This window comes from Equus caballus, chromosome 21 (genome assembly GCF_041296265.1).
Source record: "Equus caballus isolate H_3958 breed thoroughbred chromosome 21, TB-T2T, whole genome shotgun sequence".
In the NCBI taxonomy this organism is placed as follows: Eukaryota; Metazoa; Chordata; class Mammalia; order Perissodactyla; family Equidae; genus Equus; species Equus caballus.
This window is the reverse complement of record NC_091704.1, coordinates 68,315,565-68,459,743: the sequence shown is the minus strand read 5'-3', so window position 1 is coordinate 68,459,743 and position 144,179 is coordinate 68,315,565. Positions and strand designations below refer to the sequence as shown.

Below are 144,179 nucleotides of genomic sequence, written 5' to 3'. Positions count from 1 at the left end.
TAAAACTTTCCCGTAGGGGCTGGCCCCTGGCCTAGTGGTTGAGTTTGCACGCTCTGCTTCGGCGGCCCAGGGTTTCACTGGTTTGGATCCTGGGCACAGACATGGCACTGCTTGTCAAGCTATGCTGAGGCAGCGTCCCACATGCCACAACTAGAAGGACCTACCACTAGAATATACAACTAACTACTGGGGGCCTTTGGGGAGAAGAAGAAGCAGCAAAAGAGAAGGCTGGCAACAGATGTTAGCTCAGGTGCCCATATTTTTTTAAAAAAAAACAAAACTTCCCCGTAGGCTGCATCTGCACATCTAAACTTCCTGGCTTGAAACTCATTGGGTCCATCTCATGCCAAGAAGATCAGTTTCCATTGACATCCAGTGGTTTGGGCATTAGGAAGAGATAGGTGTAGACACATTAGATGTGTTGGCACTTGTCTCATTTCATTTGCTTGAGGAACTCCCACCGCTTAGATTCTAAGGAAATCAAGACACCACCTTTGAGTGAGAGAGAAGGTCAGCTTGCTCTCCACTGTCGCACAAGCATCCTCTTTGATAAACACACAATAAAATTCCCAAGAACTGACAGTGGATTCTGAAGGCTTGTTGGGTTGGAAATACTGTGAGTGCTTCAGCAGCCTCATCTCACTATAAGAAAACTCAGCTCCTTAGAATCAGGCAGGGAGAGATGCAACGTTTCATGAGTTCCAACTTTAGTCGGCCACACATTTGCCCTTGCCAGCACTCATATATTTCAAAACATAAAAAATATTATTTTACCCACATTGGCTCCTTTGGTCGTCAGAGAAACCAGGTGATGTGGCAAGGACAGGGTGCCCCTCCCTCTCCAACAGATAAGATTCAGGCTCAGGGAGTGTAGTGACCCATCCCACGGAACTCAGATAGTGGTTGGGGGAGGCAGTTCGATGAGCTCAGCTTCCTGACTCTACATGCAGCCTTGTTTCCGGGGCTGCCCTGCTCAGGCCTTTGCACAGAAAGGTGCCCACAGGTTGGATGCAAACCACCCAGCTTTAATGAGCATTTAACTTTGGGTTTTTCTTCCTATCAAGTACACATACTCACACACACATAACAACTACAATAAATATAAAAACAAAGTCTGCTTAAGGAATCATTGTTACCAAAACATCTTAATTTTGCATGGATGCAGAATTCACATTTTACTTAATAGAAAAACAAAGGCTAATGTCTTCTTCCCTTGAAGACATTTTTATTGGTTACCAATTACGGAAATGGGTCCCTGGAGAATCTTTAATGCAAAATTACCATTTGTTTGGAGCAAAGCTGTACCATCATAAAAGGCCACAGGGAGCCTCTCTCTCCAGCAACACCAGCCTGATGTGGCCAAGCCTTTCCCTCTGGCGTTCGCCCACACAAAGCACAATCTGCCAAATAATACAGCCCACTCCACTTCTCCCTAATTATGAGATTATCACATACTCACTGGAGGTGAATTGGAAAGTACTGAAAAAAAAGGAAGGAAAATTTTTGCTGATCCCACCAGCTGGAAATAATCACTCTTAAACTTTTGGTATATTTCCTCTCAGCCTTTTAAAAAGTATTTTGTGATTGCAACCTTGTGGATGTTAAGACTCCTACTCCACTCAAAAATAAACTCCCCCCATTGGTATTGGATGTACAGAATCTCGCAATGGAAAAGTGAAGGAGGCGGCCGCTTTAGCGAGGCATCTCCTTGCCCAAGAAGCTGCCTGGGGAGCATTTGGGTATCGAAACTGTATCAACCAAGGGGCTGCTGGCTTCTATCTGCTCTGCCTGTTGGAGTTCTATATATGCTTCTACCTGGAAAAAAGAATTTTGGTGCTTAAAAATGTTTTTTTAAAAATCTACAGCAGTAGGGTTGTCTAAAGCGCTATCTGCTTCCATAATGGACAGAACTGCTCTTTCTCATGCTGTCTCCACGGGGTATCTGCCATTGTCTAGTCCTACCCATTTCCAGTCCAGGAACATGCCTGCCAAGCAGTTCAGCTGGGTCCCAAGGTCAAGCAGCTGACAACACAAGAGCAAAAGACTTCCTAGCTTCCCAATAATTAAATTTTGTGTATTATTATTACGATTTTGAGTATTCGTTCCAAATGACAGATAGGCTCAACGGTGCTGATAAAGCATGGGATGAGTATAGGGGAGGGGGCTGAAATTTACACAATATAACTCAGATTTTAAAAAAATAGATGTGGCTTTTTGCTAAGAGAGTAGATCTTAAAAGTATTCATCACAAGAAAAAAAGGTATAACTGTGCATGGTGACGGATGTTAACTAGACATACTGTGGTGACTATTGTGCGATACATACGAATATCAAATCATTATGTTGTACACTGGAAGCTAATATAATGCTATACGGCAACACTATCTCAGTAAAGGCAATATATGCGGCTTCTTTATTTCTTTATGGCTGAAGTGAACTCCTTTGAGGGCGCATCGTACTGCTGATGGCAGAGAAAACTCAAGTTGGCTAGTGAACCATATCTCAGAGTTCTCTCACTGTTACCTTTCTGAGGAAGATATCCGGTCAGGTTAGAGTTCAGACTCTACCAGGGACACTCTCCTCCAAGAGGGCCCCACCTCCTCTTCTCCCAAAGATGGCCACCTGGCATCCAGGACTCTGCTCCACCTGCATCCTCTTTGCTGGTCCCTACTGCCTCCCCCTGCCTCTGTGCCAGCCTGAAGCATCCACGGCTGGCGGGCCTCATGGCCTGGGGATGTTCTGTCTGAGCTATCTTCATCGGAAGATATTGGGATCTCATCATGGTTTTAATTGGCTTTTCCCTGGTGTTTGCTCACGTTGAGCTCTTTTCTACATAATTTGCCATCTGCATATCTTCTTTGGCAAAACATCTTTTCAAATCTTTGCCTATTTTTATTGCATTGTTTCTTTTCTTATTTATTTTTGAGTTCTGATTGTTTGGTATAGGAATCCTTTATCAAACATGGGTTTTGCACATATTTTCTCCCTATCTTTTCAGTCTCTTAACAGCATCATTCACAGAGCAGAACCTTGCCATTTTGACGAAGTCCAGTTAATCAACTTTTCATTTTATGAACTGTGCTTTTGGTGTTGTATCCAAGAGGTCTTTGCCTGCTCCAAGATCACAGATATTTTCTCTTACGTTTTCTCCTAGACGTTTTATAGAACTAGGTTTTCTATTTAGGTCTATGATCCACTCTGAGATACTTTTTGTATAAGATGTGAGGTTCATTTTTTGGTATTTGAATGGCCAAAGGTCCCAGTGCCACGTGTTGAATAGTTTTCATTTTTCATATTACACGTTGCAGCTACACAGCCCTGGACAGGGGGTTTACGTGAACATCCTTGTTTGACCTCCAAAACCATTCTGTGAGCAAGGGGGCTGGGGTTATGGATCATCTCCGCCTGTGCCCCACAGGGAGATGAAGGTAGAGAGTGTAGGAGTGCTGGCCCAGCATCACCCAAGGGGGAAAAGCAGAGCTGACACATGAATGGTGCCTACCTGACCCACAATCCCAGGATCCTAGGCATTTCATTCTCCCCCTTGGGGAGGAGAGGAATGTGGTCAGCCTAAGGCAGTCTCGTTCACCTTTGGGCAGCAGACCCAGCCCATCTGTTCCAAGGCTTCAGCAGTGCTGGCAAATGCATATCTTGTGACCAATTCACTATGGGGCTACATAGGACTCAAAGTTTCAACGTACACTTCACTTATGCATCCCCCACTCCCAGTCACCAAGACTGGCATAGGAAAGCCTTTCCTGCACCCACAGAGGCCACTCAGGCTGTGGGAGGAGGGGACAGGGAGTGGGCAGGAGCCAGGGGGTCCTCCTACAGGCCAACCACCATCTTATATGAAGAAAAAGGATTGCTCCAGACCAGAAGAGATGGCTCCCTTGAATACCAAGGCTTCACCTTCAAAAGAAAGGAAACGCAATCCCACCCAGGATAAACATCTTAATGCGGTCCCAGCCAGTATAAACATCTTGATGAAAAAGCCAAGACACTTCTATTTTGTTGCATTCTGGGGCTTCCTTTCTCCTATTCCAAACATTGGTTTTGGACAGCGTGCTAAAGCCCCTCCTATCTGATCCTGTCCTTTGTAAAATCACGACCATCCCAGTGGTCCTGTGCTTCTTCTAAGTTTTCAATAAATAAACACAGCCTGGCACCGGTGCCCCACTGTGGAGTGACGCATCAGTGCCCCCAAAGCCTCTCATCAATCATGGGATGGTGAAACGCCACTGATTTTAAAAAAGTCAAGTAATTGTACATGTTTCTGATATTTCTTTATTCAAGAAGATCATGGACTCTGCTATTTAAAAATTACTTTTCATCTTAGATTACTCAGGACAAATACTTGCCCAGTGAAGCTCAGATATATGCAAGTCCTTCAGTTTGAGATCTTTGATTATTGAAAGGAACTATGCCCTATTATTCATGACTGATATTACTCCCCATGAGATTAAAGTGTGCCTTTCACATTGGACTTAGCCCATAGACTGATTTGTTCTTTTTTCTTGAGAAAATAAACTGCCTCCTCTGATTGCTATGGTTTGGTTATAACGTTGATGGCAGTGATTTTGCCAATCAGTCAGTTGGTTTCACTATTGCTCTCCATTCTGACTGCAGCCATGACTAAGAGCACTGGGTGATGAGTAACATTCTCAGATGCCCTCGTCATTGGTAAGAATTGGGTCCTCTATGGCCAATCCAGACCACAACAGGGGCACCAGCTGTTCCTACTGACCCATTGCAGTGGTTGTGAGACGGTCCTCAACACCCCAGGTGGAATGAGAAACTGCTGGTGGTTCCCACCAGACATGCGCCTTTTTCCAGATTGTGCTCCAACTTCCAGAGTCAGGCTGCCAAGAAGCAATGTTTAGGCAACCTGCTCAGATGCTCCCTGCCTTAGTCAACTCAGGCGTCAAGGACAAAGTCCCACAGACTTTGTGGCTTAAACAACAAACATTAATTTCTCACAATTCTGGAGCTGAAGTCCAGGATCAGGGTGTCAGCATGGCTGAGTTCTGGTGAAGGCTCTCTTCCTGGTTTACAGATGGCCAGTCTTCCTGCTGTGTCCTCACATGGCACTGAGAGAGCTAATGAACTCTTTCTTATAGGGCACTAATCCCATCATGGGGGCCCCATTCTTGTGATCTCGTCTACTCCTAACCACATCCCAAAGGCCCCACTTCCAAATACCATCACACTGGGTATAGGACTGCAACATATGAATTTGGGGGGACAAACATGCAGTTCATTGCCTCCTCATCTCCACAGCAGTCCTAAAGTCTCCGACAACAGGCACAGCAGAGGCTTCAGACATTCTCCAAGGCTCCCATCATTCTTCTCAGTCTGTATTTCTCTCAAACTCTTCAAAATGAATTAATTTTGAACTCAGAGAAAGAAGGAAGTGGAAACGAATGAGCTACGTCTCATGTTGCACAATTCACTGCACTGTTTCCCACAAGAGAAGGAGACCCAACTCACTACATTGTTGGAAGTAAACACATGACTGAATGATGAATGGGTAGATAGATGGTTGTGTCCACAAAACCTGATATTGCTAGCAAATCAATTTTATTTCATTTAATGTGGCCAAAGTATTTTTGAAAGCTAAGGTCACAGAGGTTTAAATTACTCAATTACCAGAAATTTGAGGCCAAATATTATGTTTTACTTTTCTGTGAAAATCCTTTCACCAAATTCCACAATTATTCCTGTAATGACAAGTTGTGTTACTAAATTCTGGAGAATATGCCACTCCTTCCTCAGGCATTGTGATTCATTTGTAAAGCCTCTGAATTATATGTGCATTTTAAAAATAAAAGTCCAACTTTTCAACAATGAAATAGGAATCATAGCTATGAATACACTTGTGTATGTTTTTACGTATGTTTGTGTATCTGTATGGCCCTATTGGAAATAACTTACGATCATAATATTTAATATTTAACTCTTTATAGAACAAAAAATACAATCAAACCAGCTTGTGTGTCAAGCCCACAGACTTGAGACATTTACTTTCAGAAAGATGCGATTTTTGCTACCTTAAGTTTTCACCTCCTGGGAATGCCTACCAAAGAAAACTTCTAGTCTTTTCTCAAGCTGGGATCCATAAATATTATAGGGGACAAATAGGATGGCATTTTTGAGGAACTGGAGTAAACTCTGCTTATTGAAATTCTTTAAAATGTAAACAGCCTACAATCATGAAACAGAGACTCACTTTTGGACATGGAATATTCCCACACATAAAAGCAAAATAAATCAGCCCAAAATACACAGACAGAAAGCACAGAGTCACCAAGGAGGCACTAAGAGACTTCTTATCCTTCTGCAGGTCATGAGAGAAGGCACATGTGAACACAGCCTCGTCTACAACCTGGCAGCCCTTTGCAGCCCGGGTAGCTGGAGGATGCCGGGAGGACTGTGTCAATGTGCAGACAAAGACAGACAGCTCGGAGCATTAGGCTGTCCAGTCACTACACAACATTTTGATTAGCCTGACTCATGCAATAACTTCTTTCAAGTCGCATCAGGATGAAATGTCCATATTCTCTGACATACCAAGGAGAAAATAAACGAAGCACGCACCGTAGAATGGACATCTCAGATTTTTTAATGTTTCGGGCTGCCTTATTGAAAGCTCCTATTTGATGCATCAGGTCATTTACGGCAGGTAAATCACTTTGTGTGGCTGGACGCAGCCTGGCTGATGTGCCCAGGCTAATGACAAGCAGGTTCGCAGCCACACTAGAGAGAGGAATTAAAATAATTGGTGGGAGAAAACTTGTCACGTTAACACATGTTCTCTCCTCTCCTTGCTTATACAAATTATTCCTTCTCTGAGTACCTATATTTCCAGAGGACAAGCAAGACAAATACTCTGCCTATGTGTCTTATTCCATTGAGGCTACTATAACAGAATACTATAGACCGGGTGGCTTACAAACAAAAGAAACGTAATTCTCACAGTTCTGGAGGCTGGAAATCCAAGATGAAGGTGCCAGCAGATTTGGTGTCTGGTGAGAGCCCCCTTCCTGGTTCACAGACGGCCGTCTTCTCCCGGTGCCCTCACATGGCAGAAAGGGCAAGGGAGCTTCTGGGGTCTCTTATAAGACACTAATCCCATTCATTAGACCTCCACCCTCACGACCTAATCACTGCCCAAAGGCCCCGCCTCCACACCATCACATTGGGGGTTAGCATTTCAACATATGAACTTTGAGGCGACATAAATATCCAGTCTATGGCCCCGTGGAACTCCCCTTCCATGTACTTTCTACACACAGAACCCACTTTGGGGAATGGCTCTGTTCTTGACAGGGAAAAACAAAGATTAGGTTGTAAGTTATAATTAATAGAATATTCATGTTATTTCCATTGTTGCTTTGTTTTTATCAATTTTCAGTAAGATCCATTCTTTGGGAGACTCCATAGGAAAACTTTGGAAACGCCACAGTTTTGTGCCAGAAGACATCTGTCTAAATGTTTATATAATCAAGCATATTACTAATAGTTAACCATTTATTAGGTGTTTAGTGCCAAGTGTTACCAAGTAATTACATAAGTAAATGATCTCACCATGAACTGAGGAGTAGCTGGTATTGACCCCAGTTTGCAGCTGAGGAAAGTCCCAAGTGGGAAAGCCTTTTCCAAGGCCTTCAGTGGTCACGCTGAGGATGGGGCCAGCAGTAAAGATCAGGGATGCCTGGTCCACCAGCAGACCTATTTGTCGCCAGAGGGGGATTCTCAGTGAAGCTAAGCTTTGCTCTCAGGGTCCCCCCTGTCCCCTTGGCCTGCTCTGGGCAGGGAGAGGAAGTCAAGATGCAGGAGTCGGGGAGCAGCACCAGGGACACGTTTCTGCTAAATCCCTCAACCAGATCTGGGAAGAAAGTGGCCTCAGCCACCAAGCTCTCAGGTCTGTTGCTTGGCTTTCTTTTCTCGTTCTAAATAAATGCCACTTTCATATCTAATTTCACATTCTTTTTCCTCAAGTTGTAAAGCTTGAAGTCCTGCAAAACCTGGATATGCCCCTATGAATACCCTCTAAAGTATAATCTGACGGCAGATTCCTTTGGTAATTATTTTGCACAGAGCAATGTCCTAAAGCAATGGGATATGGGACAGTTGTGCTTAGATGCAGAGTTCATGCCTCTGAGACACATTCTGGGAGAAAGGTCCGTTCAGTGGACACATGAGCCAGAAAGAAGTGGATGGAGAAAGCAAAGCAAGAGGAGGAGAGAGCAAAGGAAGGAGTGGGAAGGCCCCCGCCCAAGGTGCCTTCCTTGGGAGAGGGGTAGGGGCTAGGTTTCATAATGGCAGCAGTCATACCCCAAAACAGCTGTAGAAGGCTGAGGGGTAGGAGGGAGGGCGTGTACAGAAGGCAGGGCTACGGGTGGGCTGAGAACCACCTTAGAGAAGAGAGGTGGACGCAGATGGGAGAAGGGGCCGGGGAGCACAGGGTGGGAGTGTCTGAAGCTCACCTGCCTAGTTTAAGGCAACGGAAACCACCAGGCCTGCTCTGCTGGGCCGTGGTGTAGTGTAGCTGTGACGTAGCTGTGCCGGGAACTTTACATCTCTAAATTTCACATATGCTTGCTTGCCTGCTGAATCCAGCTTTCATGAGCGCGCCTTGCTGAAAAAATGGCTCCTGCAGGGCCTGCGTCACATTCTGAAGACTGTGAAGAGAAGTGGGATCTGGTAGGTTTGCAGAGGGATCCTTCCCCATGTGTGTGGCTGCTGTGGAGTTTTAAGAGCTGAGCTTAGGACCAGCTGTCGTATTTCACGGAAAATGATCTATGAAATAAAGAATTATCAGACAACCCAACATCGTGGTGTGATGTGTCTACAAAATATGTCTGGAATTGGAAGTTTAAAACATAAAGTCTTTAAATGAATAGTTCCAGTAGTTTTGCCTAGATAAGGGACTAAGTATTCGAGCAGATTCAGAAAATTAAAGGCAATAACAAAAAGAAGCAGCAAAACGCTTTTTCTAGTCTAAGTGGAGGAAATGTGAGCTGTGGGTTAGAATGCACTGGCCTCAGTGAACTGAACAGGTGAGGCTCAGAGCCTGGGAAGCGAGACAGCCAGTGGCCCCATCATCCCTACCCCATTCACGTCTGGTTTCTCTGTCTCTTAAAGCTCCTTCTGTGTGTGCAGGAGATCCAAGCATCACCAGGGACACCAACAGGTTTGGCAAATAGAGCTGGCGGCGCACAGCAGGTGCAGCCCCATAAATCTTAACAGCTCCTCACCTGCCTAGAAAGGTCGGGATAAATGTCTGTTAGGGATGCTCACCTGGAGAACGGCAGCAGAAGCAGGGCTGGGCGTCCGAGGGAAGGGGGGCGACGAGAAGGCAGGTCTCGACAGGATGTTGGTGGAGAAGGTGGTCTTCAGGCCTGCTCAGTCCCTCTGTGCTCCCGAGGCCATATTCGGATTCCAGGACCCCTCGTGATTCAAGGGCCACTGTCAAGAGGGGATTCATTTACTGTATAAGAATTTGAACTCAGAGTGAGATTTATCAGAGGCATTCAACAAATGTGAAGCCACTGAGGCTGGGGGTTTCCGTGTCGACAACTTCATTTAAAAAAATGATAAATAACTACATCCCAACTGAATGGGGAACTGCCTTCCTTTTGGGGTCCCGTGGGTTGCTTCTGTTCTAAAACCATTGTTCCCATGTAATAGACTCTGATGATGGTTGTCTGCAACAGCGAAAGAAAAAAAATCTAATATCTCCTTTAAATAAAAAAAAAAAAGATTAAAATGACCACTTTATTCTAGCCCCCTTTACAAACGTAATATTGAGACTATTCAGTCAGGTTTTACCTGAAAAGGACGTGTAGTTTACATTCAGTCTATAAATACAAGCCGTGTGATTCATTTAAAGACATTTACTGATAAAACTCAGTAAAAGGATGGAATGTCCAGTTACCTGGACCCAGACACAGACTCAGGAGTCACTGTTTCTGGCTTTGTTTTTCCTAATTGTAAGTCCTTTCTGAGGTATACACACAGCAATAAATTAATGTCCCCCGGCTCATTGAAAAGTCTCATTTGCAGGATGGGTTCAGAGATTTACTGGGTGGTCAGTTCCCGGAGGAAGTTAAGTCGTTTGCAATTCTTTTGTCACATGAAGATATTTCCCATTTTTGGCAGAGGTTAGTTGGGGTCAGCTTTTTGCTCATTGCAAACTGAGTTGTTTTATCCGACACATTGTGTTTTAGAGAACGTCACTGAATCGTGCCTCCCAAATCAGCACAAGCATCCAAAATCGGCCCGTTTTCACGTGGTTCTTCTCCTTGTCCACACTGAGTTCTGCCTCGGGAGGTGCTGTTTGCTGGAGTGATGTGGGTGGGGGACGGAGCACTCTATTTGAGAGGTGAGGCCGGGATGTTCATCGCGGTTCTGCCTGACTTCTCTCTGACATCAGGAACAAGGCTTCTGCTTTTTCATGAGGCAGAGAAGGGGCTTGGGTTGTTCTTTGGAGTCCCTTTCAGCTTGAAGTGACCAAAGTGTATGATGCTAATCTCAGTTTCTTGTCCGTGGAAACCAGCGGGCTTAAGCTTTCCTGATATCCTTACCAAGAGGATCAACTCTTCTTTCCTCATGTCCCCAAACCTCTGGTTTTGGACCCAGAGTCAAGGTGAATCTGGGGTCCGTGACTCCCTGGAAGGCTGCCCAGCCTGAGCTGTGGGTACCTGTGCTGCCAGGCTGCCTGGGGGCAGTTGCTGGTTCTGCCCTCTCTCTAGGTGATTTATGGTCTCAGGTCCCCCACTCGGAAGCAAGGCTGGTCCTGGGACCTCCCTCCCTCTGCAGCCGGGCCCATCAGTCACCTCCCGACTCCCATGGCCATGGTTCCTGAGCTTCCTCGGGGTCAGCCAGCTCCAGTCCTGAGGGGCCTACCTTCAGGACACACCTTGGCCTCTCAGCTGGCCGATGGTGGGGAGGTGACAGGCTTCCTGGAGCCATGGCATGGGCGTTTGCTGAGCTCCTTTATGGCCTACCGAGCTTGCTTCAGCCAGCTGACAAATAGAAACAATCCAGACTTAGTAAGGAGAGACTTTATTCAAAAGGATGATTGCAAGGGGAGAAAGGGACAATTGTCGTGTGGGGCACACTCTGAGCAGCAGCTCAGCATTCCTCTCAAGAGTTAGGAAAAGAGGTTTCTTTTGTAGAGAGGAGTAATGGGGCTAGAAAGAGCCTGGTATGGTGAGGTAGGAGGAACAGGCAGCCTGAAAGGATGGTAGGTCAGAGGAAGTTCCGGGCCAGAGGACAGGCGAAGGGTGACTTCTCATGGGCAGGAGTGACCCATATCTGCCCTGGAGCTGGGGAAGATCCCCTGAACAGACCACAGATATAGGGCCATATATAGAGATAGAGAGAGAGAAAGTGTTCCATCCCCTTTGTCGTGAGCAGCCCTGCACCCACATGCAGGTCTGTTAGGGGACAGCTGGTCATATGCCAGGGTTGGGTGGCAGGTCTCCAGGGACCTTGATGGGTCAGTATGATGAATTTCCCTCTTTGTAAGTGTTAACCCAGAGCTTCTATTTCCCTGAACTTATCCTACAAGTAGTCTCGGTCCAGAGTGAAATGAGATGCACAATTAATGTGAACCAGCATGGGTGGAAAGATGCCCATCCTCTAGGCAACAAAAGAAGTAGGGAAAGCCTAGGACACGTTTCGGTGTCCCAACTCCAGGGGGCGCCACTCAGCTCTGTCTGTGGTCACCATGCAGTCAGAAAGGACCCAGACTTCCCCACACAACAATGGGATCACATCGTGCGTGTGTGTGTGTGTGTGTGCTGGGGGTGACGGCAGAATCGGAAAAGGAGTCTTTGGTTGGCTTAGATAAGCTTGGGTTTTTCCCATAGCAAAGTTATGGGTTTTGCTTGTCTGTTTGTTTTCGTTTTTGAAGGCAAACTTACTTGGAAGATCACGTAATCCAAGCAGCTGGCTGGTGGTGAAGCAGCAGAACTGGGGGACTCAGGCTCACTGTCTGCCGGCCTGGGGCCCATGGTGGAGGGAGAGGAGGCCTGACCCAGGAGGACACCAGCAGATGGCCTCCTGGGGAAAGGAGAGCTCTCCTGAGGGAGGGGTGGGTAGCCAGACTGGCAGGGGCTGTAGGGAAGCACAAGATGAATCTGGGGGTGCCGAGGTGAAGCCCCAGTCTTGGGGTGCCCTCCTCATGGGGAGCAGGGAGGAACCTGCACAAAGCTGCTCCAGCCTAGGGCCCCCTGAGTCCCTCCCGCCCCCGCTGAGAGGGCCCTGCCTCTTGGCCTTGTTGGTAAAGAACTTTCTAGCCCATCACAGCCTCAGAAGGTGTATTCGTCCTGGGGAGCTCTCAGGCGCAGAGGGTCAGGGGAGATCAGGGGTGCACTGGGGAGAGGGTGGGGGAGCTGCTTAGTCCCATGCCTTTCCTCCTGGTCCAGGGGGAAAGGAAGCCTTTGCCTCCCTAGATGGGCCACAGTGGACTCCATCATGGGTCATGCAGCACCTGTGCTCCCACAGGTGCCCAAAGACAAAGGTGAGATGGACCCAGATCCCATATTCTCCAGTGGCCCCAGAGATTCCCCAAGAGCACCCTTTGAGAAGGGAAGCGTGTCCCTGTGCTTGTGAGCACAGGGCTGAAGGCCCCCCTCCCCATACCAAACGCTTGTGCTTTGCAGACTTCCCATCCAGTGGTGTCTGCAGGTGTGCTCCACAGCTCAGGCGAGGCCCTGCCACCCTCCTGGAGACCCGTGTGCACCCTCAAATGTGTGCAGATGCCCCCACTCCAGGCTGGGGCATGGCCTCAGCTCTGAGCCAGACATCCCCTTCTCTCCAAGCAAGGTCCCCACCAGCCCTTCATTGGGAAATCGAATGTGCTCCATGAGTCTGTTGAGAGATCAATAAAGGAACGAATTCTGGCATGTCATTTTGTAGCAAGACTGAGAACCCCTTTGAATTAGATAAATCCATTTCGATGTAATTTTGAATAACAAAGTAACAAGAAAAGAGAAGTGGAAAATGAGAAGTCTTCCAATAATATTCCCTGAATTTACCATAAGGCCCAATAATTTCATTTGATTTACCCAAGCGATAAAGCTGGACCAAAACTTTTCTCCTTGAGGAATTGACATTGCAATGGAAATAAAAACTGGGAAATGACATGTAGCCCACTGGCTCTCAAACTGCAGAGGACATGGGAGTCACTAGGGAGCTTGTTAAAACACTCAGATCTCTGATTGGCAGGTCTGGGTGGGGCTCTGCCACTTGCATTTCTCAGTTCCCTGAGGAGTGAGATGCTGCTGGTCCAGGACCCTGCTCTGAGAACCACTGATGTTCCTGTAGCATGGCCATGTGGAAATTACACAGCCCTCTAAACTCTGGATGTTGCAATGAGGAAAGGAAACAGTGCAGGCAGAAGCAGCAGCCGATTAGCTGCTAGGAGCTCAAGGATTTTCGGATATATGTTCATCCTGTTATTGTTCACTTAAAAAGGAGGATCACTGAAGTCTTGGGGCTCAAGACACTGGATTTCTTAAAATTCTTCCTCTTACATTTGGGGCTTTACTTCTTAGCGGTGGTTTCCTTCCAATTGATGTCAGCTAATACGGGACAGAATTACATGCTCTAAATCACTCTTGAAGGCCCCGTGGTATTTAAAATATCTTTTGTTTCCAACATCCTGGAATATTTAACTACCCCTTTTCCAGATCAAATAAAATCCCCTGCGTTTTGGTTTATTTACAGTTGTTCTGAGGCTGCAGGAGAGCCAAGCCTTATTGTTGGCACACAGCTGGCCTTCCTTCACCCTCTGCTACCTGGAGGTTAACTGAAACAAACAACCTGGAAAGGAGAAAGTCACCAAACACGAGGCGGGAAAGCGAGCGCTCTCAGGCCCAGCCTGCAGCCCCGCGGCTGCGTCCAAACCGCAGGACCCGAAACCGGGAACGCCCCGCCCCTGGGCGCCCCCGCCCACGCCGCGCTGGCCTGCCGCCGTCCCGGAGAGAGATTGCGCAGCTTTTGCTGTTGTTTTTAACATTTTATTTGGAAATAATTTCAAAATTAGATTAAAAGTTTTAAAAATAGAACAAGCACACCTGCATACACTTTGCTCAGAATCAAGTTTTGTTGTCTTCCTCCCCATCTGTTTTCTCATTTGCCCTGCCACTGTGTCTGTCTATATATAATGTTTTCTGAACCGTTTGGGAAAAGCCTGCAAGCCTCGTGTCTCTTTTCTCCTAAACATGGATGTGCTTTTACATAACCTGAGGACAGTTATCAACTGCTGGGAACTGCACGTTGGTACATCCGTTTCTCTGGCCCATTAGCCATCGTCGACTTTGACAGTCGACCCAATAATGTCCTTTGCGGCACGTCCCCCTCCAGTGACGGGAGCAGCCTAGGATCACTTCTCGCATTAAGTTATCGCACCTGTCGATCTGAACCAGGTAAGAATCCGCCCTTCTGGTTTGAATGGAATGAGTTCTCCCCACGTGTTTGCTGAACGCTTGCTCACGTGGAGCTGGTCTGTGCACTGTGTGAAGGAGCCCAGGGCACAAAGTGTTGCTCTGCCCTCATTGCTGAGGCGCATTTCGATCCTCTAGTCGCGGTGAGGTCCCATTTTTCCACTCCGTGGTTACTAGTTTCTCCCTTGCTTCTGATAGGAAATCTGTGGGAGGCTAAGACCGTATCCCGCACCTCATCAAAACCTGCAGCCTGAGCATGCGTTGATGCTTCCTCTCTGACCCCCTCTGTACCGTGACGGCTGCCAAGGGAAGACTTTTCAACCCAACACAGCTCCACACGGACAGGCCGACTTGGCATTCTTCTGTAAGCAAGAGCTCTCTCCTCCCTGTTTATTTGATGAATCCATTTATTATTGACATGGACTCAGGGATTTTTTGCAATAATTCACTACCTTAATTCTAGTAGTTTGGTGAGTGGGAGCTCCTTCCAGCAGCACCTGTGTCCTTGTGACAAGCCTTCATCTTTTTTTTTTTTAGCATTTACTTGCTTTCTGACCCAATCAGATGTTCCAAGCTCCCCTTGTACTTTCTCTGCCCGCGACGCCCCCCCCCCCCCGGAATGTGCCATTTTTATGCCTAAATAAAATGATGCCCCAAATTTTTAAGCCTAAATAAGGTGATTGACATCTATCTGGTTTATGTCAATTCTATAAGAGAGTTTACTTCAATAAGTACTGAGAGTCCAGAATGGACAAGTATTAGTCAAATAGGAGTCCTTTGATGGGAAGAAATAGAAAACCTGACTAGAATGAGCATAAGCAAAACATCAATTAATTGGTTGACAGAATCCAGAGAAGGGTTGAACAACCAACCCCTGGAAGGAGAGCGATGGCTCTGAACCTCTGGGTCACTGACCCCCAGATGTAGATGCCGTCAGCCTTTCTCAGTTTTGGGACCTCGTCTTTGCTTCTCTCAGTGGGTCACTGTGACCCCCAGACCCCTCCCTCCAAGTGGCAGGAAAGATGGCACTCACAGTTCCCTCGGCTTACATTGTTCAGCTTCCACCATGGGGGACTCCCTGTTCAAAAGCTCTGGGGAAGAGACTCAGCGTGTCCTGGTGTGGATCAGGTTTCCAACACTGGATTAATCAAGAAGCCCATGGAGACAGGCTCAGAAAAGAACAGAACCGTGTCTGAGCTGGCCGAGTGGAGGCAGAGGAGGAAGAGGCCAGGGGAGCGCTGAGCAGACCATGCCGCACACATCTGCACAGACACGATAACTAATGCTGCGTTAACTTCCTGCTCGCTATTCTCAGGTGCCAGAAATGAGTTATTTTTTTTCTTCTGAGTGATACTGGAATGTAAAATTTCCAGCAACTACAAAACCACATCCTATCCCTGACAGAGTTTCCTGAGTAATAGCGATGAAGTGTATAGAGCAGTAACCAGCAACACCTCCTTGTCTCACATTTACCTGTCTGTACTGTGGCATTTAAGAAAAATAGTGAGAAGGCCACTGGGATGGAGGGGGACTCTGAAACTGGTCTTAAAACTCTCTGACCTTGGGCAACTGGCCCACTTCTTGGATTTTAAACTAGCTTGAAAGCCATTTTCTGCTCTGACATCCCAGGGTTGTATGGTCTGTGTTCAAGCAGTTATTGTTTTGACAACTTTGGCCTTGCCTTCACGTTGACCTCAGCCAACCATGACTGTTGGTGACCACAGATGGACAGAGAGCCCAATCATGGACTAGCCCCTTTCCCTCCCTATTACCTAATCCCCAACTCCCTTCTGGCATGCCTTTGACATTCTCCTGGTTTGGACCCAATCTATGAGTTCTGCTTCACCTGTCAAATTCCAAATTAGGTGTGTCCAGTGTCATAACCAGGAGTGGCCAGCATGAAGCCAGCATGCCTGTCTCCTCTACTCTGAAGCGGCAGTCACTCCCATCATCATCTCAAGAACAGCCCCACTGCACACAGCCAACCTTGTGTCCAGAGACCTCACCAACACCAGTCACGGTGGTCATAATAGCAGCCACTCCCACCACCCACCACCAGCTAGGAGGGTCTCCATGGTCCAGGCCCTCCCCACCCCAGGGTTATGAAACCTGCAGGAAGATATTTGTAAGTGGGAGCTGGGTTACAGGGCTAGGTAACCTGTGTTTTGACTTTATTATGAATGTGTCATGTTTCTAGGAGTATGAGCATGCCTGGAAACTGGATTTGAGACTAAACTATCAGTTCCACCATGAGGGATGGGATTAGTGGTTCCGGGGCCCTGCCAGAAGCACAGCTGTATAGACAAGCCACAGTGACCTAACCTCCCAAACTATGAGCTGGCCCTGTCCAGCTGCAATGGGGGAGCTGGAGAGGGAGAGAGGGAGCTTGAGTGGAGTGGAAAGGTATGTGAGTGTTTGCGGATATGGGAGCAGAGAGGAAGATGACTGTGTTAAAAAGAAAGAGAAAGAAATATACCTTACGATTATAGGACAGACTATGTGAGTATTCCCGGGCTCATTGAGAAGAACATGAAGAAGAAGATATGAAAGCTAAACAAAATCAAAGAGTGCCCTTGGGAGAAACAAAAAGCAGCAGAAAAGGCAATGGACTACATTTGTCCAAAGGAAGTGAGTCATGTTTCATTTCCAGAAAAGTGGCTAATAAAAAAGAAATCATTGGTAAAATAAGCGAGTTTAAAAATATTTGCTTACTTTCAAGAAAGGATTAGTGAGATGTTAAGTCCTCACCTGTATAAGCATTCCCTGGGGATAAGTGTGGACAAGCTCACTTCTCTTCTCCACCACGTGACTCCTTGGGATTTACTGAGAAGGCAATCTGGTGGTCCTTCCTTCCACGCACTTAGCTGATGTCCACCAAACTCCTATTATGTGCTAAACTCTGTACTAGATGCAGGAGACACAATGGTGAGGGGGTATCGCAGCCCAGCCTGGAAGAAGAACAGAGACATGAACAGATGAAGACAGGGTGGCAGGGCATGTGCTGCATACAGCATCTAGGTGAGAGTGGGCTGTGTCCATGGCCTAGGGAGATACGGTAACCTGGTATCATTTACCCCAGAGAGGAGCAGCAAAATCACACTGGGAGATCAGGGGATATGCAGAGTTAATCAGGACCACAGCATTGCTGCAGCAGGTACACAGGATGGTGGCATGTGGGGCTTGAGGAGATGCTGAAATTCCAGCTGGTCCCGAAGCGGAGGCTTCTGAACATCAAGCTCAACGCAAAGTGGATATAAACCCAATGAAAGCTGCTTCCTGGCCAGGGATGCTCGTCTCACCCCTGTCACCTGCTGATTCCTCTCAGACATCTTTGATCAGCTCAAACACATCCCCTCAAAGAAGAGGGAACTGCCCCTGAACTCGCTCAGTTCCCATGTGCACAGTCCAAGACCACGCAGCTCAACTCCTTCTCAGCTCTTCCTGTTTTGTTAACTCATTAACTGTGAAATTTGCTATGGCCCAGGGCTCTCTCCTCTCTTCCTTCCCTCGTTCCCTTGCCTCGTTTTTGTCTCTCCTGGACAGATTTCCAGAGTGAACAGCAAAAGAAAAAGCAAAGAACAAAAAGCAAAGAAGTTTTATGAACTCTTTAGTTCATTTTTATCAATCTTTTCTGTTTATTTTTGGATAGTTAGAAAATTAACTATTATTGAAAGCATGTTTTTCCAGTCCTTTTCAATCAAAAATTAAGAACAATATCCTAAGGAAAAGATACAACTGAAACTTTTAGACAACAATCTTCAAACATTCGTACTTTCATATATGTCTTTATATCAAAACTAAACTGAATATTCAAACTAGAATGATAGAAAATGTAAATTCAATAACTTGATCATCAGTCACTCTAATAACACATATATCTGATTCAATCAAAAGTGGACATTTTGAAAGGAAATGGAACAAATTATGATAATTTCTGAATGGCTCAAATCAACTGGTTTAGAATGTCCAGAATTTAGTCTAAAAGCTGGATACCAACTCCTGTAAAATTGGAATCTTTGCTGTAAATAAATAAGCCCAGTAAATAATACAAGGGCTGTGTGTTCTTCCACAAAATTCGATTTCTCCCTTTACCTTTGTGCCAGTATTGCACCCATAGTGTTGTTGGGTGAGACCCAGAAAAGTCACAGTGACTTTGGCTAGAAGTGCCATCTCGTCCCCCATGCCTGCACATCCTTTTGGAGTTCCTCCGCAGGTGAGCAGGATCGGGAGGTGGGGTCCTGTGGTGTAGATTTGACCCAAAAGCAACTTGTTTCAAAAAGAAGGTGCCAAACTGAGCTGTTCACCTTTCTGAGGATTTGAATGATAAAAGCGTCACAACCAAATCCCAAGGTAAAGAGCAGAGCCCAGGAGACTGCTCCAGAGAGCCTCTCATTGTCCCTTCTAGGTCAATGACACATTCTAAGGCCATCTAAACATGAATATAATCAAAGGGAATTTTTCTTCAGGATGTGCTAAACCATGCCAAATCCTGAAAGCACAATACAGGGAAGTAAGTCTACATTATGGAGACTGACTTTAATTCACTCCCTTTGCCTCGATTAGCACTATGTTAATTTCCATAGTTGTCCCATTCTAGACTTGCTCCAAAGTCCCAAGGTTTTAATTCATTTGCATAAAGCCTTTGAAAATACGCTAATTCTCACCTCACTCAAATGAATAAGCTTTTATTTTATTTTTCCATCATCACAAAACAAGCCTTAATGAAGATTTCTCTTTCAGTGTAAAAATTATAGGGCCATATCAGTTCATTCAAAAGTAAGTGATTTGGAATCTGTCTACAAGGTATGACTAACCTACTTGCTTGGTAAGAAAGAATATTGTGCTTTCTTGTGCCCACTGATCTATTAGCAATAAATAATGTTTTGAAAAGCAAGGAATTTGGAAATAGTAGCTCATCTGTGCTCTAAATAGACACTAGACACAGGTGTCTGAGGCCTCTAATTTTCCGAGAGCCCATGAAAGGGGGGATGGTTGCTTAGGGCCGATGCAGGTCTTTAGCTCAACAGTTACCCTAAGTCCCCACCCCAGCTACCATCCAGTGAAGTCACAAATGCAACTGAGGAGAGGAGTCCAACGGATTCGGGTGATGTATGATAAAATTATTGAGATAAAAAATTAAGTACTTCCATCTCAGTGAACCTTATTCAAACATCTGAACATCCACTCCAGCTACATTTTTGTCCCCTTGCAAATTTGGTGCTGATACCTAAATCTGCTTCCACTAGGAGTACTGAATCGAGCTTCTGCTTTGCATTGAATCCCGAGGTAAGACTGTAGGGCGCGGGAGCACTTGTGATACTGTGGATGGCCATCCGGACAAGAAGTCGGGGTTTACTCAGCTGGGAAACACTGCATCTCTTGGCCTCCAGATTCACTGACTTTGAGAGAAAATAAAACCGATCACCTCTCCTGTCGGTGTTGGGCTTCTCGGTAAAGATAATAAATGGTTTTCCTGGTTAAACTGCCACAACCCAGAACAATCTGAGGGTTTTTAATGAATCCAAGTGGGGAAAACCCATAAACTAACAGCTCTATGATGTTGACGTAGCTGGAGCAGATCGCACACCCACTTGGAAATACGAGGACTCCAGTCGCGGCTCGTGCTTTCTCACAAACACGCGACAACAGTTTAGAAAGAGCCTTACAAGCTTTACACAGATTTTTGCCTAGATATATTTGAGTTGTTTTCCTTGTTTTGCTGCATGATAACTTGCCTTGTAGGTGAACTTTTACAAAGCGAAAAGGCAGACTTAGGAGATCAAAAGATAAAACCGCTTGTCCAGAGTGAGATCAAATCTGACCCTGGATTCCATCCAATTGGCGTTATTAACTCAACGAATCCACTAGAATCTGAGAATGAAGCATCTTAGACTGCTCTGTGTCCATTGCTTGCTCTCCTACACCACAATTCAGGGTCTTAAGAAGGCCAAATTCAATAGGGACAGACATTGAAGAAGAAAAACTCATTTTATTTAAAACTTCATTTTATTAAACTCAAGGAATTTGTCTCTAGGTTTAAAGAGTTGATCCGATGACTCGAAGTTTTCGTGTTGGCCTCCTCTGAGGGCTTGAGAAAGCTTCGCATGCCCACAGAGGATGCAGCTGATAAAACAGAGACAGCTGCTTATCCCAACATCAATGGGTACTTTCAGTTGACTCAGATGGGATAGAAATGCCTCATTTGCATTGAGTTCTCCAGTGCAGGAAAACAGGGGAGAAGCAGCAGCCTTGCCCCAGGCTAGGAACGCTGTCCTGGTTTTTCATCAGCTACATCTATGACTATTTCTAAATTTGAGAAAATTGTCCAGCTGCCAATGCTTACAGATCTCGTTTCATCATATCTTTGTTGGATGTCAACTCTGCAGAGAGATGACAAAAACTGATGTCACAAGTGAAGAAAGTGGATCACCAGCAGAGAGCAACCTGCAGCAAGAGGTGAAGTCTTAGTGCAGAAAAGAAGACTTTCCTGCCCTGAGACACAGCCCATACAACCCCACCAGCCCCCCGGGGCAGCCAGTGTGTGCTGTAGGAGGCGCACTTGTCTAACAGCTGTGTGTTTGTAACCACCAGGAGGAATCTGTTCCCCGCAACAAACACTGAGAACTGCCGTGTGTGTGTCAAGCAATTAAGTACAGATGTTGACTCTTGTATGAAATGTTTTACAATGGATTCAATTATTGAAATTTTTTGTCATCCTTAATCATATAAACCATCCTTGAAGAGCATGTATGCCTCTTTTCAACCCAGAAAATGCTGCATGATGCCTGGATTAGAGAGGTAGATGGGACCACAAGTTTTTGTATAATGGGAAGAAGAAAGTGGTTTCCTTCCTAAAATGACCCCATAGGAGTTAGTGGAGGTCATTTTATTAAAAAGTTTAGTGTGAAATAAGCAAAACTGTTTTTGCCTCCCCACACACATGCACACACCCATGCAAATATCTGTGTCTTTAATTATTTTAATTAATTAGGAGGGTAGATTTTACTCAGGAGAGCTGAGTTGAGACATTTGTTTGTGATGAGCATTTTCCCCTCCTTGGAGCTAGAAATATCATTGTAAATGTGGCGATTAACAACCTCTCTATCTCCAGCTCAGAAAGTGTTGACACAGATGTTTGACTAATCATTCATAGCAAATAGCTATTCCCATAAAGGCTAAGATTAGTCGGAATTGGCATGCATTTCTTTCTTCTGTGAGCCTCATTTGATTATAGATGATGTTTTGTTAGAGTGTATCCATGCAACCTCATAAATGATGTAAAGCCCAAGAAAAACAGAGACTCTGTGCCAAAACCAAATTAAATACTCATCAGAAAAATGCGAGCTTGATTCGGGTTCAGGTACCATGAAGCTTGCCTTGGTCTATTGTTGCTAAAACCTTCAGGAAAACTATAAAAAGCAACCCTGACATTAATATCAATTTGAAGTTGGTGTGGCTGCCAACATTTATTCAACACGAAGCTCAGCTGGCTGTATCATCTCAAGCACAACGTATAGTGGCAGCAATTGCAGCCTCCAAAAGCTATGAAAAATGGCCCGTGCAGACTAGGCAAGGAAAAGCCTTCTTATCTGTGCAGATACTCTGCGACTGTAACCATTTTTCTTGTGAGCAGCCCAGATGTGTCTGGGAATTGGAGGTAGAGTTCTCTGGATGAGCAGTTACTGAGCCTCTTGTCTACACCATGCCCCTTTCTCCTTCCTTCAATCGACCCCAAGAAATACATTCAGACTGCTGTCTCCCTTCTATTCTTTGCCACCCCCTCCACACACAGATCTCTGGAAACCTATGTTGAATTACCATAGGGTCACTTCTGGGGCTTCTCACGGGATCTCAGGTCCTCTGTCTTATTTCTCTACTACCCACAAGCCTGGCAATGGGGTTCAGGAAAACCAGAGCAAGGCCAAAGCCCAGCTGAGCATTCGTGCTCTGCCAGGAAAGCTTTTGTCATTTCCCATCGGAGAAGCCACGCATCCACATGTTCAATGCCTGCTACTGGGAAGGGTCCTGCCAGGTGCTGGGGCGAGAGGAAGACCAGGATGTGAAATGGTTGCATAAACTCTGCCAGGAACTGAAGCATGGAGTCAGGAAGCGAAGTCACAGCAGGAAAACGGGTGAATAGTTTGGATGATTGAAACTCCCCCAGACCAGGCAGGTTGATAATCACTTACATTGGCAACAAAATGACTGACACCAGGTAAGCGCAGAGAAGGCTGAATGAGCTTCCTCCAGTGGCGAGGCTAAACCACTAACAGTGTGAGTGTGGAGGACCCATGTGTGTGGGCGGAACCCATCCTACAGCCGCAGTCACTGCTCACCGCAAGGGTGCTTCGCCTGCAGCAGATGTGGGCTCCAACCACCCTCGGGGTCTTCCCTGGAGACTTTTCATTCATGTGACAATATGGCAGCTTACCAAATTTTATGCTATCTCTTCCAGTTCACAGTGCTAGTTAAGCTGCTTCCATGCAGAGTAACTGGCCCAATACCCTCACCACTTTTACCCTGATATGCCTCTACCTCACCCAGGAACAAAAACGACATGCTCTTTTCTTTTAAACAAAATGTGCAAGGAAGCGACGAGAGGAGAAGGGTGAGCAGACACACTCTGTGGGGTTTTACATCTCCTGCGAATATTTATTTTCAGGATGCTTGGTAGGGTGGACCCCTGGTCTCCCATACTCTACTTTACCTGATGGCTCCTGCTCATCCTTGAAAATTCGGCTCAGAGTCAGCATGTGTAGGGCCCCACTGTTGCCCCTCTGCTCAGTCCTCAGCACCTGTGCATACATCTACCAGCGCTAACTGGATGGTGTTAACCCATCCGTCCTCCCCAAGCCGACTCTGAACTCCTTAAGAAAGGGTGAATGCGTCTCTGTCTGCATTTGATAACAGATCTGCACACAGAACTTCCGGCAATGGTGTACATGCTCCCCATTCTACGCTGTCCGAGAGGTGAAGGCTTGGTTAGCTCCGCCTGCCATGACAAAATACCACAGACCAGGTTGCTCATTTGTTTCTCACAGTCCTGGAGGCTGGAAGTCCAAGATCGAGATGCCAACATATTTAGTGTCTGATGACGGTCCACTTCCTGGTTTTCATCTGGCTGCCATCTGGCTGTGTCCTCATATGGCTCAGGGAGAGAGAGAGCTCTGGTCTCCTTCTCTTCATATAAGGGCGCTAATCCCATCATGGGGACACTCCTCATGACCTCATCACCTAATCACCTCCCAAAGACCCACCTTCAAATACCATCACACTAGGGGCTAGAGCCTCAATGTATGAATTTGGGGGCGCACACACGTTTAGTCCATAACAGGCAGCCACTAGGCACATATGACTATGAAGCCCTTGAAATGTGCATAGTGTGACTGAGGAACTGAATATTTAATTGTATTTTATATTAATTAATTTAAATTTATATTTCAATAGCCACACTTGGCTAGTGGCTCCCATATGGGACATCACCGCTCCAGAAGCTCCCATATTGGTTAGAATAGAGTATTTAGTCCACAAGTATTAAAATTAACTGAACTTAGGGGCAAAAACCTATCTTAGTTCTTGGCTTAAATGGTTAAACCTTCTGAGATATCAGGGAGGTTACTCATCTCATTCATTCATTCATTTTCCAAACATTTAAAGGACTGCCCTGTGCCAGCCCAGATGCCCTTCTTGCCCTGGGGACTCCTGCCCCACTGGGCTGACTTTCTACGGTAAAGGGAAGCCTTGCTGGAGAGGTGACATTTGAACAGAGACCTACACACCATGGGAAGATCTGGAGGCAGCATGCTCCAGGTAGAGGGATCAGGACCTGAACAGGTCCCCAGGTGAGAGGGGACATGGCACGTTGGGTGAAGAGAAAGGAGAGGCGTGCTCTTGTGGCCACCAGTAGGAAGAGGCAGGCTCAGAGGATGCAGGCCTACAGGCCCTTGTAATATTGGAATCTTATTTTAAGCAAATGGGAAGCCATGGGAGGGCTTTGAGCAGGGTCATGACATGATGCTATTTAGATTTTAAATTCATTCCTCTAGCACCTGTGAGGACACTAGATGTCAGGCGGGAAAGAGGGAAAGCAGACGTGGTGGAGGGGACTGTCCTTCCCCGTGCTCTGAGGGGAAGAAGTGGTCTGGCCAGAAGAGAGAGGCAGAGCCAACAGAACACTCTGTCATTGGATTTGAGCTCTGAGGACAGGAGAGACCCACAGACACCCCACAGTGAGATCCGAGGGAGGCGGAGCTATTGACTGAGAAGGGCAGGGTTTCTGGAATGCTAAAGGAGGCGTGGGGAAAAAACGTTTGCGATGCCCATGGGACATGCATGTGGGCATGCTGAAGGGTAGAGCAGGCAGGGAAGTGTCCAGAATCACTGCCCTCAGAGGCACCACCCTTTCTCTGAAATCCGAAGGCTGTCAATGTGACAAGACATCGCTTTAGAAGCAGAACAGCAATGTGTCTGTTCCATCTCTTTCAGAGAATCCCGAAGGGCTGTTGCTGGTTCTGGTCAGCGACAGAGCTCAAATCTGAACGGCCTATCTCGGGGCTGGCACACTTAGAGAGGCCCGAGAGGACCCCCACACTCTATTTCCCATGCATTGAACTGTTAAATAAAGCTGTTGAGAAACACTGGCATGCCCCCAGATTTTCATAAGTTTTTATTTCTCACCGTGGACTATCAGCAATGAGATAAATTTAGATTCCCTGTGGAGCATGCCACGCCATGGTAACTGCCCAAGTATGATGTTTTAAATTACCCTTTTATTACCTTGTGTTTCTCCTCCAGTGTATAATTCTCCTTTCTTATCACTCTCCAGTTGTTCCTGATCAGCATCCCTTTCTCCTCCTCACGAGACAATCGCTAAACTGCTCCAATCACCAGTAAACGGTGGAAAGAGTGAATGAGTTTGGCTTAGCCAACTCCTAAGTAGACAGCGGGAAGTGGTTGAAAATTAAAACCAGGTGGCTTAATGATATTAGTGTGGCCTGCTTGAGAAAATGAGCCTGGGTCCCTGGTATAGCTGTGACATCAGAGCTCAGAAGGTATGGCTGGGAAGGGGAGCCCTTGGTGACCGGCCAGGAGCTGAGGACACCATGCAGTGGAGCTTGTCTACTCAGCCTCCACTGGAGCTCAGCTGCCTTCACATTGAAATAGGACGTGGCAGCTTCCTCCAGGCAAGGGGAAAAGCTGACAGTTCCTGCAGAGAGGAGTGTGGCACAAGGCGGACTGGGGATGTTCCTTTAGCCCTCTCCCCACAACACTGGCTGAAAATGGGGAGCTACAAACAACCAAACCGCAACCACAGAAAGCGTGGTCTGGCTAAAGTCTTCACTTGCTAGATTTCACTAAAAACCTTACAGAGTGACTTTTGTAAACCTGCGATTGGGACTTGGAAAGTGAGGTCAGTGTAGCTAGGGAAAACAATGGCTTGGAGTGGAGGACTGACATTCACGTTAAAAAGTCTTAGTGTGAAGGAGCCAGCCAATGGCATAGGTGTTAAGTTTGCCAGCTCCACTTCAGAGGCCCGTGGTCCGCAGGCCTGGATCCCAGGCATGGAGCTAACACCGCTTGTCAAGTCACAATGTGGCAGCATCCCACATAAAATAGAGGAAGATGCGCACAGATGTTAGCTCAGTGACAATCTTCCCCAAGCAAAAAGAGGAGGATTGGCAACAGACATTAGCTCAGGGCCAATCTTCCTCACACACACACACACAAAAAGTCTTAGTGTGGGGGTTTGGGATGGATGGTCTCTGTCTATTTATCACTGAGGGCAACCAAAATGTGAATTACATTAACATCCCATAAAGAACAGCAGTTCCATGATTGCTAATTATTTAATTGCCCCAAATATATTGAGCATTATATCAACCATAGACAACAATGAAGCTTAAAATAGACTCTTTTATTCACTAAAAGGCAACCATCGAGGGCCCAGCCCTGTGGCATAGTCATTCAGTTCTGATCATTCAGCTTTGGTGGCCTAGATCATGCATTCAGACCCCAGGGGTGGACCTACACCACTCATGGCAGCAACCCACATACAAAATGGAGGAAGATTGGCACAGATGTTAGCTCAGGGCTAATCTTCCTCAGCAAAAAAAAAAGGGGGGGGGGGGAGGGAAACCATCGAACCACCACACAGACTCTTTCAATCCCCAGAAGAGCAGAGGGCAGGCAGCAGCGAGGAAAGCAGTCTTGTCAGACGTGCAAAGAACTTCACCAGGTTTTCATCATCAGGCTCTTTGGAGCCTCTCTGGGGTTCTCATGCATCCTGCCTACTCTAACCAAGATCAAATCTCTTCTGACTCATTGTTTATTTCCCCAGTCACCCATGGACCATCTTAGCAGCACAGAAAATCTCTAAAGCCAGTGCAATCCTGGTGCCCCCAACAGATAGGAAGAGTTCTAAGATAGCCCCAAGATTCATACCACTTCCTCCCACCCTCACCATGGACACAAATCCTCTCCCAGTCACTCCATCAAACACTAATCTGATACTGCTGTGAAAGGATCCTGCAGATGGAATTAAGTTCCAAAATAAATTGACTTCAAGATAGGGAGATTATTTGGGGGTGAGCCTGACCTAATCAAGTGAGCCCATAAAAGGGATGGGGCTCTTCCTGAAGAAAGAGATTTGAAGCGTGAGGGAGACTCAAGACGAGGGCTTTGCAAATTGTGGGATCACGTGGTGAGGAATGTGGAAGGCCTCTAGGACTTGGAGTCCTCAGTCCTACAACCACGAGGAAATGAATTCCGCCAACAACCTGCATGAGTTGGAGGCAAAGTCTTCCCCTGAGCCTACAGAAAGGGAGGAAGCCCAGCCAACACCTCGACTGAGCAGATCCCCTCACTGTGCCTGGACTTCTGACCTGGAGGACCGTGAGCTAATAAACAGCTGTTGGTTTACACCCTTAAGTTCTTGGTAACTTTTACATAGCAAAGGAAAACAAACGAAACCTGTTGTGCAATCAACAGATGCAGATTCTCCACAGACTCTACCATCCCCCTGGTTGCAGGACATCAACGTTCTCAGCAGAGAGGGATGACAACTCGTACCCTCCATTCTTCAGTGAGGAATGGTGAGGGCTGCTGAGGAAGATAGATGGAACTCACTCGGAAGAGTAGAAACTGGCACCACAGACAGAGTGGATCATGTTCTTACTGTCAGTGGTTATCATTAATGACAGCTGTTTTCATTTTTACTGTTGGAAGCATTCTGTCCTTTTCACAATTTTGCTTGGAAAATAATACCATCAGGGGAATAGCCTTCGTGGGCTGCAGAGCTTGGAAAGGTGGGTGTTCACTGGGATGTTGATTGTTGTTTCTGAGAGAAGGGTGCCAAGGTTCAATGACTGCCACACTCTTGGAGAGTCACAGCATATTAGCAGATGAAGGGCCCCGAGATGTCCCGCTGCAGAGAAACTCGCTCGACATGGTGTAACTGTTTCCAATCCTTTTGTTCCAGAAAGCACTTTCCTCCAGCCACTGTGATAAATCTCAGGAGACTCAAGAAGCCCAGTTTTAGAAAACTGGTTCAGAGATTAATAAAAACGAATAAAGATCTGCCAACTCTTCATTGCATGCAGTTTGTTCACACTGTGTCGTGAGCCTCTGAGAGTCTGTACTCTCACTGGTGCCCGGGCGCCCTGAGCCAACTTTTGAACATCCCCTTATCACCTTGGGCCTAAATGTTCGCAGACACTCTGGGCATAGAGAAAGGAAGCCTAGTAAGAATATTTAGGACAGGTGGCACTGCCTGTCACGGAGGGAAATTCCACGACCTCAAAAGGTTCACTAAAAGTGAAAATATCTTTTTAATTGGAAAATACTTGGCCTGATAAGAGAATGAAAGATCACCGTCCTAAAAAAAAGGACATCTTTTCACTTATCGAAATTCCCTACAAATAGACACTACCATTTGCAAATAAAAGCTGTGACTTTGAAAACGAGACCTGCTCTGCCAGATAAAGTATATTATATATTAACAGCGATTTACATTTTATGGCCTGGGCCCAAGACAACAGGGCAATCCAGAGTCTAGAACAGACAGTTCAGAAGCTGGGTCTCCTGTACAGGGACTTACATCTGAGCAGTAGGACCTAAAAAAGATGAATTATTCAACAAGTGGAGTCAAGAAAACTAGCTAATTCTTCCAGAAAAAAACATTATATCTGCAACTCTCATCTTATTTTAAAATGATCTATGAATGGAATACGATATAAGTATAAAATAATAACCTCTAAATATACTAGAAGAAAGCATAGATAAATATTTGATCTCAGGTTAAGAAAGGACTTTCAACATAATCCCATAAGTGAAACCATAAAGAAAAATACTGGTGGCTTTGAATTTAAGTATATACTTAAATTTCTATATTAGGGAAAAACTAAATGAAAAGGCAAAGGAAAATTTAGAAGAAATATTTCTAACATTTACAAAAGACAAATGATTAGTATTCTTAATACACAAATGAATTAGAAAAGAGTGAGAAAAACTCGAATTCCCTAGAAGGAAAATAGACAAAAGGCATGAATAGGCAAAATATATTAGAGCATAAATAGCCCCTAACTATGTGGAAACATCTTTGACCTCACGAGTAGTGAAATAAATGGAAACAAAGTAATGAGATGCCTGTCTGACAGGATGGAATACAAAAGAACAAGAATCCCCATGCTGGTTATGGTGATGGGAATTGGGTCAATTGAAGGGAGAGTAAATTTTACGAAATTTCAGGAAGGCAATGTTGAAAAAAAAAAAAACCTCACCAATAGGCAAAAGGATGCCTATTTTTTTAGAGGATAAACTTTGCAACAGTCACCTAAAGCCTGTCTAATTCATTAGGAGTAATTAGCTTTGGTTTGACTTATTTTCTATTGATTGAGCTATTTCACAACTCTGTGAGAGTCCATGTTAACATATAGAAAACTGATAGCAAAGAAATGATTCTCGTCGGGTGGCAATGCAAACCAACACGGTCCCGTGGACTTGGAGAGGATTACAGCCCAAGCCTAGAGCTGCCTGTGGGGATGACTGAAGAACCCCCTGCCAGTGTTTCGCGATGCTTTTGGGCATCTCTCCACCTCCTTCTGAAGCAGCCTTTCCATCTTTGACTCAGGCTCACTGTATATTTGTATGAGAATTGTGTTTTTAACTTTTAAAAATGATACGTTGACAGAAATTTGGCAAAAATATATCCAAGTTCTTGAATGAATGCCTCTTCATGCGATAGTAATTTAGCATCCAGGAATTCACCCTGTGGATGTAATTGGATAGAGGTGGAAAGACAGCTATAACGAAGTTCAGGCAGTTTTGTCTAACGATAGTCAAAGCAAGGAAACACCTTACATCACTGGTTCTCAACCTAGGGCACTTCTGCCCCCCAGGGGACATGTGGCCATGTCTGGAGACAGTTTTGATTGTCGTAAGTAGAAGAGGCTGCTACTGGCATCTAGTTGGCAGAAGCCAGGGGTACTGCTCCACATCCTGGCACACAGGACAGCTCCACCACAGAGAACGATCCAACCCAAAATGCCAACAGCGCTGAGGTTGAGAAACTGTAACCTAAATGTCCAATGGTAAGGATTAATTAGGTTGAATCAATTAAGGTGGAATGTTTTACAATCATAAAAAAACTATGATATTGTTGGTATATTCATATTTATGTATAGAACTCATTAAGTGAAAAAATGACTATAAAATTCTATTTTTGGCTAGAAAAAGTGTGAATATATTTTTATGTGTATGTATAAGATATATGCATATCTATAGAATTTATCTTTTATTTTTTCCATAGAAAGAATACTTTTTTTATTTCTCCATAGAAAGTAGCCATAGGAATGAAATATATATATTATATGTATACACATAATATATATACACATATTATGATATTTATACTTCTATGCTTTTCTCAGTTTATATCTGTATCTGAGCTTTCTTCCCTTGTGCACTGATGCCTGAAGTTCCGTCATGAAGGAGTCCTGTCTCTAAGTGAAGCAGCTGTTAACTCTCTTACAATGCATGTGCCTAGGGGAGATGGCACAGTGACCCCTTATCAGCTGTGTACCCTGCCTATGAGTTTTTTGATTGGATTGGCTGGCCTGCCTGCCGTTCAGCTGCACCCCAAGGAGCAGGGAGCTTTGGTGATGAGGTAGGGACCCGAGGCTCCAGTGTGGGACTGCTTCTAAGGGTCCACCTATGAGCAGTGTGGAGAAGGGATGAGGATAGATGTTGACACAAGTCCTGCTGCTTTCCCTCAGACCAGCCCTGTCGGTCCACTCACTGAGTCAGCCTGAGAGCAAGAGGCACAGAGAGACGGGAAGATGCAGGACTGTCTATCCCAAATCCAGCCTCCCATCCTGGCTCTGCCTTTGACCCCAGGTTCCTCATTTGGCGAATGAGTGCACTTAACCAGCAGCCTCCAGGGCTTTTTCCGTGCTCTGATCCTCTGAATTCTTCATCCTGGATCAATCCCTGAGATTTCACAATGAATGAATGGTTTCCATCCTCACCACCGATGTGCCTCTTGAAATCGCTTCCTTGGCTTGATGACTTTCTTCTGTTGCTTTCGAATGATCACAGGCTCCAGGGAGGAGAGTTTAGGTAAAGTTCTCTCCAAGCACTGAGTCCCAATAGTCCCAAAGAAATTTATTCCTACAAAGCATTCTCAAGGTCTGGCGCATGTAACCGTGGAACTCCAGAGGGTCAGCCAGCCCTGCTGCTCCTGCGGGAAGGAGGCGGTGGAGGGGGCTGGCTCTTCCGTGAGTTTTTAATCTTTAGTTGGTTCCGATCCTTCGCTTGATAACATAATTTTCCCCTTATTCCTTAAAGCCCAATAAATCTTCTCCCACTCTCCAGCACTTTATTCTGAGGCAATATAATTTTTACCTGATCTGTTAGTGCATGGGATTACTATGGGATTTAAAAAATGACTATTTAAAAAATGCTGAATTCTGTAGATGATTTGAAACCAGGTGATTTTCACTCCTTATTTCCATTGGGTTGAGCTGTGAGGTATGATTGATAGAAAAAGGAACACCTTTGTAAATAACCGAAAAAACCCCACAGTGTTTTTAGCTTCATGTTCTTGTGTAAGGATCGAGACCAGGGGTTTTCAGCCTCAGCACTATTGACATTTGACGCTGGACAGCTCTTCATGGTGAGGGGCTGGCCTGTGCATTGTAGGATGCTTCACAGTGGTCCCTGTCTCCACTTGCTAGATGCCAGTAGCATGCCCCCACCCCAAACAGTCTGATAATGAAAAATTCAAAGATGTCACCTCATAGGCCACAAGGGGATCTATTGGCCCAATTGGCCAATGGCCTCCACTGTTAGGTGGAGAAGGAGCTCTAGGAGCTTCTCTCTCTCTCCAGTGAGAGTGAGTGCCCTACAAGAACATGGTTGGTCCCAGACCATATTTCTGAAGAGGCATCAGTCACGTTGAGCAGTAAATTGTGACAGAAGGAAGCTGTAATGGTACAATAAACTGGGTCCAACACACATTTAAATTTATAAGTGATCACCTCTTCCTGGTAGAACGATTAATGATGAGGATTATTTTAGGCTGGTTACTTTTAAAAACTGCAGATGAGAAGGAGGCTCTGAGGAGTGGAATTTGCTTGCCCTTTGATGAGAGACAGTTGCATTTGTGAAGGAATTCTCCATCTAGGGGGGTGTCTCCCTCTCTGCACCAAGAGGAAGAGGGGATGGCCTTATCTCTGGGGAAACTCTTAATGGGGAAGGCAAGGACTTAAGTTGTTTACTCTCTGGTAATCTCATGTAACTGACCCCCCCCCCCCCCCCCCCCCCCCCCCCCCCCCGCAACATCCTCCTTTGTCTTTAGCTGAAGATAATATTTAAGCAGTGGCTTCTGCCATTTACCTAATCAGGTTTGATTCTTATCTAAAAGTTATAGAACCACCCAATAATCAGACCCTACCGGCACTGATACCATTTTAACAACTTTTTTTTTTACATATTCTTTCCTTTGTCTTGTAAAGAGATAACTCACATACCTATGCCTTAAATTTAGCCCTACTCTCAACCCATGTTTGCAGCAGCAGCTCTGACTGCCCATAGGTCCTGTCCCCATGCTATTCCACACTATTCTCTAAATAAAAGAGCCCTACTGCCAGACCTTGAGAGCCCAAGAAATCTTTCCTTCGACTCCTCAGCTCACTGACCCCACATCAGTTAAGACTGATTTTATTTTCCTCTTTGTATTTATTAATGTAACCTAATTTTCTGCATTTATTCTTTTGCAATTTTTAAATGCTTAAGAAATGGTAGAATTCATACAGATGCTTAACACACTCTTAGGTGATGTGGCAGACACAGCCTGAGGTGACCCCTCCTCAATGATTTACGTCCTGTTTAACACCTTCCCCTTGAGTGTGAGTGGGGTTGGTGACTTACTTTCGGATGATAGACTGTGGCAAAGGTGACAGGCTGTCATGTCCATGGTTACGTGTTATGTAAGACTCTGAGGAAGGGAGATTCCTCCTTGCTGACTTTGAAGAAGTGAGTTCCCATCTCATGAGACCACCTGTGAGAGGGCTGTGTGAGAGAACTGTGGTAGCCTCTGGGAGCTAGGAGTGGTCCCCAGCTGGCAGCCAGCAACAAGACAAGGGCTTCAGTCCTACAACCTCAGGGTACCACATTCAGCCAGCAGTCTGAGAGAGCTTGGAAGTGGATCTTTCCCCACTTGAGCCTCTGATGAAAACAGCGTCCTGCCCAACATCTGATTGCAGCCTGGTGAGACCCAAACCAGAGGACCCAGCCAGCTGTGACTGCACTTCTGACCTCAGAGAGCATGAGATAATTAACGTGCATTGTTTTAAGTCACTAAGTTTGTGGTGATTTGTTACACAGCAATAGGTAACTAATACGAGCAGCTTCCCACTCATTTGAGAACACATGAACCACAAAACTTCCTTAAGATTTGCAGCTATCTCTACATTAAGGGGATAGTGAGTCCTTAACTATCCTAAATCTGAAGGATCAGAACTAATCAATAGATTACAAGGGAAAAGCAGCCCCCAAGAGCAGGAAGCTGGCCTGGCACTCATGGTGACACATGGTGCACTCCTATTGAACCTAGTGCCACAGAACAGCAACGTCACAGAAGGCTACTCTGTGAGCATGGTGGAGCAAGGTGAAATAAAGACTCCTCCATCATCACGTCTGAATACAAAAAAACAAGAACATCGTCAAAACCACAAGTTCTACTAAACAGCCCTCTGTCTTGGCTAACAGGAATGACGGTCACTTTTTTTTAACCACTTACAGTTTTAGCCTCAAACCCTCCTTTTCACCTTCTAGATGAGAGTTCTGAAGCTATCCCATCATAGAAGTACCCTCTCCCTACTTCCAGGCAGTATTCAATCCTGAGCAGTGACCTGAGTCCTTGCACTTTTCCAAGATCACCCAACACAAGGCAAATCCACAAGTTCTTCCCAGCTCCCTCTAACCAAGATGCTCCACCGTCTCCACGGCTTCCCGTCTCCCTTGGAATGAGGCAAAAGACTCAACTTTGTTTGACTCCAGGTGTGTTTCTGGTGGTCTTCGGATGACAGCACTGACAATATTATACCCCAAATAATTTTGTTGCATTCCAGTTTTAACATAAAAATTATCAAAAGAATAGCAATCATTTAAAAATGGCCCACACCAGAGATTTCATAAAATCCAGGGCAATTTGTAGCTAGTTCTGTCATCTACCTCATGGTGTTTGCTATCATCAATGTATGGAATGAACCAACAAACCAAAAAATGAAGCAAATGAACTTCAAAGTCTTCAAATATCAAAAACCATTCAATGTAATATGTTTATATGTATATGGTACATTATACATATATATTATATGTTCATACGCTTTGTATATATATTATAACTACTATATACTATAAGTCAGGAAATTGTAATCTTGCGTTTTAGAAAGATTTTGGCCAAAAACTGAGACAGGGTAGAGGACTTTATCATGATTATCATTTGCCCAAATATTTTGGTAAATTAGGAGCTTGCTGCACTAAACAGAAGCAGTGGTTGGGTTTTTACCTCAGTTCCACCCGACATTTCCCACCTCAATGCTCTGAAGTGGTGACAAAAAACTGTACCCTAGATCTTCGGCAAAGAAGACCCTCTGTAGCTGCTTTGGGGTGTCACACATTTTAAGGACAGCCTCGAGGCCAGCCAGCCCCAGGGCCAGCACTTCCCAGGCTTCAGTGGACGCTGATCTCTGTGCATGCCAAGACTGTGTCTCCTCTCAGCTGTCCGAACATCCATCATCCACCCTGATCCAGCTGCTCAAGCTGTCCCTGCTCCTTCCCTCTACTCCCCTAGCAGCCTGTGACTGTGACTCTCGGGGTTTCCAGTTCTGGTCTCTTGCTGTCTGTCTCAAGCCTGGCCCGGTCACTTATCTGTCTCTATTGCATGTGATGCACGGGGGCTGGGCAGCTCAGAATACTCACTGTCAGAAGAGAAGGGGTACGCAGAGGAGGAGGCTGTCACACCTGGAAAGACGAGGGCTGCAGCAGCTGCGATTTAGAAGCGGCCCCTTTACACAGGTGCATCGGGGGTGGGTGGCTAACCAGGTGACAGCTGCCTGCATTGTTAATGGAAGACTTTCTAATGATGGCGCCAAATCATGCCTTCAGTAAAGATTTTTAGATGCTGCTTGTTCCTACAGTGATGGGAATCGCTCTCTTATTCTGTGAGAGAGGAAATAGATCTGCTTCAGGTGTACAACATGATGATTCGCATTTGTATATATTGGGAAGTAATCATCCTAATAAAGTGTAGTTAATATTTATCACTACCTCCATCACCACACAGAGTTACAAATTTTTTTCTTGTGATGAGGACTTTTAAGATCTACTCTTAGCAACTTTCAAATACACAATGCAGTATTATTAACTATAGTCACCGTGCTGTTCATTACATCCCCACGACTTGTTTATTTAATGACTGGAAGTTTGTACTTTTTGACCGCCTTCACCCATTTCACCCACCCCCTGTCCCCAGTCTCTGGCAACCACCAATCTGTTCTCTGCATCTGTGAGTTTAGGTTTTTTTATATTTAGATTTCACATGTAAGTGAGATCACATAGTATTTATCTTTCTCTGTCTGACTTATTTCACTTAGCATAACACCCTCAAAGCCCACCTATATTGTCACAAATGGCAGAATTTCATTTTTTTTCTTGGCTGAGTAGTATTCCATTTTTTATATATACCACATTTTCCACAGTGGCTGCACCAATTTATATTCCCACCAATAGTGGACAAGGGTTCTCTTTTCTCCACATCCTCACTAACACTTATTGCCTCTTGTCTTTTTGATAATGGCCAAGAATGTCTTTTCTGAATTAAATATCCTAAGTAATTAGGACAAATTACCCTAGCCTGAAAAATTTAGGTCTTCAGAAAATTTATCAAAATTTTCCAAAAACTAAGGAAAAATGTATTGGATCAAAATCAGATTTTACAGAAATGGCTCATTAGAAAAGATTTAGTAGACAATTTTCCAAATAAAGTAGAATATTTTGACAGAAAAAAAATACAGCAAGAAAATCCCATCATTTCATGCATCCTCATACATCATTTATAGCTATTAACACATTTGGGGCACATCTGAGAACCCAGGTGTTACATAGAAGAGGGTATTAAGTACAGAAAATTCGAGTTAAACCGTTTGGTTGACTCAGCATAATCTTGCAAAGAGCCACTGTCTTCATACTGACGGACAATAAAGACTAAGATCTCCATTTATCTCATGTCCTGTGAACTTCACTGGTGTGTGGGGGCAGGAGATGAAAATTTCCTTCAAAGCTGATTTGGACCAGCCAAGCTGCATTCATTATGTGTGCATCCCCTATGCAATTCTAAATATCTGAAAATGTAAATTAAATTGTATTTAACATGAACTTGGTGGCATTCTGTAAGACATGTGAAGAAAGCCCATGGTGAGTATTAGGCTGTTTATAGTGGGTTTTCATGGGTCCTAATCTGGCAGACTAATGAATGTAAGAAATGGGTAAGTTCTCTCTTAATAGTTTTGGAGCTTGTGAGGGTTAACTTCATGTGTGAACTTGGCTAGGCCATGGTGCCCAGTTGTTTGTCAAACAGTAGTCGAGATGGTGCTATGAAGAGTTTTTTAGATGTGAGTAATATTTACAGTGAGGTGACTTGAAGTAAAGCAGATACCTTCCATAATGTGGGTGGGTCTCATTCACTCAGTTGAAGGACTGAAGAGCAAAGACCGAAGTTTCCTTAGAAGAAGGAATTCTACATCAAGACTGAAAAGAGAAACCCTGCCTGCATTTCCAACCCACTGCCCTCTGGAATTTGGACTCAAGACTGAAACATCAGCTCTTACCTGAATGCCCAGCCTGCCAGCCTGCCCTACAAATTTCAAGCTTGCTAGACCCCATAGCCTTAAAAATCTCTCTGTCTCCCAATAGCATCTATCTATCTATGTATCTATCTATGTATCCGTCTATCTACCTATTATCTATCTATCCATCTGTCTATCTCCTATTGGTTCTGTTTTTCTGGAGAACCCTGACAAATTCAGGGCCTGTGGGTCATGTCATGACTAAAGGTAGGACAGTCATACACTCTCCTTTTCCATTACCTTCAGCCAAGTGTCCATACCTGGCTCCTTCCTTTCCTCACTTCCTCTGGCCCATTCTGCTCAGTACAAACTTAGACCGTTTCTTCTGTCTTTGGGTTGCATATCCAGGGAAAATGAATTATGTAAGACTAAGACATAATGAGGAAGATCAATCTACCACCATTAACATTGTGTAGTTGATTTCAAAGCCAAATAAAAATAACTTTGGGGCTTTTTATTGTTTGGAGTCATCTGTTCAATTGCTTTCTTTCACTATCAAAGCATTTGATGGCCTGAATATCTGGCATGGAGGAAGAAGTTGCATCTCATTCATTGACCTGGTGGTTAACACACCATCCTGGAGGGACATCTGCTGGGAGCTTAGCCCTGTGCTCGCCTCTGTGTCCCAGACAGAGTTGCAACAGACAGACAGCCTGCCCATATGCAGTCCTCTGGATAAGATACAACACCCAGTCTTAGGTAGAGATATGATAATAATAATACTTAGTGCTCACTGACTGCTTGTTATATGTCTGACACTAATCTAAGTAGCTTATATAAATTGACTCATTTAATCTTTGTAAAAACCGTAGGCAATAAGTTCTGTTCCTATAGGTACTTTAGGGATGAGAAAACTGAATTTATTAGCTTCCTCTTGCTGTTGCAGCAAATTACCACAAACTTGGTGGATGAAACAGCACACATTTAATCTCTCACAGTTCTGGAGGTCAGAAGTCCAAAATCAGTCTCACTAGGCTAAAATCAAGGTGTCGGCAGAACTGGTTCCTTCTGGAGGCTCCAGAGGAGAATCCTTTTTCTTGCCGTTTTCAGCTTCCATCAGACACCTGTATTCCTTGACTCGTGGCCCCTTCCTGCTCTTCAACGTGCGTCCCTCCACGTTCTGCTCCACCTTCACATGCCTCCCTCTGCCTCCCTCTCATAAGAGTACCTAGGATCACACTTAGGGCCCTCCTGGATAATCAAGGAAAGTCTCCCCATCCCAAAATCCTTGACTTAAGCACATCCATAAAGTCCCTTTTGCCGAACAAGTTCCAGGGATGGAAGGGGGATAACTCTAGGAGCCATGATGCAGCCCACCACACCAAGACGATGCTGATGGGGAGGCTGGATGCTTGGCCAGGATGACGGTGCTGGTATTTGGTGGAGTCTAGACCCGCAGACAACAATTTTAACCACCCTGTATATGACCTCTGATGGTCCCCAGAGACATACATATTCAACACAGAAGACAGTGAGGTGGCCAAAAGTATCTGGGCATTGTGGTATTCAGGCTGCTGAATGCTGGCTCCTGAAAATCCCAGCAGGGCAGGCTATTGACAGAGCAAAGCTGAGTTGTGGCTCACTACAGCACAGGTGGGCACTACCTTGACAGTCTTAGATTTGCCTTGGAGGGGGTGGACAAAGCTGGGATATTTTTGAGGTTTCTGGTTTAAGGTGAGTCTTTCAAAGGGGAGTGGAGCTTGATTAGGATTGGCTAAAGTTCATGATATAATAGTTTGGGAGAGGTAGACGCAAAGTCTTGAGAGCATGTAGTCATCCAATGTTATCGATCATAAACATCTATTGTAGCCTAATGTCCATTTAAATTAATACTGGAGAAGTTCCTGAAATTAGCAATAAAGTTATTTGTGAGTCTTATTTTCTTGGACAAGAGTCATCTTGAGTAGCGAAGTCAGGTTGATTAAGACAGTGGAATAGTAAATTGACGTTAATGTAGACAGTCAATTACGTGGGTATAGATGTTTTGGTTCTGAATATTCAACCCACCAAAAATTCCTGAATGAATCCAATTAAAGCAAAGCATGCCAAGCTGTGAGCCTTTTGCCTCTGGGAGGCCCCCACTTCACAGAAAACCCCGAAGTCACCCCTAGAAACTGAGAGAGCCAGATTGATGGTGAGGGCAGGAGTCGTTGGGGGGGGTGGGGGTGGTCACCTAGGTAATTTACAAGGAAGGCAGCTGTCAGAGGAATACATTTTCCCCACATGACTTCCAAAACCCACACCCCACATGACTGCCAAGGGTGTGTTCGAATGACAGAAAATGTGGAAATGGAGACGAGGAGGGAGAAGAATTCTCGAAGTGACAACTGCATGTGCTGCAAGTGATCAGCCATAGCACCGTGCTGGACGCCACCTGACCGCGGGGCGATGCCTTTCTGCACGGGAGCAGTGGGCGAGCCAGGTGCAGAACGCTGGGCAGAATTCTAATGCCAGGCAAAGTGTGAGTCTTAATTAAAAACACAAACAAACAAGGAGAAGGTTTTGTTAACTCCGTAGACCGGCTTCTAAAGGAAGCAGAGGAGTAGAAAGAAACTAATGACTCTTGAACTTGTGAACAGGATATGTCTCCATATTTTTACATCTATTACTTACTAAGCATCTGTTTGTTGGGCAGGGACATTATACATGTAACTAACCGGACACAAAGGAAAGTCTTGTTGCCCCCATTCATAGATTTGTGAATAAAGACCCTCCCAGAGGTCAAGTATTAGGCCACAGCCAGTGAGTGACTATGTCCTCAGACTCTAAGCCTTTGCATGGTGCCATACTGCCCCCTGGCATTTCTGGAAAGCTGCTGTTGGTTTGCTGTGCTACTCTGCAGGGTTTGAACCTATAAACATACATGTTGACATAATCACCCATTGTACTGTGTGTGTTTTTATTTCTCTCCCACAGAAAGGAGAAATCCATCCCAAGAAAGCTCTCTTCCTTGGAAGTCCAGATTGTTATACAAAGTGTTCTCTTCCCTGACTTCCGACAACCTACGGTGTCCTTGGTGCCCAAACTCTGTTTCTGGAACTTAAAGACCCCACAAGCCACCTTTTGTTTAATCTTTCCTCATTTCTCCCTACACAGCCTTCCCTCTGGCCTTGTGCTATTATTCATCTCCCCTCATTAAGCCAATGCTTTTATGCCGGGTGCCTTTCTGAAGCTGCTCCCTCCGCCAGGAATGCCCTAGTCCTAGTGGCTCTGTTCTGGCAAAATTCTTTCTTAGTGTCCAGCTTAGAATTCTAAGCTTATCTCCTTTGTGTAATGTTCCTGAGTACCTGGCGAAATTCCTGCCTCTGACCTCTCTGCCCGTTCCTGCCTGCTGCACCTCTCTGTTCCTCCAGCACGGTGCTCGGTGCAGAGCATCTCAACTCTGTTTCTGGAACTTAAAGACCCCACAACGTGGGAGGAGCTTACCTGGCTGGGAAGTGCATCTCCTCCAACTCGATGTCCCCAAGCAGATGCTCAGTCCACGCTATTCGATGAATAAACGTGGGGCAGGCACGTGTTGATTTTTAAGGCAAACTCTTACTTTTCTGGGGAGATGTTCAGACGAGGCAACCACGCATTCTGTTCCTGTAACGTATGGGAGTTTCATCAAGCCCAGTGCAAAATAGGAATTTCCCCTCAAAAAGAGTAGGAAAGACTTTTGGATAAATGAATTGGAAACATAAACTCTGGCAGGAACAAGGATCTTTTTGGCTGCTGCTTTGCTGGATTAGTACCACTTGGTTCAAAGACAATAGATCATATTTTTCAAGTTTACAATTTATCTGATTCTTTTTGCTTTTCTCAAATTTTAAATCTATGACTTAAACATACTTCATAAAATTACAGCGTTCTCTTCATGTTGCTTTTTATCAATGAGAAACAGGTGCTTTACAAACAACACTGTACTTTGCAGGATTCCTGTTAAATGAGTCAACATACATGCCTCCACTTTTTGGGTAGAAAATCTGAAATCACAAGTGAAAAAAATATTTTTAAGCACACAAAAAATGCATAACTAAATTGACAATAGAATGTAAAGTATTTGACACGGCCTCCACGGTTGATGGCGTGAACAATACTTCCCCAGCCATTACTCCCAAGGGTTCATTTCCATTAAGTGATTATGGACTAAAGCCTGCTTTATGAATCAGTTTGTGATATGCATTGTGGAAGACGATGACAGCATGTGGTTCTAAGCACTGATGCCTCCCTATTAGAGAGTGTAGAGAGGCTGGAGACAATACAAGGTGGTGTGAGGTCAGTGCCTGACTCAGTTCTCTTCTAAATCCTATAGGAGTCTATAGGACAGAGCAATTACTCTGAGCTTGATGAATTTCAGATTCATCATGGAAAAGGTGGCACTTGGGCAGGAAATCAAAAGCGGCAGTCCTCAGAGAGATGAAGTTATGGGCAGGCAGCCCTCTCCACGAGGGAGATGTTTGGAAGGAGGGCACAGGGTGAGACGGTCCAAGGTGTGATTGGCAGACAGAGGGTGGACTTAATGTACTAATTGGTAATAAAGCTTCGAAGAGCTTCTGTAACCCTGGAGGAGAGAGTGGGGGAGGATGTAAACCGCATTCTATGGCATCGGGATTTCGTCTTGTAGGTAACCTTAGTGACAGGGGCAAGAAAATAACTTGGTTTAAAAAAAAACCTGCTTTAAGATAACTAATGTGTAATGCTCTAAAAGCTGAGTGGAATGAGATGACTTTGCGGCTGTGTGAGTTAGCAGGCTAGGCTGGGTACAAATGTGCCATGATGGAGGCTGCCTGAACTAAGTGAGAGGTAGCGAGGATGAGAAAGGAAGCAGAGGGGGCAGGAAGGACACAGGCAAACTGTGAGCCGACCAGGAGAATGAGCTGTCCTTGGCAAAGATAAGGAAGACAGGCTGAGGAACCAGAGTGCAGATGGAGTCCAGTGGTGTTTGCATTTCGGCTCCCAAGCCATTCTCATGCTAACGGACAGGAAGCAGGAATTGCTGGCTATTTTAAACACAAAGGGTCTTAGTGCAGAGAATCAGGTGCTTCCAATAGGGTCAAAAGGAGGAGGGGTCTTGCACTGGGCTCCAGGGATAACGCTGGAAGGCATTTCTGAAGAGCTGGGCTTCCACTATAAAGAGGAAGGTGGGGAATCATGAGGCTACCGCTGGAACCAGTGATTTCAGAAAGACACGGCCTTAGCTGCATCCCAAGCCTCAGAAAGCCGCCTCTGGAGGTGCAAGAAGTGAGGCGCTGGCCATTGGGCCACAGCTGCACACACCCGACATCTCATTCTTGCGCATCAGCTGAAATGGCCCAGGCGTCTGCCAGGTAAGCCCGGCTGCTCTCCTGCTTGGCAAGTTTCCTGTGAGGGTGCCTGCTTCTCAGATGGTCACTTATATCCAGAACCTCACTGGAACAGAATGAGAGAAATGTCATCTCAACCTCGGACCTCCAGGAAGGCCCATTAGGAAACATTTGGAATGGACATTGAGTGCTGACCCATCAAATGTGCCATAGGAACCCATTTTGGCAACTCATTATTTATGCATACCATTCCATATTGAAACTTCCAGACCACCATAACACCAAATGCTTGTGCCAACATCGTGGATTTATCCTTCACACAAATGAAAAGTAACTCCATCTTCTCAGCAAAAGAGGAGCGACCCAAAGTCTGGTCGACCAGCACTCCATCATTGGATCACTTCTTTACAGACACATTCTTACCTTCTGAGACCTGAAGACTAAATTAAGAAGATAAGTACTGCTAACACACCATAAGTAAAATAAAAAGAGAAATGTAAAAAGTGGGAAAAGGGCTTTGGCTAATCTACCTTTACAGAATAGGAAGGAAGTGATAGTTGTTATGGCAGTGCTTATTTCTACAAGAGGTTACAAAGCTATAGATATTATTAACACTTGTATCAATATAATTATTTGCAATTACTTCCTTTTTTCCATTCAGAAAATGCATCAGCCATTTTTTGTAGTTAATCAATTCTTCATTCTTGGCAGACTTAGGCCCTTGGGTCCTGTCTATATTGGGCTGTTGAATCTTCAATCGGTCTTTGCCACTGGTTTGGCAGGACTAAGAGATGTCCCTGAGGATAATTTGGGCTTCAGCATTTCTTGCCGGGGATCACAAAGTTGGAGAACCAAAAGCAAATTCTGTGAGTTGGTCCCCAGGTATAGCAACAAAACTAGCCATTTCTACTTCCAGAGTTCTGGAGCCCATATATTTTGGCCATTGGGAAAATAGCACCAAATCTTGGTCACTATCTCAAAACATATACTGCATTCTATACGATATCATCCACTCTCACATGATGTTGTCTCCTGATGGATGTCTCATCTGTGTATTCAATAGATAATTCCACAATTTTTTAAGGCCAAGTGTGCCTGAATGCTGGGGCAGAAAGGAAGACCACAGAATCCCATGGGCATACATCCTTGCTGCACTTCTCTTTCTTTAAAGTGGTTCTTTGGTCAGAAGCAAGAGCATATGGGATACCATGATAATCAGTAACACACTCTGATAGCAGTGCAGACAGAAACATTTCATGCCCAAAGTGTCTATTCCAAACAGGACAAATCACAGTCCCTGTCACAATGGAAGGATCCAAAGTAATTACCTTCCCCTGGGTGTCTGGCTGCTCCCCCAGGAAATGACACCATATCTGACACTCAATATTTCCTACTCTTGGCAGGTTGAGTGCATAGCAGGGCTCACAGATCAGCTTTATGAGGGAAAGTCCATGCTGTTGAGTCATCCTTCATCTTCATCCATGACACCATGGCCATCTTGTTCCTGAGCTCATTGGAAAACCAAAGTAACATAGGAAAAGGCTGACTGACCTTCACAGGCTAAGTCATCTTGTCTACTTCGTTACTACAAAATTTCTGGGAAGTTGGTGTCCTTTGGTTAGCACTCATACAGGACACAAATATCCTTATACTCTGTGCCTATACCTCTTCTCCAGATCTCCTTGTCACCAATTCTCCAGTCACATTTCTCCCAAGTCCCTGAGCATTCAGACTACCTTCAACTTTCCATCAATCAATTAAGATCTATACCTCTGGCCATATCTCCTTCCAAAAGAAAAATAAGGCATTATATATACTACTTGATTTCTGCCCCTGGGAGGAATTTCCTTTACTATTCATCTAGAGGGACAAGCCTGAGAGAAGTTGTAATACTGTAGAAATCTATCTTGGGCTGTCACCAGCACACCATAACAGTTTTCTTCCCCTGACAACTGGGCATAGGACCTCAGCACAAGGCTGCAGTTGTGGCTGGTAGGAGAAGTGCAGTGCAGCGCTGGTGAGGGCAGTGAGAGGGGGAGCCTCCTGTTCGAGCAGTTGTATCGGACTTCAAGACCTGCTGACGCTCCATTCTTATGTGTCACTTCCATTTGAACTGCTGCTGTTATGGAAGTCAAACCTAATGACACAATGAGTTAGATCACACAGTCACATGACGTCCCATGGTTAGGCATTCAATCTCTACCAGGGCCCAGTAGCAACCAAGAGCCATTTTAGAAAAATTGCTATAGTTATTTTCCAAAAAGGGCATTACTTTGTGTCAAAAGCCTAAGGGACTTCAGCAATTCCTATGCGAGGTCTTACAATAGGCTCCACATAGCATCTGGTCTGTCCCACTGCATCTCCTGGGAGACCAGATGGCAGAGCTCCTTGTCTTCTCGTGCTGTAAGCCTCCCTCAAAGTTGATAGTCTTTCAAGTTTCTCAATAGATGGGTGAGAGCAGTACACCACATGTGGTACACTCTACCTCAAAAAAAAGTCTGTCCAAGCACTGATCTTCTTTTTCACTGGTGGAGGTCTCGAAGGCCAAGAAATTGTCCTTTACTTTCCTGTGTTGGGATACATCTAGAACTGCAGAAACTTCATTGGGGGGGTGGCGACCCCTGCAAATTTTTGTCGGTTTTATCTCACTTGCTCTGTCATGCATGTGATAGGATATTTCTGGTTCACAAAGTTCAGTAAGCATGATGCCGTCAATAGATTGAACCGATATGGTGCCCTGTAGGATGGTAAGATAATCAAATTCTCTATGACTAAATTGTGATAGAGAATGAAAATGCTGATGTATCTCAAAGGTAAGGGTCCAAAATATCTGATACATTTTATCCAAACTAAGCTTATATTCCTTTTACCCTAGTTTAGCATGTTTAAAATTCATCCCAAAACATATTACCCAGGCTTCTTCACATGTAACTGAAGATAAGCAAATTTTAATTATTTTGATGAGTAAGTCTTCTCTTCCTGGGTCAGATTCTGTACTTTGCCTTTAAAGTATGTGGGGATCCGATTCTAATTACAGGTCTAGAGGCAATGGGGGAGGTAGGAATGGGCATGTGGATAAGATTGACCTCATCAGGCAAAGAAAGAGAAATGTCTTCTATTCGCAGGGGACTCTCCCCAACCTAATCCTCCAGTTTGCAAGAGACATACCGGAAAGAGGATGAAAGATGCTGTTGCCAGTCACTTCTATCTACCACATTAAGTCAGGTTTAAACAATAGCATAAAATCTACTTTAATTTTATGCAATCATTTTCCTTGGATGTGATTTGAATTTATTTGCCACGTGTCGTTTTTATTTCAAATATAAAGGTTTGCAAATTCAGTACCACTGCAGAAGTTTGTTGTTGTTTTCTTCTCTGATATTTTGTCTACAATTTTATTTACTTGCCTGGTTATACCTACTTAATCTGAACAACTAGTCTTCAGCTGGGCAATTAACTAAATGAGCGCTAAGCAAGCATTTTTTCTCATCCTTTTAAAATAATTACTTGTATTGGACCAAATTCTTTGTTTTTATATGATATTCATATAAAGCTCTTTAAGTATCCAGGTATAACTCAATCAATTTCCCAGTGATATCTGACCATTAAGCTTTTTTAAGGCTTCATTCTTTCTCTTTTATAGCTTCTAGGCAGACACTCTTAGCTCCTAACTCTCGGTTACCTGACTCAGAAGTGTCTGAACCTTCAAGGCGTAGCTGTGGCTCACCCCTAAGCCTCTACCAGGAGATATGGTAAGCTCATACCTCCACATCCCAGGACAGGGCACAGGGCCCAGCATGGAGGAGAATAGTGGCTCACAGTATATGTCCAATGAATGAACAAATTAAAGAAATCTGCCTTCATACTCACCCCCGCAAATCTGGTTTCCTTTCCAGTCTCCACTATGATCAGTCACCTTAGCAATAAAGGGAGCCATTGACCACCCATGGGCTTATCCTCTGCCCTCCAGAGAATGGAAATCACAAATGGGCAATATAGTTTCAGACAGTGTCCACTTGAATGGCTACTTGTGCGAGATGGACACTGAGCATCTGGTCTTCTATCTTGAGTAGAAGCGCCTGATTCCATGTAGTTATCTGGCCCTCGCCCATACAGTCCATGGGGTTGGGGTAGCTGCCTGTGCTCCCGGCTGTCTGGCAGAGCATGTGACCCAGATCCAAGTGTCTCCCAGCTGCAGAGGCTGGTTCAGGTATGAGCACCTGACCTAAGTGAGCCAGGATTTTGTTTGCTAGGAGCAAGAACAGATATTCTCTCCCCTAGTGGATGAGAACCCAGAGGAGTGCAGAGCAAGGAGCCACTATAATCCATCATGTGACTGTGCAGAGAGGGTCTGCATGATTGCTGAAACAGAATTAAAAGATCAGATCCACTGAGCCCTGGAGCCAACAAGTTATATGAGCCAACACATTCTTTCAAAATAAAATGACGTTGGATTTTCTGTTTCTTATGACTGAATCATTTCTAAGTGATATAACTACGAGGCTTCAACAGAACCTTGAATAACTTTGCCTACTCAAAAGTTCCCGTGATTGTGTATACGTTTGCAAAGAAAAAGGAAGCATCATCACCATTTCCCCTTCCTCTTCCCCATATACCCTTTGAATTTCTTAATTCTTGAAAACAAGGATAGACTTGATAACTGATGCAATTCGTACTTTTAGAAATTAACAGGGATGTGATGTCTTCAAAAAGTCCTTCTCAGATCTTGCTTCTGAATTTTAAGAGAAATTTCAATTCATGGTTTAACACATAATTTTTTTTTAATCAAAACCCTTAAAGTTCCTTACTGTATAGGAAAGCTCTTCTTTTAATAGAAATTCAGAATATAACAACCAATTTAACAGGATACATCCAAGAGACATGTGGGGCTCATACTTCCCTATCTTTTTTTTCAATGAAGAACGTTAAGTTATTTTTTTCACTCTAGTGTATGTTGAATGATTGTTTACAAATCTCAGAGCTTCCACCACATATCTGGAATGTATTTTTAAGGTTGTGTACCATTTTTCTTTATGTCAGGGCTTGAGGATGAGGCCAAAAGAAAATTTCTGGCCAAAGATCTCTGATATCATTTTATCTAAAATTCAAACAATTGCTAGACATTTATTGTAAATGAAAGACATTTTTTTCCCTCCTTGGCAATAATTTTCTGCCTGGATAAATTACAAAATATGCTATATTCTCATGATCTTAAAATAAAACCATCCAACTCAGAATCTGAACACTCAATTTCAGAAATAAGGAAGTTTTGAGAATCATGGCTTCTTAAGCCCAGTAAGAAACTCAAAACATTGCTTTTCAAAAACGTTTGTCATTCTGGGGTCCAGATAATTGTATTGAGTGATCTTTCCCTGTTAAATCCAGAAAGGAATAAACAACCTCTTTGAAGTTACATACATCTTTGAAGCAACACATCCTTGATTTCGTGCCCACAGCTGATTCTTCTTTCAGGAAATGGCATCCTTAAAGTACAGAAACTTCCCATATACCTCCTGCCCCCACACATGCACAGTTTCCCCCATTATCGACACCCCCCACCAGAGTGGTGCATTTGTTACAACTGATGAACCTACGCTGACACGTCATTATCACCCAAAGTCCATAGTTGACATTAAGGTTCGATCTTGGCGTTGTACATTCTATGGGTCTGGATAAATGTATAATGACATGTATCCGTCATTATAGTCTCATACAGGGTATTTTCACTGCCCTAAACATCCTCTGTGCTTGCTTATTCATCCCTCCTGGCTCCCAACCCCTGGTAACAACTGATCTTTTTACTGTCTCCATAGTTTTGCCTGTTCCAGAATGTCATAGAGTTGGAACCACACAATATGTAGCCTTTTCAGACTGGCTTCTTTCACTTAGTAACATGCATTTAAAGTTCTTCCATGTCTTTTCCTGGCTTGATAGCTCATTTCTTTTCAGTGCTGAATAATATTCTATTATTATTCTATTATTACCACAGTTTATTTATCCATTCGCCTACTGAAGGAGATCTTGGTTGCTTGCAAGTTTTGGCAATTATGAATAAAGTTGCTATAAACATCCAGGTGCAGATTTTTGTGTGCACATTTTCAGTTCCTTTGTGTAGATACCAACGAGTGCGATTGTGGGAGCTCTTGGTTTTTAATCTCATTAGGTCATGCTTTTATTCAGATAAATATTCATTTATTTACTTATTCATTCATTCATTCAACAATCATTTGTTGAATAAGTGCCATGTGTGAGGCCTGATCTAGGAATCGGGGACACGGAAGAAACAGAAAGTAGATCTCTCCTTCATGAAGCATCCACTCTAGTGGAAAGAGGCCACCACCAATAAGATGGATAATGTCAGGTGGTAATGAGAGCTTAGAAGACAAGGAAGCAGGAAAAGGGACAGATGGACAAAAATTGCCACTCTGGACAGAACTGTCAGCCAGGCCCCTCTGGTCAGGTGGCATTGGAGCAGAAACGTGAATGAGGTGAAGGAGAGAGATGCCAGGGAGAGGACCATCTTCAAGAAGAAGAGTGATGCACAGACCTTGAGGTGGGAGGATGCTGCTGCCACACAGCAACCAGGAACCCCCAGCACTGGGTTGGGGCACATAGGGGAGGGGTGGGAATGAGAACAGAGAGGTCACAGGCCTTCCAAGACCTCTTTACTCTTTCTTGGTCCAAAGAGGAATCTGATCTGACTTATGATTGAAATATGATTTGGACAAGTATATGGAGACAAATGTGGGGGCACACGGATGGGAGGCAGACGGGGTGAATGATGCAGAGCCATGGGAGCTGCACGTACTTTGACTGTACACCTGCCCGGCTGCCCACGAGCTGGATGAGGGGTGAGGGAAGAGAGGAGTGAAGGATCCTCCTCAGCTTTGGGCCTGCAGCAGAGGATGAGCTGCTATTAACCAGGGCGATGTTCAGCATGTCCATCCTCCACTGCTGGGAGGGAGCACACAGGCAGTTGAACACACATCTCTAATGTTTAGGCCAAAGGCCCAGGCTGGAGCATGTTAGCCAGGACTTAAAGCCACACGATTGGAGGAAATCACCCTGGGAGTGAAAACAAAGGGAGAAGAGATGGTGGAGGACAGAGCTCTGGGACATGCCTACCTTTACAGCCAGAAATGTGGGAGGTGCAGAGAGTCCAACAAGAGAGATGGAGAAGGAGGAGGCTGTAGGCAGGGAGTATCCAAAGAGAGGGGTGCCTGGAGGCACGGTGAAGACGTGGGCTCAAGGAGGAAAGCGTGATGGGTAGCTGTGACAAATGCTGCTGGACGTTGTGCAAGACGAGGACTGAATGCTGCAATGCATGTCCTCCATCTTTAAACCTCTCTCCCTTGACTCCACATTTCCCCTTCCAGCTGCCGAGAAAATTAAAGAAGCAACTGCCCTGAGGCAGAGCGTGGTTCTCAACCGGGGAGAATTTTGTAGCCTCCCCCAGCCCTGGGGACACTGGGCAAGGTCTGGAGAGAGTTTTGATGATCACAACGGGGTTGGTGCTGGGGTGCCACTGGCATCTAGTGCATAGAGTGGAGGGGTGCTGCTACCATCTTATAGTGCACAGGACAGCCCCCACAACAAAGAGCTCTCCAGTTCCAAACAGCAGCAGTGCTGGGCTTGGGAAACCCCATTGTGGAGTGAGAATTTGCAGTTGTGAATATTGACGCCAAGAGCCCCTCAGAGACCCACTTTCAGAGTAGCCACTGCCTTCAGGTCCTTCTAGCAGACCCAAAATGGAAAACACGCCCGTGGCCAAGCTCACAAATGCATGAAAATATTTCCTTGGATGAGACTAACAGGCCATCTTGTGCCAAACTTTGAATAGGGTTCACCAGACTTCACGTTTAATAATCATAAAAAGATGATGGTGAAATACTGTTTAATATGAATGTCAGTTTAGGAGATGTTTTTGTTAAATTAGTACAGATGGTCCGTTTTAGATGATGATAAGCACGGATTCTACAAGAGAGGGTGATCACAGGATTGAGAGGCATCATAGAAACAGAAATCACTTCAAGAGTCGGTCCTCAGATAGCACGAGGATGGAGGACATGCCAGCAGAGGCTGCGGGACCTAAACCCATTTGGCGCAGAGGGCACAGGAGCTGCAGGGGCAGGGAAGGGATGAGTAGGGAAGGCAATGCCCGAGAGAAGGATGCGAAATAGTCACTGTCTCCAAAAAGCAGTAGAACAAAGACTGTGTTGAAGTCACGTGAACATCATGGCTAGAGGTGAGCAGAGGATTTAGACTATCTGTTGAACCTAATGAGGTGGTGGCAGGACACTGGGGCAAAGCTCTGCATGCTTCTTGGGGGCTGAAGCGGTGGGGAAGGAGCCAGGCAGGAGTCCTAGCAGGGATGACAGCCACCTGGGTCCTGATGATGCTGCTTCTCACCAGAGGGTTTGATTCTCAGGAAGTGGAACAAGGAAGTCTCACTCAAGAGGAGCACAGCCTTCCTCGGGCAAGCTCCCTTAGAGACTCCTCCTTCAGGCTTGCCTCAAAGGATCGGGGAGCAGAGGATCTATCCTCCAGGCAGGTGCTAGGGGACTGGCCTTTGGCACTATCTGTTCTGGATCTCTTACTGCAGATCCCTTGTGGAGGTCTGCCTCGCTCCTGTCACCCGGCTCTGGAACTCCCTCTCTTGGCCTCGAGGTGGTAACAGTGGAAGGTTACTTATAAGGCATCTGACTCAGACATGCCTTAGTGGTTTCCTAGTGGTGGAGCCCCCATGGACAGGCCTTGGCTCAGGCTCCAGCAGATCTGTGGTTTTGGGAAAGAGGTCCCCAAGCTTCTTTGGGGAGTAAAGTCCTTCCTTTAGATGATATCCTGGAAGAACGTCAGTAGCAGATTTGCTGTGCCCAAAGTAGCGATGGGGGACCAGAGCCCCGTGAGAGAAGTTGCCTCTTCTCCTGACAGTCTCTCCTTGACCAAGCGCTGGTCAGGCTCTTCTGAACTCTCTTCTCTACAGGCCCTGACTTCTGGGCTTCCATGTTCATCTCTGCATTGTCCAATTTAAGAATCCCACTAAGTCATTTTAACCAGAATCCCCCACCCATGATATCTAACCCTTCTCGATATCTAAGCCACGACCCCCAGGAGATGGCTGGATGTTCTGGCCTGTCTTCAGCAAGAATCCTGTTAGGTCTGTTTAGCCAGAATCCCCCTTACCTCCAATGTTTTCTTTTCATAATTTCCAGCCACTGACTCCCCATCCTGCTCCTTGGCCATAAATCCCCAGTTTTCCTTGCTATATTCAGAGTTGAGCTCAATCTCTCTCTCCCACTGCAAGACCCAACTTCAGTGGTCCCCACACTTATCACGATGGTCCTGAGTAAAGTCTGCCTTCCTGTTCTTTATCAAGCGTCATGCATAATTTTTTCTTCAACAGTTAGACAAACATTTTGTCCTTAGCAGTTCCTCAGAATATTCCTGGGGTCACCCTGCAGTTATCCCAGGGCCCCCTGGAGTCTTACAAAGATGGCTCCAGGAGAGAAGAGTAACGGATAACATGGGTGGGAGAGGCCATGTGTAACCAGAATCGCGAAGGGCCTAGACAGACAGACAGAGAGATGCAAAACCTAGAATTATGGGAGTCTGGTGAAGGTGACAAGTCAATCAGTCAATGCCTTTGGATAGGCCAAACGGTGGTGGCTTCTTAGAACAGAGAGGGAGGAGCTGGACTTAAGGGTGGATGCTATCCTTCTGGCATGTTGAGTCTAAAAGTGATGGTAAATCAGCCCTGTGACTCTGGCTTAGACGGGGTGGGACCACGTGGTATGAGGAGAGCTGGGAGCAGGTCTGGCTGGAGAGAAGGTGGTTGGCAGGGCTGCTTCCTGGGTGTGCAACGCTTGCTCGTAAGGGCCCTGCAATTGTTTTGATACTTTGCTGTTGGCATCTTAAAAGTCTTAAGAAGTTTTGAAAAATGGGCATTTTCATTTTACACTGAGACCCCAAAATTACATAGCTGATCCTGGTGCTGGAAGGAGTCAGAAGCAGCTGGGCCTGCAGTGTAGGCGCTTTGAAGAAGCTAGCTGGCAATGAGGGTCCAGGTAGACAAAGGGGCTGTACAGGAAGCTGGGGAGCAAGCTGTTGTGAGGGCAGGGAGGTGTAGCTCGCTCCCCTTCCTGAGGGTCCCCAGGTGCCCGCAGCAGTGGCTGGCACACTTTTCTCATTCAATAAACATTTGCTGCATGATGAATGAATGCTGAGAATTAAAAAAAGGTGAATAAAGTGTGGTCTCTGGTCTCAGTGACCACATAGGTGAGCTGGGAAGCAGACCCGCATTAACATATAATTGTAGCGTAATGAGTAAGTGCTGGAAGACTCCATTGGAAAGCCCTGGATCCCAGGCGGATGCGGGGACAGGCAGGAGGGAACCGGGTGGGGGGGAGCTGAGGGTGAGTCTGAGGCATCTTCAGAGAGGAGGTGACATTTCAGCCAAGTTTTGAAGAAAATAGGGACTCTCTAAACAGACACAGGAGAAACAGTGCCCCAGACGAAAGGACAGGAGGTGTGAAGTCACACATGTCCATAGGGCTGTATCCTTGGGTGCACACTAGAAAGGGGCATTTCTTTCCATATCACTGAATACTGTTTGCAAGCCTGCTGTGTGCAAAGTATACGCTGGTTTCTGAGCAACAGCGGAGAACTGTAAACCAGTGGAGGCCAAGATGTAACGCGGAGTGGTGACGTGACCTCTGCATGCCCCTGGGGCGCCAGTGTGCATCCCAGCTCTGCCCCTTCCTCCCACTGACACGGGAGACAAGCCACTCAGTCCCTCTGTGTCTTGTCAGGATTGACCACAGTGGAACCATTTTTAAATGGAGTCAGAGCTGCCTTTCCAGAGAAGCTGCCTTGCTGTCTTGAACCTTGGACTGGGCCAAACCTTTGGACTGGGCCCAAACGGCTGTTGTTTTACAAGCAATTATCTGAGAAGTCAGCAGGAGAATGGACAGGCCATCCTGACCACAAAGACTGAGGACTGCAGGCTTTCTGAAGATAGAAGCTAGTCAATCAATGTTTTGACAAGGCTAGCTCTCTGCCCCCAACTCCAGTGAGCATTCTTTGTAACACAACTTCCCCTCTTTGCCCTTAAAAGCCCCTGACTTTTACTCCCTAGCAAGACACTATTTGAGTTTCTCCTTGAATCTATGCTCCCTGAATTGCAACTCTTTGATCCAAAAAATACAAATGTTTTGCCTCTTAACCTGGTTTCTGTGTTTTAAAAGTTGACAACCTCAGTCACTCAGTTGTAAACTAACATCCACGTCTTAGAAGTGATGAAAGAAGTGCACTCATCCATTCACTGAACACATACTGTGCCAGCCTGCAACATGCCCAGCACTGCTCTAGGCTCTGAGCTTCAGGAGCTTTGAGAAAGCCACTCTGGACAAGCACTCTCTCTGCCCAGCTCATGTTCTAGAGGGACAGGTACAAAGTCAAGCCTTGGATAAAACAAGGCCACTGAGGATCCTTTACATTGTCTATTTTCTTCCTGGGAGCAATAGGATACCAATCTGAAGAAAATATAAGTGTAATACATCTAGGGTCTCAGGCCTGGAAGGTCTGAGCAGGTAACATTGGGCTGAGACCCGAATGATGAGAACTGGCCAGCCACAGAAGATTTGGAGGATGGTGGGACACATGAACAGAGCCTGGCAGGGACCAGATCCAAGCGAGCTGTACTGTCAGTGGAAGGGAGTCTGAGTTTTGTCTCTGCTGCAAGGAGAGACAATGCATTCGACTCCTGAGCTGGTCCACCTCGCTCCTCTCCACTGCTCACCCTCTGAGCAGCCAGGCACCACTCAAGGCTGGGCGGCCAAGGGCAGCAGCCAAGCAGGAGCAGCAGCTGACTGCAGCGAGGGGCTCCTTGGGGTGATCCAGGAGAAGATGGTGGTCCTGGGCTGGTAGTGATGGCTGTGGAAGGAGAGGTAGGCAGCTGTAGAGACAGCACCAACAGGACTCGGTGATGCTGAGATGTGTAGAGGGGTGAGGGGAAAAAAGGGAAGAGTCAGGAATGATACCAAAATAACACAACAAAATGAGATGTGAAACAATATCAAGGAGACTTTCCAGAGGAGGTGACTTGAATGGGCCTTGAACCAGTAGGGTTTACTACCTGGGAGGGCAGGTGGGTGTCACCTGCAGGCTAAGTGCAACACTCAGAGTGGCTGCCCTGAGCAGTGCATTGTGCAGGGCAGAGAGCTAGGCATACACCAAACAACTGGTCCCCATGGAGAAGCACCTCACGAGGGCACAGGAGGCGGGGTGGTGACCCTATCAGTCAGAGAGCTGTAATTGGGCACGGCAGCCCTGAGCAGGGGCCCTCGTAAAGCCACTCCACTGACTGATGGATTTTCCATCCCTGTTCCCTGCTCTCTGGGGTCTCTTACCCTAGACGACACCTTGGGCAGGTAGCCTCTGTGTTCACTCTCAGGCAACAGAGTCCAGTACAACTTACTACCACTTATGTCTTATCTTCAGTTTGAAGTGCCTCCCCTCCATGGAGCTGGGGTCTGTTCTCAGAGGCCAGCAGGAGGGGTGGGGGTGGGAGAGGGCCTGGGAGGCTTTTTCTTTGCTCCACTATCACCCCTAGTCTGTGATCCCTCCAGGGAGGGGCTGGGAGGAGAGGAGAGGGGATTAGGAGAAAAAGGCAGTTTCTCTGGCGAGTTTTGTTGTGACTTGGGTTCACGAACTGCTCAAATCATAGCCCAAGGCGGGTGATGGGCTGATGAGGCAGGGGCCCTCTGTGAAGCCCTGCAGGGACCTTCTACACTGCAAGAAGCTCCTGCCACCCCTTGGGCTGGAGAGAACCAAGGGAAAAAGATAGAATGAGCAAAACTCAGACACTTGGAGGACATGCCCCCAGAGCTCAAACTCAGACATGGGAGGAGGGGTTCTCCTGGGCTGGTGCTGGGGTCTCTGTGCTCGGAGGTGGGGTGCCCAGGGGCTGGGAACCAACCCTTTGCTAGTGTCTCAAAAGGGATGCTATGCGGCAGGTCCTGCGAGTGGTAGAGAAACTGCAGACTGGAATCACATGCTGCTATGCCGAGGAAACGCCCATCAGGGTGCAAAAGCAAGGACAGGGGACCCTGACAGGGCCAGAAACAAACAGGATGGAAATGGGAGGCGTAGGCCCCTTCTCTCCCTCTCACCTTCTGTACAGCAGGGGGACTGTCTATTGGCATAGCCTGATGGACAGGCAAGGCAGCCAGGCAGCTGGGTCCCAGCATCACAAGGCAGAGTACAGAAGGATAAGCTGGGGGTTGAGAGACAGTATCTTAATCATGGACTCAGTGCCCTGAGGTTTGTTATAAAGAAAACCACAGACCTCAAATGGTGTCTCTCCTGCTAAAGCCCATGATACCAAACCTAGATCTGATACTTCATCTACTTGCACTTATAGCCTCTCCCAGAAATGTAATCTAGTCTGGAATTTTCTCAAGGGCAATCTGTCACATGGGCCCTCTCCATCCCCCAGAGGAGGGAGATAGGGAACCTGCTTGATAAAACTCTTGCCGTTCCCTTCCCCCCAAAATAAGACGTCCTGGCCCAGAAATAATCTTTTCTTTTCTTTTGCTCATAGCCCCCTTGCCCCACCCTTCTTCCCATAAAAACTTTCCACTTTGTACAACCCCTTGGAGCACACTTTTAGGTGCTAGATGGGATGCTGACTGATTCATTAATCATTTAATAAAGCCAATTAGATCTGCAAATTTACTCAGTTGAATTTTGTTTTCTAACAGGTTCATCTCTATTCCTGTTGGCAGGAAGTGAAAAGAGCATGGGAGGGTCTTATGGGCCAGGCCCCTGTTGCTGACATTCAATCAGTAGAAGGTAGTCGTACACCAGTCACAGGGAGGTTGTGGAATTCTTGAATGCCTAGGAAAAACGGCAAGATTTTGGTGAGCAGCTGACATGGTCTGCCACTGGTGCAGGACACAGGAGGTGGCCAAGTGACTCTTCCCAGCTGCGGACATCCAGTTGCAGTTCTTTTGATGGTGGATGTAGGAGCAACATTTTACTCCTAGCTGCCTGCTTCCACTTTGCCTTGGCCCTGGGCATCCAGAGCACCGGCTAGACATCTTTCCTCCCTCCTGGCTGCCCTCTTGGTTCCTTGGACAGCTCCCATTGAAAGGTCCATGATATCCAGTGCACAGAAAACCCTACCTTTATTTACCACTGGTGAAAGGGTGGCTGGCTCCCAGCGCGCCCCACTTTCCACAACCTCAGGCATCTCCCACTTCCTTTGGCCTTTTCACAGTCCCCTTGGAATCAGTCCAGGGCACATACCTAGCTCTGAGTGGATCACGTCACAGGCCCCTCACTGGCCTGAGGTGAAGAGGAGTCACTTCCCCTCCCTTCCCTTCCCTCTTCTCTAGGGTGGGTGGGACATGCCCTGGCACACCAAGGCCCCCTGCCACCCTCTCTGAGCCCCTACCTCCCTTCTCCAAATCCCGGAGACCACAGGAAGTGTCTCCAGGGACAAGCTCTTACGGCTGCCTGGATGTTCACAAAATACCCCACCAGGCCAGGTGAGCTGCACTCGATGCAGAGGGCTACCACAGCTGCGAAAGTGCTGGAAACTCCTGCTTCGTCTTCACAAGCAGGTCAGTTTGCAGTCTATCCCAGACTATGCTTGTTTCAAAATAAAAATGGATTCTTCTGATTTCTGAGTGCACTCAAGCTTCCAGGAAGAAGCACCATTTACTCCCGACTTTGCATCACTTTGAGGGTGAGAGCTGGGGTGGCCAGCAAAGGCACAGGGCCTCCTGCTGACCCCCAGAGACAAAGCAGAACACCACCGAGACCCAGCATGCTAAGAAACACTGGAGCGGAGGCAGTTCAGGAGCAAGCAGAGCGGACCATGAATGGGCAGACGACTCTCACAAACTGCCTTCTACCCCAGGATGCCCCAGAAGATGGCCTTTCCACTCCCCAATGAAGCAGCTGATATGTCACAAATAGGGCTGGAAATTCCATTTATGTCTAAAACACAGAAAGGGAAAGATGGACATCTTGTGGGCATGTGTTAGCATTACATCACAGGTCTGGAAATAATCCTAACTTAAGCAGATGATACCACTCAACTGTAGACTCTTAGAGTTGTAAACTACTCCACAACACACCTCTCAGGGTTTTAAGAGAAAGAAGAAAATATAGTTTATTTTTCTTATGGGTAAGTGCATCAAAGGAAGGGACAGCTCTTCATAGAGCAAAATATACAAACTTCCAAAGGACAAATACTTTTCCATTTTGAGTTCATATGATAAAAATCTTCTTGGCTTCTAGACCAAATCTATTAGCCATTTCTGCAGAAGCATACGGTAATAAATTAAATCACCAGTTTAATTAACCTCCTAGTTATGTTATATTCTAAAGCTTTATTTTGGAGATGTTACCAAGTATCTGGGAGGTGACAATGAGGGTATGGGGCGAGAACCGAGACATTTACAGTCAGATTCTCTAAAGAACTGACTGGACTGTACAGGCACAGGGAAGCCCCAAAATCAAAGGCCAGAATCTAGCCATTCCTCCAAGTCTTAGGACACTTATAGAAAAACACACTTTTTCTTGGAAGTTTGATAAGCAAAATGCTAAAAAAAAAAAAAAAAGCCCCCTATTTTTCTGAGTAGGCTGAAGATGTATTTGTTTTCCAAAATGAGTAACGCCATCAATAAATTGTTAATAACAACTCTCTGTATAGTAGCTCCTATGGATTCGGCCCTGTCCTTGCCACTCTTCATTTAATTTATAGCTAATCCTCTGTAAGGAAATGCCAGTTCATATAGGTCACCTGCTTGAGGATTTAAAGCCAGGTGTGTGGTTCTAAAGTCATTGTTCACCACTTTCTGCAGTGCAGACATTGCTTCTTTGTTCATTTCCATCACAATGACAAAACAGTTGTGGCCCCATGGTGTGGGAAAGAGGAAAAATGTAATTTTCAGCATTCCTCAACTAGTGGCCTATAGTAATTTCCATTGTTACCTATAATTACACTTGTTTTGTGCAGCCTGAAAGGGAAGAATGATCTTTAGGTTTTTAAAAGGTTCTTAAAAAAAACAAAATAATAACAACGGCAAATACACAGCAGAGACCTCTATGGCCCCAAAGGCCTGGACTATCTACTATGCAGCCCTTCATGGAGTCTACCCACCCCGTATTGCACAAACAAGACTTTTGATTCTCTTTTCAAATGTTTGAAGAACTGATTTTGAGAAAGGCAGGAGAAACAAAGGCACATTCATTTTTGAACAGAAAAGTGCTTATTCTTTTTTACCTTCAATTAGCTGCAGCAAACTTGATTCACTCTGACATTCATTGAGCACCTACTGTGTACAACACTTTACAGGCATTAAAAAGAAAACTCAACTCTAAGACATAAAAATCACTGTAATCCAAGTCAAAATGTGACATTATAAAAAATTACTCAGGGCTAAAGAGCAAAAAACTAGGTAGGTGTTACCTGGGGCTGTGGATGTAAGATGTGGGACCTGGAGGGGTAGGGGCTTACGATGTGTAGAGCTGGAAGGAGGGTGTTCCAAGTGTTAAAAGCAAGACAATAGGCTGAAATGGTTACTTATGCTAGGCCCCACATCACCAAGCCAAGATTTAATAATCACAATTTCAGCTCTCCCAGAAATGGAATCTTAAACCAGTCAATCAGGAGTCACCTGATCAGCACTAGTGAGGTCACCTGCCTGAGAGACCCCTGCCCTCCCCTAAAGGAAAGTGACCTTACTGCGACCAAGCCACTTCTTGCTAGTATAACTTCCTCGTCCCTCCTCCCTTCCGCCTATGAAAGTCTTTCATTTTGTAAAGCTCTTCAGAGTGCCTTTCTCCCTGCTAGATAAGATGTGCCTGGTTCATGAGCTGTTGAATAAAGCCATAAGGGCTTTAAAATTTACTCAGGTGCATTTTGTTTGTTAACACAGGCAAGGGCAGGGCTGAAAAGGTGGTAGTGAGGTCTCCAAGTTCGGGCCAGGTAGGGATGCTGTCAGTGTGGCTGGACATGCAGAGGGCCACAACTCTGTAGTGTAAGCCTCCTCTGCTCAGGTGCTCTGGGAAAACACTCCTGTGGGAAACCTTAAATAAAAGGGAAGATACTGTGAAAACCTCTTTGTCTGGGACCAGAAGCCAGAAATGGAAAGTAACCAGGACCCGGGCAGGTTTGCTCTCTCCTTTCCCTAATGAGTCACAAGGTCTGTCTACCAAGGTGCCTCTGCTCCCCGCTGGGTATCTTCTCACTTTCCCTTTCCCTTTTAACTCTGCTCTTGGTTTTCTGCTCATGAGGGAAGGGATCAGTCAGAGCACTTCCTCAGTCAGGTACAGGGCTGCCTTAAGCGTCCACGATAGGAAATCTAGCTGTTGAGGCTGGATACGGGTCCCTTCACTCCACAGCAAGTGTCAGCCACATGTGTAAACAAGGGTAGGGATGCGAGGAATCCAGAGTTCCTTCTTGGAAAGGGTGTCTCCAGTTGCAATTTTCACAGTGAAGATTTAGGAAGAAGTTGGTAAGGTCTGGACTTAAACTTAACACGTACACTACTTGTATCGAATGCTAAGAATTTGGTCTTTATAACCAGAAGTCGGGAAGCCACAGGAGATGTCTGGGCAATGTATTGATGGCAACAAGCTATGATTATTAAAAAGATGATTCTGGTGGCGGTGGATATGGTGAAAAAAGTCGGTTCAAGCCGAGGATCAGGGCCTGGATTTATCCAGTAGTTGCGGCCAGGGGGAGGATTTTTCTTTTTTTTCCGCTCCCAAGAGGTATTAAAATAGGACTCGGTAGTGGCTGGCTCTTGACCGTGGGCGGCGGCGGGTCGCTGAGGATTCGGCCAGGAGCTGCGCTTGGCACCCAGTGGGTGGCGGAGCTCACAGCCAGGGCTCCAGGGGCGCCGCGGGGATGGGTCTGGAACGAGACCGGGGAGCCGGGTCGGACGACAAGGGGACTACAGCAGGCAAGGGGAGCCGCCGGGAGGAACGACGTTCCCGGAAGAAGAACGGGCCGCTGGCGCCGAAAGCCGCGACGAGGCGCTGAAGTGCATCAGGCGTGGCCGGAGGAAACGCTCGGTGTCCCATTAGCTGCGCGGAGCGTCGGGAACTGCAGCGCTCCCTTCTCGCCCGGCGAGGACGGCGCCGCTCCCTCCAGTTATAAATCCCGCACTTGCCCATCCCGGTACCGGTCCTTTGTGTCCTGGAGGCGCCTGGAGTGACCTCATCGCGGGTCACCTGCCTCCCTCGGGGAAGGTTTTAGGTGTCTGTGGAAAGTCTGCCACGCAGCAAGCTGGCAATAAAAGATTAACCCATAAACAGTGGAAGGAGTGCACCTCCGACGCCTCGCCCTTCCTGATATTTCCTGCGTGGGCGTCTCCCCACCGCAGCGGAGCTGTTCTTATCCCTATTTTGTTCAGGCAAGGCCTCAGACAGCCCCGCGCCGCGGCGAGGGGCGGGGCGAGCCAGGGCGGGGCGGGGTCCTCGCTAGGTTGCGTCGCGCTCGGGGGCCGCGCCGGGTAGCGCTTCTCTCTGGTGCCCGAGACGGCTCTGGCTCCGAGAGCCGTTCGCCAGCTCCACGGGGACCTCTGTGCACGGATGGACCTGCCCGGACTCGGTGGGAAGCGGCCTGGCAGGCGGCGGCCCCGGCGGCGTCAGCAGAGGCAGCACAGGGTCGAGGCCGCGGGTCCCTGAGGCGCGCGGGCCCAGTGGGCCCGGCGGCGGCACCATGATGCCGGGCGAGACCCACTCGGCAGCGCCGGGGACGGCGGCGGACCTCTCCCGGTGCCAGGGCTGCGCCTCCCTGCAGCAGGTGCGGTGCCTCCCCGGGGCCGAGGGCGCGGAGGGGCTCGGCCGGCCTGCCGGGACGCGCGGCTGCAGGGTCTGGCCGCACGCGCTCCGCCTCCGCGCTCTGCTCCCGCTCCCCTGCGGGTGCTCCTCGTCCTCCCTTTCCCGCTCCCTTTTCTCCTGCGGTTGTCTTGAGACTGGCTTCCTTTGCTTTATTGAGGCTTGGAACCCCGACTTCTACCGGGATGCGGTGGTAGTAGGGGGCGGCGTGAGCGAGTTCTGGAGGGGTCCCTCCTTCACTGACCCAGCCTCAGGGCTCCTCAGGGCTGACTTTTAGGTTGGTGAGGGATGAGCGAAATGCTGAGGGAAGTTACTTGTCCGAGGACAACATTTGTGGTTGTTCTGGCTCATCTTTAAATGTTTCTTGCCTGGGGGCACGATCTTAGGCGACTTGCGGGTTGGCTAAGAGGGTTATTCATCAAAGACATGCAGATACTGGAAATTTCTAATAGCAGCATGGACTGTTCTCTACAGTGACAGAAGAGGAGTTAATTAGTGTCTGGCCCCAGGTCTTGTGCAGTAATGGAAATAGTCTCAAGTACTCGATTCCAGGTAGACCCTCCTAGCTGTCTGATGTCGGGAGTCTAACTTCTTAATGTTAGTGTCTTTAATGGTAAAGTGGGACCCTCCACCACCGTACCTACTAGCTGTAATTATCACCTATCCCATCTAGTGTTCTAGGCACGAGGGACGTAGTGGTGAACAAATTGGTAAGATCTGCTCTAACTAAGATATATTTCTGAAAATAAGACTTTAGAAGGTTTTAAGTGTTAGGAAGAAAATAAAGGAGGAATTGGAATGGTGGTCTTGTCTCTGGGCTGGGGTGGCAGGCAAGATGTTTTTGAGGAGGTGATGTTGGGAGATCTGCCTGATGAGAAGGAGCAGACTGGAAGAGGTGTTGGAGGAGCTTTCTAGATAAGAAGGTTAACAGGTGGAAAGGTTCCTGAGGTGAGAAGGAGCAAAATGTCTTTGAGGAGCAGAACAAGGTCTGGTTGGTATGAGCAAAGTGCAAAGGAGAGAATAGCTGCTGAAAGGAGACCAGAAGGGAAAGGAATGTAGGCCAGATAGGCCATCAGGAGACGCTTTTTTTTTTTTTTTTTTAGGTGTTGAGGTCAGGCTAGGGAGAAAAGGGAGTCATGCGCTGGCACTCTGGAATAGAAGGAGAAATGATAGTAAAATCATTGTCTGAGTTGAGCTGCATTGTTAGGCATTTATAACATGCTTTTATTTATTTATTTTTTTTACCTCCGAACCTCAGGAACATCAGTGAAATTCTCTTGCATCTTTAATAAATTGTATTTATTCTTTGGGCCTGCTCATTCTCTCAACAAGTATTTATTGATCACCTGCTCTTTTTTCGGCAGTGCAGTTACAGCAGTGTGAAAAAAGAGAAAAATATGCTTGATCTTTTGGAGCTTCCCTTCTAAGAGGTCGGGGGGAGAAGACAGATTAAACAAGTTACATGAGAAGGTAATAAAAGCATTGGAGATAAATTAAGCAGAGAAGTTGGAGGGGAACAAATGGGTGAGGAAGGGCTCAATGGCTGGTGGAGTTTAAATAGGGATTCCTGGGAAGGCCTCACTGAGAGGGTTATGTTTGAGCCGAGGGGGTGAGAGAATAAGTTCTGTAGATACCTTGGGAGAAGAGCATCCCAGCCAGTGGAAGGATCAGGTGTGAAGGCCTGACATAGGAACTCTGATTGGAGTGCTGGGGAAGAGCAAGGAGGCCCTTGTGGCTGGGGTAGAGTGAATGTTGGTGTCTTAGTCTGCTTGGGGCTGCTAAACAAAGTACCATAAACTGAGGGGCTTATAAGCAGCAGAACTGTGTTTCTCACAGTTCTGACGGCTGGGGAGTCCCAGATCAAGGCACTGGCAGAATTGCTGTCTGGTGATGGCTTGATTGCTGGTTCATTGCTGTCTTCTTACTGTGTCCTCACATGGCAGAAGGAAGAAGAGAGCTCTCTGGGGTCTCTTTTATAAGGGCACTAATTTCATTCATGAGAACTCCGCCCTTGTGACCTAATCACCTCCCAAAGACCCTCCCTCCGAACACTGACACACTAGGGGTTAGATTCTACTTATGAATTTTGGGAGGGAATGAACAGTCTGTAGCAATTGGGGAATCTGATGAAGTCAGAGGAAGGCCTGATTATGTGGGCCCTTTAGACCATTGTAAGGATTTGGGCTTGTACTTTGAAAGAATAGTGAGTCACTGGAGGCTTTTGTGCAGAAGAACAACTGGTGTGAATTATGCTTTTCAGTTGTGGATCTGATCTTCTTTCAAAAACCTGGTCTCCACATAGTAGTGCCCATCTTAGTTACAAGTAGCAACTGTATCCTTCTGGTTGCTTCTGTATCCTTCTGGTTGCTAGGCTAGAAACTAGATGTCGTTCTTGGTTTCTTTCTTTCACTACGTGCATCCAGTCCATCACCTGATTCTGTTGGCTCTGCCTTCGTTATCCATCCACTTCTCACCATCTCCCCACCCGCACCGTGCTTCCACCCCTTGTCACCCTCTGTGATCTTGGCCTCGAGATGATTGCAGTAGCCTCCTGAGGAGTCTCCCTCCTTCTACCCTTGCTGGATCACACTGTTGGTTCTCAGAACAGCATTGGAGTAATCCTGCTAAATCTAAATCCAGCGGTCTGCAGACTTTCTCTGTAAGGGGCAAGAGCATAAAAACTGAGGTGCTGTGGTCTTGTTCCCAGCTACTCAACTCGCCATTCTAGTACAGTCAGCCGCAGACGGTCCTAAAGGAATGGGTGTGGTTGTGTTCTATGGAAACTTAATTGATAAAAACAGGCCCCGGGCCTTAATTTGCAGACCTCTTCCCTAGATCCAGACACTCCATTGCATTTGGGTGTTCTGTTGCCTAGAATGCTTTTATAGGGGAAGAGGCTGGTTAGTTGTGAGTGAGTCTAAGAAACAAGTCTTCAGTATTGCAAAGTAAGGCTGAAAAAAGAGGCTCATGGCAGGTTATAGAGGACCTTGAATGGTAACCATCTTGAAGTTGTGTATCTATTTCTGTCAGCATCATGGCGCAATGAAGGGTTTTGCATAGTAAAAATAACTGGTGCTGGTGTGCGGGATGATCAGAGGAGGTGCAGCTAGCTGTGGTCAGTTATTTTACTAATGCATTACTAGTGATAATAAAAGCCTGGATTAATTGAAGTTTGCTGGGAATGGGAATAGAGAAAAAAAGGTTCTGGATATGAGAAACTATGCAAAGAGGGGACAGATTTCAAGTCAGGGAAATAGAAGGTGAGAGATTTGAAACCTGAGTGACTCAGAACTGAGGTAGAGGTAGCAGAGAGCAAAACCAAGGTGGAAAAGATGTTGGAAATGTGGGACTGAAGTTTTGGAATGACATCAGAACTGGAGATTTTCACCTGTTTTCACATTTGTTGTTTGGAGCACCGTGCCTCCAAAGTACCCTAATGTACTTGCAAGAAAATAGAGAAGAGGCCAGGTTAGATGGGTGCTGAGTTCATTGTAAGAGTTTTATTTGGGGAGTGATGGAGATAGGAGAACGGAGGAGTATTTTCTTTCACTTAGAAGAAACTCTGAAAACCTTTGTGGCAATTCATGGGAGTACATGTGATCATGAGGAGTCAGTGAAGAAAAACTAGCTGGCTAACGAGAAAGGCAAACATGGAATAGTGAGAAAAGGAGAGACAGATAAAGAGACAGTTAAACAGGAAGTATGTAGGAAATCCAGATTAGAAAGAGTGAGAATTGAGAACAGGCAGTTGCATTCGTCAGTCGATTGATTACCACCCTTAGGAAAGACCTTTCTGCAGGTGTTCCATAGTTCCACAGCAGCTTCTGTGCTTCAGTTAAACGTGTGCGAGAGAGAAACTAAAGAGGTTCCGTACAGAGAAGATGTGCTGCTGGGTAGTTTTAGTACGCTGAAACTTCAGGATCTTGCAGAAGGTTTAGAAGCTTGTTAAGGTGCCTTGTCTGCACTAGGCACTCGCATCAGTGCTGTGACTGTCAGCGCTGTGAACTGCGATAGGAGGCTAGCTGTCTCTTTCCTGAATTGAACAGTGTTGCTTGCACTGGAGATCTGCCTTCATGTCTTCCTTCTCCCTGCCCTCCTTTTTGTAGTGGTTGAAGAGATACAGTGCCTGTGCCGAGATCATTGCTTGATTCAGAAGTGGATAGACTGACCACATTTTGTGTACCTTTTTTTTTTTTTTGCAGTCTCACATATCACCTATCTCTGTTTCTTACCCTCATTGATTATAATGTTATCACTTCTCTATGGCCCAGCGTCCATATGGATTGATGAACTTTGGTAGTCATAAACCAGCGTGGATCTTTACTCTAGTGATATTAGATACAATTAAAGAAGTCTTAAGTTGGGTGGTTTCAAGTCAAGCTGGCATAAGTTGCTTTATTCTGGTGAAGGAGAGGCCCCCTTTTTTTTTTTTACCAGTTGCGTTGACTGCACAGCAAAGCAACTTAACTCTCTTGGGAATCCAGATGAGAATTTGATGAGCACATGGTTATACTGTTTAGCTCATTTAACTAGAATAGATTCAGAATAGATGGTGTTTGGCTATCCTTGGAGCAGATGTGAGCCTGTTATTTACATAAACTTGTGCTGGACTCCCGTTGATAATTGCCAGTGGTTTGAACTTCATCATTTGGAACTTGAAATGTATTTTCCCCTAGATGTATTGATTCATAAATGGCTATTACAAGGAATGCTCACGAAATTGTAATGCATTCATTTAGCAAACGAGCATCATTGTGTCTCTGATGCCATGGTGTGTTTTGGAAAACGATCATGAACAGGAGAGGCATGATGTTCATGTTCTAGTTGAGATTACAGATGAGTGAGGAAATACCCACAGTCTCAGTATGATGTAAAAAGTACCTTGTTGGGGAATGTACGCAGTGCATCTAGGAGGGAACTTGAAGGCTTCATAGAAGAAGTGAAGCTAAATTGAGGTCTGAAGGATGATTTATAGTTGAAGAGGGAAGAGATGGAGGGAGAGTGTTGTGGACAGAGGGGATGAGAGGTGCAAAGATGTGGCGGGGAGAAAGTTCATTCTGATAGATTAAGTGCAAAGTGAAAGGTAAGGGCAGCTAACAACGAGGCTCGAGAGCCTGGGATCTCCCTTCCCATGAACCAGAGCCACTCAGCTGGTTTTGCTGGGTGAGTGTTCACGGAGCATAGTTGGAGAGGGCTGAGCATTCCCACCTTCCTGCCTGGTTCCAGTGCACTCTGTGCCAGGGGAAAGCACACAGAAGTCCTAGCTAACAGCCCAGGAGTCACACTCAGCTCTGATAGAGATCAATGTAGACTTTAATTTTCCTTTGTCTTTTGGTGAGGAAGATTGTCCCTGAGCTAACATCTGTGCCAGTCTTTCCCTGTTTTGTATGTGGGATACCACCACGGCTTGGCTTGACAAGCGGTGTGTAGGTCCGCACCTAGGATTTGAACCAGTGAACCCCAGGCTTCCGAAGCAGAGTGCATGAACTTAACCACTACGCTACCCAGCTGGCCCCAATGTAGACTTTAATTTTTACATAAGAGCAGTTAATAACAAGTTAGCAAACAGAAGGAGGAAACGTGGCTTATCAGAGAGGACTCAGTCACCCCCAGCAAAGCAATTATTGTGATTTTTTAAAAATAATTTATTTTGAAATAATTTAGAACTTGCAGGAAAGTCTCCAGAACAGTACAGAGAATTCTGGTATTCTCTTCACGCCATTCACAAATTGTTAAGATATTTCTAACTTTGCTTCATCATTGATATTTTCTCTCCACTTCACCCTCCAGGGTGTGTTTCCTGAGAGTGTGAACAGTTCCCAACATAATGAGCCCACAGCCATCTAAATCAGGAGGTTAATGTTGGTGTGGCAGTTCCATCCAATCCATAGACCCATTCAGATTTACTTACAGGACCAGGAAGAACTGTTTCCCTTCTGGTTCAAGGTCTTGTCAGGAATCTGTGTTGTGTATCATTGTCATATCTCTTCAGCCACCTTCCTTTACTCTTTCTCTGTCTTTCATGTTCATGAAAGTTTAAGGAGTAGGGCCATGTATTCTCTGGGGAATGTTTGGCAAGGTTTAGAGATGTTTTTGGTGGTTACACTGTTAGGGATCCCCAAGACCGCACCCAGGTTCGGTGGTTTGCTGGAAGGACTCAGCATATAGCCCTACTCCCCTGTGTGCTTGATTACAATGCAAGGGTACAAAGCAAAATCAGAGAAGAGGAAAGGTATGTGGGGTGAAAGCCAGAGGCAGCCAGATGCGAGGAATCAGCTCTCTGGATTCCTGCAGCAGTGTCTTATGGCACATGTGAAGTGTTGTCTACCAGGGGCACTCCTTAGACCTCAGGACCCAAAGAGTCTATTGGGGCTGGTCGCATGGGCACCCCCTTCCTTGCCCTTATCAGGATTCCAGACTCCCAGAAGGAGGGCAGGTTTCAGCATAAACACATTGCACAGGGAGCCTGTCTTACCAGTTTGGAAGATGGCGGGAACCCTCCTATAATCCAAGTTCCCAGATGCTAGCCAAGGGCTCACCTTGCAAGCAGGCCTTTCTAAGGACAGCAGTCGCAGGCATGTTGTCTAACTCTTTTCTGCACATGTACCCTGGGTGGGAGAGTGCTCTGGCCAGCTAGTGAGTATATCCCACAGTACACAGGACAGCCCCCACAACAAAATCTTCCAGCCCACGATGTTAGTAGTGTTGAGGTTGATTCGGGCAATTGCCTATCCCATTATCATCTGTATGTTTACTTATTTGCTGTGTATCTATATATTTTACTTATTTGTTTAGTATTTCCATTTACTAACTCACTGGCCATCTCCTCTGTCCACTTCTGTCAGCCCCAGGCCTACTGGCTTGCTCCTTGCCACCCACTCCCAGCTTACCCTGTGTGCTCAGCCACTGTTGATCCCACTTCCCCAAGGAAAGGGAAGATAGGAAGCACAGAGTGGATTTCTTTTCTTTTTCTCAAGTGCTAAATGTTCACAGTGACACTTAGGAGGATACTGTATGGGTAAAATTAAAAGTGTGCTTTAGAAAAGCAGTAAGTGGGAATAAAAAGTGTAAGTAACAGAATGGGCTGTGCTGGGGATTGTGTTAGTGAACAAGTGAAGTACTATAAAGTATAGCTGGAGGAACTCAACCAGAAGGCAGAGAAAAACAGAAGATGGTAGTTGGAAGAGAGAATTGGGAGTAAATCTGAGCTTTTCAATAGACATTATAATAGAAGTTCCAGAAGAAGAGAGCAGGATGTCTGGGAGAAAAGCAATAATCAAAGAAACTGTACCACCTAACCCTTCCTGGAGGGGAACAACACCCTGCAGCTCCCTCCTTCCCTAAGGGCTGGACAGCAGTAGTGTGGTGCCTGCATGCGTAGATGTCTGCTCAGACCCAGCCTGCTGAATGTTCACAATTCTGAGACTCATTAGTTAGAGCCCTTGTTTGCAACCAGCATAAGTGACATTTGACTCAAATTGGAGAAAAACAAAAGAATGTTTTATTAGGATACTGCATTATCTGACCACATTTGAGCTGCTGTGCAACCAGGCCTTAGGAAAAAAGTTAGGCTAGAGTGCTATAGGAAACCAAGAAGTCATCTTCACTTAGTCTGAGTTTTTTCCCCCCTGCACAAGGCTATGTTTTGTAATTTTAAATTTCTATTTTTATCATAAATTAGAGAAACAGCCAGATATACAGCATTTGTTAAGACAGGCAGCAGCCCCCAGCCCCACCTATCCCCCCTTGCCAGGAGATGCTGCATTTAATTGTTGGCACTGTTGGTGTTTTGTAATGAATTTTCATGTTGTTGAATACTAGACTTATGTTGCTGCTTCTTGTTTCTCAGTTTTAGGCATATTTGATTTCTGATTTTGAAAGGTGTGGGTTAGGCTCTTTTTGCCCTGTACTCCGTCACACCTGAACCTCACCCCCCTGCCCCCCACCATGATCTCATTGTAGTTAGGGTTTTGGTTTGGTCAGTATTCAGGGTTGACATTATTATGTTATTCAGAGTGGAACTCTGGAGTAAATTACGATTACTTTTCCTTTCCTGTGTGTTTTCTTGTTTCTCCTGATTAATGATTACATCCTTAATCAACTTATTCACCTTGAAAATGTTAAAGAGTGCTTCATATATGCCAGGAACTGGGTTAAACAAACTTTAATAGGCTCATTCTACTTAATCTTGATAGCAAGCCAGTTATGTGACCTCTCATTGTTTCAGTCTCCTTATCTATGAAATTGGAAATGGTACTGAGGTAGCCAGGTTAAGTAAATTTGCCCAAGGTCACTCAGAAAGCAGTGGAACAGGAATTTGAATCCAGCTGTGCGTGACTCTAGAGCCTGAGGTTTCTGGAATGTCTCTGGCATAGTGTTTGACATTACATAATGGCATCTGGAAACAAAGTGGGGAAGATGAGATGACTAGCAAAGAACTCGAAAGAGAATGGGAAAAAAGAGGAAGACGCTTCTGTTTAAAAAATAATCATAATTTAGATGCATGATGACAACCTCCGTTCACTTGCGGTTCTTCGCCAGTTAGGCAGAAATATTCTCTTAATCCTTTCATTCCACCAGATACTCTGGTTTTCTTCTTAAGGGAAAAGTTCCCTCCTGAACCTTCAGACCTGCTCTCATCTGGCGCACGGCTGCCTTCCCAGGTGCTCGTTCCCTCTGTTCTGTGTCCCACATTGTCCTCTCGGTTTACTCTGTTTACTCAGTGGAGCACGTTCACATCCTTCAGTACCTCCCTGAGCAAGGATGTTGGGGAAGTAAGCTTATGGAGACTTTGTAGATTTGAAAATGTCTATTTTACCATCACAATTGATGGATATTTTGTGCAGAATTTTGCCTTGGAATTCATTTTCCTTCAAAGTTTTGAAGGCTTGCTTTCTAGGTCTCTTTTGAAGACTAGTTTTCTAGGTCTCTAGATTGTTGAAATTTGAAGCCGTTGTGACACCAGGTTCTTTGTACATGGCTTGTTTCCTTTTATTTTTCTCAGGATTCTTACAGGATCTTAGCTTTGTCGCTGATGTTCTGAAATTTTGTGCTGATGTTTCATGGTTTGGATCCTGTTTGTATTCCATGTATTGGACCCTTTCAATTTGGAAACTTCTGGCTTCAGTTCTGGGTTTTTTTCTTGAGTACCAGTGTTTCTTTGATTGTCTCTTTGTCTTGCAGTAGTCTCTCTGGAACTCTTGCTGTTGGGCATGTGAGACTTTTTACACTGACTTTGTTTTTATTTTTCTTTATTCCTTCCCATGTCTGTGTTTTGCCTTATTTTGGGAGATTTTTTTTTCAACTTTTCATGAAATCTTTTGAATCTTTCATTTTGCTTTCCTATTTTTAATTTAGTTATAACAGTTTTATTGAGATAGGATTCACATACCATAAAATTCGTCCTTTTAATGTGTACGATTGAGTGGTTTTTAGTATATTCCCAGTTATGCAACTGGTAACCACTATGTAATTGTAAAACATGTTCCTTCCGCCCCCCAAGAAACCCGTTAAGCGTTAGCAGTCATTCTGTGCCCCCCGCCCCCAGTCCCTGGCAGCCACACTATGTTCTGTCTCTATGTTTGCCTGTAATGGACAATTCATATGGATGGAATCATACAGCATGCAGCCTTTGGTGACTGGCTTCTTTCACTTAGCATAATGTTTTCAAGGTTCATCCATGTTGTAGCATGTATCATTCATTCTTTTTCGTTGCCTAATAATCATGTTGTATGGCTGTGTGACAGTTTGTTTATCCATTCATCAGTTGATGCACATTTAGTTGATTTCCATTTTTTGGCTAGTGTGAATAATACTGCTATACATAAGAGTGTACAAGTTTGGCATGGACATCTGTTTTCAATTCTCTTGGGTATATACGTAGGAGTGGAATTGCTGGATCATAGTTAACGCTGTTTAACATTTTGAGGAACTGCCAAACAATTTTCCACAGCAGCTGCACCATTTCATATTCCACCAGGCATGTATGAGGGTTCCGATTTCTCTACATCCTCACCATCACTTGTTATTGTCTGTCATTTTGATTTCAGCCATCCTAGTGGGTATTTATGTTTTTAATTTTTTAGAGCTTTCTTTAAAAATTGCTAGGAGCTCTAAATATTTTTAAAAATAGCTTCTTTCTCTTATTTCATGAATATAACATCATTATCTCAGATCATATTAATTAATATTTTTGGAGTTTCCCAGTTTTTGTTTACTACAAGTTGCTTTGGCTTGTTGTGTTTTGATCTCTTTCATATTACATGTTTTTCTTTGATGTTTGGAAATCTTTGATTCTTTGTACATATTAAGAGCAGAGACTTATGCTGGCTGGAAGCGCTGAATGTGTGGGCTTCTGGACCCTGAGCTTCATTGCAGGAGGTCTGGGTGGACCATTTGTTGGTTGAAGAATATCTGCTGTCAGTACCTTTAGATCTTATCTCTAGGCTGGTTAGATTTCTTCAGAGAAAGAGCTTCTAGTAGGCAAAAGCATTGGCTGCCACCGTCTGGAAGCTTAGTGGAGAGAAGCAAGCGGCCAGTCTCAGGTCATTGTGGATAGGTGTATCTGGTCCTTCTGTTTTTGGTCCATTTTACCTGCCCTGAGTGTTCACAGTGCCCCAGGCAGAAACTTCATAAAGCAAACCTCCTTCTGCTGGATGGGGGAGGAGCAATTTTCTGGAGGCTTGGCAGAGAGGTGGGAATTTGAGGATTAAATGCTTATCAGAAAGCTTGCAACCAGTTCTCTTTTTGGTGCCATCTCCCTTCCCTTCTTTCTCAGAGGAACCTCCTGTCACTGATTCCCAAGTTTCTTGAAGTTTTGCAGTGTAAATTGAGTTGTTTTTCACTTTTCCCTGCTGCTGGCTCTCTTGGGTCTGTAAATCAGTGCCCTGAATCTGCTTTCCAGTGTCCATTTGTCTTTTAACCTGTTGTCGTATTTGTGGGTTTTCCCTTAGGGGGAAAAACATCTCTTGACTGTAGTTTTAGCTAGTTTTAGGGAAGGACTAAAAGCAGATGTGTTCTCTCTCCTCTCTGTGCAGAAATCTGTTTACTCTGTAGATTTTATTTCGTATTTAATGAAAGATTTTTTTTAATGTGGGGAGCCAAATACACTAACGCTAAGGAATAGTCCATTCATTGCTCTTTTGATTTACAATGTTTAGAGTCTCTACTATATACACAAATAAACTTCAGAGTAGTTAAAGATTTGAATACAAACAGTAAAGGCACAAAAGAACATAGAAGAATCCTTTTATTTTAGCATCTTGGATGGGATAGAGCCTTATAATTATATCAGAAAACTAAAATTTCTAAAAAAATGGCAGATTCGACTATGAATGTTTAGAACTTCTATATGCTATGTGGTTATATTTTAACGATCAATTGGCAAATTTGTACATCTGTATATTTATAACATGTGATGAGATGTTACTCTCGCTCAAATATTGCAGCCCATAAGAAAAGTGCAACCACACCAATGAGCAAACAATATAAAGGGGTTATATATATATATATTTTGTGTGTGTGTGTGTGTGAGGAAGATTGGCCCCGAGCTAACATCTGTTGCCAGTCTTCCTCTTTTTGCTTGAGGAAGATTGTCACTGAGCTAACATTTATGCCAATCTTCCTCTATTTTATGTGGGACGCTGCCACAGTGTGGCCTAAGGAGTGGAACTAAGTCCAACCCCAGGATGTGAACCTGCAAACCCCTGGCTGCTGAAGTGGAGTGTGTGAACTTAACCACTATGCTACCGGGCTAGCCCCTTAAGGGGCTATTAATAAAAGAAAAACTATGAATAGCCAGAAGAGATGGGAAAAATTTCTCAATTTCAGTTATAAAGGAATATAAATGAGAAAGAAATATGGCTGAGATTATCAGAGCTCACAGACTATCACTAATGTAGAGAGCCTGTTTGAACTTTATCCTAAGGAAAAATAGAAGTGTCTCGTGGAGGAATGGGCAAAGACGTTCATTTCCTGCTGAAGCAAAGACTGAAAAGACCTAAGTGTTCTTCAGTGAAGAATCAGTTGAACTGAATGCATCCAAATGTATTTTACATGTGCATTAACGATTCTGAAAGGCTGTATACAGAAAGCAAGAGTGGTTTTTGACAGGTGGTGGGCTTACAAGAGAACCTATACTATTTACTTTATATATTTGAATGTGTACAATTTTTATTTTAATATGTTACATGTGTGACTGCAAAGAAAATGCACGTTACCATAAAGGAAAATATTACTGTAATTTTCCGATTCATTTAGGTTATCTAGAAAAAGACATTTTTAGGATAATCAGTGAAAATTGAGCTCAGTCTAGATGATATTATTGAATTATTGTTTTGGGTGTGAAAAGGCTATTGTGATTATGCTTAAAAATAAGTTCTTATTTTTGAAGTATTTAACAATGAAAAAAGGAGACATTAAAGAAGTCACTTAAAAGAAAAAAAAAATTGCTTGTTTTTAAATCTTAGGAACATTGTAAACAGTGTAACTAATGTTGTTTTCCCTGTCAAGATGATGGCAATAATTTAGAGCCAGATTTGTAGTTGGTCCTTAAAGTGTAATGTAGATCCTTATAAAATGAACTTTTCACTTAATCTCCACCTCATTTTAATATTCCTATTTGTCCTTCCCGTGATATTTTTAGTTTTTGCTATTTTTTATAATTTATGTGTCTTGTTGGATTGTCTTAAATCGTTTCAGAAACAGTTTGGAGTACAGTGTAGACTGATGATTAACAGTAATCAGTGAACTAAAATAGTGACTTTTTATTGAGCTCTCACTGTGACTGAGCGCACTCAGTCAAAGCATCTTTACAGATACCTTGCTATTAAAGAGGCAGCATCATTCAGGTAAAGACAGACATGCAGAGAGAGTGAACACGGGCTCACAGAGTAATCTGTGTGTTTATACACAGTCTAAATAATAGATGTATACGTTTCTGTCTTCATGTAATATATTAAACAATGTGTTTATAATAAGTTACAGAAAAAATAGTTTATATATTATAAAAATAAACTGACTGTAGGTTTTTTTCTTTCAGAATTTAAATGAATATGTTGAAGCATTAATTACCTTGAAGCAAAAAATTATTAATACAGAGTGAGTATGTGTTCGTGTATTTGGGCTGAATTTTGTAAACCTGACAAACAGTTGGAGCAGGTTGTGGTGTAGACCACTCGGGCTGAAAGGAGAATTTGAGTTTCTCATCTGGGGCCAACATGGTGTTGATTATAATGAAACTTATGAGCCCTGTCTGCAACAAGAACCTTTTGTTATTGGTCCACAGGCCTTTGCAACAGGGCTCATGGGTTTGGAAGTGATTTTTATTAAACTGGGATTTTTTAAAAGCTGTTCTATCTTCAAAGCCTTCTTAGCTTTCGGGCTGGACCTCAAATACAGTATTTCATAGCCATGGTGTGAGATTTGATTTTTTTTTTTAAATTCTGTAAAAGTCACTTGACATTATAGGCTAAGATATTACTTAAATCAAAGGAATTTTTAGATTGAAAGCTCATATATCAGCACAGTGCTTTGAGAAATTTAAGGTATATGTGTATGTGGTTATATATATATCAAGGCATAAATTTGTTGCAGGAAACCTAGGAAGAAAGGGTGCCCTGCTTATTTTGAAACATGATTTTAACATTGTATATTTTCTAGATTTAAAAAATAACCTACTTCTTTTCTTTGTTGCAGTAATTTGTTAACAGAATATCAGAAGAAATGTGATGATATCCTTTTACTGGCTTTTTCCTTTGAATTTTTGAATTTACTTATTTATAATTTCTTAAAGAGATGTAATAATTTATTTTCATAGTTATCCTCTGGAAGGCAATATTTACAGGCTCCACTAGGGAGTGCTTCTAACAAGCATAGTAAACTGCTCGTCTTTACTCTTAATACTCGTTTAAGTTCTAAAATAAGGAGGCTAGCAGTTTTTATTTTGTTTTTGTTACCAATTTTGATTCTTTTAAGGTCTCAGAACCTTTTAGTGAGTAGGTCTTTTGTATTTGTACTGAGGACGTGATTTATGTTTTTTAGATTTAGGGGTAATTTGAAGCTGAACATACCATCAAAATGTTATTTTGGGATTTCTGGAAAAGGCACTCTAGGAATATTCAGAATGTTGGGAAATTGACTTTTGTTAATTATTTTCGTGATTTGTGGAGAATTAATGTATAGTAATACATTAATGTATTAATATAGAGTAATTTTCTATTCACAAGATAGTTCTTGGGCTGATAGTCGTGATTTGTTCAGTAACCATTTAGAATGCCTGTAGTTAGTTGACCTCTGGTTAAATATTTTCTTGGCAGGGTGAAAATCCTGTGTATGATTGATCCTTCTGCATCGTGTGGTGCTAATACTTACCTGAATTAAATCTCTCCTGTAAAAATATAAATTTCTCCTGTAAAAATAAACACACATATACTTCCAGGGATTCACCAAAGTGCGGCTTCAGTGTCACTATTGGGATAGATTCTGCTGTTTGACTTTGTTAGTAACTTGAGGCCTGCTTCCATATTATTTCTAGCATTCCTGAACATAACACCTGATCACTGATTCTTTGTTTGTGTTGGTACCATCATGTCTAATTTGTGTGATTATAGTAATAAAATCAAGGCATAGCACTTAGACTTATTTTTAGTATCTCAATTTTTAAATTAAAAAATATACGAAATTGGAAATCTCTGTGCTTAATTATTGAAAGTGTCAATCTGTTTACCTATAAATGTATATTACTGCAAGAGTGATATCTTTGATTATGAACGTTGGACAAAAATAGTTACTACAACTACTTTTACTTAGTTAAATAGGAAATAGGCAATTCCAGTATTAGAAGAGCATTATATCCTTTTTTGGAAGAAATGGCATAACTTTTTGAGGTAATTACAGCTGTAATCTAGCAGGGCAAGTATTGATTTACTTTTCTAAAATTTGACTACAAACTTTTAAATAAAAATTATTAAAATTTATTAAAAATCGATAAAACTTTTAAATTATTCTTGAATTCTTATTCTGTGATACGGTAATCAGCTTCAGCCTCAGCTATAGGTAAATATTGATTTTAAAAAAAAACAGATTTGCATTTGTCCAAAATATGTATTTGTTGTACATCAAGTATGCGGCAGTTTGCCCTACAGCCTGAGGTGCCAATGTTACAGGTTTAATGTGGCTTTCTTATAAAACTTGATTCCTTATTCTTTTTGTAATTCTGACTGTTTTGTTGTTTATTAGTTCCTCTTACTAGGGGGCAGAGAGTATGTTTTATTTCATCAGATATTTTTTGAACGTTTCTTTCTTGCAAAGACTTCAGTAATTTAGAATAAATAAAATATGCTCGTTAATCTTGAGAAGCTTACAGTCTAATAGAAGAGGATATCGATGTGTTGTTACAAACAAACATTTGGTATATTGTGATATGAGGAAGAATTTATAGGAAGTGAAAGTTAAAGGAATTATGTTTTGCTATTCTAGACCATTTTACTGGCCCCATGGGATAGGAAATGAAGTTATCAAATTGTGTAAATTGTGAAAGTGAGGGCTTGTCTAGATTTTGTGTCTACCCTGTATGTCTTTTCTCATTGCTCATTCAATACAGTTATATATGGTTTGAGTAAGTACGTAACTCTGGCTTGCTGGAATTGTGCTCTCACTGTTTGAGGAATGAAAGACAGGTTGTTTGGGGAATCTGATATATACTGGATTCAAGGTATTTTCCACTAGTTGCATATTACTTTGTCTTCATTCTTGAAATTTAATATTAGACAACTGTATGTTTAACCAAATACCTTTTTTAATTTAGAGAAGCAGATATTTGACTTTTGATACATGTTATGGTAAATAGGAATAACTCAGTAAAAAGCTTTATCACTATGTTATAGATGGAACTTTGAATATTGTTTTCTAGAAATGATGATCCTGCCTATATGTACATAACACAGTTTGTTCAGATAGTTTTAAAATGAGTTTTATTTTCAGACAAGTATTAGTAGATAAAATTATCAGAGTTTTCTTTAACAAGTTTTACAGCTGCAGTTTGCAAGAAGGTAAGCTAACTGTTTTCATAGTTGGTTTGGGGTAGACATTATCACTCAATTTTTAAACAGATTCAAACAAAATGCCACATAGGACTGATCCATTATTATAGAATGTTGCTTTGGTACTCATAATAAAGAACAAGTCACATGTTCCTTACTATTAAATTGTTCAAATGAATGTCTTACTAAGGTCCTAAGTTATGAGCTGGCATTTGACTTGACTGTTCAATAACTTTTACTGACCATGTTGCCATTGAAATGAAGTTTATTGCTATCAAATTATTGTTGTCTACATGAATTGGACTATTTAATGTGGTTGTTTATCTTGTAAGTCTTAAATAAGTTAAAATAGACATACTTAAAAATTTAGTAAGGTTTCATACTCTAATTACATATATCACTTAGAAAAAGGCAAAACATGGTTATAAACTCAATCATAAAATTGCCTGTCATTTAATTTGAATAAATGGAGATGAGTTCAAGATTGGAAGAGCCAAATGATTTGGCATATTGTCCTTTAACGTATTCTCCAGCAGATTGAGAATGTATTGTACTTATTTCTCAACTGGCTTTTTAATGTAGTTTTATTAGAAATAGATTAAATGCCAAAGAAGTAAAAAGCAACATGAAGATTATGTTGGTATAAATAGAGGGAATGTATTTAAAAAGAGAGATTCTTTTATTTTTTGTTTGAGTTAGGAATAAAATGGAAAATCACCAGATGTATTTAATAATTCATTATAAATAGTTTTTTATAATAATGTTAGTGCATTGTCCATTTTTAGAGAGAACAGCACTCTGCATCATCAAGTGGAACAGATGCTTCAAAAAATTTCTCCTCTGCAGAAATGTCAGGAAGAACTGGGATCTTTAAAAGCAGAATTAGAAGAGAAAAAGGTAACTGAAGTAACTTTCCCACAAAGGTTTATCTTTAATTAAGATCTGCTTATTTACTAAAATTGGGATAACGGGACTTTTTTTTGTCTTAACAAAGGAAATAAATGCTGATCAAGACTCTCTAAGTGCATCACTGTTCTTAGTGGAAATTGAAGTAGTTGATTAATGGCTTGGTCCTTGGAGTAATTATTAACTCTGTAATACTGTGCCAGTTGCTCATGCTTTTTGAGAGGTTCAGTAGAGAAACCTAGCTGTGAATTTTTATGGCTCTATGTGTTCTGCATTGATTGCCTTTTTACATTTTTCCTGTTTTAAACATAAAATAACATGCAGAAATTCAGACTTAAAAACAAGGAAATCATGTTCTTTGTTTCAAAATTGAGTTGCAGGGATTGGCCCTGTGGCATAGTGGTTAAATTTCACACAGCCCGCTTCAGTGGCCTGGGGTCCACAGGTACAGATCTTGGGTGCAGAACTGTACTGCTCATCAAGCCATGCTGTGGTGATGACCCACATACAAAAAAAATAGAGGAAAGATTGCCACAGGTGTTAACTCAGGGCTGATCTTACTCAAGCAAAAGAAGAAGATTGGCAACAGATGTTAGCTCAGGGCTCATTTCACTACCAAAAAGAAGAAAAAAAAATCAAGTTTCAGTAGGGCCAGCCCCAGTGATCTAGTGGTGAAGTTTGGTGTGCTTCACTTCGGTGGCCCAGGTTTGGGTCCCACTCGTGGACCTACACCACTCATCTGTTGGTGGCCATGCTGTGATGGCGACTCACATACAAAAAGAGAAAGATTGGCAGCAGATGTTAGCTCAGGGTGAATCTTCATCAGCAAAAAAAAAAAAAAATGTTGTAGTACAACAGTTTGTTTACAATACTATAAACTTGCTTTTCTATATAAATTTTGTTTTGCTTTTTAAAGAAATCTTGGAAGATAATTCATGGCTTTTACAGTTAAAAAAAAAAAAAAAGAAATTAAAGCCAGTAAAGTTAACTGGTTGCATGTAGCAAGTCGTAGCCAACCTGGAATGATTCTTGGCTTCTTGACCTGTTCTTTCAGCTCTTTTCATGATAGTTTTTGTGCCTGTCAGTCTGCAAAGTATGCCATTTTAGTAGTGCCATGCATGTGTCTGAAGTCTTACATACTTTAACAGTGATAGATTTTCCACTTTGTGTGGAAAGTCTGTTATATATTTAACTGCACAGTGAAAGTTAAACAGAAACAACTACGACATTGCGTTTTGTCTGACTCTGATCATAGAATAGTCTCGTCAGCTGCTTCTGAGAGGAAACATGAACATTGCAGTCAGACCTGGATTATAAGCCCTAAGTAGTCACTCGTTCACTGTGACTTTGGAAGAATGAGTCAGCTTGTGGCTCCTCAGACCCCTTGTGTATGAAAAGGGTCATAAAGCCTGTCTCTCAGAGCTGTGGTGATTAAAGAATTATATAAACACATTGTGCTCTGATGCAACGCTCAGTAACAGTTTCTTTTCCATTCCACGGTGGCCGTCAGGGTGTGTATATTGATTGTTATTAACGCATTTTTCTCAGTGATTGTTCCGTATAGTGATCTGTTTTATATTTTTGCTCAGTAGTAACTATAGCTTATATTTATTAAGCTCTGAAACTGCTTTAGGTTTTGTTGAAGTTTGAGACCAAAATGTTAGCTTTTCAATATTATAAAGATTTGGAGTTAGTTACCTTAAAATTAGTGTATTTTAAATTTTATGGCTTTGTTTGATTATGCTGTTAATCGTGTTACATTTACTGTTAAGGTTGTGGTTATATCCACCGGAATGTTCAGTGAATTGTACTTTTGTTTCTTGCCTAATATATTTATTCATTTGGTTAGTTTCATACTGTTAAGTGATAATTTAGTTTATCAGAATCAAACCACTGATGACAAATGACTTTCAAATTGGTAATATATACTTCTTTTTTAGAGTTCTCTAAAGTTATATCAAGATACTCATCAGGAATATGCTCGTGTAAAAGAAGAATGCTTGAAAACTGATGCTCAGTAAGTAGTGTTAAAATTCCTATGGAAATAGGATTTTCATCTTTGGAAATAGCTAATCCTTAAATGAGTAGTGTTTCTTTTTTCTCTGTCTTTGTGTTTGTTGGCCTAAATGAACTGTGTGATGTTGAACTAGTTGGTCTCAGCCTTGGTTTCCACATCTGTAAAATGGAAATTGTAGCTACCTTGCAGGATTATAAGGAGGACTGAGTAAGCCATTCTATGTTAAAGGGCTACACAGAGAAGGAACTCCGTAAAATTTTTTACGTCCATTATATTTGCATACATGTATATCTGTGTATAAGAAAACATAATTATCAACTCCTTTCTTTGTAGTGGTACTTTCACAGGTATCACAGAATGGCTATCCTTGTTACCATGAATATAAAGGGCTGTTCAGAAGCATCCAGTTGATTATTTTGAAGTTGAATACTATGTTCACGTTATTCACAAAACTTGTGAGCTACACATACGGTAGTTTAATGTGGATGTGAGATAGCAGTAATTCAGAGACTCTTTCTCAGAGAGTTACCTACCTTCTCTGACACAGAAATCCATCTTAAAACATGTGAAGTTCTCCTGCCACTGCCTCCGGTAAAGTGATGTTGTGAAACCTCCTGCCATACGTGCTCCTAAAAGGGACATTCCCTAATTTGACCCTAGACTGACTCTAGGAAACTTATCTGGACATGGATGAGGCCACTGCGGTTTCGGAGAACTCCCAGACATGGCGTGGCAGAAAAATACAGTTTTCTGTAATCCATTTTAGAGTGATTACACACTTAATGGTATACTGTTCTTGCTTAGGTTCACTCTGCCTTCAGAGCAGTCGCTGGTAATGCCAGTGGTTGATGGGGGATGCTTGTGACCAACATTTTCTTTGTTAGATAAGCCTCAGCAATTAAAAAAGATATGTACCAGACGTTATATATATATATAGGTTTTTTTTTTTACTATTTTAATTTATAAAATTGTATTACTAGGAAGAAGAAACTAGAAGCCAAGGTGAAGAAGCTGGAAGGTAATTGACGCTGTTGTTTCTAGTTAGTAGAAGTCGCTGGTCATGCAGACATTGGTAACTACACAAAGCTGTAGTCCTTGATCAAGTAGTTGAGTTGGTGTGCTTTTTGAGGATGGATCCCTGGGTGACTGCATCAAGGGCAGCGTTAGGAAAAAGTTTGAATATTACACTCTTTTCAGCTAGCAGATAGTAATATGGAAATGGAATGTGTTAAATCCTTGAAATCTTGTTGCACTCAAAATAATAGCAGCCCATAATTTTACTGTAAAAAGCAGCAATCACTAAAAAGGATTTAATTTTGAAAGTTGAATCTCATGGGGCTTTCTCATTTTTTCCTAATGAAAGAAGTGGTTAGTAGAAAAGATTACTACTTTTATCATCAAGAAACTTGGGTATTTGAATAGTCAGAACATACCTGTGGAGAGATTTCCATGAAATTCCTTACACTGGGGGTTGTCGACTTTGTCCCTGATCTCCCCTCTCGCCACTTTTCAGTTAGCGGCTCTCATCTCCATGAGGTAGCGGGGTGCAGAGGGGGCATGGGAGGATCTGGTATGGCCTCACGTGGCAGCTGGTAACCCTTTCGGGAACTCAACTCAAGATCTGTTCTGTTTTTTACACCTTCTTTGGGTGGTTGGGACGTGGAAATAATGTCAAGTAGAGATAAGAGGGGCTCTGCCAGACCCAGGCCTGGCGCGTGGTCCTCCCTCCGTGCCTTGCCTCTGTGGGTTGCAGCAGTCCTCTGCCTGCCCTGGCTCACTGCCCCAGCTCTTGCTCTTTCGTCCTGCTGAGAGTGCTCTGCCCCAGAGAATGGCTTGTTTTTCACCTGCAGTATGAAGTGAGACTTTAGATTTAATCTGATCAGGGCATGTAGAATAGAAGTTGCTGGAAATACTTCCAGTCATTAATTTACCTACATCAAGTCCAGTTTTTTAGACTTAAACTCTGTAAATATTTTGATAACAGTTTTCCTCTGATTTTGTTGTTGCCCAAAATTGACAGTATGACAGTAAGTACAGTGCCACTGTGTTCTTTCTAAGTATTGCCTTCTCATGCTAGTGTGTGGAGATAAGTGTCTATTGAAGGAAATGTTTTTAAAGAGATCTGAAATGCCTGTGTGACTGTATGCAGCTTTTAGAACAGACTTCCTTTGAAGCAAAAGTGTAGCCTTTATTTTCCATGTTACACAAATATTTTTCTGTAGTAAGTTTTGTGGCATGATAATTGGGCAAAAAAATACTCAAGCTTGTTAGAGGAATCAGCAAAGGATTGTTACTATGGTATTTTGTGAAATGTTAGTTTTCATCGCAATTGTGTGTGAACATACGCAGGGAAAGTCAATGCTGCTCAGATTCTTAATAGTATGTTTGAACCATTTAGTGCTTCAGAAGCAAAAACCGGAATGTAGAATTTGCTGAAGATCCAGAGAAGAGCTATAAAAATACCTTGAAAGTAGATCTGTATTAAAGATATTGGCAGTTAGGACTATGAACTTGTTAAAGGGAATTCCAGGACAGAGTCACAATGTAGTGGACATTGAGAATATTGTCCCTTGCCCCAAATAAAGAGAATGGTATTAACTATATTCTGAGCTAAAGCCACAGTTCTAAATCTCTAGAACTTAAATGTTCCTGGTTGTTGAAGAACAGAGGGGACCGTGGCCTCTCCTTCTTTAAAGGTTGTGTGTGTTAGATTCTCATCTGAGTAGAGGGTTTGGGTTGTCTTGTGCTGGGATTGGAAAGGATTTTTAGGTTTATAAATAATAGTTACAACAGAAAGTTTTCCTGCATTTGTCCCTGACTGATATATTACTGAAGGAACAGTAACTTTTTTACAAACTTTGTTTCCAAGTTTTAAGAAATGAATTAGATGCTCAATAGATTAGATTTTGAGTATTTCATCAGTGGTAGTTGTAAAGTTGGTAAATTACTTTTGTCTCTTACTTCATTGCACTCTTAAAGAGGCTGCCGTCAAGCAAACTCAGGACTTCAAGCAACTGAGGAATGAAAAGAAAATACTTGAAAAGGAGTTTAAGAAGACACAGGTAATAGACCACAGCTGTGCACACACGTGTTAAGTTCCTAGCTTCACGGCTCCTTAGTGTCCTCTGTCAGTGTCGTGTATCCTAATCACGGAGAGTTGGGCTGAGGCCACCCTGTGACAGCAGAAGCGGTGCCCGTTAGGGCGCCCTCCCACGTGAGGTCTCCAGTGGCTGTGCTCCATATCTGTTACAAACACTGGTGGTGTTTTGTTTTCACAGGAAAGGCTTGATGAATTTTCTAAACAGAAAAATGAAAAGGGTGAGTATTCAGTTAATACTTAAAAATTCTGTTTTGACATGCAATATTCTTTTTTAACTGTTTTTTTCCCCCATGTTTTTAGAATTGAGACACATCGGAACACAAATTTCAAGTGATTCTTACGGAAGCATAGATAAAAGTGAGTATATTAGAAATTTTGCTTTAGTTTCTATGCGTTATGTTTAGTGGTTTGGGAGGTTGCTGGTTGCTCTCACCTATAATTGTGGAAGTTCCAGGGCTCAGTGGATGTTTCCTGTTAGAAGCAGCCATCTCCTGTTTCCTGTCTTCATTAGATCTGTGTGTATGATCACTTGCGGTCTGATAAAACAATACAGTGAATGAAAGTCAAAAAGTGGGATTGTTTTGGGAAAGGAAAAACTAATTAGAGATATAATTTCTACACTTTTCGGTAAATAAGTATAGTTTTCTCATTAGGTTACGATTCATTAAGTTATAAGTTTCTTAGATGCCAAATATATAAACGTCGTTAAAGTCAGGCAGGCACACTGTGGAGTCAAAGCCCTATGGTGTATTTTTGGAAGATAGGAGAATTTAGGGAAGGCCAAAAGTTAGACGGAAAAGTCAAGTGGTTGTCATGAAACCAGGGGCTCACACGTGTCTAGGTGCACATCTTATCACTGAGTGTGTCATTGTAAATGACTTCTCTTCTTTGTGTTTACTTTTCCTTCTTTGTGTTTTCGTTCTCCATTTTTGAAAAGGAGATTATGAATTTCTCTTCTGCCTGTCTTGTACTTTTTTGGTAATGATAAATTTAAAATGATGTTTTCTTGTCACTAACTTGTTATTTTTACTCCAAATCTAAATTAATAAAACCTCTTAAATTGTTTTCTTGAAGTATATAGTGTCTCTTCAGAAGTTTCCTTTTAGCTTTTTTTCTTCCCTAAATTCTTTTTTGGGGGGGGGTGAGGAAGATTGGCCATGAGTTAACATCTGTGCCAATCTTTGTCTATTTTATGTGGGATGCTGCCACAGCATGGCTTGATGAGCTGTGCTAGGTCCACAGAGCACAAGATCATCTTTTTCTTGGCTTAAGGCTTCAACATTTCACACCTTTCAGTTGCCTGGGCACTGGTTTGCTGTTTATAATGATCACTAATACATAATTCCATGTGCTTTTGACTCTGTTCTTCCTATTCTTAGGTGTGGAAGGTGAGGCTTTGAGAATAGATATTGCTGAGAGGAGTAGAGGATTGACAACACTTGCTTTCTCAATGCCCAGGCAACTGTTGAATTTAATCATCTTCCCTTCTGGACTGACAGACTTGTTTTAGGATTTGGCTAATCTCGGGCCTTACTCTTTAACATAGAACCCTCCCGCCCCTCTCCTTAGTTGCTGTCTATCCCAGCATTCTGTTTTATTTTCTCCAAAGAACTTGTTACTATCTCAAGTAGAATTAGTATTTTTTTAATCATTGTGAGGGCAAGGATATTGTCTGTTGTACATTTCACTTTTTCCAAATAAATGAAGACTTCAGGAATCTGCTGATGAAGCAAAAGATTGCATATAGGGGGATGGATAAAGGAATTCCAAGCAAATGCTAATTTGAAAGCAGTAATACAAGGCAAAAAATAATTCAGGCCTCGAAATGAATTTACATGGATTAAAAGGGAATATCTAGATTGATTAAAGTTAGAGTTCACCAAGAAGATACTGCCATCATGGACCTAAGAGCGTGAAACTATGTTGAATAAAACACTTGGAAATTCTGGGGGGAATAACCAAATGTGTTTTCATGGGAGACTTTAATTAATATGTTTCTCAGAAATAAAAGAGAGTAAAGGCAGACAAAATAGGGGGTAGAATTAGAATCATAATCAAAAGCTATCTGGTAACTGAACACATAAACACAAGCAAGCTCCTCTTGGGTAACAGAATAAAAACTGAAATACTAAACTGTCTTGGAAATAACAGTAGGGCAGTATTTATTAAAATCTTTGAGATATTGCCAATATGATATTCAAAGGAATGATTTGTGGTCTTAAGTGATTATTTTAGAAAGCAAGAATTACAGAAAGTGAAGCAAGAATTACAGAAGAATGGATGACTAAGAAGGTAAGAAAATGTAACAGAAACCTAAAGAAAATAAAAGGAAGCAATTAATGAAGATGAAAACATAAGTTAATGAACTAGGAAACAAAGCAATTGGTTTGGGACTATTAAAACTAACAGCTGGATCTTTGCAGTGCTGGTGAAACCAACAGCTCTTTGGCAAGTATGATCAAAAAAGCAAGAAACAAAAACAATAGCACCAAGACCGAGAAAGCTATAAAACTGCGGTTGGAGAATTTCTTAATTCACAAATTTATATTTAAATTTGATCATGTTCATGAAATGGACCATTTTCTGGGAAAACATACTCAAATTGACTCAGGATAGTTGTTGCAAACGTGAACAGAAAAATAGCCCAGAAGAAATTTTAAAAAATAGTTAAAAAATCTAAGACCATAAAAGATCCAGGGGCCTTACAGGTGAGCTCTATAAATCCTTCAATAAAATCTAATGTCTTTATTATTATTTTGTTTGTTTTAGAACTTAGAAAAATATGGTGCTTTCTGTCTCATTCTCTTAGACTAGCATAACACTGTACCAAAACCAGTTAATAACAACATGCACACACAGCCTCCAGACTCAGAACTGTCACTAGGAAATATAGGTGCAAAAATACTGAATGAAATTTTAAGAACTCAAATCTAGTAATTTAGAATATAGACTAATTATGACTTAAGAATTTATCTCAGGAATACTGCAACAACTAGTTAAGAGAAAAATGATATGATCATCTCAATTTAATACCCGTTCCTCATAAAAAAATATTTCATGAGGTAATGATAGAAAAGAAGTCTCAAACTTGAGCATGGTGAATCATTAAGAGCATCGTTATTACTGTCAGAAAGAAGGCAATCGTGTTCTTTGTTCCCTTCATTCTGTATATACTGGAGGCCATAAGCAGTGCAGCAGAGCAGACACAAAAGAATACAAACTGTAAATACTAATAAGGAAGAGTCAGAATTGTCATAATGTCGAACGATATGACCATGTAGAAAATTGAAAAGTCTTAGCTGGAGAACAGAAGTCTAGGAGCTTGGGAAAATGGTCATATATACAGTGAACACACACGATGTCCCCTCATTAACCTATTAGAACAGGGACGGAATAAGAACAGCCCATTCATTCTCAAATGGCAACTGACCCTTCAGATATCTAGGAAAAGACCTAAACGCAGGGTGTCATGCCTCTGAGGAAAACAATAAACGCTGAGAGCGTTAAAGAAGACCTGAACACACAAACGAACATTGTATTCCTGGATCAAAAGGCTCAAAATATGAAGATGTGAATTTTCCCCAAATGTATTTATAATTATACAGTTTCACTCAAAATCCCATTGAGATTTTATACGGGAAAGGACAAGCAGATGGTGAAGACTTATCAGGAAGAATAGATGTTCAGAATAATAAAATTTTTGACAGGAAAAACCTGAGCAAGACTCATGCCTGCACAGATAGTGAAACATGATTGTAAAACTGTTGTGATTAAAGAAGCATGGTTTTCTTGTGGAGACTGACAAATCAATGGAGTAGAAAAGTCCAGAAATACTCATAGATGCCTTAGATTTTGATAAAGGAAGCATTTTAAAGGATTGGGGGAAGGTGTGCAGTTCAGCTTAATGAGAGTTTCTCTTCTCAAGTTATGAAGCCACAGTGATGATATTTTTCTGCTTTGCTGGAAATGGATAGTTTTTTTTGGTCACATTAGAAGTAATGAACAAGTGCTGAATTAGAATAGGCATAGCTCTGGTTTAATAGTCTTCGTAAGAATAGAAAAGTAACTTTCTTTCTTTTTTTTTAAGGTTCCTTGCTTGCTGCTTGGGGTATACGTAATAAGCAGGGATCCTGGTCAGGTCATTTAAGCAAAGGGGATTACAGTATTTGGAAGCAGGCTTTTGGGTAGGTTAAATCACAATGTAGACAAGCTACTTGGTCACAGAATTTTGAACCAAAAGTAGATGTGCTTTCACGTGGTGACAGGCGGATTTGGCTCAGAAGAGGTTGAAATGTCCCACTTTTCAAACTTACCTGTTACTTTGCCCCCGTTTGTCCTGGTCCCCTTTCTATGGACTTCATCTTTTTGGTGTGATGCTGTTTGCCAGCTGAAATAGAGCAGACCTGTTTCAAAATTTGTGATTCTTTGGAAATATTTTTGTTTAAAAGGTTCATCTTTTTAGTCTCTCTAGAACTGGATTACAGATTTCAGTGTTTTCAGTAAATGCTTTGTGTTAATTTAAGAACTTTGAGGTGGCCTGAAATTGCCTAATACTTAATGCTTATTTTTACTTGAATTTTAATTAGTGTGGGTTGTCTTTTTATGCATATTTGATCACAACCTATTCATACTTAGAGTTTTATGAATATTTTTTGCTTTGGAAGTTTTTGTGTACTTACTAATATTAAACTCACTTTAAAACCATAGTACAATATTCTCAATGTTAATGAATTTCATTAGGCCTGTCTTAGTTACAACTACGCTTGGCCTTTTAGCTGTGGTTCTTCACCGTTTTAGGAATCCAGACCCCTTTGAAAATTTATAAAAATTCCGAAGCTTTCACTTTCCTTATAAAAGCATTATAAAAGCATTCTCTCTGTGTGTCTGCTTGTGTGTGTGATTCTCTTCCCCTATCCATATGTTTACACACATACATTTTTATCTCCCGCTTCATTTCCCCTTAAGATCATTCATGGATTTTCTACGATCCCTGAAGCCCCAGGGTAATTACAATGTGGTCAGCTAATGGCTTTTCTGGTGACCTCCTGTAACTGGGGGGTACCTCTCTACCGTTCTTTGTGGAATATGTAGAGCCAACATCTCGTATGTGGGTCGTTATATCTGTGCTTCCTTCCCCCATTTCCTATCACTCTCTGTAGAGGATGTATAGACCAAAGATTGGTTTGCTTCCTGCATCCATAAAGGTGATTAAGGCCTTTTAACAACAAGCAGATTTGGTCTTTTGGTTCCCATTCCACCCTTCCTTCATCCCATCCCCCCTTCAAAAAAACCCAAGCCTTTATTCGGCCTTCAGTGTTTAGCTAAAGCATTGCAGACTTTCCCCTCAGTGCTAACTGAATTTGCATAATGGTTGAATTTGGGGAAGATGTTTAAATCACCTAGTTTTCTAACTCCCTAATAAATCCTAATTTCACAGGGGTATGTTTTGGCCTTATATAGATTGAGCCAATGGCATGACTTTTGCACTTTACTCTTTTTCACAGGAAAAGTAAAACTACTTCTGAAGGAACTCTGGCTCTGTATAAACACAACACACAAACTACCTGGTGAAGGCAGCAGATGTGTCCCAGGTGAGAGAGAAGCTTCCAGAAGTACATTTCATGCATGAAAGTAGAAATGTTTATTTACTTTTTAATATCTTCTGAATCTCACATTAAACAAGTAAAATAAACCAGAATGGGTACTTTTGATTACACAAAACTCCTTTTCCTTCAGTGTGACTAGTAATTTCAGTAAATGCATTTGGCTTTTAGTTTTTTTCTTTTTTTTTTTGAGGAAGATTAGCCCTGAGCTAACTACTGCCAGTCCTCCTCTTTTTGCTGAGGAAGACTGGCCTTGAGCTAACATCCATGCCCATCTTCCTCTACTTTATATGTGGGATGCCTACCACAGCATGGTGTGCCAAGCCGTGCCATATCCGCACCCGGGATCCAAACCAGTGAACTCCGGGCCGCCAAGAAGTGGAACGTGTGCACTTAACCGCTGCCCACTGGGCCAGCCCCTGGCTTTTAATTTCTTAGTAGCAGCTTTCATTAGGGAATATTCATAGAAATTGGAAGGACACATAGTGGAAGCACATGTGGCAGGTATTTGCAGAAGACTGAGGAAGCATGGTTTTTTCTAAATCATTCTATGAGTCACATCAGTCCACCAGCGGTTTAGCTTAATTCATTTCTCATATAACTTACCAGTTCTTTGGTTGAACTTTTAGTATACAATCAAGTGTACATTCATAGTCTCCTTTAGGATACTCATACTGTCAGATAAAAATTATCTTCTTTCATCCCAACTGTCATGTCATATTACTATTGTACAGCACAATTAGTTAATGCGTTTTCAGAGGTTGGACTTCCTCTGTGGTCTCTCTTGATTTGTGATAAAAAGTCACCTGGGTGTTCCACCACATTCTCAGTTATACTCCATTCAGTATTTAAGAATTGGGAGCAGATACTAGTCATTTCAGAGTGGATGGGGAGAAAATAGCTGTCTTGCATTGGATTAAAGTGCTTCTTACTTAACTTTTAAAAAATGTTGCTAGGTTCTTATGATTAGCTGCTGTGATTGATAGATCATTGAGAATCTAACTCTATAGAAATGTGTACCTAGTTTTTCCTCTTGGGCTTCTGAAGACAAAGTTCCCTCAGGAAAATGTCAACACAAATTACTAGTTCTTATTTATGTTAGATTCAGAACTTGTGAGGTATACTGAGGCATATTTGATGGGATTCTTTTAAATAGATTTTCCATCCACTTCACTTTCTGGATAATGGCGGTGATAATATAATGAGATGGTACCTGCATCTCCTCCATTAGTCTTCAGTTTAGAATGTATCTGTTCATGCGTTCAGGCAGAAGCAGCCTGCATTCTTTTCATGCTTCAGTATCAGTCAATAGTCTTGTTTTATTATAAGCACTTGATTTCATGTTGTTAAAGATGTTATTTTTTAAAAGGGCTGTCCTTCATTTAATAATATGGTTTATTTAAAAACAAACTGTTTTGAAGGATAAGGCTGTTATTTAATGTTAACTTTTTCAAGTATAAGGGAAAACATGGCATCTTTGGAATCTTTTACCGTAAAACATATATTTCTTAACTTTTTGTTTTCATATGAAGAAGTTACAAAAATAGTGCAGAGAACTCCCTTAGACCCCTCATCTAGATTCCCCTACATTTAATATTTTCTGTCACCAATAATCAAAACCTGAACACTTGGTACAGTACTATTAACTAAATTAACCTGTGTGAATTTCACCAGTTTTCCCACTAACGTCGTTTTTCCCTTCCACTCTCCCATATTGCATTTAGCAGTCATTCTTTCTTTAATCCCCCCCAGTCTGACAGTTATCTGTCTTTCCTTGTCTCATGTCTTTGACACTTTTGGAGAGTATGAATCATTTTGTAGAAAGCCCATTGGCTTACCTGATGTCTCGTATTAGAGTGAGGCTGTGTATTTTTTGGCAAGAATTCCACGGTGGTGATGTTGCGCTCTGCTCAGGGTGTTGTACCAGGGGAGAGGGGATGTGGATATGCATTATCACGGGGATGGTAACCTTGATCGCTTGTTTAAGATGGTGTTTGCCAGGGTTCCCCATTGTGAAGTTACTGTTTTTTCCTTATTAATTATCTTGAGGGAGATACTTAGATACTATGTGAATATTCTCTTTCCAACTGTAGCCCACTGATTTTAGCATCCATGAATGGATCTTGTCTGCTACTATTACTACTTTGTCTAATAGTGATTTTTGTATTTCCCCCATTCTTTATACATTTATCAGTTGGATTTCCTCTGTAAGGAAGAGCTATCCCTTCTTTACCATCTGTTTATTCATTCCATTATTTATTTCTGTCAGCGTAGTCTCATAGATAATTTATTTTATTTTATACATTATAGTTGAGTGCTGTCATTATTTTATTGTTCAAACTGTTCCAGATTTGTTTATTGGGACCATCTTCTGGTTGGCTCCTGGGCCCTTTAGGTGGATCCTATCCTGTTTTGAGTACTTATTTACTTTTTCACACAGCAAGATGTTTTAGGCTCAATTTGTGTTTTCCCCTGCCCAGCCCTGTAATCCACCACTCCTCCAAGGAGCCCTGAGTCCTCTGTAAAACATTTTTATGGCTTTCAAATATGACAAATGGTTATTTCTAATTATTTCCCAGGACACACGTCTTTACTGATAATTTGCACCACTGTAGTTCACCAAAATCAGAATCAAGACCCAAAAAGCACTACCTTTTTATGCATTGTAATATAAAGTATTTATATGATCTAGTCAAGTCCTTTAATTAGAGCATTGTAGAAATATGGTCATGAGGTAGGTTTTATATTGGTTGGGTTTAATCACTTTTCAGACAGAGAAAATGGTGTTGCCTATCTTCCTATATGTACACAGCTGTTTCTTCCAAATACTGCTGGTTGTCTGGAAAGATTCACTGAGCGAACGAGTGAGTCATCAAGGCATTACCACTGCTCTGAATGCCTTTCCACCTGTGCGTCCTGCTGCTGATGGGTGGGAGGGGCATCTCATCCAGCCATTTGCCTGTTTTCTCGTCTTGCTTGTTGTGAGGGAAGCATGCTTACATGAAATACGTTCAGGTCTTCTAGGATAATCTTTAGGAAGAGATTGGTTGCCTTTTAAAAAATGTTTCTACTTGAACTTAATATTGCAAGCATTTTGAACCATTAGAATAAGTTGGTCTTTAAAAAATTTTTTTGGTATGGTATAGTAAATATTTGATATTTACTTTTTTCCCCCCACAGAAAAACCTGCCAAAGAAAACCTGACGTCTGGAGAGTCCAGGGAAGATGACGTGCCCCCTCCAGTAGGAGGCAGTCCTCTCAGGGCCTCAGCAGTGCAGACCTGTCTGGCAGAACTGTCCATGGAGATAGAGGGTGACTTCTCTGCATGTAAAAATGTGGGAAAAGAGAGACCTGGTGGAGCAGTTGACCATAATGACCGTGTTTTTACTGAGGACCAGAATCCTGAGGTTTTAATGCAGAGGAACGAAGACGACAGTACTGACTTTTCTGATCATGATCATTTTTTTGATGAAGATCTTCAAGCTGCAGTTGATTTCTTCAAACTTCCCCCGCCTCTTTTGTCTCCAGTACCATCACCCCCTCTGGTGTCCTTACCACACCTGGGCACTTTACCTTCTTCACTCGCACCTGTGAGTATACACTTTGGATTTGAATTACCAAGTGGGCATATTGTCCATCCTAATACATTAGCCAGACTCAAAGAACACTTGTGGTACTCAGACCAGATTTTATTAGGGGATAACGTGAGAATTTGACAAGACGTGCCAGTGCCCTTTGGATCAACATATATAGTATGACTTTTTTCACTTTGTATTATGGTTGCATTTTTGTTTGTCTTTATCCACAACCAAATTGTTGGTCTCTGGTGGGAGGACTGTGCCTGGCACATAACAGATACGGAATGAATTTATTGAATACATAGTTGTAGGAATGGAGTTTTCCAGAGATGGAGAAATCCCTGTATATAGTGTGCATGCCCATTAACCTGTGTTGTTGAACTCCCCACTTTTACTTGATGAATTCATCTTTTTGTGTGTTTGCAGAATGGTTTATTATAATTTTAATTTCTTAGGACGTTAGTCTTGCTGAAGCAAATTTGTATACTTTTTGGCTTAAGGAGCAGATAACTTACTCCTTTGAGTCTCTTCCTTCATTCAGGAAACATCATGCACATGTTGTGTTCTAGACACGGTGCTAGGCACCAGGAATGCAAAGGTGACACAGGCGATGGTTGCTGCTTGGTTGGGTCTTTCTGTGTGTTGGCGGGACCATAAGGGTGCAGACAATGACACAGCTGTGGTAGAGCACTTCAGTGCTGGGAAGTATACCCTACAGAAAGGATCTAGAGGGGAGCTGGTCCTGAGTGGAGGCCAGGCAGAGGGGGAGGGTGGGAAATGCTCTGGGAAGATAGGATCCCAGCTGAGTGTTAAAGAGGAAGGGAGGTGTTTCAGGTGGAGAAGCTCTTTATACAGAGGTACAGAACTGAGGGTGCACTTGATGCTGGGGGACATTCATGCGGAACAGGTCCACAAGCACCCTGTGTATCCTAAGGACTTTCCGTTTTATCCTGAAGGCAGTAGGAAATCCTTGCTGGATCCAAAGATGTGGACCTAAGGGTAGATTTTCATCTGAAAGTTTCAGTTCAGTCACAGTATGAATGGGTGGGGAGTGAGGATAGTCAGGAAAGACGTAAAACCATAGACAGGGAAATTATCAGTAGTTTCCTTAGTTCTTGACAGCTGAACCCTGAAGTAGCATTGGGTTAAAGAGGTGGGGAATGGTTTGAACAATATTATGAGGTCAAATGAGCAGCATTTGGTGAGATTTTCCATGTGGTTGTTAGGGGAGGTGAAGGAGTCAAGTATGTTGGAAAATAACAAACATAAGAAGAAACTCTAGTTGGGTGGGAAGATAATATGTAAAATGTCAGATATGAGGTGTGCATGGAATTTCTAAGTGGATATATGCAATATGTATCTTAGATCCGCGGGCATGGTACTTGGAGGAGGGCTGTGGAGGGACACACATGTTTAGGGCGCATCAGCATTTGGGTGCAGCAGAAGCCCTGGGACTGTGTGTTGCCATTGAGTAAGAGTGTCAGAAAAGGATAGTGTCCTAGACGGAATCCTGGGGAACTATCAAATCCGTACGTGACTAAGTAGGAGAGGAAGAGGAAAGGAGGTTGAAAATAAGTGTCATGACAGTGGAGGAAAGCCAGGAGTTGATGGTACTCTAGGATTCAAGGGGGGAAAGAACTTTTTTAGTAGGAGCAAGTTTATGTCACCAGTCCGCCATTTCCCTTACACAACAGGGAGGCAAGGCAGTTGATGAGTTAGCTCGCCTGGTGCGTCACGTGATAGAGGCAGTTAGCACAAGACAGGAGTGGGCTGGTTGGGGGTCACAGGGGTTCTGGAGCAAAGAGGGAGAACAGGGACTGTGTGGGAGGGAGTGTTGTCCGTGCATAAGCTGTTGAAGGGGAGGAACAAGTTGGTTGATAACATTGTCCAAGACGCAGCAGGAAGTGTGAGGAAATGTGTGGCAAGAGATGTCTACAAGACGTCAGCAGGAGGGATGGCTAGGCTTGGTGCATAGAGCGGGCTGCCCAGGCTTGAGTCAGACACATGTGGAGGAGTGACTTGGAGACAGGGAAAAGAGGGTTGTGCAGCCAGAGCCAGAACCCTTTTTTAGCAGAAGATACGGAAGTAAGAGTTGGGAAGTAGGAATGTTTAGAAGTAGGAGAACAGACTTAACCCTAGACCGTGTGTGGAGGAGAACCCTGAAGAATCTCTGCTGTGGGAGAAGCAGTGTGCTGAGAGAACTCTGGGGAGACATGGGCTTGTCTAAGGGAAGGGTGATGCAGTGTTGTCCCCGAGATTGAGACTCACCCATTAGTGGAGATTCCAGAGAGGAAAGTAGCCTTTTCTCAGATGTGTTTTAAAATATTCTTCGGAAGCATGTATTTTTTTTTAATGCATTTAATTGATAGTTATGTTTAGTTGGTTGAATTATTTAATTAACTAACTAGTAAAACTCATTTATTTTCAAGGAAACCTACTTTGGAGAATATACAGATTCCAGTGATAATGACTCGGCCCAGCATAGAAATTCTGAGTCTATTTCAGAAGATGAAACACCTGAATCACAGGATTGTTTTGGATCGTCCAGAAAAAATAAAGGAAGTGGTACATGGGAGGAAACACTCAAATCACATGAAGCCACCCAAGTTCTAAGTACATTTGAAGTAAATGAAGTGACAAATGTTGGGTTTGGGACATTTAGAGCACCACTGAGAGAACCTTCAACCACATACTCCTCAGCTTGTGAGAAGCACTGGACAGTGTCATCTGATTTCATGAGCAATGGACAAAGAGGCAGTTTAGATGAGGCAAAAAGACAGAGAGAGGTTAGGGAGGTGGATAAGTCAGTGCAAACCGAGGACACACTTCACAAACCCGTCGGAAGTGAGAGTGTTGACAGCTTGTCCAGCATCCTGGCCCAAGAGAAGGAAGTGGCCCCCGGGACGTCACATGTGTGTTATTCTCCCTTCGGCAAGAGGCCATTAAATGAACTCATGGAATCTGAAGGAAAAACCCTATTATCCAAAAGGATAGGATCGCCCAAATCAGGCTTTACTAAGTGGACACTAACTAATGAAGTCACTTCTGAGTCAGATCGTATATCAGTTTCTGACCATTTTCAGGGAATATCTGGAGAATTGGAAAAGGAAAGAAAAGATATTCAAGGGTTCGTTTTAGGAGAATCACCTGAATCAGAAGAAGATGCAGGTGATGCAATGGATGGACCAGGGCTTGATGTTGAAGCCGCATCATCTTCCTGTTCTACCTCGGGAGCATCGTCTGTCTGCAGTAATCCCCAGTCTTCCTCTGGGTTAGAGTATGGTAATGATACACGTGTTCCTACTAAAGTTATCCCAGCTGAACTGCATCATTCAGAACAAAGATTACAGGCTAAAACTTTACACAGGTTATATCTGCAGTCTGAGCCGCCAGAGTGTTCTGTAGGAGAAAATGATCTGGAGACCACCTCTCATGCCTTGAGCCCTATGTTGAGAGCATCGCATTTTAATGATCAGAGTAGCAGTGCAGTAGAATGTACTAAAGTTGTGAAAGGCATGACCAAAGTCTGTTCACTTCCTCAGTCAATATTTATGAAAGCTACGAAAGATGGGCAATGTGAAAGTCAAGATCCAAGAGTTGAGCTCACACTAAATCAGTCAGATTTCACATCATTAGTGGAGTCTCGGTCTGACTTGATCAAGAATGGTTTTGGTTTTGTTAAAAGCACGTCATGGCACCATAGTGATCTGTTAAGGAGAAGTGGTGAAGAAAGGCTGAGAGCTAAATCAGAACATGAACAAAAGACCAACTATCAGCTACAAAAGACGATGCTGTCCTTAGAAAATGGAGGATCAGCCTCCACGCCTGATCTTACTGAAGGAAGTAACAATCCTGTGGGACTCAAGGCTGCTCCGTCGTTGTTGCCTAACCAGGTATCAGTTATCACCAAGCAGACCAGACCTGAAACGGCACCAAGTGCTGTATCGGGACACTTGAGACCACATAGGACTGAGCCTACCTTAGCTACAGAAAATGTGGGTAATACAACAGGTTACGGGTCATCTGTAGGAAGACGGGTTGGGGAAGGAGAGGATACAACATGGAAAACCAAGGAGGCAGCTGCTGCGAAAAGGACTTCACCACAAGTTTCCACCTCTTGGAGAAAATTAGATTTTGGTTCTCCAAGTGGTTCTTCACCAGTAGAAAATTCTCGTCGTTCCGCAAATAGTAAATTGTCTTTCTCTTGTGAAAACATCCCAGTCCAAAACCAAAAAGTTGTGACGGAAACTGCAGTGCAGGAAGAGGTGCAGAAGCAGAATCCCTGTCTTCATGCCGCAAATCCGGACTTGTCTGGGGTGGATGGGGAGAAACAACTTCCAGGCATGGAAGTGCCAGCGTCAGGAGCTTTTCCTGTTGAGGAAATGCCCTGTGGAAACACAGTTGGGTATGATGGTGAGACCCTGGCCGTTTCAAAGGCCTCTCCTAGTGTACAGCAGAGCCCAAAGGAGACTCTGGAGCTGCCGTCTCCAGCGCCTGGCAGTGCTTCTCCTGAAGTTCTGGGCACGGCAAGTCCCGCTTTTTCATCAGCAATTGGCAGAAAAGAGGAAGAGCCACATGCTGTCCCCCAGAGTGGCCTTGCTGGTACTCTGTACTGTTACACAGGGATTCGGGAGGCGGGAGGCGGTGACACAGAGGTCGAGGAGAGTGAGGCTCCCAGCTGCAGTGAGGGCGAGAATGAGCCTGAAGCTGCGGTGGGGAGTGGGCAGCAAGGGGCTGTCAATGCCTCCAGAAAAGACAGCAGAGCTACAGGTGCTGCTGCCGCTGAGACCAGACCTTCCGCAGAGGTCGGGTATCTGACCTCAGCTCTGCAGGACTTTAACATCAGTACTTTTTCTGAGATAGACAGACTTTCGACATCAGAGGTGGTTATGTTTCTTGAAAGTTGTCAGTTAAGAGATTATAGTTCAGGGGACTCTGTTTCAGAATGTTCTAGCAAAGGAACCCTAAAGAAAGAAATGAACAAAGAATTAAAGCAAAGTGAGATATTAGGAGAAAAGTACAGAAAGCAGCTCTGTGAAGAAGAAACACTTGAAACCTCCGAAGAGTGGTTGGAGTCAGAGGAAGATGACACGGGTCAGCTCGCTCAGTGTTCTTTGGAAACGCTGTCTGAGGTGCTCACCAAGCTTGGACAGGAACTTCAGACCAATCATGAGGACTCTAATGGAGAAGATTCTGGAAATTTCCTGCTCTTAAGTGTCCGTGACAGCATGACAAGGGAACACCTAGAAGAACAAGTCCCACCTCAGGAAACAGCTGGCTCCTCCTCACCCCCTTCAGTTCCACCCCCACCAGCAGTCTGCCTGGACACCCAGGCCCCTTCTCCCTCCAGGGGCACATCCACTAATAAAAACACTCAGGGCAGAGCTGAGGGTAACTCGGATGTGAGCGGGCCGATGGACAGTGGGGAAGAGGACATGTCAGAACCGGTGGGGCCCTCACCCCCGTGCTCCGACTCAGGAGCAGGACAGACAGCCCAGCACAGCACTGGTGGTGAGGCGGGAACGACATTTCAGTGTCAGATAGCAACAGTGACCTCCGAAGTCATAAATGTGCTAATAAATAAAGATCAGAATCTAGTCATCGAGAAGGGGGACAACTGGACCATCATAAACGGGGTAGCTCTCATGCCAAATGTGGACCAGGTTATACTGTGTAATGCTCCAGGAGACATGCCTGCTTCCCCAGATCAGGGAGGGGAGGGAGCTGGTTGCCTCTCAGTTACATCTGTGAAGTCCCCAGAGACCGATCACACTGGCCCTCCATTTGAGGAAACCCAGTGTGGCGGTAACCTTTCATGTACCCAAGAGGATATTTCAAGCAGTGGTCAGAGTACCAACTTTGATAAAAGTCGTTTGCGGAATAGACCTGTTAAGCCTAGTGTGAGGATTAGTTCTCAAATATATGATCAAAACTTTGAGTCGCAGATTGTTGCATCTGATCACACATATTATAACTGGAAACTTGAGCCATTTGGCAAAAATAAGAGTCGATCAAAGGTTTCAAACAAGGATCAATCAAACAAACTAGTAAAGACTTTAGCATCAAGCCGAGCTGAAACAAATCAGAGTGAAGTTTCTCAGTCACTTTCAGGGGAAAGAGGTAATGCAAAAACTCAGAGAAACCAAACTCAGACCATTTTAGCCAATGCTGACACATCTACTCCTACAGATTGTTCTGCTGACACACTGAGTAAAATACGGCAGGAGGTGGGGCCTCCTCTGCCCCCCTTGCTCGCTCCTTTGATAGCTACGCCTCCAAGGACCTCACAAGCAGTTTCTCCTCTGATATCAAGTTCCAGTCCCTCCTCACCTACCTCTCCTGTTGGCCAGATTTCTCCACTGTGTGAAATCCCAGTGCCTCCTATGATGTCTCCTTTGCCAGAAGATCTGGGGCGCTCCTCTCTTCCATGCGCTTCTCCTTCCCTATCCACTGCACCAGCAGGTGAGAGGATATTGTCATCTCCTTTGCAGTTTTGTGCTGTGACCCCAAAGCATGCCCTTCCAGTGCCTGGCCGACTCCCCGCCTTTGCATCTGCCCATACTGCTGTAGCAGGGCCCCAGGAGAATTCCGTTAAAATTCTTGACACCATGTACCCAGAGTTATCTGCCAGGGCCCGCACCCTCAACATCCTCAAAGGGAATATTCAGCTCACTCGAGGTCTGCCTGCCGACTGTAAGAATGTACCAGGGCCTGTCAGCGCTATAACAGGATTCAAAGCAATCACGTCAACATCAACTGCATTTGTTAAAACAGGGAGCAACTCTGGTGGTGACTGTAACCAGGATAAGTCAAGAGATTTGGGGACTCAGCAGGATTCAAGCGGGAAAAGGACGTTGTCAATGCCTACCCTGAGAAGTGCTAAAAGATTGTGCCTGGACACCGGGTCCCCAGAACCAGAAACCGGGAGCGTGCCTACAGAAGGAATCAACAAGAACCTCCGAAGGAACCTCCCTCCCGCTGAAGTAGTAACAACACAGGAGGAGAGAAGTTCTCTTCCGACTGTAAATACAGTTTCACACTTGCCTCTAAACCCAAAAGAAACTGTGGAGTCCCATGATAAAGCCATCGCTGATGCACTGAAGAAGATTGCAGAGTCATCTTTTGATCTGTTACCTGTCATTCGTAGTCATGTGTATGTGGGAAATATCTCCAAAAAGCCTGTAATGAGAGATCAAGAGAAAGAAGTTGTGTATGAATTTAGCACAACAAGGAAGGTATGTGCCTGCTTTTCTCTGAGTCCACTAGCAATTGCATATCCTCAGGACAGGCTGTCTGTCAGCAGAAAGGTAGATGACCCTAACTGGAAATTTTATTTCAGAGATTGACAATTATCCATAGACACATTAAGGCCTGTACTTTATTTCTAGCCAGCACTTTATACAATTGAGATGTGATAAGACACTGGAGATTTGATCATTTGTATTCATCAAATAACTTAAAATTTTAAGGAAAAAAACATCTGTCAGGACGACAGTTGCGTATTTCCTATTGATTCTGGCATGTTTAAAGGCTCAGAGTGATTTGCTTCAAAGCATTAAATTATCGTCATGTAATAGAGCCTTTTCTGTGAATAGTATTATATGCAAATTTAAGTGTTTTGTGAGTCTTTCATGTGGGTTTCGCCTCTTCCTTGTTAATGTATGTTGCAAATCAAACGAGAACAGGTGCTTAGTTTCAAGACGGCGGGGGCGGGGTGGTGTAGGTGGGTGGGGGCCAAGTGGCGGGGTGTGCAGATTTACATACATGGTTTATTAAGGTTTTATGGGTTTATATTTTCTCAATGTCCATGTCGGTAAGTTTGTGTAGATGATTTCCAGTGCTCGATGGACTGTACTTTATTGTTTATCTGCACAGCCTTGAAGTCATGCTGGTATAAATATTTATTTTCTTAGATTGCTTACCTTCAGAAAGCATAATGAACAGTACGTATAACTTTGAAAAGATGTTTATTTTCACGTGAATGAATACATCAAATTATTTAATGCTCCTCTTCTTCAGCAAGAAAAATGTTACCCAGTATTTTAAGATCTGAACAGCATAAATGTGTGGAGAGTACATTGGAGTTCAGAAAAGGAGAAAGGGCGTGGAGTTAGAGTGGGTTTAATACACACCCACACCCAAAGATTATTGTAGCAAAACCAAGAAATTAGCATTTGTTGGCCTGGTGGTGGTGACAGTAGGCAACCAGGTGTGCTCAGGCTTGCCATCCGACACCTGCAGCACCGGTGACCGCAGGTAGCCGACAGGTGTGGGGCTTCTCACCCCCCAGAGCCTTGTGGTGGCCTGCTGAGCAGTCATCACTGCGGTTACGGCGGTCCTCTGCCTTCTGATAGTGTTATTTTTCCAATTGATATTTAATTTTGTCACTTTTAGCTATTTATTAGTAGGATAAAGCTAAATATCTTTGTACATTGCCTTTTTTTTTTTCCCCAATCTAGCATTTAGCAGAGTGCTTGCTTCACTCTATTCTCTCAGAACTCAAAGTTCAGAAGACGTCTATGGAGCACAGTTACATGCACGCCCTCTGCCGAGTGTACGTGGGCATCTGTCGGCAGCTCGGAGACTTGGAGAGAGCTCGCTTGTTTTGTTACAGCCTGCTTAAGGAAGGTATGCCGAGATGGCGAGATCTTTGTACTGAAAATAGATTATTGCTTTTTTTCCCTCCTTAAGCTTAGATCTGTACTTTTCAGCTAAGCAATTGCTGTGTGCTTTTTAAAATAGTGTTGTTTTGTGCATTTACTGGCGGGCATGAATAGCCTTAGCTATACCTAGCTGTTCCTGGTTTTCAGTTAGAGAGTCTGACTTAAACTCAGTTAGCTTAGCATGTGCATTTCCACTTGGATATACTAGAGTTTCTCTCATTCCTACATAGTTGTTTTATTCCCTGTGCAGCTACTTTAAAATCAGGTATGGTTGACACAAGATAAGGGAACAGTTTTAAAGTCAGTGACAAACCACACTGCTGTGTCACTAGCTGGATAGGGCAGAAGCTATAAGATGGCTTCATAAGCTCATGCAAAGAGGAGTAGGAGAGAGAAGTGGGAGGAAAGTGGGGCCGTGTTGTCCTTAGATTCTCTTCCCTTTATTGCCACTTCGTCAGGCCCTTCCAAGGAATCAGATTGGGAGTGGTTCTGCATTGTATCAGGTCATCAGTGGAAACATTTTAAAATGGTAAAATGATATACAAATGCAATTTAATATCATAATAGAAAGTCTTATCTAGATTGCAAAGATTTATAATCTTTTATTACCATAATGTTTATGGGGCTTATGAATCAAGATAGTTGAATACATTCATCACTTTTAGAGTTGTGAATGAGCCTGCTCTATTTCAGTTGCCCTCTTCATTTCTTTATTTACTCTTTCAATCATCAGTTTATTCAACACGTAGTTACAGGTGCATGCTAAGTGTTAAGGCTTTGATAGTGACTGAAACCAGACACAGATATGACCATCCAGTGGGGCCGATACTGATGATAACATTATACAAGCACACGTTGGAATTATTTGGTGCTGGGTGGTAGAAAGGGAGGATCGTGGACTCTGCTGAGCCCACACTGGATTTCTGGTTCTTCCTCAGACACAACCGGCCCATTCTCACCTCAGGCCCTTGTATACAGGTTTCTCTCAGGAAGGTTTTCCCTCCGCCTTGTTTACTCTGGCTTACTCTGTTACTTCACATACTCCCTCAGTCATTCTAGATCCCTTTTTCTCCCTCTTTTTTATTACATTCTTGATCTTTTTGTTTGTTGTCTTTTCTGCTAGGCTGCACACTCTGTAAGGACAGGAATTTTGTTTGTCTTCTTCCTATATATCCCCGCCCCAGGAAAATGCCTTGTACACAATCATTAAGTCTCTGTTGAATGGAAGAATTTTGGTGAGGAAGGTAGATTTGAGAGTCTGAGGGATCAGGAAAGCTTTCCTTGTCAAAGTGACTTTTGGACTTGAGAGGTGAAGATGAAAAAGAATACGTAAGAGAAAAGCAAGGGAGAGAATTCCAGGCAGAGGGAAGAACATGTGAAGAAGTCCTGTGACAGGAGGAAGCATTACCAGATGATCATGAGGTTTTAAAAGTAACAGATCAAGGGGCCGGCCTGGTGGTGTAGTGGTTAAGTTTATGCACTCCACGTTGGCAGCCTAGGGTCCGTGGGTTTGGATCCCAGGCATGGACCCTCACTCATCAAGCCATGCTGTGGTGGTGACCCACATACAAAATAGAGGAAGATTGCCACAGATGTTAGCTCAGTGACTATCTTTCTCATGCAAAAAGAGGAAGATTGGCAACAGATGTTAGCTCAGGGCCAATCTTCCTCACAAACAAACAAAACAGATCAAAATAGCACCGTGAGTTTATGCTTTGATTTATCCACTCTTTTTAGAAACATTGCAATGTTAGATAAAATACAGAGAAAACTAAGTAGATGTGGCTTCACGCCAAACAGGATAAAAATCTTCCTGTCAGCTGGTAGAACCACATTGGAAAACACTTTGACAGTTTTATATAAAATGAAAACATTCATTTATCATATGACCCAGGGGTACTTATCTGACAGAAATAGAGACGTATCTTCACATAGCCTAGTACACAGATATTCATAGCATCCTAATTCATAATAGCTCATAACTGGAATCAAGTGTCCATCAGCAGGTGATTGGAAAACAAGTGTGATATCAAGCAATTAAATATTACTTGGCCACACAAAGGAACGGACTACTGATGCATGCAGCAACCTGGATGAATTGCAAAGAATGCTGAGTGAGGAAGCCAGACAGAAAAGAGTACATACTATACGAATCCATTCACAATATTTGAGAAAAGGCAAACTAAAGTGACAGTAAGCAGATCAGGGTTGTCTGTATCTGGGATGAAGCGATTCACTGGAAAGACTCAGACCATTCAGATTTTGGGGACGATGGGCATGTTCTATATATTGGTTGTGGTGGGGGTTACATGGATGTATTCATTTGTCAGAGTTCATCAAACTGTCTGCTTAAAAGGAGTGTATGTTTTTGTTATGTAAACTATACGTTGATTAAATTGATTAAATAGTCAAGAGAGAAGCCACAGTGTGGGAGAAAGTATTTATAACGAAAGGATTATCATTCATTATTTATAAAACATATCTCTTCAAATCAAAAGCTTTACATGTTCTGCAGGTAAGTTCTAATCTTGTAAATTCATAGAAATTGTGCCTGTGATGACACAAATGGGAGGTTTCTGGGCTTGAGGCTATCTGGAGAGAGGATGTTTGCCTTCTCCTGTGTTTTGGAGTTCACTGCTCTTTAGATACAATGGTGTATACTCACATATTATATTTCAAATTTAATTAAAGAAAGTTTACCGGAGAGAAATTGGGTAGAAAGAGAGAAGCAGATTTGAAATAACTGAGGCCAGAGCCTCATCTGGGCTCCCTCACTGTAGCTGTAGGAGGCCTTACAAGGCGCACGTGAAATTACTGAACCTTATTCTCAGTTTGTAATTTATTCACTTGATCAGAAATAAAGGTTTATTATCTTATTTTCTTTCTCATAGATTTTCCGGAGTCTGAAAAATTGACTTTGTTCATTGCAAACATGTGGCATGATGTATTTCTCTCTCAGTCGGTGATTAATAAAGCCATGCAGTTAGTTGCCAGACAGCGTGCTAAAGGAGAGGTTCTGAACTGTTTGAGAGCTTTTCTCAATTGGGAAAAGGTGAGGTTTATTTTTATTTCTTGTAATACCATGCTTGTAGCACTTACATAAATGTTATTATTTGATTTTGTATTTAGTTTTGTATTAGTTCATAGTTATTTTAGAGATATTGTACTTCATATTAGATCCTTTAAAATATCATTTTAGCCTAGGCTTATGCATTTGTTCATTAAGTATGCATCAGACATTCTGGGAGTAATTGTAGAACTATGTATCGAGTTGATTTAACAAAGTTTATTTTGTGCACTAACTTATGACTGATGAAATCCATATATGTGTAAAGGGTTCAGAGGAGATGTAAATTACTTGCTTCTGCAATAGGTACTTGTAAAGGTGAAAAATTGGTATCTCAACTCATTCCTGTTAAGATTTTTCTGAATCTGATAGTCTGTATTTTTCTTTCCAGTTAGTGGAATTTGTATTTATTCTGAGTATTTTTGTTCCCGTGTTTTCTTTTATTATTTTATTAATTCCTTTAGTAACTGATGTGCTAATATAGTATCTAGATTGCTGTTCTTTTATTCCTATATCTTATCTAATGAGAATCTCTGGATGCTGAATGGGTAGTAGTAAACTTTAAGAAGAGGTTTTGAAGTCAATAAGGGGTTAACTTTTATTTTCATACTTTTTTTTTTGTTTTTAATGATCATGTATTACTTTCTTCTTTTAAAAAGCATTCCCCTGGCATATGTGTGTAGTGGTGTTTTATATGCCATTTTGATTTCCTTTTTAGTACTTTTTGATGTTAAGTCTTTTGAGTTTTTTTTTTAAGTAAAGGAAGGGGCTCTTAGCAGACAGAAGTTAGGTAAATATTGAAAGCAAGTCTGTCATCATCTCTTCAGCAGCCCATCTAGACAAACCAGAGCACAGTTGGGTGAGGTACCCTCAGAGTCCAGTCAGTCACTTAGCAGTCAGGAGAGACCTCCTGCCTCCCCCACGGACCCCAGCCGTATGTGTATTCTTACCTCCAGGTTACCTACAGGCCACTCCTGCCCCCGCCCTGTCCTCCAGCTGGTGCATTCGAAGCTGTCTCCTTTGGCCTCTTCAGGATGAAGCCAGATAGGATGATGTGCTCATAAAAGGCATTATTTTTGGAAAAGATAGAATTTTAATAGATATATTTACCATATATCATATCAAGTAAAAATATAAAGTCAAAGCTATAAAAAAATGAGGAATACTTGGGGGGAAAAATACCATTACAGTCACGTGCCACATAATGACATTTCCGGCAATGAGGGACTGCATATACCACAGTGGTCCCATAAGATTAGTACCATGTAGCCTACATGTGTAGTAGGCTATACCATCTGGGTTTGTGTAAGTGCACCATATGTTTGCACAACAGTGAAATCACCTAAGGACACATTTCTCAGAATGTAGCCCATCATTAAGTGAGGCGTGCCTGTATAGTACAAGACTTGCAAATTCTCTCTCACAGAATTCAACAGATCTGATAGACAAAACTAAGTAAAGACATAGCAGAACTCAATAATATAACAAGTAAACTTGAATGAAGAATATGTATTTTTTTTCTTATGTCTATAGCACATTCATAAAAACCGGTCATGAATTTGGCCACATGAAAACCTTAATTTTTAAAAAGTAAAGATTCTACACTCAAAATTTTCTGGTAATAACTCAGTAAAATTAGACATAAATAATTTGAAGATTCCTTAAAAATTTCTTGGAAATTGAGATACACAGTCCTGGAACAAATAGAACAAATAGAAACTCAAAAGTAAAATCACAATGTTTTAAAAGTCAATGGAGAGGAAAACTCTTCATACCAAAGATCTCCAGTTTTGGGGAAACTAGTACTCATTAAAATAGTCTCAATGTTTTTGTTATTAAATAATAAAATTGGCTGATAATCATCTTAAAAATTAGTGTGAGAAGGAATCTAGGAAAAAGGAATATAATTTAAAAGGTAATAATAATGAAATAGAGAATAAAAAAAGGCATAGAAAATAACATTACCTTTAAAAAATACTAAGAAAACAACTCAGTTCAGATTAATAAAAAAAAGAAAAGCAAAAATATTCAAGATTTTGGAAGTTGTATCTAACAGATAAAGGATAAAGAGAAGATGACTACCTGCAACTCTGTAGCGACAGTTGTGGAAACCTAGGGTGATTTCTTAGCAAAATAAAAATAATCAAAATTGGTTTTGGGGGTAGAACACTTGAATAAACTCATTGATTTCAGTTATCATAAGAGAGGTTGAAACGATGATTAGAAATTTACTATACACAAAGCCATGTATATAGATTCCCCCTGAATTTTATCTAACCTTTAAAGAACCAAGTAATTCTAATCTTTTTCAGGTATAAAAAAAGATTGAAAGCTTCCTGTTCACTTTTAAAAACAAACCCAATAGAAAAATAACACAAGAAAGAAACAAAATTATAGACCTACTCCTAGGTATTTACCCAAGAGAAGTCAAATTTATATATTCACAAAAGTCTTATTAATTGTATTAATTGTATTTAATTAATCATGACAGCATTATTAGTTATATCCTAAAGCTGGAAATAACCCAGATGTCTATCAGTAGGTGAATGGACAAACAAACTGGTGTATGCATATAATGGATTAGTACTCAGCACTAAAAAGGAACGTTCAAACTACTCTTACTTGCAAGAATGAAGATAAAGATCCAAAAACTTGCACTGGTGTGAAAGAAGCTAGACAAAACTGTGTTAATACTGTCTGATTCAATTTTACGAATTTTTAGAAAAAGAAGACTGATATGTAGGGTCAGAGAGATGAAAGAATTTAAATAATTTTTTAAAGGTTTAAATTTTTTTTATTATAACTCTCTTTATAACTTTAATTATCTGATTTGAGTTAATGAAAATTTGCATTTCTATCTCTGGATTCCAGCGAATCTCTTTTCTGCTTGACTGGATTCTGCATCCTGCCTGGAGCTTTTTTGTCTGGCCTATCAACCACTATGCTATCGTCATTTTATGACAAGTATTATGACTAAAATAAACATGGTTCCTTATTCAAAATACAACTTTCAAAAGGTGTCTTTGAAAATTAAATGGTTGGTTGTCTGATGCACATTATACTCTTTGAGATTACTAACATATGATGTATTATACTGGAAACTCTAAATTTTATTTTGTTTTTTTTTCATTTGCTAGAATGCTCCTGTAGATGTTGGCTTCATGGTTTCTAAGCTGCTTTTGACCATACAGTTATGTCCAAACACAGAATTTCAGTCCAGTGAACGATTTGGTGAAGATCTAAGTGAAAACACTTGGGAGTACGTACTTGCCATTGATCTGCTCTGCTGCCATCAGAAGTGGGTCTGGACACACGATCACATCATAAGGTACAGGGCTGTTTTGCTGACTTTGATATAAAGTTGAGTAATTCGAATTGTAAGGTAGACTTTGAATGCTTGCTGAATTGTGATTTGAATCATTTTTGCTGTTTAAGGCAACTGAGACATTTGCAAATGACATTTTGATTTGGAAAAGAGTTAATAAAACTGACCTTGGGGGCCGGCCCAGTGGCACAGCGGTTAAGTTTGCACGTTCCACTTCTCGGCGTTCTGGGGTTCACCAGTTCGAATCCCGGGTGTGGACATGGCACCGCTTGGCACGCCATGCTGTGGTAGGCGTCCCACATATAAAGTAGAGGAAGACGGGCATGGATGTTAGCTCAGGGCCAGGCTTCCTCAGCAAAAAAGAGGAGGACTAATCGTCCTCAAAAAAAAACCAAAACCAGCCTTAAACTGCTTGTGTCACTATCATGTCCTTTGTTTTATCTTTTTGTGGTACTTGTCAGTACTCTTCATTGAATTCTTTTATTATTTTCTCTCTCCTGAGGAGGAAGGCATGTCTTGAAGAAGGGCTGGGATTTCCCGGCACCCCCAGCACGTAGAGCAGCACCCACACAAGGGAGCTGATCCACGAATGTGTGTAGAATGAAATATAATAATCATTGTCTTAACATGCAGACTCTGGAAAAACGCACATGAACAGAAATGTTCTGAATCCTAGGTTGGCAGCTCTTGTCCCCTGGGGTTTCTGGAGAGAACGAAGCCTGGTCCTCTCAGGCATCCATCTTATGGAGTGAATTCACTTTTCTCTGTGCTCTGAGAATTCTGCCACTAGCTGTGGAACATCTTTGGGAGAATGGAGAAAATAGTCACTGCAATAATTTTTCTGTAGATCTTAATTTTCTTGGAACCCTGACTGAGAAAGTCTGGTTTAAAGGAGTTTATGATGTTAAAAAGGATTCACCAAAAGGTCGATAGTCCATATCCTTGAGATACTTGAGGAATATGTTCTATGGGAATTTGTTCTCTCACTTTCTTTTTCTCCTTAACACCAGGGAAAGATTATACATCTAAATGTCAAACAATAGAGAATTGAGTTATGGTCGATCTATATAATGAGACACATCAATATTAAAATAAATAGCTATAAATGGATTTTTATGTATTGACATGGGAAATATTTCACAACCTGTTACTAAATGAGAAAGCGACAGAACAGTGTGTCCAGTGCTGTCTCTGTAAAGATGTTTGAGTGCCTACTGTGGGCCTCATTTTCTTGACTCTTACTGGGAGCCCAGGACACAGGGGCCCTTCTGTCCCCAGTGACGAATGAGATCACTGGGGATGGTACTGATCAGTGGTGCTTTGTCCAGGGTTCCCCCACTGTGGTGAGGACAGAGTGTCCCACGTCAGGATCTCTGCCTGGGTGCCTCCAGACCCTCATCCTGAGCGCTGTGGCCACTCAGGCTGTGTGTTTTGCATGCATGCACACATAGAAGTATGTGGAAGGAAAAGCCCAAGTTAGAAGAGTGATAGAAACCTGAGAAGGTGTTATTTGGGGCACTTTTAATTTATGTTTTTCTTTTGTTTGTCTGTATTTAACTGGCATGTAAGAAGTAAATATAATTTTGAAGGAAGAGAAAGTAAAGAGGAATTGGCACTGTTTTCAATCACTAGAAAGCTTGTTTAGTTCATCTAAAGTGTGGGTTGATTATTTCCTCTGGTTTAGTTCTTTTTACAAAACCTAGCCTGTTTGTCCTTGCTCCACCCAGGGAAATCGTAGGCTACTAGAATAGGGGTGCTGCATTAACATCTGGAAGGTCCAAGTGGAAATCCAGACTCTTCCACTTCCAGTTCTGTGGCTTTGGACATTGTTCATTCAGTGTCTCTGTGCAGAGCCTTGTAAAGACTTAAAACAGAGAATAAAGGTGTAAGCATGGGTATTTGTAGCTTCTTTTAAGCCATTGTGGGCACAGATATCCTAAATAGTTGGAAAGCTGTAAACTTCCGTTGTCTGTTCTCATTTTAACTCGAAAAGTTACATCCTCAGGTGTTACTCTTCTTCACTAATAGTCTCTCTCTTATGGACCATTTTTAAGATAAATTCTTACCATTTGAGCGATGATGAGATGTGTATTTTCATATGCGTATACATTGATCTGTGTTGTGGTTTTCCAGTAAGGAGCTGTGGCCTGTCATGGATAAGTGGATAAAGTACAGAAAGGGGCATGCAAACATCGCACACACTCCTGATGTTATCATAGCGTCAGTCCTCAGGCTGATTGGTGAGTTGTCTCTTGTATTAAACTTTTCTTTGTTATTGATGATATCTTGATGGGGGAATAAATGTACAATAATATATGTTGACGGAAACCTCACCATAGTGACTGATTTTACAAGTATCAGTAGATACTTTTGCACTTAATTCGTTCTCCTTACTCCTACTCTTTCTTTATAAATTAATGTTTATCCATCTTTATCAGAGATTAAGATTTTTCTTCTAAGTACAATTTATTTATAATTGAACTCTTCTCAGGTATTGATATTAATATACACACATGCACACACTTAATGATTGCTATAAATTATGCTGTAGTCTCATTTGGTTTCTGAAGTAAGGCTGTCCCCCTCCTTGCACCCCAGTTCTTGCACACTTGCCGACGAGGATCCCTATATGCCCTTCCATAATTGGGAGCTACGGTAGGTTTGTTTTCCTCTAAGCTGAATATCCAGAAATTAAAATCACTGTTTAAAAATATTTTAAATGAAACAAATTTGTTTTTAACTTCAGATCTAAGGAGGACTTCAATGGCCATTTAGTTCTGCTCCTCCTTAGCACCCACAAATCTTTACTTTTTATTTTTACTTATTTTTTCTTCTTTGCCTCATCTCTGACAAGCTGTTCTCCAGGCTCTGCAGAATGGTCATTGCTGAGATCTGTTAGTTACTAGAAGGCTCTTCTTATTTGAACTGTCTTCTGTATCTGCAGTGTGGATTCAGTGCCCCTGGGACACCCAAAACTGGGATCATCTGGTCTCTGCGTTATGGCCATTTAGATCCTTGAACATAGTTATCATAATGTTTAAGTCTCTTTGTAGTTTAATTAAAACTCCAAGATAATACTATTTGAAATAAGAGTTGAGAATATTTAAGTTAGATAAGTAAGTCTTATAAATAGATCACAGTAGGAGATGTAATGTCTCTGGCTAATTTTGGTGTTATATCAGCAAATATGTATTCCTGCTCTGTGCATACTTTACATGCAAACATGGGAACGTTGTTCTAAGTAACAATATAAAGTGGCTCAAGACCACAACTGGTTTCAAAGTAGACATCTAATTTCACTGGAAATGACCAAAAATACACTTGGAGTGACCAAACGAGAGTGAGAACCAGATGATTGCTGAAGACTGTGTAGGAGTTGGAAGAGATGTGTGCAAAGATAAAGTCACGCAAGTGGAAGTGCATAATTGTGCTCAGGCCTACTGTCTCAAAACGTATTTTGCTGAATTCCTCAATTTAAAAAATTAGGAGAGATATTGTCTATAAATACATATGTTGACCTAAATGAAGTATCTATGGAATTTTCAAAAGAATGAGATACTTTTTGAAGTCAAATATGACACCACTTTTGCTGTTATTGTTGCAGTGGTTATCTGTTTCTGTGTTTATTATTGTAACGAGAGGAAAAGAGAGTGGCAAGCTGTATTTCTGGTGGTCCACTCTGCCCTACTGTGTGGAAGCGGCCTCTGTTCGTCTGTGGTGGAGGGTCTGTCTCGAATGTGATTCTCTCCTGCAGTTAGCCTTTATGAATATGTGGTTAACAGATTTGGCTGATGGTCCAAATTTCCTGAGAAGCTTTGTTAAAAATTCAAATTGTCAGGCTCCAAACAACTGCACAATATTACATAAATGCTTTCAAATATGTACCTTAAAAGTAACCCGTATGTGAATTAAGAAGAGTGTGTTAATGGTTTATCTAAAAACTAGAATGTATAATTGTAGGGAGAAAGCCTGACTGTTAGTTTTAGTCAAACTCAGGCTGGTTTATTCTTTAAATCTTTAGAATTCTGGCTTTGAGAAAATAATTTATAACATTTAATAATATTATTTTGAATATATATATATGTATATATATGCTTACCTAATTAAGAATGCTATATAATACGGTTATATGTGTATAGGAATAATAAATAATGTATAATTAATATATAACTAATAATATTGCATAATAATGTGATAATATGTCAGTATATAAATGTGGTTCAAAGGATAACTAGAAAGGAAGTGTAACATGAAAAGTCACAGCAGAGCGAGGACTGGTGAGTCCTCCTTAGTTCTGCAGATGGGACTGGGGCAGGCCAAGCTAATGTGCGGGAAGAAGACATGTATTGAGAGGCTGGGGAGACAGCTGGGCTGTGCCTGGGCGGTGGTGCTGGAGAGCAGTGGCTAAGCTTTGCCTCTTCTGGTTGTCTGTCGGCTCTGGAGGCCCCGAGCAAAGCAGTCGCTGGGTACTGAGGGCATAGTGTCGGGGTAGGCTTACAGGAAGGGCAGGGACAGGTGAGGCCTGCTCGTTAGACCTGGCGGGAATCAGAGAAGGGGTGTTACGGCTAGATGTGCACGGGCTCTCCCACACTCAGTTGTCCAGCTTGAAATCTGAACGCTTTCCAAGAAGAAACTCAGAACCTTCTTGCAGTTTCTGAAGCTAACATTGATTAAAGGATTTAGCAAATAATTAAGTTGATAGGCCATGACTTAATAATATTTACTGAAGTCACACCCTAATCATTCATAAAATAAAGGAATTGTCTTTATTCTTAATTCCAAACTTCCAAAATCGTAATGAATTTGATTTTTATTCCGTGGGAAATAAAACATGCTTTCTGTCAAAATGATTCAGTGTTATCTAATGTTAGATAGAGATGTAAACATTGCTGTTAGCAAATGGTCCTGTGTGATTATTAAACGGACTTTCTTCTACCTTAATGGTAATGTATTAAAGACCGTTTTGTGGAATGTTTGAATTGTTCTAGATTCATAGGAACATGGAGGAGTGATGGGACGGGCCCCAGTTTGCTCATTTCGTAGCAGAGTTGAGGCCTGGAAAGGTTAGGCCTTTGTCTGAGGTCACTCACTGGGAAGGGAGCAGAGCTGGGGCAGAAGTTGCCTACCGACTTTCTTTGGAGTATAGAGCTGGTACCATTTTTGCCCCAAAAACTCATTAAATCCTGAAATGCCCTACCTGGCATTTACTGGAGCCTAGAAGCTGGGATAGCACTGTTTCTCACAGCACGTTTTTGCAGGTCAGGCGGAAGTAACATTTACTCGGGGTTTCTATCCATTCTCTTCCCAGGTGTTGCAGCTTTTCTTTGGAATTGTCTCAGCTCACCCTTTCCGTACCCGACTTGCATCTACAATCCTAAGTGAAAACCCTGATTTTAACTTCCCCTTGTTCTGCCCTGTGGACTTAGTTACCTTCCCTCAGGGCCCAGCTCTCCTTGCTGTCTTGATTGTGCTGTGGAGTGTGTTGTCTTTGACGTTGAGATTAATTCAGCATTTCTTATTTGTATTTTAATGTGTCTGAACCACCCTGGACTTGCTCACGTTCCTTCTGTTGGGGCACTTTTCTTCCCATCAACTTAGCAAATTTGTCTATCATTTTCATCGTCATCATATATTTAAGTTTTTTTCCCCAAACCTCTACCTCAGACTTATGATTTTCTCTTATTTTACACCTAATAGCTCTGTTAATTTAAATAACTTATAAAACCCAATTCATTAAGCACTTTTAAATGGAAGAAGGGGAACCATTGTAATTGGGTCATACATTATCTGGGAACACACACACATCTCATGGCTGAAAGAGCCCATAGCTGTGTTAGGCTCATGCCTTGTCCATTTCTCTGCTATTAGTTGTGCTTGGAATACACCAGATAAATTGTCTCAGAGGACGGATCTGGTGGCATGCAGTTAACAGTTTGATCTAATTGCAAGGAGATTTTTAATAGTGATCATTAACTTGAAATTTCTGATCTCTGAAGTGTGTTAACTTTGCGACCTCAGGGAAAGACTGTAGGAATTACCCAGATGTTTACAGTTTCATCCTCGATTAGGAATTATCCAGATATTCATCAATTAGTAGGCATTTACTGAACGTTATCCATCACAGCATTCAGGGTGCATGTAACTAGCACTAAGCTAGTTCCTATAGGAGATACGATGTAGTGGAATTTCCTTCAGTGACCTGTGCCTCAGTTTCTCCATATTCAAAATAGAGATGAGGCAGATGGACTGTTCACATATAAACCTGTGAGATGTTTGTATTATTGAGAGGGAAGATGGACACTGAACAATGAGTGTACAGGGTAATGTTGTCATAAATACACAGGGAAAGGACTTGGGGAAAGTGCATCCAAGATACATCCGGAACCTTCCTCCTGTGTGTGTAAGACAAAGAGCAAAAGAAGATTCTGCCTGGCCTTGAGGGAGGGGATGAGGGTTCCGCCTTGAAGCAACCTAGTATCCGCAAGACTGTTGGATACAGGAAACATCCAGATGGTTGGGGACCAGGTGAATGGTGCCATCCTGTCGGCTTTAGTTCCTCTAATGAGAATGCCCAATCACTCAAGGTTCTATCTAGCAATTATTATTGTATTAGAAACTAATAAAGTACTTAATTATTCACTTAAAATTAGCAATAATAAATTCATGTTAACATAAATGGTATTTTTAATGAAAAGTAACTATTTCCAAAATAAACAAAAAATAACAGTGAGACGAATGGCCTTGTCTTGTTGCACACCTCTTTACTGTGTGGATTAATAGAAGACAGCTGGTTTCTCAGTTCTGCTCTGCGTTCAGTCTCTTATAGTATGTTGTTTAGGTTGAAGTGTATGAAGAAAATCCAGTCTCGTAGAGACATGTAGTAGATAAAAGGAGGAGTATTTTATAGCCCTTTCAGGCAATTGTGGGCATTCTTTCATAAAGCCTGGCTGTGGTGTCAAACTGTGACTGAACCTTCCTGCTCTCTGACACTAGCACATAGATGGGATCTTTTGCCCATTCATGATGTTGGAGCATGCATTGCTCACTTGGAAAATACTGATCCTCATAGATCTTCTACATGTCAGCAGTCTTGGGAAGACAGGTTAATATCATCACTGACCTCATCAGAGAAATGTTAAGTATTTGAAGCTGTCAAGCTCAGGGTGGCTGGCAGAACTTTTTTCTAAAATTCTGATTTTGCTTAAAAGCTCAGATTTTATCATTAACAACAATGATAAATTTCCTTGTGGTGACAGGTTCACTTTATTCATTTTTGGGAAAATGTCTGCCTCAGTCTGAATAGTCATAGTTTGTCAGTCATTCTTTTGGTGAAAAGTGAGTGTTTCGTGGAAAAAGCACCTCGTTCCCCTCCCAAGTGGAACAGCTGCACAAGTGCTTTTGCTCAGTACAGCCCGTGTGCCTGGGTGCGCAGTGGGATGCTGCATGCGCTCTTCCTGTTCCACCCGCGGAAAGATACAGAGATGTGTATGCAGCGGTCTGGATTTAGTAAGAATAATTATGACTGCTTCATCAAGGACGTTCGTAAGTGAAATTGGATATTTTGAAAGAACGACTCCCATGCAGCATGGTGTCTCTGCCTTTGATCACCCATTGCTCTTGCACTGTCAGTCCACATCTCAACACTGGGGAGAGGGCACATAACTTCTTAACATTGTTATGGAAGTAGTTGTGACCTTGAGGACTCCAGGGCGTCTGCGGACCACACTGGAGATGTTTCAGTCAGCAGTGGACCGCATGTATGACGGTGCTCCCATAAGATTAGTACCATACAACCTAGGTGTGTAGTAGGCTATACCATCTAGGTTTGTGTAAGTGCACTCTGTGATGTTCACACAAGGACAAAACCACCTAACAAACATTTCTCAGAACATATGCTCATCTTAAGTGACACGTGACTGTACATTATAACAGCAAAGTATTATACCAGAAATGTGTGTTTGGTGGGACCATAGTCTTATATTTGGTCTATTAACCTAATAGAAGTTAGCCATTTCACATTAAGCATGCTGAAATCATTCATTCTTATAAATTCCACTTATTATTATAACTTAACTAGGAAAGCAACGTAATTGTGTATCATCTATATGTGTGAATAAAAAAGGAGATGACTAGTCATGTTGGGCACCCTCTTTGAGACAGATGGTGCTTGTGTCCTGATGCTTTACTGTCAAACCTGTTTTTACTCAAGAATAGGTACCCTCTATGACTTCGGTTTAGGATCATTAAGCTTAAGGTACATAATGTTATACGAAAGAAAACATAAATTTTAAATTCTTACAGAAAGTTAATCAACGCTTAAAGATTGTTTACCTTTTGGTTTGTTTTTGTTTCCCCAGGTCGTTTAGGCCAGTTGGGTTTGAAGGAAGGGTTTCCATCTGCTGTGAAAAACATCAGTTCGGTCATTGGTATGTTCATACAGCATGCCCAGGATGAAGGTAACGCTTCTGTGTATTTGAACGGTGTTTAAATTGCTTGCATTCCTCTTACTAACCTTACTAACCTTACTGTGTGCCATGCTGTATGATCTCGCCGCCTTCTGGATTAGGAGATGGGAGTAATGTGAAAAGCTGCTGTCTGGCTACACGTTCAGCATTGATGCTAGGGCATGTGGGCTGGTGTTGTTTAAATGGTGGTAGTCCGCCCTTTTGGGCAGTGCATCTCCAAGGAAGAGAAAGCTCTCTTCTCATCCTGGTGCTGACATTCTGTCTCAGAAACTCTGTACATCTTCATGCTGCCGAGTGATCTCCAACACGTGACTTAACCTGGGCAGTCCCAGGAGGTCCCCAGCTGAGGTTGTGTCCTGATGACCAAATGAGATCACATATATAAAGCAGCAGCCCCAGTGAGGTACCAGTATTATTGAGAACTTAGCATCGAGAGAGAAGTTGGAAACCTGAACCCTTGTGAGCAAGTATTCGTAGATTTCCTTATAATCTACATACCACATGGTATGTAACTTTATATTGACCTAGTCTTTCATGGGAAGAGCATAACTCAAAGTAACCCTAATAACTGAATCTTATTTCCATTTGAATGTTACGCAATCGAGGAGTAATGTAGTTAAACAAGTTCCCCTCAGGAACACACCAGGTGACATCTGAAATACTGCATTCCATCCAAGATAATCTGGACATGGCAGGCTCTGTGTCTTCAGCTTTCAGGGTGAGGCTTGGCAGGTTGATTAATGAGAACAGTCGGAAGGTTCTTTCTCTAAGAACCTTCTCTGATTTTAGGGTAGCTGCAGAGGTAACGCGTATGTCTTCCATATGGAAACGTGCTCCGTACGGTCTGGGTTGTGTATTGACTATAAAAGATGGCAGCCAGAAGAGTGCCTAAGGGGTCATCTTGCCAACAGTGCTGGGTTGGGCATTTCCTGGAGACATCATGACCCTTCTCCCTGGAGGAAAGAGAATGCATTCATGCTGGGCCTGCTTGGGTTAGGCACCGTCCTTGCCCTGCCCCCCAGCCTGCCTAGGGCATTGCCAGATGGTGTTGATTTTGCTTCATAAATGAGGAGATCAAACCCCCATGAGAAGAGTACTGGGTCTGAAGCTGGTCTGCGCCACACCAGCCTGCGGCCCAGGTCTGCTTGCCTGTGAGCCCCGGCTCTCCACACCGGCCCGTGTGTTTTCTTATTAAGATTGTTTTTTATATCACTGCATTTCTCTTGCTGTTAGACATTTTTCTTCTTCTTTTTAGTCCTTATTCTGTGCCCTGCCCTTTGCTTCTGTGATTGCCTTGTAGATTAGGGAGAAAAGTAGTTTTAAAAGCTGCCAGTACTACCTACGTTTTTACCAATGACATTTGAATGTCTGGGTTTTGTAATGATGTTGTTTGTTTATTTCAAATAGTAGTAGTTTGCCCTGTTTGGCAGTGCATCACTGTAACAGAAATCTACTACTTAATAATAAATTTTAAGGAAATGTCGGTTTTTTTTTTTCACTTTCTGCATTTATTTTGCACAAGTGAAACTCCTAAATTTTTTAGACTAAATTATTTAAGTGGATTAAACTTTAACTAAAACTTAACTAAATTTTAATTAACTCCTAAATAAACGGATGCTCAGTGAGAACTCTAATATGCCATCATCTATGACCTAGGTGTAATCTACAATCATATGCTATAATCTCTAATCATGTAATCTAGTATATGAAAGTATGGTACAAGAATAGCTTTTCATTTGATCTCATTTCATTATGTAGTTCATTTGCAAAGTCCATTTATAAATGCTTCCGGTGGATATTTAATGGAGTCGTTTACTTGACAAATGCTTTGAGAGCCAAAGTTTTATTAAAACTTAAATATGGGAGTGTGATCCTTCCAGAACTGCTTTAGAAAGCTTAGTGTTGGTCATGAGAGGGCGAGTTGAGGTGCTGTGCCCTCTGCTGAAACTCTAGCTGTCCTGGGGTTACAGGCCGGCACCAGGAACCTGTGTATAGCTGTGCTGCTCTTTTGGTTTTTTACTATTTGTAGATGAGTCTTAAATTAATCTTTTCATTGTGGGATTTTTCCTTTATATTTAGTTTTCATTGCTGGCGGAAAGTATTCTGTGTTTGAACAGTATTTTAGTAGATTATAACATTAAAGTGTTGAATAACAAACATTGTCTTGTGTGATGACCGATGTGAAAATTCTTTTCAGATATACCATGGGGTATACAGCTAGCAGCTGTGTACGCTCTTTGTGACTTGAGTCCCAGCAATCCAGCAGAAATATCCAAGATCCTAGAAGCTTGGCGCAGAGAGACCTCTCGCAGCGTTCCCTCTGCGGTGGTCAGCTCCCTGGAGGAAGTCAGTGCATTGTGCGCGGAGGAGCTCGGCTAGGCTGCGCTGTGTCAGTGCATCTAGAGAAGTGCCTTTACATCTCTCCAGTACAGATAGGTTACAGCCTAAGGTTTCAAAAAGAAAGCTGCGAAAGAGGTAAAATGCCAAGAGGCTCTCCTCCCTGCGGGGCAGAGACAGGAGAAACCAGCAGTGGCCTAGCTGTTTCCTCCAAACCACATGCATTTCATTTACGGCTGTTGTGATTACATGACGTATGGATTGTATTGTTGTGTCTTGGTCAAACAACAAAAACTTGAACTTAGCCCTTTTTTGCTGCAGAAAGTGTCCTTTTAGTCGCTTTTTAAAATTGAGTGGCATTTTATAATGAATTTAATATAAAAGCATTGATTTGGTTCATGAGCTAATTTTGGACTTTGCGCTCAATTGACTGATTAGGAAAAAATAAATTGGCTAAAAAAGAGCTAGAAGTCTCTTCCACTGTCTTAGGTAGAAATGGGCTACAGCAGTTTTCCTTAAGGTACAGTGTGCTCCTGGTCAGAGTCCAACACGGAGAGAGCCCTTAGATACTCACTCATGCATTTTCTCCACATCTCTAAGTTCCTTAAAAATGTTTAACTACAGGTCAGGAAAAGGAGGACTGACGAGTAGACGCTCACGTGCCGGTTTTGTATCAACACCATGTACATAAACGACTCAGAGACGAGCGCAGGCAGATCTCTGTGTGTGCCGTGTATATATGGACAGTGCTATAATGTGTTTCACATTTGATGATGTTCCACTTTCGGAATTTTAGTATTTGTACATAGAAAATGGGTTTAATAACTCACCGTGGCTCTGATTTGTCTTAATATTCCTCATTTCTTAAAACTCTTGTATGTGTTTTTTTATAATAAAAAATAAAAGTAAGCCATGCAACGTTCTTGTTCTGATCAGTAAAGAGTAGCACTTGGCATTACTTCTGCTCTAACCAAAGATGAAGAAAATACTCTCCTCTAACCAAAGATAGAAGAAAACGGCCGGTCCCAAGGAGACTTCCCTTCTGGACGGAACACGTTCCATTGCCAGTGTGTAACCAGTTCCGAGTGTTCTCCGAGATGCTCTAGTGATACCAGATTCCAGAAAATTAAGTGCCGATTGGCCCTCAGGATTGGATTTGTTTAACAATCTTTAAAAATTACTGCTCTTTAAAAATTATATCTGACAACTATTTTGTTACTCCTTCCTTGTGTTTTTTAAGTAATTATAACAAACATAACTGAGATTTATAAACAACTCTGCATTGCCCTTTGGAAGCTTTTTGTTGGTGTGTTCCTTCTTTCTGCCAGTATTTACTGAGTGTGTGCTCCGTGCCAGGGGCCTCACTAGGAGGAGTTGTGAACAGGCAGCGAAGGCCAAATTCTCAAAGACCTGTGATCTGCTGTAGAAAAACCCCAAATAATCACCAAGTAAATCAACAGTCAAAAATTGTGGTAAGTGCAGTGAAGAGAACATGGAGGCCCTCGGGAGAACGGCAGAGACTCCTCTCTCTCTGTGCTGATCCAGGGTCCCTCTGAGCAGGAACATGTGAGGTAGGACCTGAGAGGAACGAGCCAGCCTTGAGAGCAGGGGGCAAGTGTCCCTCCTGGACAGGTGAGTGCGGCTCTGAGAGGCACAGAGCCTGTGTGTGCGGAAAGGAAGCCAGGAGAGCCAGAACACTGTCCAAGGAGACAGGCGTTGATTGTTCGGTTCCACAGGTCACCACCAGTCCCTGGGACCAGGGCAGCCCTGGGCTCGTTCACGCTTGTGGGGAGATTGGAGCAGAGGAGTCATGAGATTACAGCTCACTGGGGCAGTTCTGTGGCAAAGGGATGCGAGGAGGGCTGGCAGAGAGAGCTGCCAGGAGGTAGGGAGAGACTACAGTGGTGGCTGTGCAGACAGGAAAGGATAGATGGATTCCAACTATGTCTTGGAGGTAAGTTCATGAACTGGGATGAGGGCCAGGTAGGAATCAAAATTCCCGGGTTGCTGAGCGGGTACCTGGGACTGGGGATGGGTGCACAGATTTGGTGGTGGGAATCACAAATTCTAGGTGTGTATTTGTGACATGGGAACCGTGAGACATCCCAGTGGGGGTGACAGGGAGCCTTTAGAGGTGAAAGTCGGGGGTTCAGAGAAGATCGGGACAGGAGTTAGGAAGGTGATAGTCTGGAGGCCATTGAGAGCCCTGTGTGTGCGTAGTCACCCAGGGAGAAAAATGACTTCCCCACTTTGAGGAGCTCCTGTAAGTGAAGCTGTGGCGGGGAGGGTGGACGAGGAGACAGCAGGCAGGGTGGAGCAGGGTAAGGCACCTTCGCGACTGTTCCTGGCCGCAGCCAAGAAGGCCTGGAGGCAGGCAGTTGGCCACCTGAGCTCAGAGCCCGTGGTCAGGTGAGGGGAGCTGGCAATGCAGTGGTTGGATTTGGCATCCTGTGGGTGTGGGTGGTGGAGTCCTCGGTGAGCATTTCCCACGCAGCGATGGGCTTAGCACTGCCAGGTGAAAGGAGGCGAGGATGAGAGAAGAGCGGGTCTGCAGACACACTTTGGAAAATCTGTCTGGGGGATGACCTGTCATGTGGTTCTCAATAGTTGTTAACCTCAACAGTTTTGTGTGTTTTTATGGGGTGGAGGGTAGATTGCACCTGCTGTCTTCTGCTGGTCGCCATTCTTCTGACCACCAGGGGGCACGGAGTTTCCTTGTCAGCATCCGCTCCAGGCTGTGGCGTGATCATAGTAGCCCTCACCTTGCCTGTGGTGCTGTGTCGCCCTCAGAGGGTGAAGCGGGTTTTATGCTGTTGAGTTTAATTGCTGGTACCTAAGCAGAACATTGTTGTAGAGTTTTACCAGTAAAAAAAACCAAAAAACAAAAAAAAGTGAATAAACATTTGAACCTGGACTTGGGTGGGGCTTTAGGCAAGAGCCCAGGTCTGTGCACCCAGGAAGCGCACAGCTTCTGGGCGGCCCAAGCTGGGCCCCACGCAGCTTGATAAGCAGCCCAGGCAGGCCTGGCACGCTGCATCTGCAGCCGCTCTTGTGCTGGGCTGTGCGGTGGGCTGGCTTCACCGGACCCAGGAGCCCAAGGAGCTGTTCTGCGTGGGGCAGTGGTGTTGAGGAGGGGTGATGTACAGCGTGGCCAGTGAACCTAATGGACGTCGGAACCTTGTTCTGATGCACATAGCTAGCTAGGACTCCTAGCTTTTCATTCTGAGCACAAAATCAGCCTGTCCGTGATACTTGTGACTGTCGTTTTCCACTACGTGATACTTGGTCACGTTGGTTACTTTGTTTTTTAAGATAGGTTGTGACAGTGTAGCTCACGAGTTTTGAAAGAATGTGAAACAGTATTTTGTACTTGGGAATGGTGTGAATTGCACCGTGGCCGCCAGAGGGCGCTGTAGACTCACCGTGAACCACAGCGTCCAGACTGCAAAGAGCGCCTTAGCTGGAATGTTGCCCAGGTGCCCAGTCACAGAGACACGTTTCCGTTCGTATTTTGGGCCTTGAATGGAGTTAGTTTCACTGCTTCCACCCATCATCTCCAGAATTAAATGGGAAAAATGTGTGTAAAAGATAACATGTAAAATAGAGGGTATTTGAGAACATAATTCCCACCCCTCCTCAAAAAAAACCACAGAAGCAAATACTTTACCTGTTTGGTCAGATTCTTTCCTGGATGTTTTTTAATGATCCTAAAGCAAAGTACTTTGACACAACCCACCCCCCCAACCCCCGGAAAAAAGTGGCCACAGGGATAGTGGGTAGAAGGTTCTGTGAGACTCATGCCTTCTTAACCCATCATCTATAAAAAACATTGTCATCCTGCCCAAATTGAACACATTCAGTTCTTTTCCAATAACGTTCTCTCATGTAGAACCATATTGTAAAGACTAGTGTGAACAGAGCTCATAAATGAGAATCTAAACCCTGCCTCATTAAGACTGAAGATGCAACAAAGAGTTCAAGGAGGAAGGTTCTAGAAATCTAGGGAAGTTTCAAGAGTAAGAATGCCATTAACTTACGCTCTTTTCCCCTCCTTTTCCTTCTATTTGCCTGACTTTCTCAGAGAAATTCAATGTGCATGATTGTGAAACAAACAGGAAGTTCCTTTCCTGCCCTCTAAAGACAGTTTTAAGGAAGACCTATCTTTTAGCATGATGTTTCCATCTTAATATGCTCAGGTTCTTCTTATGACTTAGAGAGCCATCACTGTGTTGCAATGAGCTGGTTTAGCACAGTTACATATTCTAGCAATGCAGGCAAAAACAGAACTATGAGTGGAGCGCCAATGAGAGATGGTCCAGCTCAGTTTTATTAAAAGGAAAGCGTCTGCTCGCTTTTATGAAGGACTAGGACTTTGGGTTTGTGTGACCGACATTAGGACCAGGGCTCCCTGCCCCCCATGCCTGGCATGCCAACATTCACACCTGGAGCCCAGCCCTCCCCCAGGTGGGCCTGTGGCTCCTGGCACAGCTCGTGCTCCCCAGCACCTTCCAGGGGCTCTGCACTAGGGCACGGGGAGGGCAGACCTGGCCGGCTGTTCCCCAGACCAGTGGTTCTCAAAGGGCATGGCTTCCCCCCAGACACGCTGAATGCCAACTGGGCTTGTGTGGTGGCATGTAATGGGTGGGGGGAGCACCGTTAGAGCTCCTGCCCACCCTTCTTGCCCTGGGCACCTGCCCTCCCAGCCGCTCTGTGCTCAGGTCAGACCTCTCCTCTAGCTAGCCTCCCCGGCGTCCCCCTTCTGATGCACCGCAGTGGAATTTGGGAGGACGAAGAGGTGAGAAACTTTCACTTCCTTCCACCATCTAGAACTGAATCTAGTCCCTGTCAGGTTTTGTCTTTAATTTTGTATGTAGTCTTTAAGAGTATTATTTTTTTCTTAAATAGCCATTAATTGCTGTTCTAAGAACCCCACCCCAAGATGTGAATGCACAACTGGCAAAACTCAAGAGAAAACGGGGGGTCAGAATGTAGACACTGGCCCACCATACCTTTGGTATGCATGTTTTCATATGTAAATTTGTATCATATCTCCACTTTTAATAGTTTAAATTGTAACCCAATGTATTTTATTATTTTATTTAATCTTTTCATGTAATTTTGTATTGCACACATGTCGTAAATTAAAAATTAAAACAGTCACATGCTGGAATGTCAGTCTCCCTCTCACCCCCGTTGCCTGGCCCTGCTTTCCCGGGGCAGCTCTGGGCCAGGCTCTCAGGCTTCCCCCAGGCCCACCGAAGCCGGGGTGTTGTCTGTCCATGAACGTCACCGCCACACCCACGCTTCTCCACCCCTGTCTTGTCACGATCCTGGAGGTTGACAGAAAACATGAGGTGGCTTGCTCTCGCCTCCGTGCTCTGCTCTTCCTTGCCAGAGTGGAGCTGGATCCTGCCTGCATGCGTTTCTACTCTGGAGGTTGTCTGCACAGGTTGGGTCTGGCGAAGGGAGGGCTGCAGGTTATTTGAAGATCTGAATCGTGTTTAACTGTTAAAATGTTGTTAACCCTCAGAAGCTGAAAGTGTGGGGAAGTCAAGTCTGGAGGGCTGTCCGTTTGTCTGCCTCAGGATTCAGGGTGCAAGAGCTCCCAGGGGGTTACTCTCCTCTTGTGTACCTCCACCCCACCCCAAGAGGGAGGAGAGTGATGCTGACCCACAGTGGGGGCCCTGCTGGCCACAGGGCTCAGTTCTGCCCTCCACTGCGGTGGCTTACAGGCCGGGAGGGGACTTCCAGCTCAGAACTTTTAAGATAGTGTGCAGTCTGTTCAGAATGTCATTGTTACAGCTATTCTTTGTGCTTGAGAAGCAAGGAACATGAGTTGTCCTGGAGAGACGCCCTCATGGGGGTAGGAGAAGGGTGACTCAGAGCAGGGTGTTCACAGGCCTCTTCCCGCAGGCCAGTGACCGAGGCCAGCCTTTATTTGCATGATGAAATCTGTTTGTTCACTCGGTAGTGGAGCAGAAAATAGAATTTTGAAAGCACTCAAGCTTGACCTTTCCCATTTTGTGTTTTTAAAGAGACTGGAAGTTAGCGCCTATCATCTTGGCGATCACCTAGAGTAATATTTATAATGCGTTTTCTGTTCATAAAGCCTGTTTGTTTAGTGATGAGGAAGTAAGTTTTCTGGATTTTGATGTAATTTTGAAATGCATAACTTTAATTTCTACTTAGAAACGTTGGCATTGGAAAAACTAAAGTAAGAGAAATACAATTCCAGAAACTGCAAGTTTGCTTTGCTTTTTCTCTGGCTTCTTTTAGCAGTACATCCCATTTCGTAGGGCACTTAAGAAGGAAGTGTGACTGCATGGTTGGTTTTATTCATCGGTCCAGCTTTGGGTCTTGTCCTTTACCTGGCATTCCTTCTCAACTCAGCTTCCACAGTGTGACCCAGTGGAGAGGAAGGAGAGAGAGAAATAAATCTTCAAATAAGAAAACCCTTGTGCCTGGCTCCTCGGTTGATTGTTTTTTTTAATCCCATACAAGTGTTTCAGTGAAATATGCGTTGACCTCGTCCGTTCCCTCCATCCTAGTGGTGCAAGATCCACCAGTGCTGTCAAGTCACCAACACCGGGATCCTGCCCGGGGAACTGAGCAGTGTGGTCTCTGCTAACGCAAAGAAACCTCTCCAAAGCTGAAGTGTCTCCCGAGCTCTGCCCCTCAGAATACTGCACCCACTGTTGTGTCCACATGTAAGGCCTGTCTTCTCTGCTGACAGGGAAAGACAGCACATATTAAGAATTTCAAGGAGTCAGCTGGTGGCGTAGTGGTTGAGTTGGCACACTACCCTTTGGTGGCCTGGGGTTCGTGGGTTCTGATCCCAGATGTGGACCTAAATATTGCTTATCAAACCATGCTGTGGCAGCATCCCACATACAAAATAGAGGACGATTAGCACAGATGTTAGCTCAGGGACAATCTTCTTCACCAAAAGAAAAAAAAAAAAGAATTTCAAGGTTACTTCCACTTTATTAGATAGATTTTAGCCCAGACTATCTCACAGCGTTTCTGTATAATTCCAGATTTACTTATGCACTTCGTTTCTAAATTATTACGCTTACACAGACTTATTCAACCCTTTACTCACAAAAATCTCTAAGAGCGATTAACACCAGACAATTTATAGTCATTTAGAATCATTTAGAAGTGTATATTTCTCCCCAACAATTAATTTAAAATTAAAATAAGTATTTTTTTAAATCATAAGGGCTTGTTTGAAATTTAATTTGAGTAAAAGTTAAGTTTGTGGTATTGATATATTTACTTTTAAACTTAGTAATATCTTCATTCACATCAACATATACAGTTACCAAAATAAAGACTAATGTAAAATTCACTTTAACATGATCTTTTTAAAGCTGCAGTGGGCCGGTGGCCTGAGGAAGGAGCAGGCTCTCCCCTTCTGAATCCCTGCAGGTTGGGCATCCAGACCAGTGTGTAGCTACCGCATCAAGAAGGACACACATCTCCCAGACCCTCTAAATCCTGAAGACGGCTTTAAAACTCTGGCCCTGAAGGCGGCTGGAAACCACAGACACGCCATTCCTTGTCAGGAGTAAGAGAGGGAATCCTGCAGAACTGCAGACTCATAGCACAACTAAAAATGCTGAATCAAATAGTTTAAATATAATGTACAGTTGAGCTGGCGAAGGTGGGAAAGAACAAGGAGGAATCATGGAGCATTTGCCCAGATGGGAGTGGTGTGGGGGTAACCAGTCTCTGATGGCCTACAGACTGAAGTTCACAGGCCGCAAGGGAGGGCAAAGGACACAAGGCCAGGGCCAGAATAACAGGCTTCCCATCAGTGAGAACCCCACCCACTGAGGCCAGGATTCCCATACAGAGGAGTCTTTGGATCAAGCCAAGAAAAACCCACAGGGGGATAAAGTAGGGGTGGAGCAGCAAAACATACACACAGATGACTGCATCTCCCGTGAGATTCCTACCCAAAGGCCAGCACTCGTGAATTTGGGAAGTAATGTACACCACTTGTGTGGTCCCCATTCCCCCAAATTAGTTTACGGTGCCCTCAGCTTGGTATGCTACCAAGTACCTGGAAAAGACAGACACAGATCCTCATTAGAGAAGGATTGTTTTAATCCCAGGCCTTGAAGAATCCCCACAGATAAAGCTCCAGGTAGCATGAATTCATACTCATATCCACAAAATTACTAAACAAAACAAGAAAGAAGAAAACTCCGTGAGTGAGAATTTCCAGAAACAACAGACTCTGTTTGCAATAAGATATGTAGACTTTATCTATGTTTTATTTGTCAGGTTTAGAATACATAAAATGTGTGTTTAATATGTTTAAAGCAATGAGGAGAATATCAAAGTTTGACAGAAGAATAAGAGATTATGAAAATTTATTGGACAGCAGATTTGCATGAGATCAAATGGAACTTCTAAGAATAAAAAGATACAGATACACACACATATACACATACTTCAGAATATAAAGGCAAGGGACAGGATAAAAGCTGATTAAAAGTTACACGTGATGAGATCTTAGAATAAGATTGGCCTGAAAATAATTATCCAGAAAACAACATAGAGAGACGAAATGATAGAAAATAGAAGCTGAGAGATGTGGAAGAGATCTCTCTGGTTAGAATGTTAGAAAATGACAAAAGACAGTTGCTCTCAATAACCCAAACAAGATGTAGAAGCCACAAAATCATAGACTTTGCAAACCAATCAGAGACCTAAAGATGCAAAAACAAAGAAAACAAAACAAAACCCCAAAACATAAGTGAACTAAACTCAAGAAAATGGCAATTTTTTCAGAGAGGAGAAGAGACCCATAGTGACTCTCATTCTTGGTATGGATACAAGAGAAGAGGAATCTGTCATAGATGGGGATAAGGAAAAATTAGCATGAACTTTAACAAACTTATAACGGCCCCACATGGCTGACAGATTAGAGGAACCCCAGTCCCTGAGCAAGTTTTTCCCATAGGCCCTCAAGTGCTCGGGGTTGGTATGCCAAAGGCCGGAGGGCCTGACAGCAAGCTGGGAGACTTCCCGAAGCTCCTGGCACCTTCTTCAAGTCCCAGGCAACCACCTACAAAAGGAGGGTGAAGCAGAGTGTGAGATCTGAGATGCATCAGCCAGAGGCACTCTGGACTTTCAGAGACCAGAGAGAACCCTCCTCTCCCCAGACTCCTCGCGTTTTCCCCTGACAAAAGCTGGGAGTGAGGCAGGAGAGCTGGAAGGAACCCCTCCAAGGCCTTCCAAGTGGGACATGATCCCACAGGTGTCCAAAGCCTGAGGCTGGACTGGAAGACAAAGAGAACTCCCCAACAATGAGCAGAGCTATCAGCTGAGTTGTGAATCAGAGAGAGAGCTCTCATGGTGTGGAAAACTGGTGGTTTGTGGAACATGAAGAAATTTGGGAAATCTTGCTTGTGCTCAGACTCCAGTCACTGCAGAATGGAAAATCCTGAACTCACTCTCAAAATGTGTCAGGCTAGTGGTGAATTGAAGCAAACTAGCCAAAAACCTCAGACCTAACTTAATGATAGAAAAAATTTAATCAATTGCCCTAAACTAGCGGCCTGACACAGGAAAAGAAGTGCCCTTTTCTAAAGGGAAATATTGTTTACTTCAGTCTCTACTGATGTCTCATGATGAAGAAGGAAAACAGTTAGTAGAAGTAGACCCATAGATGACCCTGATGTTGGAATTATTTGAAAGCGTCATAACTAGAAATATGCTAAATCACCTATTGGAAAACCTGTATATGTGAGGAGACAGTGAATTTCAGCAGACACACAGAAACTATAAAAGTGAACCAAGCAGAAATGTTAGAAATGAGAAATACAATATCAGATAGAAGTATTGTATTGGGTTTAATAACAGCGACTCGGCAGAGGAAATAATCAGTGAGCTTGAGGACAGGCTCATCGACCGTATCCAAACTGAAACACAAAGAGGAAAAACAGCAAACAAAAAATGAACAAAACCAAAAGCCAGAATAGATTAAAGTGTCTTAATTTGTGTGACAGTATCAAGTGGTCCAACATATGTATAACTAGAACCTAAAAAGGAGAAAAGAGATTGAGGAAGAATAAGTATTTAGTTAGATATTTGCTCAGAATGGTCTAAAATTGATGAAAGACAACCCACAAATCAAAAATGCTCAGGAAACACCAATCAGGAAAAATACAGAAGATACACACACACCACATGTATACAAACGACTGTCAATCTAGAATTTCTGCAAAACTAGCCTTAAAAAATGAAGATAAGGTAATCCCAAAATGTTACAGCCTACATAATTTTGTTCTTGAAATGAGAAGACTATAGAAAGGGGAGACAGATTAGTGGTAACCAGGGGTCATAGATGGGGAGAGAGAGCAGAGAGTTAGGTGTTACTAAAAAGGACAACATGAGAAATCCTGTAGTGAGGGAATGTTCTGTAGCTTGATTGCAGCAATGTTAATATCCTGATTATGGTCTTGTACTGAAGTTTTGCGGAATATTATCATTGGAGGAAACTGAGTAAAGGACATATGGAATCTCTCTGTATTTCTTACAAATGCATGTGAATCTACAATTATTTCAAAGTAAAAAGATTAATTTAAAAATGGAGGCAAAATAAATAAATTTTGAGAAGATGAAAGCTGAGAGAATTTCTCTCCCTCAGAAGTTCTGTACAAGAAATACTAAAAGAAATACATTTCTTCAGGCTAACGAAAAATTATGTCAGCTTCAACCCTTCATTCATCAGGAAGCTTCAGTCATCAGGAAGCAATGATGAGCATCAGAAAAGGTACATGTTTATATAAATATAAAAGACATTATAAATGTATGTGTGTGTATTCTTGAAACTGTGCAGATATATCTGTGCATGGTAAATTTCATAACCTAAAAATAATGGAGAGGGGAAGAAATTAAGGGAGGTACTTTCTTTCGGAGAGTCTGTCACGTGTTGTGTTACTCAGAGGAGGGATGAAAAGGAAGTGCTATTTTGATAGCAAGGAGACTCACAGCGATAAATAAATGTGGTTGGCAAGTCAGAGTGGTCCCACATAGAGGAGCTTGGAATGCAGGAGGAGGAGTTGGATCCCATGAGGTCATCTAACACTGCCAGGGGTATTAAAGCCAGTTGTCAAAACCTGTGTTAATAGCCAAATTGAGGAAAGAGTATATTGTTGTTCTATGTTAATATCTTGTAATTCAGGTTTTAAAAGTGCCTTATATGAGATCCATTTTTGAAAAAAGAACCTCAATCACTAATTCACTGCATACAAAACCTATTTGAGCTAGATCCTAGACCTAAATGTAAAAGCTAAAACAAGAAAACATGGAAGACTATGTCTGTGATCTTGAGGTAAGAAAAGATTTCTTGAGACAAAAGTCATCATCATCAAATCAAAAATGATAAACTACATCAAAACAACAAAAAAAATCCCCATCATAAAACGTTATCAATACAATAAACAGGCAAGTCACAGACTGAGAATATATTCATAAGACAAAGTATCTGTATCCAGAATATGTAAAGAACTCTCAGAACTCAAGAAGACAGCACAATTTTAACAAGAGACCAAGGCAAACAGGCACATTGCAAAAGAAGAGATATAAATGGTCAATAAACACATGAAAAACTGCTCGATTTCCTTCATCTTTAAGAAAAGGCAAATTAAAAACGCAATGAGCTATTACCACACCCCCCACTAGAATATATAAAATGCACAAGGTCGGCCAAAGCAAAGCTGGAAGAGACATTGGACAATCAGAGCTCTCACGAGTTGGCGGTGGTGGTGTGAAATGGTACAGCCACTATGGCAAATTGCTTTGTAAAGTGTTAAATAAACTTCTGTGCCAAGACCCTGTAATGGCACTCTTAGGTGTTGGTCCAAAATAAACGTTGTATGTTCATAAAAAGCCTTCAATAAGATGTTTATAATAGTCACACCTGGACTGTTGATCAATGGAATGGGTAAACGACGCTTTGTTCATACAGTTAAACATTGCTCAGCAATAAAAAGGCATGCATTACTAACACACGCACACAGTACGTATAAGTACATCTCAAAAATAGTATGCTGACTGGAATAAGCCAAACAGAAAAGGGTATACCATATAATTCAATAGGTATACACTTCTAGAATAAGCAAAGAGACCTGTGGTGACAGATGTCAGCTCAGTGCTTGCTTCAGGGTGGGAGGGGTTGACTGGGCAGGGCAATCAGGCAACTTTCTGCTGTGAAAATGCTGTGCCTTGACACATAGTCACAGAACTAAACTTGTGGAATGGTCCTCTTGAGATCTGAGCATTTTCGTGTGTGTGAATTATATTAAAAAAGAATTTTTTCTTGTGTGAATTTGAATAATTTTGTCGCCCCCACCCCTGCCCCAGGTTGAGAGAGCAGACCTGAAACTTGAACTTGCCTTCACAAGGAAATTTCTAGGGGAAAGAACAAGAGCTGATCTTGAGAACACCAGTGGAACAACCAGCTCTGTCTGCCCCTACCTTAGGCCCTCCACTCTCTGTAGTTCCGTACCGTCAGCAGCTCCTTTCTGGTTCATGGACAGTGGGTTGAGGGACCCAGGAGCATGGCTGCTCTCTGGGGAAAGATGACTGTTTTGCCTTGTGGAGTTCTAGAAAGAAGGAAATATATACTAGCTGGGATGGTTAACTTTATGTGTCAATGTGGCTAGGCTATGGTGCCCATTTTTTGGTCAAATAACCGGTCTACATGTCACTGTGAAGGGACTTTCTAGATATGATTAACATCTACAATTAATTGACTTTAAATAAAGAAGATTATCCTTGATAATGTGGGTGAGCCTCACCCAACCAGTTGAAAGCCTTAAGAGCAAAAATTGAAGCTTCCCAAAGTAAATGCAATTCTGCCTCAAGACTGCAACAAAGAAACCCTGCCTGAGTTTCCAGCCTGCTGCCCTATGGATTTCAGACTCAGGACTGCAACACTAACCCTTACCTGAATTCCCAGCCTGCACTAAGGGTTTCAGACTCGCTGGCTCCTACAATCATGTGAGACATTCCATAAAATAAATCTCTATTGCTCTCTGTATGTGTATACAGATAGACAGATAGATATAGATTAGATATATATATATATAGATAGATCTATAGATACAGAGATACATGTAGATATCCTGATCAATATATAGATCTCTCTATAGATAAGAGTCTCTCTCTTCTCTCTCTATCTGTATTTTGTATTAGTCCAGGTTCTCTAGAGACACAGAACCATAGGACATATATTAATCAGGAATATGTAGTTTTTTGTCTCTGGAAAACCTGGACTAATACATACAGATAATTAGGATTATAGATATAATCTATCTATATGTATAGATATGTAGAGAGATCATATTGATATCTATGTATCTATATGTATCTATATCCATCCATCCATCCATCCGTCCATCCATCCATCGTATCGGGGTTCTCCAGAGACACAGAACCACAGACCCCTGATAGTATACGTCCTATGATCTGTGTCTCTGGCGAAACCACACTAACACAGCAGTTCTATTTCCCTCTGCACCAGCACAGCATCCTGATTCAGAGGAAGCAGGTGGCCTGGTGGGAAAGGTCATTTGTTTAGAAGGAAACATTCCTGAAGTGATGGATGAGGATGTCTTCCCGCTGGCATATTTGGGGACAGGGGCATTCATATTTCTGAATCCAGATTCCCTAAAACAGGGTGCTGTCTTGCTCATCACATAATTCTTCATGACGTACCTGTTCATTATTCCTTGATGAAAAATAGTGGTCGCTGCAAAATTGTTAAACTGCAGTCTCTCCATTTCAGGTCTGTGGGCTTTTTAATCACCATGTGCCTCTCTCTGCTGAGGGCAATTACATTGCTGATTTCTCTAGCATGAACTTGGCAGGTGGGTGAAGGTCAGGTTCTCACAGTCATTATGGGATTAATTGTTCAGTTGTGACTGGAAGCCCAGAGTGAACGAGTGTGGGGGCTTTGTCCACTCCACCTGGACCACGCCACCTGGTCCACACCAACACAATGCATGCACGGTCCCAGTCACCCTCCTGGCTGCCTGCCCCCACTGCCCCTCCCCTCAGGATGTATTAAGCCCTTTGCTTCTGTGTCCCCACATCAGAAGCTCCTTTCCATTGTCACACTATTGCCTCTTGAAAGCCACACCATTCTCCGTGTCGTATGGGGTCTGAGGGATGGGCTGTAGAACCCCATGATGGGTCCCAGATGCAGCCTGCAACCCTCAGTGTATCAGATGGTGCAGGGTTGTCACAGCACATAGTTAAAGAAGTCAGTTGCATCCAAACTGGGGTAGGCCACAGGTCCCACAGCCGAAGAAGGGAAGGGGGGGGGGGTCTTGAGGAGGACGGGTGGGAGGAACTTCTCTCTGATTCTTCATAAGGACTTTAACTTATCCTGCTGCTGACCATGATGGATGCCACCTGCCATCTTCCAGACAGCAGCATGCGCTGCCACCCCAGCACCCCGTCAGTCTCTTCTCTTTTCTTCCTTATCGAAGACACAGGCAGATGGAGGTCCTGGGGCAGCATGACACCCCTCACCTTGGAGCTGACTTGCACAGCCTTCCATCTCAGTCTAGCCTCAGATCAGCTTCCTCTGCTGATCATTGGTGTGTTAATTTCGCTGTGTCTGCAGATCACCCACCTCCGTTTTACCCATCACTCTGGGTTGACGTTTAGCGGGGTCCATGGGGAGACACCATCATTTTCTCTCATTGCTTCTCCAGCCTTGCCTACTCCCACTCCCACCCCCACCCCATCTGCACTGTCAGCACCCCGCTGGGTGTGCTTCCATCCCGTGACTTTGCTCACAATACCCCATATCCAGGGGTTCCCCTCCCCCTCAGTCTCTTGGACCACAAGTACTGAGCTTCCCAACACAGCCGGAGGCCCGCCCCTCTGCAGCCTTCCTCTTACCCATGCTTGAGGAAGCTGCCTCCCCGTCCCCGACTGCCCCAGGCCCTGCACATCGCCCTTCAGTTCTGGTGTGGGGGCCCTTCATCTGCTTCCTTCCTGGACCTGCTGCTCTCCTGGCAGCTGTCGACTGGAGCCTGGGTTGGGTGTGTTCCAGAGAACCGCCAAAGAACCACAGACAGTAGTCAGCATCAATTTCCCCAGTAACAGTTCCAAGTGATCTGGAAATAGCATACCATGGCTGGCTTCCTGTGAGCCATAATAATTTCCCCTAAGGTTGATAGCAAAAGGATTGGAGGAGAGAGCACAGTGCTGTGGGTGAATGATGTGGAGAAAAGACACGAGGGGCTCTGAACGCAAGTGCGGCTCGATTTCTATAGTCAACTTGTAATTTATCTGTTTTCCTGGGATCAGAAAGTTGCTTGCAAAATCGTTAAGTGAAAAAAACCTGAACATCATAAAATTGAATAACTTTTCAGGACTATAATAAAAATCAATATGCTGTAAATAGTTTCAGAAACAGCCTCAGCTTCCAAGAATAAATATTTATCGGGATGGGCACTTATGCATTTTTAAGGGTCTTGCAGAATAATGTAACGGCATATGTTCTACAGTCCATTCATTGTGTTGTTTCTGAGCCTCAATTTCAAACGTGGTAAAGTGCTTAAGGAGAGGTCATGGAAATGATTCTCCCTGTAGCTAGAAACATGCATGTGCGGATTATCACAAGTTACAAAATCATGCCAAAATAAAGAAAGCTGATGTTCTGCCATCACTAAAGACAGTTGGAGGCCACCATCTACTAATCGCTTGCCTGTGCCAGCCCTGCTCTCCTGGCTTTACAGACGCTGCAGAGTGGAGTTTAGAAGATATCGTCACAGGCCAGACCTCCAAGTGTGAAGCCGGCTGACCTCACCCACAATTTGACCTTGGCCAAAGCTCTCTGCCTCACTTTCCTCATCTGTGAAGCAGAATGACAACAGAACTACCCCCACAGGCTGTTTGAGAACTGGAGAAAGTAAATGTAAAGTGCTTCGCACGATATCAATATACAGCAACTGCACAATAAACGTTAGCTTCTCTATGTTTCATTTCATTCTCCCAACAAGCCTTTTAATCTCCATTCTAAAAACTGAATACTTGACAGCAATCCTGCATTCCCCAGAAAGCAGAGCCTGGGGAAAGGATTATGTGCTGGTGCTGTACTGGGGAGTGAAAAACGAGAGCAAGAGGCACAAGAGGTGCTGTCTCAGCTTGGGCTGCCATAGTGAATTACTGCAGACCGGGCAGCACAAACCACACATATTTATTTCTCATGGCTCTGGAGATCCTGTGGATTCGGTGCTGGCAGCTGGAGAGGTGCCTGCAGATTCGGCGAGAGCTGCTTCCTGGTTTGCAGATGGCCATCTTCTCGTTTTCTCCTCACAAGGCAGAGAGAGGGAGCAGAGGGAGGAAGCAGGCTCTCTGGTCTCTTCTTATGAGGATGCTGATCCCATATGGCAGCCCCACCCTCATGACCTCCTGGAAACTTGTTTACCTCCCAAAGGGTCCACCTCCATGTACCATCTCAGTGGGGATTAGGCTTCAACATATAAATTTGGGGGGCACACATCCCATCCATAGCAGGTGGGAGGCAGGGCCAGGGAGAGCCGCAGCCAGGTAAGTGGTTGGCAGGTGGACTCTTCTGCTCTGCAGGATGGCTCGGGCGAAACAACCCATGGCGGGAAGAAAAGAGGAGAAACGTATGCTCTCGTGTCCCGGTTCACATGGGCCAAACATCCCCCCGAGTTAACGCGATTGGACCTCCCTGGAGTAGCAGCTTGGGAGCTAGATCCCACACTTCTGACATTTTAACCAGTTCAGGAAGTGGTGGCAGTGTCAGAGAGGCAGGGCAGGCAGCTGGGGGCCCCAGGAGGAGCAGGAGATGCCTTATGGCTCAGGCAAAGCCAGGTGCTGAGGGGCCTGGAGACAATGGCAGCGAGAGGCTCTGAGGAAGGCATATGGCAAATGTGACGGATGCAGAGAAGCCCAGAGCTTGCTCAGAGAAGCCTAGCGGTGAGTCATCATGGCACAGAGATTTCAGCCCAGGCCATGCAACCAGGAACTGCTCTGTGCCAGGAGTCCAGGGAAATTGCTGTTTGTGCACACTGAGGACTGTGCACAGGCCTGCGGGTCAGGCTGGACGTGCTCTCAGGTGGGCACTGACTGTGGGCTGGGCTTTGGGGTGCTGAGTGCAACCTGTTGTGGAGCCAGTTTTTCATGCCGAACCTCAAGGGCAGTCCGAGGAAAGTGCACCCTGCATCATCCTTGCCCAGTGTAGACACTGCAGGAGCTGAGTGAGGGGAGCCCAGCACCCCCACCACATGGTCCCACAGACCCACAGGTGCTTCCGTCTCTGAGTGTCGGGGATCTGTCCGTAGGTTTTGCTGCATGGCGCTGGCAGGTGGGTGTCTGGCATGGTCTCCCTTCTACTGAGAGCCCCCATATTATCTCTCCTTCTCCAGGCTGTTCAGGTGGGTCGGGTGGATTGGCTCCCAAGGCAGGCACTTGACCCAGGAATGCTCTGTGGGAGCATCGGGTGGGTCCCGATCAGTTCTGACCAGAAGGCTCAGTTCTTGGGGTTTGGGGCAATTCTTGGGAAAAGACAGTTCTCATTGGCGGACTTGGAGTTTGGAGAATGCCAAGCTGTAGCTGCTGGGGCCCTGAGGTGGAAGCCGAGCCTGAGGGGAAGAAAGTTCCGAGGGGAGGGGAGCAGAGGGAGGGAGGCCTGGCGCCATCTTGCGTGTCCCAGCATCCAGTCAGCCTAAGGTCTAAGTCATGGGCCATTCAGTCTCCATTTTGGTTAAGCCAGTCTCATGTAGGGGCTTTAGATTTTGCGAGATCCAGTCGTGACAAATACTCTCTTGTTTTGTAGAAACAGGCCTGATCTGCAACTGCCTCCCAGGGAGATATTTTTCACAATTTTGTAGCATATGGGAGAAACAGATCCAAAATAGTCCTTGAGTCAGTACGAATTATTCACCTAACAAACAGATGTGCCATGTATATATAAAGATCGCTACTAGGAGTATACAATATCTGAGTCAAAGTTTTACGTCCACAGATTTGGAAAAAGTTGTAACAATAACACCTCATCGACCCACAGAGGCCCAACGTGGGCAGCAATTAGAACCAACGTTCTCTCCAGCCTTCAAGTAAGAGCTGCCCATCGCCCAAGCCAGCGAGACCCTTTCCCCTTGCAGTTGGTGTGGACTTTCTGAAAGGTTCTCAAGGAAGCCATGCCTGTCCCGTTTTCACAAACGTTGAGTTTCTGATCAAATGAATTGGAGCCTGACTTTGTGGGCCTTGTCTGCTCAAGACAGAATTTCACCCCAAACCACATGGTCATGGTTGAGAGCAATACACCCACCATTTTGTTTGGGTATCAAATTCTACCGTGAGGAAACAGACCCTTCTAATCTGTTGTATAACTTGACTGTGGTTTGCTCTTCATATGTAACTCTTACAGCTCCTTGTCACTCAGAACCAGCCAGAATTCCGAAGCTGGAACCCAGCAGAGATGAAATAAACCCTGCCTCCCTTTTCTATGCTTTGGACACTTGGTGCTTTTAAATCACTTTATTGAGGTATGATTTACATACAGAAAGCTGTACATGTTTAATATATACAACTTGATGAATTTGGAGGTAAGTATACACCTGTAAAACCATCACCACAACCTGTGCGGTAAACACACCCATCACCTGCCAAAGTTTCCTCCCTCCCTCTTGCTGTCTTCTTCTTCTACTTCCTCTCCCTCCTCTTCTTTATTTTTTTCCTCCTCCTCCACCTCCCCCATTTTATTCCCTCCTCCTTCTTCTTATTTTGTGTGAGTGTCTGATAAGAACCCAACGTAGGATCTACCCCCTCGGCACCTGTTTAAGGATGCAGTGCAGTATCGCCCACTCTGGGCACTATGCTGTCCAGCAGGTCTCCAGGACTTACTGATCCTGCATCACTAAAATTTTATACCCTTTGACCATCACCACCTGTTTCCTCCTGCCTCCACCCCCGGCAACCATCATTCTACTCTCTGCTTCCATGCAGTTGACGTTAGGTTCCCAGTATAAGTGAGATTGTATAGTATTTGTTTTTCTCTGTTTGCCTTGTTTCATTTAGCATAACATCCTCCAGGTCCATCCATGCTGTAGCCCATGGCAGGATTTCCTTCTTTTTGACAGCTGCGTAGTATTCTATTGTGTATACATGGGCCACATTTTTTTTATCTGTTCATCCATCCCGGGACCCTTGGGTTGTGTCCATGTCTGGCCTGTTGTGAATAATGCAGCAATGAATGTGAGAGTGCAGGCATCTTTTTGAGATCCTGTTTTCATTTCTTTTGGATATATACCCAGAAATGGGATTGCTGTATGACGTGGTGAATATTTTGAGGAAATGCCATGCTGTTCTCACAGTGGCTGCACCAATTTACATTTAAAATTTGTATTTGTTGAGCTGTTGTAAGGGATTTTAGCATTTCCTGCTCTGTGATCTGGGGGGCAAGAGATAAGGAACCGTCAGACGGTGCTGATTTCACGGCCGATCAATACGCCTTCTGGGGTGATTTAGGAATTTTATTTGCAAAGCTGTGCGATGAAGTGGAGAGAGAGGGTCTTATGGTCAGAACACCTCGTTTGGATTCCTTCTGTGTGAGCTTGGGTAAATTGCTACTCTTCTCTGAGTTGCAAATTCTTCATGAGTAAATTGAGGCCAATACTGCTTCTCTCCCTGTTGGGGTAAGTAAACACTCAAATCATGTCGGTTTACTCAAATCATTTTCACAGAGAACATTTCCTTAAAAATTCCAAAAAGGATTCTGTGTGTGAGTATTTATTTGGCTCTGAACTTTGTTCTCACTGAGCATCCTGAGAAGGAGGCAGGAAGACCCTGCAGTGTCGCCTTGCTCCCCAGTTGTCCCTGATCCACCCCGCTGTGCCTTGCCCTCTCTGCACCGGCATGAGCCAGCACGGAATCGGCACTGTGCACGGCTGTGGGGTCACCCCATCAGACCTCACTCCTCTCCAGTCACCTAAGTTTGTGCGGGTTGCCTGGCAGGAGCGTGTGGCTGCTTCATCTCGGCGTAAACACGTTCTTCCAGCATCGGTTGGCTGTGAAGGTTTTTGTACTCATCTCACCTTCTGTCACCTCTTGGAGGGGCCGAATGCTTCTGCTCTATTTCCAGAGAACAGGTTGAGCCAGAATTCTGCATTCGGGAATCTTCCATCCGTCGGTTCCTTTGTGTTCTGTGGGCCCAGATGACATCAATTGGATTCCTAGTCTGAGGATTACAGATCCACCTGGTCTCATGTCATCTCCTCCATGGCACCACCACCAATGGGCCACTGTCCTGGCCTCTAGCTTCTTCAGGCAAAAGTTCCACATTCTTCTGCTGTTCCCAGAAGGCACGGATCTGAGATGCTTGCCACCATTCTCTTTCTCTTTCTGCATCTCCTCACTTTGTTTTTCTTCTACGATTGGGATCCGTAACTGGACACAAGGCTCCGGGTATGGTTTCAGTGTGAAATGAAACAGGTCAGGGGATCGAGAATGACAGACACTGTATCTCATCTTATCAAGGGTTTTCAAAGGTGAGAAGAGCGAAAGCACCTGGATCGTACGATGGTCACAGACAACGTGCTGACATCTCACTGTGTTCCGAGCACCGTGGTAAGGCTAAGGAGTTCATATAAATGACCTTCTTGGGTCCTCCCAATGCTTCAGTGAAGTAGGTGCATTTAGATCAGGAAACTGAGGCACAGGAGGTCAAGTAACTTGCCCATGGCCACGTCACCTGATACCATCATTGGGATCCTGCTCAGTCACTCATTGGGTTCAGTGTCTGAGCTTCCTCCCCGGCCACGTGCCAGCACCAGTCTTCACCTGCACCCCAGTGGATGAGGATCACTGCTCCAGCCTGGGTGTGGCTTTTAGGATCCCAATTCTATTGATAATATGGCTACCCACATGCTGTTCCTCCGAGTACCGTGTCATCTATACATTGCTCAGTGGAGCTCTAGGTCCCCATCGGTGATACTGACAACAAGGCTGCAGACAAAGCCACCACCAGCCATCAACGGGCTCTCTTCTAGTGAGGAAGTCCGACATTAGGCTGGTGGAAGCACCAGTGTGTCCTACAGCTGTTTAGGGCTGGCATCGGTTCCACGGGTCCAGTGTCCATTCTCATTGGTGATGTCAGCGTCATACTAACTATTTCAAATATGACATCTCTCACCAGGAAGGATAGCCTAGTTCCTATTATCATATGCAGTTGATCCTCATTATTTGTGGATTCCATTTTTGTGAAATCCCCAGACACACTAAAATTTATTTGTTCTGTTCTGACAAATAAAATGTCCTTGCGTGGGCTTTCTGAGAAAACTTTAAAAGGCAGAAGACTAAGCTGAAACTTCCCACTTTCCCTTTTCCCTTCTGCTTATCCTTCTTGTTGCCTGGGACTTAGATGTGATGGCTGGAACTGCAATAGCCATCTTGTAACTGTGAAGGAAAGCCAAGAAAACAGCAATGACTGTGTTCCTGACATCATTGAATCACTGAACTAATGCCTGCAACCACCTGTTTCTGTAATTCTCAGAAGGTGAGAAAAACAAAACTGCCAGTTTTTAAGAATAACTAAATGTAACATAAGAGCCGGTTGGTTATGACCTGTGGAAGCGGATGGGTGTAAGTGCTAGTTGTACAGTGTTCTGTGAGAGTGGAGTTAAACATGTACACGGTCATTCTTGCCTGTGAGCCCGTATCGTAGTGGTTGTGGGTGCCAGAGGCTCACTCCCACATGGAGCTGACCAGGCCTCTGTTTCTCTGGGGCCAGCGAGGTTCCCTTTCTGGTTCTCCCTGTTCCCGGCCAGTAGTGCCTCGGCAGTGTCACGACCAGTAAGTATCTTCTCCTAACCCTACCAGCTAGTTGTTATTTCATTGGACAGAGGAGGAAACAGGCTCTTAAGCAGGGACGGTACGGTGAGAAGCCCATATCACAGCCCCCTGGTCCTGGCTTTGCCACCTGCAGGGAGAAGGCCACTGAGGAACATGACTTCAGGCCACTTAATCCACCTCTCTGTGCATAACTCACCCATATGTAAAATGGAGATGACGAGGATTGCTCTAGGGGTGACGTGAATCCATGTGCATATAGCACTTGGAACGGTGGCTGGCACGTGGTATGTGTCAAACGGTAGAAATAATTCTCACCTGCGGTGGACGGTGCTGGTGCTTTACCTGAGTCCCCTCAGATACCCCGCTGCCACTAGCCCGCCTCCCCTCTCCAGCGCCCTTCGGTGGCCAGCAGCTGTGGCTCTTCCCTGAGGCTCCTGACCCTGTCCTCCCACAGAGCCTGGAATGCCCGGAGTTTAGGGCCTGCCGCCCGCCCCAGTGGCTGCCGTGGGAGCATGACAGTGGCTTCCATGGTCGGGGCTGGAACAGCGCTGACCGATGCATAGCTCACCCCCAGGCAGGGGGTCCCCTGCGGGATGAGGCCGGAGCTGCCTCTCCAGGACTTTGTGGAGAAGCTCAGTCTGCTGGAGCTCCTCCTGGCCGTGTGCAGTTTCCTCAGCCCCGGCCCCACTCTTCCCTTGGACTCCTCCTTCTCACGTGCACATCACTGCCCATACCAGGCCTGCTTCTCGTGACCCGCACCGTGCACATCACTGCAGTCTGCCCGCTTCAAGCCCAGGACCCTGGAATTTAACCCTGTCCGCTGCTCTGTCCTTTGTCACGCTGTCCCTTCCATGCCTAATCGCATTTCCTGTCCTCAGGTGCAAAAATCCGCTGTAGTGTGGAGAGTGGGCCCGGCTCACTGGTCCTCTGTGGGGCCAGCCCGGGGCTGTCACTCCAGTGAGCACCCTTCAGGGTCTCGGCACACAGTGTGAAAAGCCACCATGTTGCTTTCTGTTCTTTTCAAAGCCTTTCAAAAGAAATCAATGTTTCCCAAATGGGGTGTGCTGTCCACGTGGAAAGTGAGCACGCTGGAAAATATCAGTCATCTCTTCAAAGAGCGTCTGGACATGAGAGAGGCCTTTCTGTCTCGCTTGGAGTGCTGATGTAAACAAGCCGAGAATTCTTCAGAAAGTGATGTTGAAGGTTGTCCTCGGGTCCCCTGAGACCTTCCAGAACATTTAATTCTTCACAGGCCTGTGTTAGCTTTGCTCTGAGGAATGCAAGTGGTGGAATTCCCGTGGGGGCACCTGATGATGAGAGTGGAGTGGGGGGTGGGGGGCAAGGGAGGCACCGGGGGGGCTGTGGGGAGCAGCCCGGGTGCACTCGGCGAACACTGACTTGAAATCGCATCAGGTGGCAGTTGCACAATTTCTCCTTCAGCATTGCTACCCACGTGTAGGCAAGCGGTTGGGCTTCTCCAGGACCGGGGTTTTGAAAGCTGGAAGTATTAATAGCTTTTTGTCAGAATTGTGCTAACACAGTAGGATAATACATGGAAATCACGGTTGCACATCGTAGGTCAGTGTGCAAATAACATGATCTCTGGTAAGGGACAGTCCACACCTGAAGTGTCAATATTGGCTCTACTGTAAACTAAAATATTTAATTTTCCCATTTCCTGGCCAAGCAGAAAATAAAATGTTAATTTGTTTGTATACACGGGATGTATGCACGAGACTGTGATTGGGTGGAGGACGTATCCTGCGGCGAGGCCGGTAGCATCCAGCGCCCTGAATCTCACAGGCCCTCCACCCGGTCCGGAACAGAGCCTGAATGAAACCAGTTATGTTCTCTGTGGTTCTCCTCTTGTTTAGAAGACATAATTGGTGGTTATCTCACATTGTTCTTGGAAGACTGGTAAGCTGATGACATCCGTTGCAACTGTGAGATGCATTTTTAAGCAGATATTTCTTTACATAATTTGCTACTGCCGAAAACGAGCTCGCACAGACCGGATGTTTTTATGGCAGGGCCTTGGTATCCGGGAAAAAATAGGCCAGTGCAGCAGGCTGGCCATGAAACTGTGGGATTTCAAGGAACGTGCTCTTTAAAATGCCATTTTCAATATTTTCATAAATGTCTTAGTTCTAGGAGCTACATTTACCTGAAAGAAGATGAACCGTTCGTTGTTTTGGAAAATAATGGTGAGGGTATTTGAATCTGTTTGGCCAAATTCACTCCCATCCCAAATATTTTTTGTAATTTTTTTTCTAATGCCATTTACCTAAAGTGTGTGTTCTAACCTCCAGCTACTCTCTGAGGAAATGACGGGATGATAAACAAGGTGGAAATTCTATCATAGTGACACCAATGGTCAAGGTTTTTCTTTTCTCATTCTCTTAAAGACTTGTCTGGGTTTCTCCAATACCTTGGTGTAATTCTCAGACACAGCCATCCTGAAAACCCCATCAAAGCTGAGTCACATCTCGCACTCTCTGATTCTCAACCCCCAGTGAGCTTTGACTGAGCCTCAGAGTCCTACTTAACACAGTGATCCACTCAGCTGCTTGGTGTTAATCCCTCTTTTTGATTCTCTCCTTCCTTACACAGCTTGGACATGCTGTACTCTGAGTTTCCCTTCTGCTACATTATTCCATCTCTTTGTTTGCTCCATCTCACTTTTTCTCTCTCCCTCAGACTTGACAATCACTCTCTTTGCTTTGCTTTCTTTCTCCTCTTCTAAATCATACTTCATCTGTTTTTGTATCCTGTGCTATAACATGTGTACTATTCTAGCTGCCCTTGTCGTTCCACATCTACATGTGTTTGTAAGATAAACGAAACTATGAATTTTATGCTTCAAATTAATATTTTTCTTAATTATAAAAATTAATCTAGCTGGAGAAGGTACAGTGATACAGCCATGCTCTTGTGTTATTGGTGTCACTCTAAATTGTTGTAACTCTGAAAATAAATTTGGCGGTATGCCTTCACAGCCTTAAATAATTATCCTCTTTAACCCGGTAACTGAACTTCTGAGAATCTATCCTATAAATGAACCCCAAACTCAAGCACAAAATCACACACGAAGATAATCATGATAGCATCATCCGTAATTGCTCCAAATGGAAAAGAATCGAAACGTCCCATAACCGTAAAATGGCTTTAAAAATGGAAGTCAATACACCAAAACAATGCAATGAAAGAAATGCTAGTGTGAAATGGGGTGAGTGGTAAGATGGGAAAGTTGTGTAAAGACTGACAGAGAATGCACGGTCAGGATAGAAATAGGTGGAGAGAGGACGCTGGACGAGTTTGAGTGACGTGGCCAAAAGTAACAGTGGGTGTTCTGGCTATTGACTGCTGTATCACAGAGAAGCCCAAACTTAGAGCTGTGAAACAGCAGCCGTTTTATTGTGCTCACAAATCCTGTGGGTCAGGAAATTGTATAGAGCACAGGAGGTGGGTCTGGGGTCTCATTTGGAAAGACTTGAGTGGCTGGGATGACCCGAGACTGGGGACTGGAACTATCGGGAAGCTTCTTCACTCAGACATCTGGTGCCTGGGCTGGGATGGCTTGAAGGCTGGGTGGGCTCTGCTGGGCCCGTTGAACGGAGCGCCTTCCCGTGGCCTCTCAATGGGGCTTGGGCTTCTCACTGCTGAGCCTGGGTTCTGAGAAGGAGCCTTTCAGGAGCGAGTGTTCCAAGACACCACGTGGGAGCTACCTGGCTTTACGACTTCGCTCCAGAAGACACATCGTGTCACTTCCACCATATTGCTTGACTGAAGCAGTCACAAGCCTGCCTGACTTAAGGGGAGGTGACCCAGACCCAGCCCCCTGAAGGCAGGAGCATCAAAGAAGTTGTGGCCTTTTGTTTTTGATGCACCACACTGGGGGAGGAGTAATGGTCAATTTTGCTTTTGCCTACAAGGACCTGAGCACCAAGGTACGAGTGGGTGGAGGAAATGTCACGGTTAAGAGAGTCTGTGGATCAGAAACCCTTACTAATGCAAGTAGTCTCTCGCCCTCTGCCTGGTGCACGTGTGTTCAGCCTTAAGAGAAGAGCTCACAACACAAGGGGCTTTAATGTCAGAGCGCTCGATGCTGTGGTGCTCTCAGGTCTTGATGCCAGGAGAGATGCAGAATAAGATGGGTGGGACGTCATGTTGGGTGGTCTAAAAATATTTCTATTTAAAGGTGGGAGGAATTAC

General features: G+C 43.6%; 1 protein-coding gene across 1 annotated transcript; it reads left to right on the top strand.

Moving 5' to 3' along the window:
* Positions 1–60,656: 60,656 nt before the first annotated feature.
* Positions 60,657–119,404, top strand: ICE1 (interactor of little elongation complex ELL subunit 1). Its single transcript, XM_023625870.2, has 19 exons — positions 60,657–60,973; positions 74,048–74,106; positions 74,704–74,738; positions 77,039–77,057; positions 77,834–77,945; positions 79,895–79,971; positions 80,952–80,989; positions 82,951–83,033; positions 83,250–83,289; positions 83,372–83,428; positions 88,576–88,662; positions 91,855–92,264; positions 94,682–99,487; positions 100,712–100,880; positions 103,807–103,967; positions 107,120–107,310; positions 109,441–109,547; positions 115,665–115,763; positions 117,970–119,404. Exons 1-19 carry the CDS (start codon positions 60,890–60,892, stop codon positions 118,149–118,151), a joined length of 6,816 nt encoding a protein of 2,271 aa, XP_023481638.2. The 5' UTR covers positions 60,657–60,889; the 3' UTR covers positions 118,152–119,404.
* The last annotated feature ends 24,775 nt before the right edge of the window (positions 119,405–144,179 follow it).

Coding starts and splice junctions, on each gene's coding strand:
- ICE1 (XM_023625870.2), top strand. CDS start 60,890: ATGATGCCGGGCGAGACCCACTCGGCAGCGCCGGGGACGGCGGCGGAC. Junction 60,974..74,047: donor GCTGCGCCTCCCTGCAGCAG/GTGCGGTGCCTC, acceptor TTTTTCTTTCAG/AATTTAAATGAATATGTTGA. Junction 74,107..74,703: donor CAAAAAATTATTAATACAGA/GTGAGTATGTGT, acceptor TCTTTGTTGCAG/TAATTTGTTAACAGAATATC.